This window comes from Patiria miniata, unplaced genomic scaffold (genome assembly GCF_015706575.1).
Source record: "Patiria miniata isolate m_02_andy unplaced genomic scaffold, ASM1570657v1 HiC_scaffold_24, whole genome shotgun sequence".
NCBI classification, from domain to species: domain Eukaryota; kingdom Metazoa; phylum Echinodermata; class Asteroidea; order Valvatida; family Asterinidae; genus Patiria; species Patiria miniata.
The window spans coordinates 12,920,464-13,026,520 of NW_024037063.1; the positions used below are offsets into that span (position 1 = coordinate 12,920,464).

The following is a 106,057-nucleotide window of genomic DNA, read 5'->3' on the forward strand; positions in this document are numbered from 1 at the left end:
CTGATTGGTGGATCGTTGATCACATGTCATTGAATTATTCGTACCAATGCACGGCGTGCGCGTGGCGCGCAGCGCACAGTGCAATGGAAGTACTATTGCACTGTGATTAGAAGTACCATTGCACTGTCACTGCACATGTTGCCCATGGTGGCGCTGTGGTGTTTAAATTGGCAATAAAAGTTCTGAACTTATTGAACTGTTTGAGTCCTAAACTTATGGAAAAGTTTTAAATTGAGAAAAATTGAATATGATAACTCTGAACTCGTCTAACTTGTAAACAATTTTTAACTTGAATAAATTGGCTATTAAAAGTCAACCAATCAGATGACGAGGAGTTATTCAGGTGTTATATAAAACAAATAATGAATGTTTCACGTTCGTGCAATAGAAAGAATAATGGAACGGAACATTGGAATGGAACATTTCATCTGTCACCTCATGAAATTATTCTTACCATTGCACTCACAAACATTTATTAGTTGTATAATATTTGAACAGAATCGTGAGGCACAGGCAGTTATTACGCCTGTACTCTATCTAGTTACTATGTACATGCATGTTTACGCTTGGTTTGTTTAAAATTTTCAGCTATTGAACTTTTGAAGCCTTTTTTTTTAAGTTGATGACTGTTTTCGTTTTCGCAAATAGAAAAGTTTGAAAGTCAGCACTATCCTGAATAAAATACCAGAAAATTAATAGTTATTTCATTTGAATAGTCAATATTACGCAAGGTTTTGTAGGTGTTGAAAGTAGGTGCCGCTCTCTTCTGTAATACAAACTTTGGTAGTCATAGACACCCACTGCCGATAGGAACAATAAAAAGAGAGACTATAGTCGTTAAGTTGTATGAGTATTTTTTTTTTAGTATTTCTCTGGATGAAAATAAAGCCTTTTCCATGTTTTAATCATGGGGACCCTCCAGAATGAATGTTTGTGTTGAATGAATACTGGTGACCTGAATGAGTGTTTGGGCGCGGCATGGCAATAGTGCACCCAGGATTTGACTTTGGGCGTCGGCTCATCAATTTTGTTTTCAAATATTTTCCACAATTTTTTCCAAAAAATGTTAACCCAAAATACTTGGCCCCAATTTTTTTTTTGAAAAGCGTTTTTTTTTTTTTGGGGGGGGGGGGGGGGGGGACTTTGGACTCTTTTGACGTTTGTCATGTTATTTAGACCAGTGGTAAACTACTCCGAAATGAAAGCCACATACACATCGCCGGCGCAAATTTCTGGGACAATTTTTTTTTTTTAAACCTCGGGGGGGGGGGGGGGGGCTTACTTCCTTTGGCTGCGGTAGACTAAGTATTGGTCAAAAAAATGAAAGTGTTTTGTTTCTTATGAAGCCTGACTGCCTCTCTTGGCCCAATTTCATAGGGCTGGTTAACGGTAAGCAGAACGGTTGTGCTATTAACCCTAAAAGGGCCGGGTTATTTTGACCAGCTCTCAGGGGCGGCCCCCCTAAGATCTCGGCCATCGAGTAACGAAAATTTTTGAAACTCGGTACATGCATAGAGCAACTCTTCATGAACATACCCAAGAAATTTCATGACCAAAGGTCAAAGGGTTTTGGAATTATGGCTAATTAATTATTCATATGTATGAATGGCAATTCTGGTCTGTGTACACGACGCATATGGGAAAATTCAGTTTTCACGGCGCGTAGCGCCGGAAAAAATTTCGCTGCGCGACAACCCCTGGTCCGATTTTTATGTTGTTGGTGTCAAAAGATGCGCAAGGCTCGAGGCTAAAAAGTCATAAAAGCTTGGGTCGCGAATTTTTTTTTATTAAAGGCTATCGCGGAAAAAGTCGAGGGGGGGGGGGCGGATTCCGCCCCCGGCCCTTTTAGGGTTAAGCAGAAAAATGTTGCTAGCTGAAGCGCTATTTCACGGGGAAGTCATACTAACGCCTGTGCATGTGTGGAGATTTCCATTCAGTGTTGCGTCACTATTTTAAGTAAATTCTGTCTGTGAAGTTAGCGAGCCTTTCCCTGTGTCTCGATGCTTATTTTTTTTTCGCGCTGAGCCTTTCTGACTTTTTCCGCTAGCATCTTAGGCACATTTTGACACCAAAGTTATGAAAATAGGGGGTATAGGGGGCCTACCGTTCTCGCGCAATGCAATTTTTTCCGACGGTCGGTGAAAAATTACGGTGATTGCTCCAATGACCTTGTACATAGAGACCATGCATTCGCAGAACATTGCGTGGCATGTATAAAGCACAGTAAACTACAAAACCTTTTGATCAATTTAAATGAGATTTGGCACAGTTATTAATCAATACTATACCCTCATTATCATAATTAATTGCAATTAAATCCGTCACTGTTTGGCTGAGATCTGAGGGGGGTGGAGTCCGCCCCCCGGCTGTGAGTGACCCCGACAAAACCCGGCTCTTTGAGGGTTAATGGCCACGGTCTCTATGAAATGGACGGAGGTTCTGATAGCAGAAAAGCGTGTGCTAAGCAAACCTATGAAAGAGCTGCTGAACACAAACATTTGCTTAGCATAAAATTAAAAAGCCTTGCCTGCATGGTAAAACCGGGTTACCAGCGAAAACTCCATGTGATTTACGTGCTAAGCAAAAAACCAAGTTAAATACCAGTCACAAGCAATATACATGTCATGAAAATTTGGTTGGAAATCCTGTTTTTACCAGGGAAGAATTTTCATGCTAAGCAAATTTTTGTGCTTAGCATGAAAAATCTTCCTCGGTAAAAACATGATAACAAACCAAATTTTCATGTGACGTATATTGCTTGTGACTGGTATTCAATTGTTGTTTGCTTGGTCTGAAAATCACATGGAGTTTGAGTGGGTAACCTAATTTTACTAAGTAAGACTTTTCTGTGCTAAGCACATTTTTGTGCTTATAGCAGCTCCATGAAATTTGCCCCAGGTCTTAAATTGTCTGCGCTGACCTGCAGTGTTTGCTATCTCAGTCTGGGATTCAGTATGAGCTTCTAATTCCAAGCATTTTGGATGAATCGGCCATAACTAATAGGTCCCATATATATAGCTGATGATTACTTTTTTTTCAAAATGGACGGTCTTTGGGTTGGGCATAAGCCTTAAGGCCCTGTCACACTGTCTGCGATCGCATATGCGCTCTCACTGCGTCCTTGAAAAATAGCTGGGGCGCAACAGCAACTACTAGATCGCAACGACAACTACATAGGTCGCCAGATGGGCACCAGAGAGTCTTAATGGTCTCTGATGAGCGCAAAGGTCTTTGAACATGCTCAAAATAATCGCAACACCTCTGCGCTCTGGCCAGGGTGCCGTAATTACGCAACTCGGGCGCTGTGCGAGCGTGAATCGTGCGACATCATTGAAGTGGCATTGAGGCAGCCTATAGGCGCAAGGCAGTCGATGTAGTCTCTTTGAGAAAGTAACTTGACTGCGATGAACTTGTATAATAATTTTTGAAACTGGACTGTGTATTGACCGTTTTGTCGTGGTATTTATACAGCGCAAGTGACGTCACATGAGCGTATATTGGTCGAAGAGCGCGACGCGAGCTACAGGGAGGTATCAACAGCGAGCAGAGCGTAGTGTGGGCGCAGTGACAGCGGAGCGGCAGCGACTAGATCGAGTAATTGGGCTTGACAGGGGCGCATAGAGCGAGTTGAACGCATCGTAAGCGCGGGAAGAGCACAGTATGAGCGTAGCTTGAGCTTCTTTGAGACAGAAAGTTGTCATTTTCTTGCACGTCAAATACAATATGTATTACAAAGTCCGCGTACTGAAACGATGGCTGTCAGGTCAATGGTTTTGTTGATGCTTTGACCTACAACAAATATTGACATTAGCTGATTTCAATAAAGTCATGTGGGGAAAAATAATAAGCTGGTGACGACAATGAATTGCCAAATATGGCATGGTGATTTCGGCTATTTCCAATCGTGGGCGCCGATCGCTTCTAAAAAGTGGGGGAGCCGGGGGCCTAGGATCGGCAAAGGCCAGCTGCGAAATAAAAATACTATTGCGGACTTTGAGAATAACTTTTTTTATGCGGGGACAGAAAAAAAGTTTGGGGACGGAGGACAAATGATGAGTCACAAATTTACAGGACCCATGCTGACTTGCTATCGAAACATTATCTTTTCCAGATTGGGCAGCAAAGCATCCAAGTCCAATTTATACCACCAAAAGGTGTGCTTATATATACCTAGACCTAGCTGTGATGATCGAGAATGCTTGCACCCCCAAAAATGCCTTCGTGTGCGAAAAACCAGCTGTCGAGATAACATCTGCATTCTCTTGAAGTGGATTTTCGAACGGCAAAGAAATGTTTTGGGACGTACATAATTATAGATGTTTTGTCGTTGATACTGCACTGAGGTACCTCAGAATACTTATCAAGCTTTTTGAAAAGGATTTCTCTTTCTCATTAAAGTCTTATTGTAAAAGTTCTTCGAGAGAGAATCTAAACGTTCCTGTCCCGTTTGCCGTACCAGGGGCGGATCCAGGAATTTTTGCAGAGTTTTTTTTTCATCAGCAAATCGATGCTGAAAAGTAGAATTTTTTATGTCTGGATACTTGGCTCTGTAAAATCAACAGGTGGTGGATATGGGATGGGGGTCGGGGGGGGGGGGGGGGGCTCGTACCATACCCTGTAACCCAGCAGGCTCTGTCCGTAGTTTGGGCACAGCATAATTGTTTTGGGTGTCAGAGTGGGGGGGGGGGGGCGGGTTAGCATTGTTTTTTTAATGAATTTTTATGAAATAAAGCCACACATTTTTGACAGAGATGGAGGGGGGGGGGGATACCCCCGGATCCGCACCTGCGTATATTGATCTGTAGCGATGTGTAGTGATGATAAAAAGGAATAATAAAAATCACGCCACAGTTATTTGATATAGTTGAGACATTTGCAAGAACGGGTTACAATTCACTTCTCCTCTTCACCATCGCCAAAAAGCTACCCCCATCCCCCACCCCCTCTCAAAAAAAAATCACACTCAATTAATAACCTTATGAAGCTACTCCCAGCCCGTAAGCCTAGTATTGTAACATGCCCATTACAACTTATGAAAATTCAACTTTTCGAAAGTATTGGCCAAACAAAACCCAAACTAAAATGAGAGAGAATTACATTAATTCTTAAATTGTATGTTATGAGAAGAAAAGAATACAAGAAAAATATGTTCAAGGCCCAAGCTCTCACTCATTACCCATTTGTGCGTCCTGTGTAAGATAGAGTTTAACTTTAATTGGAGCATTATATGCAAAAAATTTCCGGCGCGAGGCGCTATGAAAACTGAATTTTCCCATACGTCGTGTACACTGAGAAGAATTACCATTCGCACATATAAATAATGAATTAGCCATAATTCCAAAACTCTTTGACCTATAGTCATATTTTTTGGCTATGTTTATGACGAGTTGCTCTATGCATGTACCGAGTGTCAAATTTGTTCGTTACCTGATGGCCGAGATCTAAGGGGGGAGGGGCGGAATCCGCCCCCACGGCTGAGAGATGGTCAAAATAACCCGGCCCTTTTAGGGTTAACGGCTTGGCTCTCGTGGCGAATTGGCAACATTTTTTTTTTTTACCTAAATATGTTTTTTGTAGCTATCACTGACCTTTGGTTTTCACTTCCTGATTAGATTAAGCAAATCTTTTTGCACATCATGCATCCTCTAAATCTTCCGCCATGCAAAAGCTTTCAAATGTACCTTAAAAAGCTGAGAAAAAAAACCACAGGCTTACTGCGCCGAGGGCAGCATAATTGGATTTCCAGCACACAAGTCATGTAGTTCGTCATGTGACCATAAATATTAGTATATTGCCGTGTACTTATATTAAATAATCAAAATTAATGATAATGGTTCTTTTAAAAGCGGTGAATGTCAACCATAAGCATCACACTGAATTTATTATACATGTAGAACCCTAGTATTTGACCCCCGAGAAAAGACAGCAAAATGCACAGTGACGATCTGCCTCAGTGTTCCAGAGATTGTACATGAATCTCTGGATTGCAAAACAAAAGCTTAAAGTTTCCTTTTCAAGCTTGCCTTTGTATTTATTAAGTGCACTGTCATTTAAGTATAAGGTTATTAAATGAAAGCTGGTTAACCATCGACTAACATGCAACAACATGAATGACTCTTAACATCATAACATGCGATCCCATTATCTAACCAATTTCGTAAACCTACTAAGGGGCAGTGTTGTAGTCGAGTACCAAAACTCGAGTACCAAGTTTTCCGAGTACAGATAGTGCCGAGTCCGGGCCGAGTCCGAGTACTTTTTAGTCGAGTCCTGGGCCAAAAATCCGAGTTCGAGTTTTTCAGAGTCCGAGTACGGGCCGAGTACAATAAAAAATAAAAAAAAATACTCGGTCTCTGGTCAGCGCGCGCGTCGATTTTAATCATGCGCGTCAACCTTCCCCCCCCCCCTTCAAATTAGCTACAACAGCGCACTCTATTGCCGCACATCCTCAAATGTTTGTACCAAGGATCGAGCACCAAGGAATGGGGGAATTGCACCAAGGCAAATGATAAAGGGCACCAAGGCAAATTTTGGAGGACACCAATGTATAATGAGGACATAAAAAAGCAAAATAGTACCCACCTTGTCTGTACAATTCAAGCTTGAAAATAAAAAAAAGCCACCTCCCCCCCCCCAAAAAAAACCCGCGTCGCCGCATGAGTTCCGGGACTTCGGTCTGACCAGAGACCGACTATTTTTGTTTGGACTTATCATAGCCATTGTATTTTTCTGCCAAGGCTAGGTCGGTAAAAAAAAACACCAAAGACTCACTGGTGCTCGACCCGCCCAACTTTTAATTTTCATCAAATTACATTTCATTCTTAACAAGCACCTACAACTAAATGTAGGCCTACTTCGCCATATAACATACTAGAAAATAAATTCAACGCCTTTCACAAAACGTACGGGTGAACAACGTCTTTTAAATTATACTCATAGAGCTATATTAAATTTAATATAGCTCTATGATTATACTAGGCCTGGCAAGGACCTGCTAAAGAAATTGCGTTTATTTCTAGGTGAGACGTCTATACTAGACTGGTTCCGTCATTCTGACTTTGCTTTAATATAATATTTATTAATGGCAATCGTTTAGCGAGTCTGGAAACAGATGAATCGCTGATAATTATGTCGGCAGAGGGCGCCCGTCAAAACCCGAATTTTCGGGGGTTTTAATATGCAAATTCACTTCGGGTAGACTTTTTCCCGGCAATTTTCTTTGTGTGCGGAGCATCGCAGACGGGTTTTATTTCACAGCAATTTGGCGATTCCCCGAAAGTTAAGATGCCGAGAGCGAAGAAGCGTTTTCCCGGGGAGACTGGAGATGCTGCTGGACCGAAGAAGAAGTCGAGAGGGGCCGGTGCGGGCGGCGGGGTGACCGGAGTTCGGGCGGCCGACTCCGGGATGGAAAAAATCGTGAGTGTGTCCGTAGATGTGTCATTCTTTGTGCTCTTGTGTGAAAAGCATACGGGTTATTTGATAGCTGAGCCGTGTGTGGATAGTGCGTGCCATGGTGCGAATGAACAGGGCCCAGCATTGTTGTTGTTGGGGCAGATGTCTCGAGTACGGCCCGACTCCACATCTTGTTTTGTGGGCCCTGGGTTCTATTCATTCAGTCACAATCACATTCACATTGGGGATTATGTTTCAATATTGCCATTGTTTGAATTGTGTTGGTCCGCAGTAATGCGTTATTTGTAGTCTATTCAGTGGGATCATTCATTCATGCATGTTTCATTGAATAGGTTTATACAGATGGTATGGCTCCAGCATTGTCTGATTATGAGTACATACATGTATTGCTGTAAATGTTAAATGCGTATGTTATTAAATTACAAGTAGGCCTAATGTTATTTCAGCCTGAAAGCTCACCCTGTTTGGCGGGCATCCGGGACCCTTTGGTTTACACTGTACAATTTGCAATTATTTTTGGTTCATTGACTTCTTAAGAAAATCACCGCCAAAAAGCATTTGAAAAATTGTTCATATCAATTTATGGAAACTGATAAAATCGCCTGACTTGAAAGAGAAACATCTTGCCAAAAATTTTACCTCTCACTTTCGAAATTATTTAAACTACATGTACTATACGCAGACAAGTGCCAATGACGGATTCACACCACTAAATCGGTGTACGTAGATGAACATTTGGAAAGAATGTTGCACGCCACTTTTTTCATCTAATGTCATCTCATTCTCAATGACAATGAAAGTCAGTCATTGCAAAAATGGTGAAAAGACATGAATCTGGGACTGAGAAACATTTCCAATTTTGTAAGGAAATACTTTGAAAAATGAAAATGTTCTTGACTATAGGCCTACCCTCCATAGACTTTGTGCACAACCACTGAAGTGGCGTCTGGATACTACATGTACATTCTTTCCTAGACTTTTTTTGACTTTGTGGTGGTCATTAGGTGAAAATGAAAATGAAAAATGAGTCCAAGATATCTTTTAAGGTTTTCAAGTTAAGTTAACTTAAACCGAACTCAACCCATCAAAGTCCAATAGCAGGTGTTGTTGAAATCTAGATTGGGTACAGTACCCCTAAACTGATGGTCTTTTACATTGGGTTTGGCATACCTCCAGAAACCAAGTCCAACAGTGTGTGTGTACAATTTCCCATGTGGGTGTTGGAATTTGCCTGGATGGGTATGGTTCCTAGTAAATTATGCTGGGGAGTTAGGGTTTTAAAGGACTCATTAGTACATGTATTGAGAAAAAATATAATGACAATATTGGCTGTTGATATGATAGGATTAAGGCCATCTGCTTAAGCCAACTCCACTAAATCTAGATAGTAGAACCCATGGAAAGAATTCCATATGCGTACACCAATTGACACCATGTGTACAAACCCTATGAGACTGGTCTGAACCATTCTAAGTGTTTTCCAACTGAACGCTTCAATATTTTCCCTGCTAAATTTCACTTTTGAGGACATGTTATGTCTGATGGTTGATGAGTTATTGCAAGGAAAAACTAGATGCTCACGTATATGGAATTCTTTCCGCACCCATTGACTGAAGATACGTAAAATCATGTGAAAGGTTGTAAATGAAATTTGTCTTTACCCATCTCCAAATGACTTTTATCGTCAATTTTACTTGAAGAATACCAAGATAAAATTTCAACATGAGTGTTTCTTGGGTAGATATCACTCTGCCAACTCGCTATATAAGTTTGGAAAAAGAATGTTGTGTCCTGATGTCCTTTTGTTCATTAGTTATCGTACAATTTGTATAAAAATTACCTCGAAAAAAAATACAAAAGACTGAAAAAAGTTCTTTGTTCAGAATAATGCGAAAATTTAAGGATTCCCTGATGGTTTACATGTACACAATATCCAAAATATAGGCAAGATTACCATATGCGAAGTTCACTAATTTTCCTCTGTATTGACTAACAAGCCCCCAGATAGCAATTTCACGTCATCAAAGTCAATTTGAACAGTGAGAAAATACAAGCATTTTCTTAGAAAACACTTAGAATTTTTCAGTCCAATCTCATAGGGTTTGTACACAGGGTGTTGAGTGAACTTCGTATATGGAAATCTTTCCAAAATGTATTTCAACACATCTATATCTGATTTTCTTTAACCCTAACCGCCTTGAATCCTTAAAAATCCTCTTGGCCAAAGTGGAGTAATTTGGGGGATTGAGGTTGCATGGCAAAAGTGCGTTACTGATTTCGTAGGATGCACTTTGTCAAGGTCTTGGGCCGGACCTTGTGTTGTTTTTACCCAGCCATGCATAAGTATAGGCCTGGATTATGCTTGAAATCCTCCGTTTCTGCTCCAGGATGACACTGGCCAAGCTTCTACATATTGACAGTCACTGCCGCAGGATTCTGCAGGATTCAGGCAGTGGTCACCCCTCCACGGAGCATATTCAAGAAATAATGGAGGAATTTGCAGGATTGAGGCTATATGCTATTTTTTTCCCATGAGGCCAATTGGAGGATTTTGCAGGATTGAGGCTACATGTACATCCTATCAAAAAAGGCCTGGGGAGTTAGGGTTAACATAAAGTTTTAGTTGCGAAGACTGTTCAAAATATATTTTCAAAAGTTGTATACCACCATCTTTAATTATGTGTGCTCTAACAACTTTACTGCACAACCTTTTATTTCAGTTTACTGAAACAAAATTTTGTTAACTTTAAAACCAATGGGTTTCTCTTTCTCTTTGCTTTCTTCAGAAACTGAAAGCACCACCATTTCTGGGAGAGCTTCTCTTCAGCGGCGGAACTAACTGGGATTTGGTGGGCCGCTCTCGACTTCCTAAATCAAGTGGTATGTTTGTGTTCACAGTTGTCCGGCATCACATAGCTGTGGTCAAGGCGTTCGTCGTTATTCGCCCATACGCGGTAAACGATCGGCGGCGTATCCTCGCTATGCAGTGCATTAAAAATACAGCACGAACAGCGACCTCATGTGGCTACTATTTTATGCAAATTATTTGGATCCAGACGAACGCCTTGGTCCATTTGTCCTCGTGAGGTTTTGGGGGTGGTGCTTATTATGCTAATAGCCTAAGCTGACCTTAAAAGACGTTTTCTTATTGGTCCATCATTGCGTGGATTTAGCGAGTGGTATACTGGCAAGACATGTACTGTACATAATACGTACACACACGTTGTGTGTCGATGTCTCACATTACACACAGAACCAATGCACAAAAAATGTGGTTTCTGACACGTCCGCAAGGGGCGCATAGCTGCAATGATTTGATGACGTCCAGATTTACCAAGGTGTGATTGGACACTGCACATAATAGCCCCACCTACACTTATTTGCATATGAGGTCGTGCGCTGGAAATCTAGCGCAAAATAAAGAAAAACATCTATAGCTTTCGCGGACGATTAGACCAAGGTGATCGTCTGGATCCAGATGATTTGCATAAAATAGTGGCTGCATGAGGTTGCTGCTTGCGCTGTATTTTTAATGCACTGCATAGCGAGGATATGCTGCATATCGTTTACCGCGTACGGACGAATAATGACGAATGCCTTGACCAAGGCTAGGCATCACACAAATACCTAGTCCGAAAATTTGGGACTCTCAATACTGTGTAGGAGTCCCAAAACTTAAGGTATTGAAAACATGCAAAACAAGAAAATAGACTGGCACCTGAAACAACCAGCCCAACAACTCTTCAGTACTGCATCAATCAACTGTCAGCTGACTCGAAATATCTAGGATGTCGGGTACTAGGTCACTATTTCTACACATCTCTCCATAGTCGGGCACCAGACTAATGACAATGAATGAACAAGTCGGTCTTGTCAAACAATTGGACCATGGATGGACATGTAGAAGTCTAGTCTTTAGCCTCAATTTGAAATCACTTGACTTCCCTCTCTTGTGCAAGCCACTGCCAAATATTGAAGAAAAGTCTCCTTTAAAAATTGAATGGGTCGGTGGGTCAGTTGGTTGGTTGGTTGGTTGGTTGACGCTTTACGTGGCCATATATTGTATTCATACAACTCAAGTATGACAGCTTTGCATTCGAAGACCGGTTTTGCAAATACTGTTGCGCATGCATCTAATTTGCATATTTTTTTGCATATTAGATCGCGGCCCATTCCTTTTCGTTTTCTGTACTGTCGAGGTACCGGTACGGCCCGGGTGCACGGACGCATAGCCATCTTCATGCGTTACCCAGCCGCTGTGGGTTGTACCACTTGGTACTTGTTTAGAGTCTCCAGAGGCATTATACAGGTCTCTTATGTGCAATAAAATTAAGACGGTTCTTTCCGACTCACATCACCCATTGAATGCCGACTTCCAAACGAACTCCAGAAGTAATCGCTGTTTACAACGAAGGATCAGGACACGGCGATACGGCAGTTCATTCGTTCCAGCAGCTATCAAATGGTACAATGAGCAACTGGAACGATGAACTGCCGTGTGGCTGACCCTGATCCCTCATTAATGTAATGTAATATGTGTATTATATGTAGTAGTTTGTTTTTTACCTGTAATTATTGGATTTATAAGTTTGTGGTAACTACATTGCATTTTTACATCTTTTTAATTATTGATTGTATGTTTTTATTACCCACTCTTTGTCAAGGCCATTTTAATTTCCCTCCTGAGGGATAATAAAGTTCAATCTTATCTTATCTTATCTTGATTATATTTCACGAACCTTGTGGTGTACTTTGGAGAATCCAGTGAAAATCGCTGAAATGTTTTTGTCAAGATTGTACTAAACCATGATTTAAAGGGGCATTCAATGATTTTTTTTTGCAATAAACTTACCCTGACCTTTCTCTCGCTCTCTCTCTCTCTTTTCAAGCTGGGAAGCAGCTGATTGGTGGTCGCAATCTGTGGGGCCCCCATCGCATGGCCGTCCTTTGCGGCATCAAGGTGCGGAGCGTCATCTCTGGTCCCACTGCCTGCCACAGCGTCATCATCACAGAGGCCGGCAAGGCTATGAGCTGGGGTGAGTAAAGTCGGTTCCAAGCTGATGGTTCATCGAGACTATTTCTGTTCACCCTGCATGGAATGCCAGTCCATCGCAGGTTACTCCTCAGCTAAAAGTGGTACCCATTTATAACCGGGGGTGAAGAGAGGCAAGTGCAGGTGAAGTGCCTTGCCCAAGGACACAATGTATAGCCGGCAGTGGAAATTTGAACCCCTGATCCCGTGATTATGAGAAATGAGGGTTTGCAGGTACCGGTTTTAGAAATGAGAATAAAATTCTCCTTACAATAAGTGTTTGTTGCACTTCAGTCATTCCATTGACAATTTATGACTGTTTAAAGTTCGCATCTATCGACACATCAAAAAAGTAAAATCCTGACAAAAAGGCATTCAATTGAAAGTTTCAAGTTTTCTATCCATGCAAATAAAAGATGCTAATATTTTTTTTCTTAAAATTCTTTTATTCCACGATTTTTATACTACAGCCTGTCTAAAAAAAAATGGTACAATCGAAAACGATTTTTTTTTTCATATTAAATCTCAACATAAGTAAGTCGTTTTGAGCATCACATTAAAGAAAAAAGACCAGGCTTTCCAATCCTTTTTGTTTCATCTCATTTGCTTTTGTCAATCCAGAGATAACTCCAGTTTACTGCGGAACACAAAAATCAAGTTTGTTTCTTTTGCCAAGTTGCAATCTTTTGTGAGCTTCAAGACAGCATGGCACAGTACTCGAAACAACTCTGCCCATGCATAAAAGTGGCACAAAGTCGATTTTGGTGTATCGCACTAAATTGATTATATCTCTGAATTGACAAAAGCAAATAAGATCAAACACTATTGGAAAGCCCAGTCTTTGTTCTTTAATATTATGCCAAGTAAGAATGACTTATTTTGAAATTTCATATTTAACCAATTTTTTTTCTGATTGTACCATTTTTTTTTGAGACGGGCTGTATTTCTTTAAATTATTTGTAGTATATCAAAGATTATACAAAGTCTGAAAATTAAAAAATATTCACCCGTTTGTTTCTTTTTTGGTATTTTTCTCCACTCTGACCAGTGCCCAGTTCTGTCTCATTTTGCTAGAATGCCTCGGAACAAATTCAGTATTCAGATATCGCTTGTTCAATTCCCAAGTGTCTAAAGCTGTTTCCCATACATGCACATGCCATAATAATTGAAGAAAAAAAAATGTCTTTGATTCCTGAAGGCCGTGGAGACAAAGGACAGCTTGGCCATGGGGATCTGAATCGATGTGAAGCACCCAAGCTGATTGAGGGACTGAAGGAATTCACCATTGTCAATGCAGCCTGTGGCCGCAGCCACACGATGTGTCTGACAGGTACGTGTATATTGTGTTCACCGTTGAGCTATATTATTAAAGGGAAAATACAACATTTGTAAACATCGAAAAATAAAACTACCAAGTTGTTAAGAAATACCTTACTATGATATTGGTAAATGACATGCCTAAGCATCCTGTAAAATTATGGCACCTGGTGTGAAGTCATTTTCAAGAAAATGGTATATTTGTACACATTTCCAACGCTGGTCGGCCGACCACCGTTGGAAAAACCTAACTTTTTTTCAATTACTGCTCCAAATTTACCATTATTTTAGTCTAAATAATTTTGTTTTGCTAGCTATTGGTTCCATGTTCATGAACGGGTGCAGGCCAGCTAGACTGGTTCCCTTACCTTACAATTTTCCTGTATTTTTTATCCATTTCATCTTTAGTGAAGTCAGGGAACCAGACTACTTGAAAAATTTTTTTTGGCTTGGTTTTTCCAGCATTTTCGAACACAAAACTTCAAACATGTCAGTGTAACAATATTTGATCTAGTATACTAACCCCCCAAATAGTTCATTTCTGAAAATTACAGCAAAAGCCAATGATGTACATTCCCTTTAAAGGTAGCATACAACCTTTGCAAACATAAAAAAAAAGAAATGACCAAATTATCACAAAATACCTTACTGAATGTTAAGGAATGACAGTCTAAAGCATCCTGTAAAATCGTGGCTCTTGATGTGCTACCATTTTCAAGAAAACTTGTATTTTTCCAACGCTGGTCAGCCGACCAGCGTTAGAGAAAACTAGCTTTTTTTCAAAAACTGCTTCTAAATTTTCATATTTAGTTATTTCGCATTTTCTTTGCAAGTAATTACACACCTGTGAAGGGGTACAAGCCTGCTAGACTGATTCTCTGACCTTACAATTCCCCAAAGTCTAAAGTTGCGCCGTTTCATCTTAAGTGGGGTCAGGGAGCCAGACTACCAGAACATGTTTGGTTTTCTTGGTTTTTCCAGCATCTACAAGCTCAAAACATGAAACAAGTCAGTTTACCAATATTTTCTATAACATACTACTTCTTCAAATCCATTTATGTCTGAAAATTGCAGCAAAAGCAAATGCTGTACATTCCCTTTAAAGGTATATACAACCTTTGCAAACATCAAATAACAAAACTACCAAATTGTTATGAAATGCCTGACTTGACTGTAAATGAATAATAGTTTAAACATCCTGTGAAATCATGGCACCTGGTGCGCTGTCATTTTCAACAAAAGTGCAATTTTTGTATCAATTTCCAACGATGGTTGGCCGTTTTTTTCCAGCATCTATGAACACAAAGCTTTAAACAAATCAGTGTAACAATATAAATGAAATGCAAAAATACTTGTTATAAAATAAACTCCCCAAATCCATCCATCCCTGAAAATGACATCAAAAGCAAATGTTGTATAGGGTGAGTAAAAAAACCTGAAACCCAAATGTTGGGACTATTTTTTAGGGAAGTTCTGCATGTAGCACTTTCAAAATCTGGGATATGAAAGCCCAATTCATAACCTTTCTTTCAGTACAAGAATCATTCAAATCACTCACGTACTTTTTGGGTTACTGAGTTTTAAAAACAACCACCGTTTTAAAGTACTGTCCACGGATCACAAAAAGGTGTGCGTTCTTTCAGCAAAATAATTCACACACATTCCTTTGTGATTTGTTTGTTTTCGTTTTGCTGATAGAACACTTACCTTTTTGTGATCCGTGGACAGACCTTTATAACAGTGGATGTGTTTAAAATTCCGTAACTTGAAAAGTACATGAGTGATTTGAATGATTCTTGTACTAAAAGAAAGCTTATGAATTCGGCTTTCATATCCTAGATTTTGAAAGTGCTACATGCACAGTTTCACCAAAACAATGGTCCCGACATTTGGGTTTCGTTTTTGTTTTACTCACCCTGTATAATTACCTTTAAAGAGCTGCAAAACTCAAAAACACAATGTAGCCTGCTGGGCGCATTGCATTTGTGCACAAACCTACAGAAAGCTGGGCAGCTTTGGTACATCTATTTGTATCTGCCTTTGTATTTGAAACTGTTAATGAGGCTAGTGTGTAAAAAATCTGATGCACTATCAGTTTATGAAAATATTTTCCTCTGCACTGTGTGCATATATGTATGTGCTTTCCTATGAAACTTTCAGGACCATAAAGATGCAGCCATTTAGTTGTTGTATTCTCGTGTTGTTTTTAGAGCTCCCCAGTGAAAATCCATCTAATTTCAATATTCTCTACGATTCATGAAATGTCTGCACGAAGGACCTTTCCAAAAGGATTCTACTTGAAGGAATGAGGTAGCACTCTCAACTGTGCGTCAATTATTAATAGAGCGAGTGTTTAAGTCAGACAACGAAATGCTCATCCTAAATGCTTCCAGATTGAAGATAATCCGTCATGGGTAGGGGTGTGCATTTACAGGTAGTATAGGAATCGGGTACCCTATTGAAAAAAATACGGAAAACGGTACCCGTTAAAGAAATCCAAGCCAAAAATTAAAATCTAGGAAGTTGCTATTCAGATTGTTCATTTTAAGGTCCGCATGATAATACTACCACATCGGTGTGGCAATACGGCTAGATAGGGTGTATACAGTGAGCTCTTTAGCTATGTGGTGAAAACTGCAACTTTCGCAAGCATCATCAAACGTGAAATTGGTTTTGGTTTTCCATGTATCCTGTTTTCATTTTGAAAATTTCACACTGACATTTGAAACCTTTCTTTTTCACTGACTGAGAAGTTACTAAGTAATTTGCAAAGTTGGTTATGGGTGCTCGATTCCATAATCTGGAACCGGTTCCGAACATTAACGGTCGGGTACTCGGGTACCCAGTTTCGATGCACAGCCCTAGTCATGGGGCAAATACTTCGTACAATAACTGGCACACTGTTTTCGCCACTGAATGGGGCGTCTGTGGATGTACAGTGATAACGTGCTTGAAATACATCAACATACCAGCTGTCAGAAGGTACTAAATTATTGTTTTTAATTTTTTGAATTTTTTTTAAATTTACTTATTTATTTGTTGGATCTCCACAGAGGAAGGAGCAGTGTACGCATTTGGCGACAACAAACTGGGACAGTTGGGGATCGGTCACCAGAACACGCCAGTTCCCAGCCCCAACCGGGTAAGGCCAGACATGAACAAGACTTTTGAGTCGGGAATCGAATAAACGTTTTGTGTTAATTTGAATTCACCAAGCACTATGGCCCACTGCCACTCAATAGGCTGGCTACAAGGAGAGAAACAGGCAGTTATACAAAGAAGGAATCCGTCTACATTTTTTGAGATAACTTGTAGGAAAGGGTTGAAACACTGTTCAGGCAAAGGGTTCCACAGTGAAAACAGTACAATTCGGGCGATTCACAATGTAGTGCGCCACCAAGAGTTTGCCACGGAGAGCTCATTTTTCCCAGTGCATTGTTTTAGATGTTCGACAAATTCGCAGCGCGGGACATTTGAAATTGTTAGTTTTTCAGGTCAGTGGTTTCGTAAGTGTATGATTCGAGGATCTGTTTACCCATTTCTTTTCTTGTTATCAATATGGTGTTTTTTGTGAGGCGGCAGAACGCAATGCCCAATCTATGACATATTAGCTCAATTTGTCTACCGACACTCATTCAAATGGGCCATGTTTTGTCCACCGTAAACTTGAAAAATGGACTCTCCGTGGCAAACTCTTGGTGGCGCACTGCATTGTGAATCACCCGAATTAAAGAAAACTTGAGGGATGTTTTGTTGAACAAGCCGTTAGGAGGAACAGTTTACAGATGAGAGGAAGCCAGCAAATTCTGTATGGTATGGTGCGATATGTATGTTTAACAGGTGCGGATCTCCTTGTCTGTACGCCTAATGGATGTACTTTGTTTTTCCGTACTCATAGTTGATGTACTCAGGCCGTCCCATTGTCAAAGTGGCGTGCGGGGGTGAGTTCACTATGATCCTGGACTACAAGGGCACCCTGCATTCCTTCGGCTGTCCCGAATACAGTCAGCTCGGTGAGTTTGTATTTTTGTTTATGGATAGGCCCACAATGATTACTTGGCCATTTGAACAATCAAGTCGAGGCCCTTTGGCAGCTCGAGCCCGCCCAATGATCTTGGTCCAGATGTCCCGGTCCACCATGCAGGAGCGCAGCTCCTCATCGGTGGCCAAGCTGGTGTCTTGTCCTAGCATGTCCAGGAAGGAGAGACTTCTTCTCCCACGTGAGGCAGTGCCCCATGCGGGCTCCCCGGAATGATCGGGTTAGCGGCCAGCCCAAGGTGACGGATGCAATGTCCTGCAAGCTTGAGACGGCGTTCCCGGATCTTTTTCGTCACCTTCGGCAAGACAGGGTAGAGGTCTACATTCCTCATGTGATCCATGTCATTTGATAGAATTATCATTTTGTGGTTTCTTCCGTTTCATCTCTAGAATTTCAAAGTTATCAGCTAGTGAGCTACCTTAAAAAGATATATTGATACATGCACGATATTCATATTATTTATGAAGTACGTTGTGTATGCAAATCCTGATCAGTGGACCATTTAATTCCTCATCGATTTTAATTCCCAGTTGGTGTACACAAATTTCAACGAGGGCATGCACAATGCATTTCCTTGCTGGCACATGCAATTTTTGACTGGCGCACTTGTTTGGTGTTTCGACTATTATAACATTTGATGGAATCCAAGTTTGAATAATCAATTCTGACCTGTCATCACAAAATGAGCTTAAAATCGGGCTTTTATTGAATTGATATTTCTGGATTCTTCAGAACAGGAGCTTTCTAATGGTATATAACATTTAGGGGTACTGAATTCAGTAACGGAAATACAGACCGTCAACTTACTTGAAGTTGTAAGACTGATTCTGGAGAAAATGGCATTTGAAATCCTGCAGTTGTGTTACAGTGAATGAACAGTCAACTAATAAAACAGGATGAAAATAGATTTTAAAGATGTTTGACAGAACAAAAGCATTGGAGAAAGGTAAAAATGGACTTACAGATCAAGGTTCAAGGTTCAAATTGCGGCTTTACCCCACTGTACAGGGTGAGTAAAAAACAACAAAACCCAAATGTTGGGACTGTTGTTTTAGTGAAGTTCTGCATGTAGTACTTTCAAAATCTAGGATATAAAAGCCCAGTTCACACGCTTTCTTTTAGTACAAGAATCATTCAAATAACTCAAGTACTTTTCAAGTTATGGAATTTCTAACACAGCCACCGTTTTAAAGTTCTGTCTACGGATCACATAAAACGTCACATCCCTATGTGATTTGTTTTCAATTTGCTGAAAGAACACTTGCTGTTTTGTGATCCGTGGACAGAACTTTAAAACGGTGGTTGTGTTTAAAAGTCCGTAACTTGAAAAGTACATGAGTGATTTGAATGATTCTTGTACTAAAAAAAAGCTTATGAATTGGGCTATCATATTCTAGATTTGAAAGTGCTACATTTAGAACTTCACTAAAACAATGGTCCCGACATTTGGGTTTCGTTTTTTTTACTCAACCCTGTACTACAAAATGGCAATTTCCAACTTTAAGCTCATTTCGTGGAGAGGTCATAAATAGCAACTTTTTTGAAAATGCACAGTTCTAGCTGTTACCCTGATAACTTTGCTTCGCACAGAAAGTCTTTGTAAGGTATGAACCAGCATTTATTATAATAATAATACCGGAGTCTTATATAGCGCACGTATCTACCAACAATTAGGTACTCAAGGCCCTGGTAATTACCCGGTATGTCTATTTTTAAAGACAGGTAAATGAAGTTTATGAGAAATATGAGACCCATTTTGTAGCACCTTTTTATAAAGGGTATACAAGGTGTTGCAGCGCATATTGCAGCCACTGCCAGAAACACCGGGGCAAACCCCTTCTCTTAGCGATAAGTGTTACTGGGTTCTTTTATGTGCATTATACAACACACGGGACCTACGGCTTTACGTCCCATCCGAAGGACGAAGCAATAATGGTAAAGTGCCTTGCTCAAGAGCACAAGGACCATGTTCCCCGTCAGGATTTGAACCCGTGAACCACTGCACACGAGTCAAACACGGTAACCATTGGACCACAGCCCCTAGCATTGACCCTGTTCTCGTTTTCTAAACCCATTCAGGTCACAACAGCAACGGACAGTACTTTGTTTCCTCCAACAAGACCTCCTTTGATTGTGTGCTGACGCCCAGACGCATCGGCGGTTACGTCGAGAAGACCCGAGACGGGGTCAAGTTTCTGGACAGCATCGTCATCAAGGACGTCGCCTGCGGGGCTAACCACACAGTAAGAACCTTTCTTCTTTTTTAGGAGTCTTGTCCATAAACATCCAGGAAAAGTTACAGAAGAAACATATCTCAAATTAGGTTTTGCCCTTCACCGACGTTTAAACACCATATACTCAGTGTGTTACCTCCCGGGTGAAAGTTTGAACAAATCATTCGGGTGGGACTCGAACCCACGACCTCCTGCTTTCTAGTGCAGATGTCTTACCACTCGACCCACTCGTGGGTTCGAGTCCCACCCGAGTGATTTTTTCCAACTTTCACTCAGGAGGTAACACACTGAGTATACGGTGTTTAAACGTCGGTGAAGGGCAAAACCTAATTTGATTTATATCAACCCGACTCAAAAATTCCATCTTATAATAGAAACATATCTGTTATAGGCCCATTGTATTAGTTGCAGAATTCTGAATACATGTAACTCTGAAAATCTTCCTGCAGTGCAGTTATCTGTTTTTAACCAATGCCGATAACTACCTCAAAAGAAAGTTCTTGGGAAATTGTTCAAAATCCGACGATTGAGTAGTTGCATATTCGTATAGGAGACTGAAAATCCTCATATTGGACTCATCCAATTAGAAAGCGATGTGTAAAACCAACAGAAATGTTGTGGATAGAGGGCAGGGTTTTGAATTTTGAGGGCTACAACGAAGACGACAAAACACAATACGAAAATGAAGGTGGCGATTACGGCGACGGACCTCAAATGTGGTAAACGCATTGATTCACATAGTGTCAACTGAAAAACGCATAAGAAAATCTATTTTCTACCACATGATACCAGTCAAAATTACAAAACATAGGGTCAGTAGAATTTTAATAAAGAAGACTACTTAAGGTTGCAGAAGTCATTTTTGTACAACTTATCGTGGATAATTGAGATATCAGAATAATATAATCAGTATAATACATTTATGTTCTGGTGACGTGCTGTGGCGTTGTGGTCTTGATCATTAAGATTTGTGGGTAATTCTGCAGGTTGTGGGTTCGAGTCCAGCCTGAGAGGTTGTAGTGCTTTTGTGTCCTTGGGCAAGACACTTTATCACTATTGTTTCCCTTCAGCCAAGAAGTTAATTGGTGCCAAAATGTGCTCGTTATTTTACTGTTCATTTTCCAAAATGCCCATCCCAAATCATGGTTTCCCGTCCTGAAGATGGGTGAATGAGTTTTGAGACAAAAAGCTTTCGTTACGCACCCCTTTACGCCCCTAAAAACTGTTTGCCACACCATTTCGGTATTGTGACGACATCATTTGGTATTGTTCAGTATCAAAAAAATATTGTCACTACAAGGTATTATTGAAACATAGTCCAAGCCTACACCCTTCATGCACGAGTTGGGGGGGGGGGGGTTCATGGTGCCCCTCTTAAATGAATAGGTGTATCAAATCTTCCTGATTTTTTTATCCAAAAGTCACTGGAGTTCCATATTTCTACTGTCTGACAGGTTGCCCTGGATATGCAGGGCCGGGTATTCACATGGGGCTTCGGTGGCTACGGACGCTTGGGCCACAGCGAGCCCAGAGATGAGCCCGTCCCACGATTCCTGAAAACATTTGATCCTTCCAACAACAGAGCGGCCAAGGTTATCAATGCTGGGTCTAGCTACTCCATGGTCATCACAGAGCATGGTGAGTACTACAGTTGCCCCACAAGACCAGCCTAAAGTAGCGATGTAGTCGAAGTCCATCACATGTCCATCCCATGTCCATCTCATGTCCATCTCATGTCCATCACATGTCCATCACAAGTCCATCACATGTCCATCCCATGTCCATCTCATGTCCATCACATGTCCATCACAAGTCCATCACATGTCCATCCCATGTCCATCACAAGTCCATCACAAGTCCATCACAAGTCCATCACATGTCCATCACATGTCCATCACAAGTCCATCACAAGTCCATCACATGTCCATCCCATGTCCATCCCATGTCCATCACATGTCCATCACAAGTCCATCACATGTCCATCTCATGTCCATCACATAATGTGTCCATCACAAGTCCATCACATGTCCATCACATGTCCATCCCATGTCCATCACATGTCCATCACATGTCCATCCCATGTCCATCACATGCCATCACATGTCCACCACAAGTCCATCAAATGTCCATCACAAGTACAGCTTTAACCCCCCCCCCACCGCGGAGTCGTGTTTTGAGTTAAAAAAAATCAGCTTTTTGACCCCAGTGACCCCATGATGACCTTTGACCCCATTTTGGGCATGTGACAAGTTGGGGATGGGCTACTGATACTTGTGACAAAGTTTGGTTGCAATCGGTCAAAATATGTAGGAGAGACATGATGATCTGTTGAGCTGCTATTCCGCAGCTAAAAACAAGCATTTTGAATGCCATTCGTGGGAAATTTGAAAGTGACAACAAGGCTATATTTCACGTTTATGGGCATTTTTCAAATTGCAAATCCTTGGACCGCCATCCAGTAGTGTTGACTTGTCCCTACCAGTATTTCAGGCTTTAAAATGTTGGCATGTAGGCAATTTGAAGTGAATTGGAGGTAGTGCAAGGGTCAAGGCATGTGGGTCATTCCAGCGGGTTGGGAAGCGGTGCATGTTACATCCATATATTTGGTTATATTATTAAAAGTATCTATGCATTCTAAACAATTGCTCAACATAATATTTGTCTTAGGGTGTTTCAATATTTGAGAAAGTTTGAAATCATTTGAAAGTACTTTGACAAAAATATGAGCACAAATGTATTAATTCGGATGTTTTGCCATTTTTTACACGTATGTAAAATATTACCCAAACTGACATTTCATATTTACAACTGGACACCTAAGCACCAAGAAAAGCTTTTGTTTTGGTATAGTCAGGGCTCAAATATAGCAGAAACAATACCTCAAGTGTGGATGTAACAGTGTAAAAATCACTCAATGGAAGTGTGACATTTGGGTTTTACACCGTGTCAATGTTACGTCCACACAACCAAGCTATCATTTCTGCTCCATTTGATACCTGACTACCATAACAAAAGCTTTTCTTTTTGTGTTGCATGTGTATAGTAAGAGGTACACAAAGTGAATTTGGGTAATGTTTCGCAGAAATTAAAAAAACGGGTACAAATGTCATATTTGGACGTAACACTGACACGGTGTAAATGTTACGTCCAAAACGACATTTTTTGCTCATATTTTTGGCAAAATACATTGAAATGATTTCAAACTTTCTGCAGTAGTGAAACACCCAACAACAAATATTATGTAGAGCAACTGCTAGCAAGGCATTCATGCTTTTCTTAATACGGTCATATGTCACACTTTGTTCCCCAACCCGGTGGAATGACCCATATATGGGAGTGTTTTGGAGGATGTAGTAGTAGAGCAAGAGTGAAATGCACATAACGAGTGATTGTCTGCTCTGTTTTTGTAACCAGGAGAGCAGCTGTTTTTCTGGGGTCAGACCAAGTCTACCGGGGAAGCCACCATGTACCCAAAGGCCGTGCAGGATCTTACAGGCTGGAAAGTCAAGACTATCGGTTGCAGGTGAGACCATCTTGAGTTCAGTCTTTGGCTTGTAACTTGTCCTTAGAGCAACTGATTTCTTTTCTTATTCTCTATCATTGTCTTAAAACCTTTAATCCTATCCCTGCCTTAAGATACATATCCATGCTCGTCAGAAAGTGGATTACTTTCTCCAAACGATTTTTCAATTTGTATGTTTTGTTTTAATAAAAACAATCCTTTATTCCAATTTTGGGCGTCCGTAACCCTCTGAGAAATGAATTTCATTTTGCACACAAATGAAGCCACCTTGCAAGAGCCAAATTATTGTCTGGCAGTCAATAAATCGAATGTCTTGAAGAATTAATTCTTTAACTAATCATCGGTGGGTATTTCCGTCACATGTAACATTCAAAAGTGAATAACTTGTATATTTTTTTAGGAAAATAGCAATTAAAATAAAGAAAAGAAATTTGCACAGAGAAAATCTGCTTTGTGGTCAGGGTTGAAGACCGTGTGGACTTCATGCACGAACATGAGTCGGTGCTTCACGACCACTCTTGAGAGCGTGTGCGCTAAGGTTAGCACGTGCATCATGTGGAATACGCGCCATTAAAGATATAGTCCATCATTTGTAATTTGTGCATTTTGTTCGTTTGAAGCAACAAAAGTGTTCAAAATCTAATGAAGGATACTGAACAACTAACCTGATGAAATTTCAGCTCAGCTTCAGCTGTATATTCCGAGAAAAACAGCATTCTAGGATCTCAATTTCAAATCAAAAGTTGCTGAATCATGTTTTGAATAGTTTTGAAAAGCAGCTATACGCGATGTCGCGCACTGATCCGACGAATCATAGCAACCGCGCGCGCCTGTGCGTCGTGCCAATGCTTGCGCGCACTGCGCCGAATAACAAAACGAACTGCTAATTTAAATTTTCCTACGGTGCGTCTTAAGACGCACCGTTGGAAAGGCCTTCTTTCGTTGATTACGTCAAAATGATAGCTTGCCAGAAAGATTAATTTCACAGGGAGCTTAGTCCACTTACTAAATGATGGACTATAGCTTTAAATTGAAATTGAATGCACAGACTTGTACTGTAGTGACAGTGCCGGCGTGTGGCGACATTGCGACAGTGAGTCCAACCCTGTCTTTCTTTGAGTGTGAGAGGGTACTTATGCATGAAGTTCACAGCAGGAAAAAACAGTCGGTACTGACTGATTGTGAAACCTTAATGCAGTTGTCTTGGGAAATTTTGAAAATGCTCGTTCAGTAGATTCTGTTTTTCTGCGGGATCCAGTAATGCAGTAAACCAATCAAAATTCTCAGCCTAACTGTCTTTTCCCTCTGCAAAAATGCAAAATTAAACAAGCGGTGTCTCTAGGTTAAACTCTGTGGTACCGGTACCTCGTAAAACCTCGAGCTAAACCTTAAGTAACCACCTGTTTAATTTTGCATTATCCCCTAGGGGTGTGCATTTACAGGTAGTATGGGAACCAGTTACCCAATTGAAAAAACTTGGGTACCCGTTAAAGAAACCCAACCCAAAATTTCAAATGTTGGAAGTTTCTGTTCAGATTGTTCATAAAGGTCGGCGTGATAGTACTTCCACATCGATGCGTCAATGCAGCAGTTCATTTTGTGTGCAGTCACTGTGAGTTTGGTAGCTTTCCGGTGAAAACTGCAACTTTCGCGAGCGTCATAAATGTTTTTAATTTATTTTTCCACGTAGCCTGGTCTTCACTTTGGAAATTCCCCGATGTCTTTTTCATTGTCTGAGAAGTTACTAAGTAATTAGTCAAGTTGGTTTAGGTACCCGATCCTTGTATCTGGAACCAGTTCCTGACATCAGCGGTCGGATACTCGGGTACCCAGTTCCGATGCACGGCCCTATTACCCCCTGTGGTCTTGGATGGGTCAGCCGTAGTGGACAATATCTTGAGAAAGTACTCTTGACTTGAGCTGCAGTGATTCCAATGTTGTCTTGTTCTGTCCATTGTTTATGCAGCAACCACTCCATCGTTCTGATAGCAGACGACAGCATCATCAGCTGGGGGCCCTCCCCTACCTTCGGCGAGCTCTGCTACGGCGAGAACGGGCCTCGCTCCTCCACCCAAGCCAAAGAGGTCAAGCCCCTGGAGAACGTCCACATCCACACCCTGACCTGCGGGCTAGGCCACACCCTCCTGATTGCCAAGAACGACACTGTGGCCGAGCGGCGGAAACTCCGGGCGATGCCCATGTTCAACCCCACCCGGGTGCAGGTGAACGAACCGCCCCTTGAAGAAGAAGAAGAAGAAGAAGAAGAGGAGCAAAAAGTAGAAGAAGAAGAAAAAGATAAAGCAGAAGGAGAAAAAGAAGAAGCGGAGTTAGAAGAGGATAAAAAGGAGGAGGTTGGCAACGGAGCCCAAGACAATGGCGCCGATAAGAAGGAGAACCAGCCAGAGGAAACCGTTCCGATGGACGACGCCGTTTCGAAGGACGACGCTGTTCCGAAGGACGACGCTGTTTCAAAGGACGACGCCGTTTCGAAGGGCAACGCTGTTCCGAAGGACGACGCCGTTTCGAAGGACACGACCGAGAAAGCCAATGTTGCAGAGAGAGTGGAACCTACCGGAGAGGATAAAGATGCAGAAACTGTTGCCAAAGAAGGGAACGGCACCCACGAGAGCAAGGAGGAAGCAGGGGGGAGTCGGAGGAAAGCGTCCAGGAAGGGGGGCAGGAGTCCCCGGCGTTACCGCCGGCCCCGGCCATGCCTGTCTCATCCTAAAGCAAGCAAAACAGCTCTACTTTTTTGTTTCTTGGCACTCAAGGGGGATGACCAGCGCATGGTGACACGTGGGCATTGGTTGATGGTAACAGGTTTGATTGAATTGTTTCTTGCCAGCAGGTGATATCCTTGACAGTTTTTTGTTATTTTGCAGAGGGTTTGTTTAGCAGGACTAATCATTCCCCTACGTGGGTATCACATCCATTCCTGCAATCAAAATCGTGAATTGATGGATCAATCAAATCTCCGCAATCAGTGAAAATCTCAAGTACATGCAAACAGTCTTCAGGCATCTTTCTTTCCTACGAGACTAAATGTGAAACTGTCGAAGGTCAAACTGCAAATCAATCTAGTTTGATCGAATTGATTGATAAGTGATGAGCCAGTGAATCCTCCGATAACTAAATCGATCAATTGATAATTCAGTCCATTTATTCAACAATCATTTCGTTGGGCGCACCTTGAAATGACAAATATAATAGTTTTGCCACATCACAAAAGGATGGATCGTCGATGGAATGTCACCTCGTGGTGCGACAAAAATCCAAGATATGTCACTTCGTTGTGCGACTGATGATTTTGGTCAGCCAGTGAACCAACCAACAGTTCACTTGAACAATCCAATAATGAATTAATTCTTTGATCTGTATTAACCCTTTGTACTGTTTGAACAGTCACAGACAGTCAAATTTCTAGTCACCAACAGTCAGATCATATTACAAGCAAGCACTCTGACTAGTCAAATTCAGTCAGCAGACACAATCATGCAACTGGTAGGCACAGCTGGCTCATCAATCACCTACAGTCAAAGCATAGCTGTATGAAGTTACATAAACAGTCAAAGCCAGTCAATCCTGCTTTACGTAAGCCGGGAGCTCTTAACTGTTCAACACTTGATTGATGTCGACTGCAAGGACCACAAAAAGTGGACTTTATATGTGCGCACAACTCCAGCACATGTCGCAGCTAAATTCAAAGAGATGCCTGTTTTCTGAAATTTGCATCAAAAACGCCAAAAATTCACTTCACCCACCTTTAATGGTTAAAGGAGATTAGACATTAGTTTCCGAGAGATTTATTTCCAAACGAAAAGCAATTTCACTCAGTTGCCACTCTTTCGTGGCCAAGGCCTCAGCATTTGTTTCTGATTCTAAGACAATATTATTAAAACCAACAAAAGTATTCATGTCTGTTCTACAGATTTGCATTATTAGACCGCGTCCGAATTACTGGCTACGGCTTAAAAAATTACACACGTGCCTATGGAAAGCGGCTGTGGCTGCGGCTTGAAATTACACACATGCCTATGGAAAGCGGCTGTGGCTACGGCTTGAAATTACACACATGCCTATGGAAAGCGGCTGTGGCTACGGCTTGAAATTACACACATGCCTATGGAAAGGGGCTGTGGCTACGGCTTGAAATTACACACATGCCTATGGAAAGGGGCTGTGGCTACGGCTTGAAATTACACACATGCCTATGGAAAGCGGCTGTGGCTACGGCTTCAAATTACACACGTGTCTATGGAAATCGGCTGTAGCCACTTCCCATAGACCTGTGTGTTATTTCCAGCCGTAGCCAAGTACTTTGGACGCGGCCTTAGTGTTCAGTTGAACTTGCCAATATGGCCGACTTTCAATGCAAATTTTTTAGCTGCACCCCTGCCACCGATGTGCCAACATAACCCATTCACAGTAGGGAACCTGTGAGTTTTAACATGGGACATCAGCGTGCATTCGTGGTGTGTGTGCTCTGACTGTTTTTCTACTAAGTATTATGTCATAAAATGGACACCAGATTTTCCGAAATCTTGGCTCGATCACCGATTTTAGTTTCAGGAGATTTGTGACACCCTGACCATGCTGACTCTAGGATTTTGGCTCAAAATGAGGCTATGTTTTTGTTTCAGGGACAAGAAGTCCTTGAAGGTACTTAGGAACATTGGTGAAAATCAGGAAATGGACCTACCAAGTTAAAGGGAAGATACAACATTTGCAAACATAAACAAACTAAGTGATCAAATTATCACGAACTATCTAACTTGATTGTTAGGGAATGACAGTCAAAAGCATCCTGTAAAATCTTGGCTCCTGGTGTGCTGACATTTTCAAGAATACTTGTATTTTTCCAACGATGGTCGGCCGACCAGCGTTGGAGAAAACTGTTTTTTTTTCTTTTCAAAAAGTGCTCCTAAGTTTTCATATTTAGTTATTCCACATTTTCGTTGCAATTGATTACACACCTGTGAAGGGGTACAAGCCTGCTAGACTAATTCTTTGACCTTACAATTCCCCAAAGTCTATTAATTGATCCGTGTCATCTTAAGTGGGGTCGGGGAACCAGAGTACAAGAATATGGTTAAAGTGTGCCAGCGGGCGCACTTTTGGAATCCAGTTACCCCCAAATTTGTGCATATGTTTCCTGTGTTTTCTCTATCTGTACAGTAGCCACTAAGCTAACACTTCGACAAGTTAGCACCCTACTTACGAATTTGAGCAATGTTGTTGCTTTATACCGGGGGAAAAGAATGCACTATAAGCTTATGATCTACCTTTAAATTTGAAGTCAGACTTGGAAGTACACGCACCTCCATTTGTTTTTTTTACAATAAAAGCTACAAGTTGATTCTTGAGCTGGAGACAAAGTCAAGATGTGGATAACGATCCAACAAAGATTCTCATTGCAGCTGTGGTACATGCATTTATACTATTTGGGGAAATTCCCCCGTTATTCAAAAGAAAAATTGGGACCAATTAAAATAGGATACTAATCAAATAGTGTACAAAAGATTCTACTGCATTTTGTATTTGTCGGAAAACTAACTCGGAACATTTGATTCGATTTGTAAATGTAAATCGTGATTATTCTAGATGTGCCATACTCTGTGATCTGTGATTTAAAAAAAAAACGTAAAGTTTTGATCGGTCATTGAGTTTGATTTTTACAGTATGTGGGTTCAGTGAGATGGAGAGGCATCTCAGGAAAAAAATCTTGTTACTCAATGCACGACTACATAAATTTCAAGGAGAGAAAAAAAAAATTGAAATGGAAAGCTGGGAAAGAGAAGTTCAGTTTTATTAAAAATCTAGGCAGAGGTTTGTAAAATATGTAAAAATTTAGTGGTTGCCTCTTTTTTTTTTGGGGGGGGGTAGAATTTTTGTGTATCCTTTTTTGTTGTTGATATCCTCCATGCAAACCATTAAGACTTATTTAAACCTCCCATTCGTTGTTCATTGACTCTTGATGAGTTACGCGTTTTGTTTTTGTGGGAGGGGAGGGTGTGGCCATCTTTTGGTCGAGCTTTTCTTGTTTTTTTTTCGGATGCCAATAATTGTTTCTCCATGTTTTGATGTTAATGACAATTTTCCTGGTTGATCGGTTCATGAATCATTCATTTTCATCAAAGTGGAATCTTGTCACCTGTTCTGTCCGTGAATTCGCCATCGTAACAGCATTCAAACGAAAAATAATAATAATGTTGTTTATGGTTTTGATGAAAAAAAAAACACTAATGGGAAAAGTGTTTGATGAAATTGAAAAAAAACCAAAAAAACTACTGATCACAAATGTTTTTTTTTCTTTTCCCCCAAATAATCCCCCAAAACGGCAGGATTTAATTAACGATTTCAATGATTTTGTTGAAACAATTTCAGGGTATGGGTTTTATAAAAGTACGGTCAAGATAACTTTTTCCATATTGGAAGCTACAATGTCGAATAGATCAGAACGTGTAAAGTCGTAAGAGAAACTGATTAATCTTATTTATTCGTACAGCTTTTAGTTTAGAAAGTATGTTATTATACATTTTTGGGGAAATTCCTGTACAGCACTCTTGTAAAGAAATCTAAGTAGAGATTGCACTCGTCTCTGTAAGTTATTTGCACAAAAAAATTCATGAATAAGTTCATAAAGTTAAGTTGTTTGAAAGAAGAACTGTACCAGTGTTTCAGTTTGGTTGATTCAAACATGGTTTCATGTTTGTTTTGTTTTGTCAGGCACTCCATACTTTCCTAGGTCTGGAACTGGCATGGGGTTGCAGGAAGACCCTTAAAATAAGAACTTAAATTTTTATGTGTGCTTATTTGGTCGCCATTTTGAGGGTGCCAAGTGCATCAACAAAAGCTAGACACTATATTTAATTGGGAATCCCCCCCGGTCAAAAATGGAGTTGCCCACGTCGATGCCTCACAATGGCCAATGGCATAGGCTGCTAGGCACAACATTTGCATATGAACATCGGTTACCAGCTAAAATTCACATGCTATTTATATTGCTAGTGGATGGTTCCCTTAGTAACAAATATTAAGTTTTTTTACTATGAAATCGGGCCATGAATTCTAATATGAACAGCCCCCTCGGTCGACCCTTGTAAACGAGTACACTCGTATTGGCATTTAAATGTGATCATTGAAAACAAATGGGCGGTCTTAATTTTAAAATTACAGTTCAGTGCACACCAAAAACCAGCATTTTCTCAACTTGTTAAGTTGTCTTTCTTATTACGACAACCTGTTCTGTTTATAGTCGACCAGCTTTGTCCAAAATTCTTGTTTTGCTTAACACGTGAAATGAACATGGAAATTGCACAAATTTCTGTTCATCAGGCATTTGTGTAGTTGACCAATGTGTGATAGTTCTTTGATATTGAAATCTATCTTAAAACTTGCAATGCAAATAATTTGTCTTTGCATTATATTTTAAGCAAATGTCAGAAGTCAATTTCTTGCAACTGTTGATTGGGACAAAATGCTCTAAAGACTATTTTATGATTTCATCCCATGTTGTGCAACTCCGGTCCATGCTTAACCGAACACAAACTAGCAGAAGGCTGTTTAAACACCAATTATCTCATTTACTTGGTTTATTGAACGTAAATAGAGTTAAACCGGTTTGTGAGGCTCGGTTACCGATGAAGCAACCCAGTTTAAAAATCCCATTGAAAAAAAAGTGCCAACAGAAAAGTGAGAAGTATCAGTGTGAGCAAATCCGATTTGCAGTGTTTGTCAAAATACACACAACTCGTGATGTATATTTAAACCCTTCTTGTGATTTTCGATATGCAGGGTGAGTAAAGAAACAACGCAACCCATATGGCAGGACCAATTTTTGAATGAAGTTTTGCCTGTAGCACTTTCAAAATCTAGGATATGAAAGCCCAATTAATGAGCTTCTTTTAGTACAAGAATTATTCCAGTCACGCATGTACATTTCAAGTTACAGCATTTTGAACACAAACACCGTTTTAAAGTTCTGTCGACGGATAACAAAAAAGGCAAGTGTTCTTTCAGCAAAACGAAAACAACTCGCATGCATCCCTATGAGAAATGTTTTCGTTTTGCTGAAAGAGCACTTACTTTTTTGTGATCCGTGGACAGAACTTTAAAACGGTGTTTGTGTTCAAAATGCCGCAACTTGAAAAGTACATGAGTGATTTGAATGAGTCTTGTACTAAAAGAAAGCTTAATGACTGGGCGTTCATATTCCTAGATTTTGAAAGTGCTACAGGCAAAACTTCACTCAGAAATTGGTCCTGCCATTTGGGTTGCGTTTATTTTACTCACCCTGTATACTTAAGCCCTTTTTGAGATTTTGTTATACATGTACATGTACTCTGTAAAATTGGACCAAAATGATTCAGTTTAGCCTGTTCCAAGTTTCCTTCTTTTTATTTCTTTTGGGCATTCACAAATAGATGTCGCGAGAAGTTGGATGTTCCAAAGATGTGTGAACCTCTTTTTCCACTCGACGTACATTTACCATGAAACGTTTTATAGGAAATGAAACGTTACAACTTGATAAGTTTTCCAATAACAAAGCACAACTGTAAAAAAGTTTACACTAAGTTAGTGTACATGTATGGTTAAAGAAAGTAGTGTCATTTATTAATTTCTATTTAAAAACATTTTCCTTTGTTTTTCCTTTTGCATGTTACATAGTTATTTAGAATGACTTCCGTTTAAAGGAATATTTTTTCCATTACCTCATTTTTTCATAGCCAGTACTTAGCTTTAGTAATTATTACGATGGATTAAAGTTTACAATTCATGTGAAAAGGTTCATAGTTGATATTGATTTTCTTATTTGATGAATAAATTTCAGAACTGAGTTGTAAGTGACAAGCTGGCCCCTTTTTCGTGAATTAATGTGGCTGCAATTAACGTTAGGAAGTACCTTGGAGTCCACCCAAACGTTGGAATCCATCTACAAAACAACATCCAAAGGAACTTATCAAATTGCTCTGAGAAAGTCAATCTGCATACATGCATAAACTTGTATGGAAAGCCAAAGCGGAATTAATTCAAAACCTTTGTTTTTTTTGGCCAACACAAAAAATCAAGCAAGACTAAATTTTATTGTCGCGCAATTAAGTACCCAAAATTTCGTGCAAGACCCAAAATAATTTTTATTTTTAAAAATTCTTTTAAAAATACTCGGAGCTCTCTCGGGTATTTAAAGCTGCACAGAAAAATGATGATCAACATGTCATCTTTCTATTTCTTTTCATTTTTTGGGGGGTTGACCATTGACTTTTCGAGATATTCTCACCCCAAAGAAGACGACCCCTATTTTCTCAAAAGCGGAAAAGTAGCCATCTTGAAAAACGATCCTTCCACATGGCAAAATAGCGCCTCTTTCGAAGCCCCATTGCATCCAAAATGCTTAGAATTGGAAGCCTCGAGTCCGGGCCAGATGTTCGTTGCCATATCTCTTCAATTCCCCAATTTAATGGCTCCCAGAACTAATATCTCTAATATAGAATATTGTAAGGGTATAACTTTTATTCATGAGCTCGGCGGATGGATTTAGGCCTATTTACCGGTGTGCACCCTTATGCACGAGTCGAAAGTGAGGTAAAATCTTAATTTTTGGAACTTGCGAAGAGTAACGAAAGCAACCTAATTACTATTTAATTGCAGTCTGCTTCCATGAATAATTTTAAATTTGTAATTAAACCTTCCCTAATGTTTAAAGCCAAATAAAAAAAATGAAAGTAAAATAAGGCTGCATTATGCCTACATAAATAGTCTAGCGCCATCCCATTCAACAGTTACGAAATACTTTCAGGGAACTCTACAAAAATGGCCAACTCGTGCATAAGGCCCATAGACATCTTAAAAACCTAGAAGGCCATTTGCCTAAAAGTTCCGTTAGCAAAGTAACCGTGAGTAAAGAGTTATTTATTGTCTAGATTTTGTGTAATATTTCTATGGAGCAGCCAGAGGGAATGCTACCAAGTGTAGCGCCCCCATGCGACAGTTTTGCCGTGACGGAATACCAGTGACCGTTCGAAAATCGGATGCTAGCTGGTATCATTCGGTTGAAGCACACAGACAGTGGTGAAAAATTACTGTGGAAGGAACGTGTAAATGCATATAATTTTAAAGGTGCAGATTATTTTAGGAACTAGGAAGCAGTTCTTTTCATGGTAGCACAACCGATGTCAACCAGCGTGCACGAAAGAGCAACTGCAAATCGCTCTATGCTGAATTAAGGGCGTATTATTCTTGGACAATCGACATAAAAAGGTATTTCGTGTAGTTTTGCTACATTTTAAATTTTACACTAAATCGATTAACTTCAAAAATAATTATATTGCATTCTATCTGTGCTTGACAAAAAAATCAGGTCGTAACATCCAGGAAAATCTTTTCACAGATTCTTGAAGTTAAGGTATTTTTGTTTATATTTAGTAAAAAAACAAATAGAGAGATTAACTTTTCAATCCTAGCAGGACTTCTGTCAAAGGCAAAATGACAGGGGTACAGAAACAAACAAGTAGGGGACGAACAAGCATGCAAGGGTGGAAGGAGAAACAGAAAAGAGGGACTAGGCTGGGGCCGTATCATACATGTAAGTCCGACGCCTCATAGGTCCGACGCCTCATAAGTCCGAATTTCGGACTTATGAGGCGTAGGACCTATGAGGCATAAATTCCGCCCCATATGTCCGACGCCTCATAAGTCCGACAATGGAAGAACGCTTTTTTCGGACTTATGAGGCGTCGGAGATATGAGGCGTCGGACTTATGAGCGGACCAGCTAGGCTGGGGAAGGAACAATGGAGTGTTTACAAATTTTAAAGGGTCTAGGAGATGAAGTGTTCTTAGAAACACATTTTGTGCAACTTTCCACTCCTTTTAAAAGTATCCGATATCCCTTTTTTGGTTATATTTTTATTGAAAAAATTAACTGCTTTTAACATATCAAATTGTCCACGCTTTTCCGGACAATGGAGGGTGTCTCTTCAGAAAGCACTGCTCCGTTTAGGAGTTCTCTGTTTATATTGTAAACCCAAAATTTACTCATTGAAAACATTTGTGACAAAAGTTTGCTTATCGGCTTTATCTTTATTGTGCTGACATAACAACGAATAGCCAAAGAAAAGAACATTTACCAAAAACCATTTGCTAAAATCTGAAAATAATTACTTTTTACCTTTTAGATTTGCTACACTATAAGCATTTACTTCGTTTCATATGAATAAAAAAGAGTAAATGCTTCACATTTCAAAGTTATATTTCAAGGCTGAGTTGGGGCTACCTTGAAAATATAAAAACAAATAATTTTGCGCACAAATTACTGCATTTATTAATGTTAATCGCGAAATATTGATATTAACAAAGAGTATACAGTACAAAATAATACCATAGTTCGTATGAATAATAACTGGCATTTGCATTTACTACCAGTTTCTTTAGCATTTACTCGCATCTGTATGAATAAACTCGTATCTGTATGAATAAAAATTAGAGTCGTGGTTTTGTACCGCGAGGGATCCTCGCGGTATGGATTCGGATAACCATTTTTTTCTCTTATAATATACTCCGTTTATATCTCATAACACTTTTACACAAAAAATACTTCTCACAATATCACTATTACATCAAGACTACAAAAGGGAACATTTTTACAAAGAAATAAATATAGCCTACTAGAATTTACATTCATAATACATAAACAATGCGCATACTTCTCTGAGGTTTAAAATGATATCTAATTTGAATACTGTTGGTGTAATTGATAGATTAAAGGTTGTGCCATATGTTCATTTGAAGCAACAAAAATGTGCTCAAAATCTAAAGAAGGGTGCCGAACAACTAACCTGATGAAGTTTCAGCTCAGTAAATGCTATTCATTCTGAGAAAACAATAGGATCTCGATTTCAAATCAAAAATTGGTAAGTCATGTTTCGAATTGGGCCTGAATTCAGCTTCACGAAAAAACGTTCTCACTGAGCCGATTGCAGCTACGCGATGTGGCGTTTAAAAGGTGATATTCTTTGAACGGATTGAGCAATTTCAGTAATTTTTTTCATCTAAAAGTAGCTTATGAAATTGGCATTCCAGTCATTATTATGTTTGGTGCTACATATATTTTTTTTAAATATGAAATCATTTTGGGGGTTTGGGTTCTGCTTTTTTTTTTACTCACCCTGTATCTAATTTTCCCATATAGTTTGGTGAACTAGGTCATCATGGCGAAAGTTCGTGGCAAACTTTTGGTTGCTTGGTGCCTTACATGTTCTATGTGCATTCTGTATGCTGGTAAGTAAAACACATTACGTAACTTTGAAAATTTAAGAAACCAGACGTGCGATTTGGTACAAACCAGAATCGTTTATTGTGAAGAGCAGAATCAACTTACCTTCTCTCCACAGCAGAGCACCCTACTCGGCTGTGCTGTAGTCGAGTCTATCAAAAGTCCTCAATAGTTTATTACCGACAAGTTGATCACAAGTCATTCACAAGTTGAATTTCATTTTAGCATTTTTGGTCCCTTCTATTTGATTCAGGACTTCTGAATTGAATTGCGTGTGACCGTACTTTTGATAGACATGTATGATATCAAAGTACCCTGTATTTTGAGTATGAACAGAACTCACGTGCAACAAACTAGTCAGGAAAACATTATATCAACAAAATACCGATTATCTGTTAATACAACCAATTAGACTTTTTTGATCATAAACATTGGTGGGAACACCCACAATTTGTATGAAAAATATTGACCTTTTCAAACGTACAATTGTGTTTCATAATGTCGTTTGGTTTAATAAACTGTGTTTATTGTATCACATTATTTTACAGCCCATTCGATGAGATATGTGGCGTCATTTGTCAATTCGGCGGAGACCCGTCCAACTTCCAAGCCGACGTTTAGCCCTGGCGCAAGAATGGTGCTTACTACAACGAACGCGGCCTACTTAGAAATGGCCGAAAACATGCTGGCAAGCATCCAACGAATTAGAACCCCTTCTTTCCCCAACGTCACCGTTATCGCCGAAGACGAGCAGTCTTACGAATACATGACAAACCTGACGACATTCCACCAGGGATTGATTGTGCAGAAAACCAACGCGGGAATGACTTCCTCCGAAAACCTCAAGTTGAGTCCTAAGGCATACCAACAATTTGTAAATCGACGTCCACGGTATGTACTGGAATTACTCGAGAAGGGTCATGATGTGCTCTTTGCCGACGCCGATACCTTTTGGCGCAAAGATCCGTTCAAAGATTTTGAGGGAGACTTTGATATTGCCGCGCATGACGAGGTCGATCGTCCCAAAACCCATGTATTTTGTGACGGTTTCGCCTATTATCACCAAACAAATAACACAATTAGTCTTGTAAGGGAATGGGTGAAATTGTTAGATACAACGGATAAGAACACCTTAGATCAAACTGTTTTTAACCGCCTGATCAATCGAGAGCTAGATAAGAATGTCACCGGGGGGTTGAAAATGAAGACACTGGATCCTGTCAAGTACCCGGACGGCATATTGTACTATCGTGTCCCTGGCTGGAGAGACGAACACATTAACCAAACGGTTGTAATGCATTTCACTTATGTTCATGAACTTGACTCCAAAGTGGAGGAGATGAAAAAACTTGGTTGGTGGTTAGTTTAAAAATACGGTAAGGTCGTTAAACTGTCTTAATACACTCGGCAAAAAAAATGAACTGAAAAAGATTATGTAACGGTATACGGTAAATGTTTCACATTTTTGGATTCCAGACGCTCTTTAGTGCAATCTGAGGTAATTTCTGACTAATTTAAAGGGAATGTACAACATTTGCTTTTGCTGCAATTTTCTGAAATAAATGGATTTGAAGGAGTATGTTATGGCAAATATTGTTAAGCTGACTCGTATCACGTTTTGGGCTTGTAGATGCTGGAAAAACCAAGAAAACCAATCATGTTCTTGTAGTCTGGTTCCCTGACCCCTCTTTAGATGAAACGGAGCAATTTATAGACTTTGGGGAATTGTAAGGTCAAAGAATCAGTCTACCAGGCTCTTGTACCATTAAAGCTCTGTCACGAACATTACATAACACTGGAATAGCCCTTATGCCTTGTAAGACCCCATCTGGAATATGCATCGGTCATCTGCGATCCCCATACAAAAACCCACATAACCAGGATCAAACAAAGTCAAAGGAGGGCAGCGAGATTTGTGAAGAACAAAAATTATGAACATTCACCTGGGACTGTAACCAGACTCCTATTAGCTTATTCGAGGTATGGCAGACACAACTGGAGGGCGCTGTTTGTGAAGAACAAAAATTATGAAAATTCACGTGGGACTAGTAACCAGACTCCTATTAGCCTATTCGAGGTATGCCACACACAATAGGAGGGCGCTGTTTGATTTGGGTAAAGTCTTTCGTATTTATCTAAACCAAACAGCGCCTTCCTGTTGTGTCTGCCGTACCTTAAATAGGCTAATTCGGGCGATTCACAATGCAGTGCGCCACCAAAAGTTTGCCACGGAGAGTTCATTTTTCCCAGTGCATTGTGCATGTGGGAGATAGTCGACAAATTCGCAGCGCGGTACATTTGAAATTGTTATTTTTTTCCGGTCAGTAGTTTCGTAAGCGTTTGATTCCAGTATAATTTTATGTTTCCCTTTTCTTTTCTTTTTTATCAATATGGTGTTTTTTGTAAAACGGCAAAACACTTTGCCCCAATCTATAACAAATTAGCTCAAGTTGTCTACTGACACTCAATCAAATGGGCCATGTTTTGTCGACCGTAAACTTGAAAAATTGACTCTCCAAGACAATCTCTGGCGCACTGCATTGTGAATCGCCCGAATTAGAACTTGATTGGCCTTTGCTCCAGAAAAAAAGGCGGCACGTTGCCACGCTTGCTGCTCCATGCTGTACTCTACAAAATCACCCATGATGACTCCAGTGACCCGACAAGGCCTGCGTCACTTTAACAGCACCAACGATCAAGTTCCACTCACAATTCAGTCTCAACTGCTCGTTCCATCAAGGTGTGGAATACTTTACCAGACTCAAGTTGTCACTCACCAAATATTGACAACTTGAGATCAAGCTGCATGAAATGCAACTAGTAAGTGTTCACGCCAACCCCGCACATGCCTGGCTTTTACGCTCAAAGAAGAGCGCCATCTAGAAACGAGCAGAAGCAAAGGTAGGGCCTTTGTAGCCTCAATTTTCCATTCATCTCGATTCATTACTAGTGCTGCTTCTTTATCAATAGTCCAATCTGGGTACGCTGTCACTTCTTTCGCCATTGAAGGGGGCCACATTGAGTGTGAAGTGATCACGTGCCTGGATTCGGCTATTGGTTGGTACAAAATGACCATCTTTTATTGGGTCACATTCGCATTCTGAACTTTGTGCTTACTACCTAATGTTTATTTTCAAAACCTCCCCTCCCCCCCAAAAAAATACAATTTTTTTTACCCAGAAAATCTGCACAAAATCATCGGATTTTCTGGATAACTTTTATATGCCACAATTTCCCAGGAGATTTTTGGGGAATTGTGTTTTGGGGACTCTTGGGTATCTTTCCTGCAATTCCCAAGCTATTTCACTTTCAAAAAATTCAGCCAACACCCACCCCCCCCCCCCCCCAAAAAAAATCACATTTAATCTAGAAACGACTCAGAAATTCCTTTCGATGCAAGTTAAACATGTTTTAATACTTCTTAGCTGACCATTTGGGAAGAATAAACGATTTATGGGAGACAAAAAAATCGCGCCCTCAATACGTTTCTGAAGTTGCGACGGCTTTTGTATAGTGCGCCCTCTGTATTCTGTAACTGTTGAGTTGTTCGTTATCTTTGTTGGAATTTTTGTGGGTGGGGAAAATAATACTCTATTAGCAACTTCACAGTTATGCAGTAAGCAGCTCTTCCACATTGTTGAAACCTGTTGCTAAACCGTATTTCCACAATGTTTGGCTATTAGTATAAACATGTACTAAAAAAATTAATTGATAAATAACTTGACCGTGTCTTCAACTCTGCTTCTCCAACATTTCTCTGCCGGTTCCGCGGTGTTCACATTGAGAATAATAAATATTCAATGGTCAAAAGCAGTCTGTTGACTTGTTATATCATCTAGTTTTTTCTAAGATTTTAGGGGAATTTCGATCTATTTTATGTTGTAAATTTTAATAGTAAAAGCTGTTGGCTCCGTTTGTCGAATGCACACACACACGTTCGTTTGAAATATTCCATGAACATGAAGAACACTGGCTATGCGCCAAAAAACCCCACTGTAATCGAATGCGTGTGTTAGAGGTATGCTCGGAATTTCCTGGGTAGCACTGCCAAAGTTCCAAGACTGAATTTGATTCATCGGGTCGCGGCGGCTTGACCGCGCGTTTCAGTGATTAGCTGCATTAGGTGAATAAAATACAACAAACCAGTCTTGGACAGAGACTATTATAGGTGTATAAAGTACAAACCAAGTACTCCTGCTTGTTGTGGTGTGGTTCACGAAGAGAGTCTACTAAATCTCGAACCAGTCAAGTGCTGAAGGGTTAGTCTCCTCTCGAGACACCCATGGCATGACGCACGGACTCGGAGGCTACACACTGACACCGCCACACCGGGAGCTGAATGCCGTGAGTGATCGACGTAATCCGCAGTTGTGTAAAAAGGCCGTGCCGATGACGCGACTAGAAAGGACTAGCGCTGACCGCCCATCCAACGCACCAGTGAGCATTTGAGGTCCGAGCGGGGGATGGGACAAAACACGTGAATGGCATGACAGCTCACTATTATTCAAAAGGCTCCCTGTGGAAACAGTTGCAAGAATAGGGTCCGTTGTTGGAGGCTACTTCAGATGCTTTTACTCAGCGCTCCTTCACTCTTTATCTGATTGCACGGTGGTGTTAATGTTGGACGAATCTTTTGGTGGAATCGCCTGGTGGTAGTTTTATAGCTCCATGTTTAGACCCGTTCACGAGGGAAGTTCTAAACGGAGATAACTTTGTTAAAAGCTGACGGGGTCGAGTTGTATGATGCGCCATTGGTGAGACTGTGGAAGTGTAACACGATGCGGCTTGGAGGAAGCATACTGTACATGATTGTAATAGGTTAATGAGATCGCGATCTTTCCCTATATATTGCACCGTAGTCAACTATATTGGTCCAGCGAGGGCTATGATTGGTCAGACGTCAGGATTTTTGGGCGGTGAAATATTACACAAAGCCTTTCGGTTTGTTCATAAAGGAGCGAATCGACACAGCTATAGCTAGACGCATTTGTTAAGAAATATATACAAAAATTGGATGTGCCACTAGGAGTTCATCCAAAATCGTGTAACGTGGTATGGGATTTTCCAGTGCGGTAACCGCGTGCGAAGCTCAGCTAGACTTGGTTTTTAGCTCTCCGCCTGGTTAGCACACTCACGGGGATTGGAGCTGATGGTTTGATTGTTTTCCAACACCGGTATCACCGATGCTGAGCGACCGGACTGTTGTGCCCCTGGTCGGCTACGGCGGTATCAGTTTCAGAGGAGGCGGCAAACACGAACTTCAAACTCCAACCCGTCTGATTGGAAGTGACACACTAAGGCCGGACGGCCTGGCAAACCAACCGGAATTTCTTCCTTTCTTGCCGTGAATCCGATTTCTTCTGAACTCCTCTACTTTTGGGACGCTGAGTTTTTTTTCCACAGTGAGGGTACGTATCGTCAACAAGGTGCCGTTTGGGTTTTTGACTTCTTCACGAGACCGCGAATGCCCTTGGAATGGGTCATTGGTCGGGATTTACACATCACGGCAGAACTGTCAAACTCAACTCGGGGATAATGCTGGGAGGAGCGGTGGTACGGGTTCTGGTGATCTTAGCGGCTCGCTCCTTGGTCATGCTGCCGTGCTGGACCCACGTGGGCACCCAGGCCGTCCCGGCGCTGCAGTCGGTGCCCCGGGAACCCGAGGCTCCCCCGAGGGTCGACCCGGCAGCCGCAGCCGCCAACCTCCCAAACCAGCGCTTGGAATACATAGAGATGAACGGTTATCCGGAGGAGGAACAAGACGGGGAAGAAGATTCCAGCTACACCTCGGATGTGGTAAGTCCACATCTACCTCTCTTTTCTTCGGTCATTTTAATCCCTGTGCGTAATCCTTGCATATCAATGGAGGTGTTGACTGAGGGTGATCCCAATACGTGTGTGGACTTTTTCTGTCTCCCCTGCTTGCTGACGGCGCGGCGAGCCGCAAGCGCGAAGCCGTGAAACCACGGTGTGGGCCCATTGACATGCTTGGCGGGCCGTGGACATTCTATAAGCGCTTAAATCTATTTTTCAAACATTTTCTCAATGGCGTTGGAGGGTTTGCTCAGCGGGGCTTCAGTGTTCCTTGAATGGGGGAAATGCTCGCGGAGTGTTGTCGCATCGCCACGGCCACTCCTCGCTAGAGAACGGCCTTCCCTGCACACAATAGTGTTTGAGTTTACTTAACTCATTTCGCAGGTTTCCTCGAAGTGGGAGGCCTAGTTAAAAAAATGCTTTAGTCATTTTCTCCTTAAATCGGAGGATTGCATTGTTTTTAAATTTTATTTGCATGCATTTTTTCTCAAAGCCTCAGTGATTTCTGTAGACTGTAGAATGGTAAAGATAATTTTTAAAAGATTTCAGAAATATACCGTAGTTTATACACCAGAAATAGAAAACAATAATTAATTAATTTTGTGAGGAAAATATACAGACTGGACCAAATTTATAGGGCCTGGCTAAACAAATTTGAGATTTAAATTACTGCTATATTGGCTGAGAACTGGGACAAATGACACTGTACATTACATGTGATTGTAGTTTTGTAGTTGGCAACGTGCATTTTCACTGCACCTTTTTAGCTGCGCGATGCGGGATAGTAGATCAACAAATCATCATGTTTGTCCGTTAGTTGGTTAGAAACAAACGTTGACATTGTCTATTGCTCCTACACATTTTGACCGATTTCATCCAAACTTTGTCCAAAGTATCAGTAGCCCAGCCCCAACATGTCACACGACCAACCTGGGGTCAAAGGTCATCATGGGGTCACTGGGGTCAAAAACCTGATTTTTTTTAAAACTCAAAACACTACTTCCAGAAATTACTTGGCACAATCACATGACTCATCCATGAACACCAATTCGTTGGCCCACAGCTTCCGAGATATTCCGATCGAGCTTGTTTTGCTATAACTAAAGCCGTGCCTTTAGAAGCAGTTCACTTCAGGCTAAGCTATTTCGGTTCAAGCACGAACCATTGTGTAAATCGTCCGTGGTTCAAGTGCCCCACAAGACAAATCCATTTGCGAAAGTCGGTTGTAATGCGAAATGCATCATTAAACTAAAGCGATATGTGCTATTGAGTATAAATTTCGGCATTTATTCAAAATTTGGCAACCAGCTCACCAGTTCACCCTACTGGTTAACTACCCCCCCCCCCCCACGACTGACCAATGATAATTGATAACGTAATGGAAAATATGAATTTCTTTTTAGTTCCCCAAATAACATCATTACTTAATACTGCAAATCTTGACTCCTATCATAGCTTCAGGCCTTTGACCTTTTATGCGTTGTCTGCAACCCCCCATCCACCCCCTAGTCTGAGCCTAGCACCCGTTGACCAACGGAGCCTCTGTCTCCTGTCCAACGTCGGATACATCCAAGCATGCACATCAATGGACACCACGCTCCAGGCGAATCGGAGTCGACATGACGTCATTTTCATTCCGAAATCTGGACTAAGCTGTTGATTGGTCAATTTGGATGCCATGCTTTTGTAATACAACAACGGGCACAGAGATCTTATGAAACCCGCTTTCAAAACGGGTTACTGAAGACCTGATATAGAAGGCGCCCGCTGAATGGTCAGAATCTCAAGGTCAAGACGCAGTCTAGTTGCATAATGGCCGAATCTGCTCGCATATCATAGACCCTTGCTGTGCATGGGGAGGATATTCCACAGACTATCCACCCCCCCCCCTTGAAAAATCCTGGACTTCAGTTCAACAATGCACCCCAGCCAGCCCCCTTTGGTAAATCTTGGATCCACCACTGCACCCCGTCAACCTGATGTGAATCTTTATGCTGTTCATCTTTTGGATTTCTGCAATATTTTTCCACCGTACAGGGGGGGGGGGGGAGCTTGGGAGTGAATGCCGCATGTATAACCGATTATCGCAGATTCCTTCTCACGGTTCATCGACCTGTTAATCCTTAAAACGCACGCTTGAGTGGCGTCGATATATTTCCTCGTCTCCGTTTTCTTCAAAGAATATCAGAAATGGAAACCTGATTTGAGCGAAGGAAAATGCTACCGCAAGACCCACAAATATTCCGCGGTGCGTGGAGGTACGTGCCCAGCATGCGTGTTGTTCCGAGTCGCGGGGCGGTCCCATAGGTCCGCGACCAGACCCTGGGGCGGAATTTAACCTCATCTGAAATTGACGTCTTCGTCTGGTCACCTTTATACCATTTTCTGTGTCATGGTGTTTATAAGCCTCGGCCTAGCCTCGGCTTCGGTTCGAAAGTTTTGTTGGTAGCACCCAGACTTAAGGGGGAAACTCCAGCTCGATATAGCCCATGTGCCAAACAAGAACTGAAAAAAAATCCCATTCTATTACTAGAAATGACTTCCAGCGAATAGCCATTCTGAATCAGTTGAATAGAATATTGTGCGTACCCTGGACTTATTAATGGTAATGAAACCAAGGATTCCTCAAAAGCGCCCCAGGCTTAAACTCGCAAGCCTGAGGAAACCTGTGGAGAGAAGACGGTGTGAAGAAATTTAGAGGTGAGAGGAAAACCCCAGAAGAATATTCTGGGGAAAACCCAAGGAATCAGGTAGGGACTGAAAACCCATGGAATCAGTTCTACAATCCACATGTCGTCAGGGCAGGAATCGAACCCGGGTCACAGCGGTGGAAGGCGAGTAAAGAGCCGCTGCGCCTTGTCAGCTAGGTAGAACATTTCATGTTCTCACTCGCTCCTTCGCATCTTAAAGAGTTTGTTTGCTGGCCGTACCGACTAACTCACAGACTGAATCTCACTTGTGAATTAGACTTACATACGTCTAACCTCGTCCCAAAAAGCTGATTTGTGATTTCGCATCGTGGCCCACTGAAAACACATCCCTTCAGTGCTGGTTCCCGAGTGCCAGCCTTCAGCCCTCTTTGTACCTGACTGACTGACTGACTGTCACTTGTAATTTAGACTTGCATAAGTCTAACTTCGGCCCGAAAACCTGATTAGTGATTTCTCATATTGCCCCCAAAGAAAAAAATACACCTTGCTGGTCCCCGAGTGCCAGCCTTCAGCCTTCTTTGTACCTGACTGACCCACTGACTGACTGTCACTTGAAAATTAGACTTGCATAAGTCTAACTTCTGCCAAAAAAAAATCAGATTTATGCCACATCTTGGCTCAAACATATACATTTGCTGGTCTCTGAGTGCCAGCCTTCAGCCTTCTTTAAACCTGACTGACCCACTGACTGACTGTCACTTGTAAATAAGAATTGCTCAAACCTCACATTGACCCCCGAAAATTGACTGACTGTAGTAGTAGTAGTATGGTAGATAGGTGATGGAATTGTGCCTTTGGTGATACAAGCATGGCATAGACACACATTCAACGGAATGGCATGAGAAATATATTTGGCCACAGGGCCATCGCAGATTTGTCCTTTGACAAAAATATAGGTAGAATAACAAGCAATTTTCTAAATTTTCAAAATGGCTGCCATTGCTTGTTATTCTACCTATAGTTTTTTTCAAAGGACAAATCTGCGATGGCCGTATAGCCAAATATCTTTCTTAAGACATACTCTGACTGTGTGCCAAATGCCATGCTTGTACCATCAAAGGCACAATTCTCCTAAATATCCCCCTTATCTGCCCCACTACAGGGCCTACCCCTCACACCAAATTGGTCTGAAAACAGCTTTAATAGGTCTGCCTATAGTCTTGTTTTGTTATTTTTCTAAATAGACGGACTGATGTGATTGGGAGTGTCAGTCAACTATGTTCCCTTTACTTGGCCGTAGGAGTTGAGTGTAACCTACGTGAACTATGCATGTTTCCTTCAATGCATTAACGCAGCGGGTCGCGGTTAACTGAAATGTGTCACGCGGCGCTTGAAATCTTGGAGGGAGTCGGGGGAAAGTTTGTGGGAACTAGGTCTTCGGATGCAAGGAAAACAGACAGACTAAACACACTTGATCACTCGGGGAAAAGACAAATTGAGTCTACGGATTGTGACTGGAGTTTTGCTGTGGTTTTTTTTGCCCTAGGGCCGAAATGTCAAAGCTTGACAAGCCAGAAGTTTTCAAACTCAAATTTCAATTTTCAATATCTTTTTTAGAATTATTGGTGAAATATTAAAATACACATAGACATTGTACATTGACATGAATTGTGACATACAACCATGACAAAATCTGGATTTTTTTTAGAACATACCAAATGCACATACATGTAGATACAAATACATGAATGTGTAAAACAATTGTGGCTATTATTTTATGTAACCCCCATTGTTATGTAATAGCCTTTAGATTAAAAACGATTCATACAATGTGCTCGATATACAATGTATTAATAAACAATAATTTTCACAAAACTATAAAAGAAACAACTTGCTCATTCTTCACACGAAACTTCGGCCGGCGTGATGACTATATCCAACAACATCTTAAAATTTCTGATTATTATTATGAGGAATAAATCCCAACAAAAGTTTTTTTAAGGTTAGCATTCCCCAACTCTTGTGGGACACGTGGCTGCTGGACCATTGCCAATTTAGTTGGCTGGCAATTTACCAAGGTACACACCCGCATAAAAGATAGCGGCACCAAACAGAAGCGTATTACCGTTATCCAGTACCGGTAGTAGGGACCCGTGTGTCCACTTATTAACACCCGCAAGTGTTAATCGCTCTTTACACTTAACACCTATTAGTAACGGTGGTTATCTTGTTGGCTGGTGGGCAAAGAAATCAACCCACGGTCTGAAAAAATAGAGTATGACGGTATTAGTGCTGAGTGCTGACCAGTAAAATCCCAATAGACAACAGTGATAAATACCCCATGCACTTGGGGACAAAATTGGGACAAAATACTCATGCACAACCCTCCTTACAAGTCATCAAGACACACATCAAGTTATAGCTTGATTTACCCGCTTACACTTTCTGTTTGATTTTTGGGTGTTGTTCAGTGACTTTTCGGTGATTTTTCCCTCCAGAGATGATAACCCCTAAAGGTAGTCCTGAAGACCAGCGCCCGTTTGAAAAAGACCAAAAAAAAAAATGATATTCCACTCCATTGCAAAAGAGAACCGATTTTGGGGTCCATTTTCATGCAAAGTATTCCAGAAATGTAAGCTCAAAGACTGGTTCAGTGATGTGACCTTTCACTGCTACAAAACCTCAAGTGCAGGGGCCACAAAACTCTCTACAGAGAAAACAAATGACATTATACAAATCGTGAATTGGCTGGAGTAGGCAATTTGGGTACTACACTGAATACTGGTCTGCAATCGTTATTCTCTCAGCACACCGCAAAGCATATGGATCATTCACGAAATAAACTTGTGCAACCACCCAGTAACTTCTAGGGAGGGGGGGGGAACTATCTATTGTAACACCCGCATAAAATTCATTAAGTTGAAAAGCCTCCCTATAAATAATGACACATTAGTAACTCCATTTCTTAATGTTCTCTGCGTCGAATTCGGTAATAGTCTGCAAGGGGTTCCCTAACTTCCCTTCAGTAATTTCAGATATCTTTGCAAACCATCAACCTTTTAAACATGGAAGCATTGTGGCCTAGCGTACTACTGTGTGTAGTGCTTACCCCTATTAATAAAGGCGGTCTCTTTATATCTGCATAGTCACCTTTTCGTGTGATAAAAGTCATTAACCGGTATTCATGATTAAAATTGCTTATCTAAACGGATGCCCCCTTTGCTACTGAAATTTATCAGATTATCGTTCGTGTTCGCAGCCTTAATCTTCCCAAATCTGATAATGATATTACGGCGGTTACGAGTACCGGGAAAAAATACAGAAATTGGCAGTAGGCCTTATAGCAAACATCTCGTCAAATTATTCGTGGCTAGATTTGTTTCCCGATTGATCAAGTTTTGAAAAAATAAGAATGAGGTGTGAAAAGAAGTCAATCCTCGACTATTGTCTACATCAAATTTTCGTAAAAACTAAATAACTGTATAGAAAAACACAGAAAGGAATGGGAACAAAATGGCCTCATGTTGCACGTGATGATTATTTTTCTGGAATGAATGCTACCCGGCTCAATGCAAGATATTCGGCCTCAAATGAGATAATGATTCGAAGGGATTAAAGTATTAGTGTGTAGCACTATCTTATATCTTAGTCTATAGTGCATTTGTCTTGAGCATTATCAAGACGTATTGGTCGAAAGGTTAATTTGATGACGTTATGGTTCCAAATAAAACCGTCCATTTTTAAGAGACATAATTCCCATAGCCCTTCCATTAGCTGAAATTTCCATACTGTCTTTTGCGGTTAAAAATTATTAAATAACCAATTCTACGTTCTGTGTTTACCCTTATTATGTTTTCAAATCTTGTTGACTACAAGCTTCAAATTCGTAGGCGCCCAATGATTTAACTGTCACCGTCCCAATTATTTCATCCTCCCTGGCCCCTCTCCGCGCCCACCGCGGTGCAAAACACGCTGCCCGCTGAGCCTCACCAACCTTTCCCCGTTGATGACACAGACAACCTGTTTCAAGGGCCTATTTTTCTCCCTGTCCACCCAAATTATATCTTCCACGCGGTGGACAAAACTCTCCTTTTCACTGACTTGATTTCTGCCACTTCAGACGGTGAATTACCGTGCCCCCACTTAAGAATCTGCCCAATTTGCTCACCGTGGAGGCCTCCTCACAATACCCGTTGTTTTGTTCATGAAAGCCCCACGTAAATGCTCCTGCTCGGCCCCCTTGTTGGTCCCAATCTTGACATCACAAAGACCGTTAACGAAGTACCCAAGTGGCCTGAAAAGTTTCCTTCTCCCATATTTTACTCCCATGTGACCATACACTCTTGCCGTATACGTTTAGCCATTGCTGTATTCAGAGGTCTCGTATTTTGATGAAGTCATAACCATTGCTTGTTTGTTTGCCTATACATTGATGATTTCTTGTAAATGTGCCCCTCACCAAAATTCTGAACTTTTTGTAGTAAAATTACGATGGTTGGACTTCTGATTATATTCAGGTTTCGGGAAACTGTAGAAGAGTGTCGCTTTAATGTTCTTGTATAATTTCTGTACAGAAAGTCCGTCGCATTTACTGAGGGTTTTACCTAAATTAAATCTTTCATTTAAGCAAAAAAATGTCCGTAATCTGTGCCTCATTCTCATGTCGGTGTTGGCTTAAAAGTCCTCTGCTGATGCAAAATTACCGAGAACGTTTTGGAGACCGTTCACATATTACCCATTGATTCTGTTCTTCAGTGCCATTGTTTGAATTGCTTATTCGATTTTGAATAGGACTTTTATCTGAATACCCGGATCTCATGAATTTCCCTGAAAGTGCATGGAGTTATGGAAGCATACCTCTAGATGACTAGTTATCATGTAAGTTTGAGCGTCATATTCTGAGAAAGTTTGTGCCAAATGACTGCATGATTTTGAAAGGATAACTAGACGTCTAATGGTAAGAAATTTCATATTTCCTGTTATTAAGCTCTGGCAGGAGTTTCTACATGTCACTTGGTAGTCTGTCTGTCTGTCTGTCCCCGAAAATTGACCGGAAGTATGGTGTTCCATATGTGCCATCAGCGTCGCATCTTTCGGCGTCGCATTTTTAAGCTCTGACAGGGATCATTTTGATCGATTTCATGCAAGACTTACATGCAAAACTTCTTGCAACACGGCCCTAGCTTATTGTGCACTCGCACTTGATTTTAACCAGGTATAAGTAGCTCCCTAAGAGTGAATATCAGGTGGAAAACAGTCTAGATTACAAAATCGGGGAACTCAACTTTTCAGGAAATTTAGCACGAATCGCTTAGTGGCTCTTAACACGGAGGAAGTCCAGCATTTCAGACACATTTATGGAGCTATATTGGCGATAACAAAGGTCTATTCTGGTCCTCGTAGTTCTCCGCAGCGCACCTGTGTTGCTCGTTATTCTTCCGCTGCACACCTGTGTTGCTCTTCATTCTTCGCTGGGCGGGCCTGCGGCTCATACCGAGCGCATTCCTTCTTCTCTTTCTTTCCCTCCTGACTAGTCATTGTTGTGGTTTGGAATGGAGTATCATCAACCAGAAGATTGTAAACAAGATACCTTCGAAGTATCTACTGTGGTATGCAAGGAGATGGTATCGCAAGTGCGGTATATAGAGGTATTGGAGAATTATCCTCGAAGAGATATAGGCCTTGTAATACCATCTATGGTCATGGCCTTATTATGTACGAATGGTTGTTTTTGAAATGTGACCGTATATTATCATCAGTGACGAATGGTTTGGCATTGTACTCGTTTTTATTTCGTCCATGACATGATGCGTGCACACTAGAATGTGCCATGCGTATCTTCAAAGGCAGATGATGAACTTTACCAAATCATACAGTGTCGTTGTTTTGGTCATGGTGACGTCGTGATAGGTTGTGATGACGGTGCCCGGAATAGGAATATTTGTGTGTTGTTAATTGTGAATGGGAGGACGTGTGTGGTATTATGCCATAAATTCCCTTGGTATTATTTCATATAGTCGTGTATAATAAATATACACAATTTGAGTGCCAAGTACAGCAATGGACGAAGTGCTGGTGATGCTATTTTGTATTCATGTATTCGAAAAGTAGTCCCTATTATTTTTTTATAGATGGAATTTCTATTGGTATATTTTCGTCAAGTAACTCTGACCCTCTACCATCATTCAAACTCTATTGGGAGGTTTGAGAGGTATTTGAATGAAGAATTAAGGTAGCGCCAACTTGCCATAACGTAAACATGGGGCTGAAAGTGTCCATGAAATGAATTGTTCCTAGGATAACATTTTGTGCAACTTTCTACTCCTCTTAAATGTATGAAAACTATTCGACATTTGGTTAATTTTATTCAAAAGTGCACTTCTTTACCAAATTTAATTGTTTTATGCTCTTCCTCATTGGCTTACTGCCATGTACTGACACAACAACGAATCACCAAAGAAAAGAAAATTTATGACAGCAAAATATCCAAAACTCTGGTAACTTTTTGTGCTGAAATATAGCTGTATTACATAGAGGTTCCTGCCTGGAATGACATCAAACTTTTGCTCATGAATATGGAAATTCGCATTGGCATAAAAACCAAAATGGCCCCAAATACCTTTGAAATGGCAAAACGAAAATTGATCATAATGTTAAATGGGTCACAAAGGTGCATTTTCAAGGATTGCTTTTAAAATATTGGAGTGTGCCAGTTGGTGCCCTGCACAATGGAGGATTTGGGAGGATTCAGCAGTAGGGTTAGAGAACACTTTCAAGGTTTGTAATGGATGTTCAATGACTTGAGATATCGACTCGACAATCGTTAAACGAGTGTTTCTCGCATGGTGTCCTTTCACATGATGGCATTTTGGTAAGATTTCTCAAGCATGAGAAATGTTCTCAAGCGTTGTGAGTATTTTGTGTCGTTCAAAAAAGGGCTAAACTTGAAGATCATGGACCAGTAGTGCATTGACCTTAAAGAGGTCCGTTGATCGAGTGCGGTAAAAGTTACAGCTTTCGTTTTGATTTATTTTCAGAGAAGCCAATTTGTTTCGTTCTGTTGTCCAGAAACCAACCCTCTTAAAAGTGACAATAAAGAACAAAAACAATTGCTATTTTGGGTGGTTGTTCCCCTTTGAAGTCCAGCAATTGGCCGACTTGGGATCCAAACATCCCGACCGATCAACAGCTCAATTATTCCCCGGGCCTGCCTGCGGTGCGCGCACGGTACACGGTCATTTTGATGGGCACCTATTAAAGCCCTTTCAAATTCAGTAATTTTCAGTCATTAAAGCACGGGAACAAGTCCACTTAATGAAGAGAACCGTTGGCAGAAGAAGAAGGGCCAGCCAGCAGAAGTAAACACCGTGATTTGCTTCGTCTTGGAAAGTTGTAAATCGGTGCCAATTACAGTGGCGGAGCCGTCAAATTTTCCACCGAGTTTTCCTTTTTGCCATTTCCAGAAAAGTAAAATTAATCAGTGGCGGATCTGAGGGTGGTGGTTTAGGGTGTTGCACCCTCCCGGTCACTATTAAAATGGGTTAAAACCAACAAATGGAATCGTGCTGAAATTCCTAAATTTATACTCAAATTGTCTTAGAATGCAGGGAAAAGGGTAAGAGATTTCAACATTTTCTGGGAGCACGCCTTTACTCAATCTCACATCATATCATCCCCCCTCGTTTCCTGAAAGCTAGATCCGCCCCCTGTCAATCATAAGTAATACAGCTATTAAAGTAACGCTCGTTCTTATAAAATACAATGTACATGTAAATGCCTGCGAAGCCACGGGGCGTAACAAGATTGCATTCGCAGACATATTGGTTGAATTGATATGGCATATGATTGTGATTGCAGTTGAAAATCAATTTTAATTAAGCTTCATTAAATTGGTCTTTAAATATAAACTGTCCTTGCTTCGGCAAATTCCACACTGCATAAGAATATGCTATAGACTCTTGGAAGGAGTGCGGTACGTGAAGTGTTGTGATATGCCAATAGACCATTATCATGTTGCGGCCATCTTGATTTCAAATCAACGTAACCAAAGCGAGGCTGGAAGAAAAAAATAGTCTGGTTCCTTTTTGCACAAGAACATTATCACTCAGTATTGTTATTGGATACAGGGAACATGACTGGAATAGTGGCAGCATGATAAAGGTCTATAGGGGATAGAAGCTGCTAGAGAAATGGTACAGTTTGAAGTTGCTGATCGGAAAACAAGTCTTACGCAAAAAAAGTTTCTGGATCGTGTCGTCCAAATTGGAAGTGGTATGTAGTTGCGAATAGTGATGTGGTTCAACATATAGATCGTTTGCACTCCGGCCATCTTGGAGGTGTGTGCTTTTGATCAACATGGGCACGCATGACTAGACCTTTCGTGCATTTATTGTTAATTACCATAACAAAACACACCCCAAAGATGGCCGCTGAATGCAATCGGACTATTGCTTGTCTACTTTGAACAATTCCTTGCCCTTTCAAAGATTCCCAGGTTGATGTGACGAAGGTACGCGCGGCTAAGCTGTAGCAAAGCTTTGACCCGGCAGTGAATGGGCCCCTGAGTTGTGGGATGAAAGCTGACGAATTCCTCGGGGAATCAAGAGGTTGAGCCGGGGAGCAAATTACAAACAATTCACGGTCGGAGCTCGGCATTGTTGGGCAGTTGATCGGTCAATAGGGGGAAGAACACCTGCACAGAGTTGTGGCAGGTCTTCCGGGAAAACAGGGAGGGGGCAGTGATGGGGGAGACAGCATCGGAAACGGCCACAAAGTTGCACTCGCCAGCAGCTCGACCATATTACAGTCGGTTTCAATTGAGTTCTGAAGCCTGAATTCTGCAGACTTGTGCCAAGTTTGTAACTGTGGTGCCGGCTTGATGAAATTATAGTCTCCATATTATTGACCATTCCATATCGATATCACACTCACGGAGAACCACTTCAATGGTGCTTTGGGGTAGTTGTTTTGTACAATAGCTAGCACAACGCTTTCGCCATTGATGGGGGCCTCAATGGACAGTGATAGCATGTTCGGAATAGTTTATACAAGTTCTGACCCTTGGCACATAGTCCTATAAAAACCATGTAAGAAACATAACATTTATTTTTATGATCAGACAATTATTAAGTGAATTCAAATTCTTCAGCCAACCCAACTGTGCAGTGGTAGCGTTGACTCTCAGCCCAACATTGTTTTCTGCAATAAGCTCAGAGAAAACACTGCTAAACCGTTCAGCACAACACCAGGACACAAGGGTATGTCAATTAGACTGGTGCAACATTACACGATATGCTTCATACAATTAAATCTACATGGGGTGCATATATACCTATGTTCCCCAATACTAATGTTACGCAACCATAACCCTAACCATCTAACCCTACCCTAATCCTAACCCTAATGATTTTGGGGAACATAGGTATTGGGGAACATCGGGTAGACCCCAGCTACATGTACATGTATAAGGAACCGTGTGTCCTTATAAATTCCCTATGTACAAGATGGGATAGGTTTCCAGTCTACCTTTTCGCGACCTTAAACATGTTTGCGTGTAATTCACTGTTTTTGTCGTTTAGTTACAAGACTGCAGCCCGCAGCAACCGCTAATTACAGTGTTCCCTCCAATCAGGGAGAGAAACGCAAGGGGCTGATTCTGTCCCTTGCCACGAGAGAATTTCGCCTAATGAGCAACCCTACCGGGGCAAGCGCAGACGTCCCGCCGTGTTTTTGTCCCGTTTCACGGAGGCCTGTTGTCGTGGTTTTCGCGGTCCAAAACCCAAACCGTGTTTTAAATAAGTATTTTGTCGTCTTCATTCATTCTTCTCTCAGCGGCTTCTTATACCCATAGTAAATAGTGTTTTTCTTCGAAGATGTCACGGTGAATGCTTGCTTGCTCCTTGAAATGTTGGATCTTACTTGGGTGGTCACTTTTTTTTAAGAAATCGGTAACGGGACAAGTATTTCGGCCATTGTGATGAAATCTGTACAGACAGTAAACATGCATGTTTTCAGACTGTTGTCCGCAATTTGTTCTCGTAACGATGCTTGCACTCAGCTTTAACTCTAATATCTCATACCAGAGTTGTAACAAGTCACTGAATTTTGTCACTCGAGTAGAGTCGAATCATTTTAAAGAAGTGACTCGACTCGAGTCGAGTCATTACATGTAGGTCAAGAAGGTCGATTCGGTTCGAGTCGAGTCGAGTCGAGTCGAGTCGAGTTGAGTCAGATATCATTAGCTCGAGTCAATTCGAGTCACGAATATTTGAACACTTATAATAAAATGAAGACAAGAGAGGAAGTTGTTTGTATCACTAACAGCTAACAAGAAGTGAAACTTCGATAGGTTATCTGGTTTGGCTTCGGGTCTAGAATTTGTTTCGCTGATTGCTGACAACATCAAAACAAAATTGCATTATTCAAAACTGTTTCTGAATATTTAAAAGTGGTCATATATCTATTTAATTTGTAAAAGAACGGTATCAATTTAGCCGGCGTTCGAATCCAAGAGCTAAATTACAAGAAATCACCCAAAGCCAATGATGAAACCACGAATTGGAAAATGTGTTTAAAATCTGATTCCTGGATAGTATTTTGTGCGTTCCAGAACTACAAGGTGGGAGTCTGTGACACGTTGTATGGTTGTACACGACAAGCAGCAGGCTGTACGTAGTCTATAGGCCTATTCGCAAAGTGACGTTAACATAACTTTTGCACCAATTAAGTCATTGCAAATATGTTTCGCAACATTTTGCTTTTATTATTGGGATTGGAGTCTTATTAGACTTCGCTCGAGTCGAGTCGAGTCGAGTCTTCTGATAAGGGACTCGAGTCGAGTCGAGTCATTTGCTCGTAGTGACTCGAGTCGAGTCGAGTCGAGTCGAGTCATGTACCCTATCAGGGAATCGAGTCGAGTCGAGTCACCAAAAATTGTGGCTCAAGTCGGACTTGAGTCGAGTAATTGACTCGAGTCATTACAACTCTGTCTCATACTGTACTCGGGTAGTATTCTTGATAGTGTTACCACTGACGCGATCCTGTATGGTTACACAACCGGTTTCAAGAATTACGACTACTTTCACGCACCCCAACTTGATCGTACCGTGATGTGATTTTTCATTAACAGCGTATTCATGCAATCTCTTATTGTAAGAACCTCGATGTGATGTTCTGCAATTACGTTTCTTTGCAATATCACATCCGTTGATCATTATGCACATAAAGATCTTGTTAATGTTAGTTGTGTATTTCCGATTTTCTCCAAGAGAAGAGAAAGTATCCCACCCAACATGTACACGGACGGGAGGCTGTGTTGCCGTCCTCTTACACCAGAGTCTCGACCTTGGCAAGGGCCTGTTCGCGCACCCGCCCCCATTGTCTCCACTGTTGACTTGTTGCCTGTACCGCTATTGTGCCGCTGTGTTTGCGTTCTTGATTAACCGAAAGCCGTACCCTCCGGGCGTGTGTGCCCAAGCTAACCGGGCTAATCGGCGCGCGGAGCCCGCCAAGTTTTAGCCGAAGGGGGGAGTCGGGGGAACGGAAGGCGGCGTGCCGACGCACTCGATACAAGGCTCAACTCGGAACCTGAGACCCATCCAGTCCATCACCAACCTTTTTTTTGTCCTACTCCTTTTTCAAAAGTCCACCAAATTGTAATTCGAGGCTGTTTTATTCTTCTTGTCCCTCCTCAATAAATCTCGGTGCCAAAAAACGCTTGGCCGCTGCTCAAATATTCCGCAACTGCGATTGATGAAAGCAATACACGACGCCACAGCGATATTCGAAGAATGCCGCCGTCCTGCGTAGCCAACAATATTCATAATGAAAAATGGTAGAAACTTTAATCCGGCAAAGGATGAAGTTCGTTTAGTGAGAGATATCAGATGTCGGGGAGTACAGTTTACTTGGCCTAGGGGCTCCTTGGTTTCACCATAGTCCGTTAAATATTCTATTAACTTACAAATATTTACAGTACTTGTTAGCCACAGTCTAGGCCTACACTGATACTTTTTCGCATGCTCTCTGCAAAAAAAATACCAGTTGTGTTTTGTGGCCTTTTGTGGGGCTTAGAAATATTGTAAGTTTCGATGCATCGATACACCCAGAACTGAGGGTGCTGTTGCTGTGATGTCATTTGAGGAAGACACTGTTAAGTTTAGGGGTTTTCTGTTCAAATGTGAACCCAAAAATCTGCTCATTTAAAACATTTGTGAGAAGAGTTTGCTCATTGGCTCACTGCCATGAACTGACTCATCAACGAATCGCCAAATCGCTTGGTTTCACCATAGTCCGTTAAATATTCTATTAACTTACAAATATTTACAGTACTTGTTAGCCACAGTCTAGGCCTACACTGATACTTTTTCGCATGCTCTCTGCAAAAAAAATACCAGTTGTGTTTTGTGGCCTTTTGTGGGGCTTAGAAATATTGTAAGTTTCGATGCATCGTGCACCATACCAGTGCAACGTCTGCTGCCTCCCTCCACACACAAAGCTTACTACTATGTCCACTTTACAAATCCACTTCGACGGATTTGATGGACCACAGCCAAAGTTAACCAATATGAAATGTTGTTAGTCTTAGTTCCAGTCTAGATTTAGTAACAGACCTATACGTATGTGTACATCAGTGTGTATGGTTGATACACTTAGGATTCTATGCCCGAAATCAAAGTGCAAAAGAAGACGTCAAAACCCCATGTCCCATATCGTAAAACAAGGACATGGATATGATTGCTCAATAAATTCGATAGCTCAGTATTGTGTGTTTGTTATTATTTTGCAACTGGCCGGGATAGCCAACGAAAGTCTCTCAACCAATGGGGTCCCTTGGTAGAAGATGTGGAAGGAAATTACTATACCCAGCATGATATGTGACAGAGGAGTTACCCCCAATCTCCCTATACCATATACACACCTGACACATCCCCCTAGATATCTCAGAAGAATTCCTGAGTTTCTGGTAACACAATGACCAACACAAAAGAGGGGGGTCTCCTCTGTCACATATCGTGCTACCTATGTAGAATATCATTCTGAGTTTTCCTAGAATATCATTCTGGGACTGAAAACCCAATCCACATTATTAGCCCACACGGGTTTCGAACCCTGGTCACAGCGGCGGAGGGCGAGGAACTAGTACCGCTACGCCAACCTGATCCTCCATATTGATGACAGACGTTTATATATATTGTTGTCTAGGCCTAGATAGAAGACATCAATACTGTTTAACAGAAATGATGTGGCGACAATTATTGGGAACTTAAGGTAGCATTGAATATCAGTAAGCACCGGGTCGAATTTTGTGACTTATCACTCCCCTTGTTTTGACATTGTCTGCAAGATTGATCTGGCCTCTGTTAAAATGTTGGCTGTCTTTTATTATCTGTGTCATTCCGGAAATCATGGTTGGTAGACAAAGCTAGCGGAGCATCACGGAGCTCTTCCGTCGGCCTAGCCCCCGTGTCTCCAGCCTAGGCGCCATCAACCGCGCTCGCGCCGGAGATCTGGCTCCGTAAACGCTCCTAGCCTCACGGTATCCGTGCGAAAAAACCAGGAAGTCAAGTTTGCTTTGGAACCGTCGCCTCTGATCGAGTCTACGCCTCCCCTTCCTCTCAAACAAAACCATTGTCTGGCTGCATCCGATCCGAGAGCGGATTCTGGAAGTTGGAGGAGGGTTTGACGTTGCCATGGATACGGCACGGGGATAAAACAAATCATGTATCTTTGCTTGCGAGGCTACCAACCGATTCATGGCAAGCGGAGGCGTCTGTGTGATACAGTCAATCCTTCCAATTTTATTGTTCTTCCATCACTAGTCACTCTGCGTCTTTTTTTGTCGTCGGTTGGTTGGTTGAGCAGGAAATCGGGCAGGGTGCCCCGGTGTCTGTCTTGCCGGGTTTACGGTTATTTTACTGGACACGTCGGATTACCATGAAATCCTTACGGGGAGTATAAGTCACTGGGTGTCGTGGGAGCTAGAAAGGCCGCCAACTTTTTGTTGTATTTCCGTCAGTCTTTTCAATTCTTGGGAATCCTTGAAGAATCGGGAATGCTGACTGATCCGCGTCTAGTAGGCCACGCTGGAGTATTATGACAGCGGCCGTTGACCTAGCTTACACGGTTTACTCGATTGTATGTTAATGTTTACCCTCGTAAGCCAAAATAAAACCCCAGCGTTTTGTGAATCGCATTTAGAACATGACTGTAAGTGCCGGGACAGACTCTGTGGCATCAAAAGTTTGGGTAGTGGGCGCCGGCTAGTCCCCTGAAAACTCATTGAGAGGAGACTAACGCCAATAACTTGTGCCCGTAGTGCGGTCCCGCGCATCCGGCCTCAAGTCGGTGTGCGTGGCCTAAAACTGAACGCCTCGCTAGACTTGATTCAAGCATCTGCCCACACATCGTTCTGTGGTGATCCGTGAATAGACATTTCATTGTCTACTTTTTGTGCAATCTGAATTTGCGCAAGTCAGAGTTAAACAATCTAACAATATATTTCCTTTTCAAGTCTTCGACAGTCGAGGAATTGTTTTCTGATTTCGATTAACCTGATAACAGAACTGTGCAAAGTGGCTACCACGATTTCAGATGTTTTCGACGAACCACCAAGCGGCTTGAATCAAGGCTAACACATATTATGTACGCTCTTTCAGTGATTGACGGTAAATCTTACCCTCTTGAACTTCCTTTAATACGAGTGGAACAAAGACCGATATAACAGTTAGCTTCTACCTCATCAAAAAGTTTCTACGCTCCTGCCACCAGAAAATTGATTTGTACCGTGGACCGGTCACGTCACCCTTCCAGCCAGCACGTATACCAGCCGCAAAAACATCGACAACAAACTTTAGAAATCTGTGGTCAGCGAAATGTCAGATCGTGTAGTGGAAAAAGGCATCTTGCGGAAAATATACCAATTACGAAGATATTTTCTTTTAATTCCAAACGACACGGCGGCAAGTGGGATGAAGGTCACGGGGGGAAATGACCCCCGAAAGCACGGACGCGATTCATCCTTATAATCGCTTTAGAACTTCGAGCTGATAACTCAGTGTTATTTCTTGTTCTTTGATTGTACTCTACCTTTCTTTCCATCTGATTACATGCGAATCCGTCATCCATTGTGGGTTTGATTTATTTATTCGGCCGTTGTTGGCCCTCCATTGAATCTCGCTGGTGCTCTTACAACAGATACAATCGGCCGCTTGCCTTTATATTACTCCCTTTGTGCATTGTGGAATTGTAGGCCTACCGTCCATAGACCATGGTCGTTACTGTTGTGTTATCATACAGTTGACACCCATACACATATATCAAACCCCAAAATACTGCAATTAAAGTTTGCCCTTTGATGTCGAGGGAAAATTCTTGACAATTTGATAGCCACAAAGGACTTGAAAAGGTTATACAGTTTTCGTATTTCAATGAAGTCAAGGGCGTGCGTGGCAGACAGTGACACTGAGTCAAATGGTCAAATTCATTTTCGGTAAATTTGTTTCGGGGAAGGTCGTACAAGGGTAAAGAACTGCAATGTTGGAAGAAGGAAAAAGGATAGTGAAGCAAATAAAAAGGCACAGAGGTTGGAGTCTTCGTATTTTTTTTGGCATTACAAAAACTACAATACCAACTCCGTCATTTTTGTTCACACAGTGTTGGTCTTATAATATTTGTTCATTTCTCAATATGGTTTTCTATTCATGTTACAAAACCCCCCAATTTTTTTAAACAAAAAAAACTTCATTTCATCACAAACAAAGACATTCGCTCTTGTTTTACTATACTTCCGAGGACAATGCTTTGTGTTTCTCGTTGTCCCTGTAATATAACACTCTCCCATAGACTTAGCGCACGAACTTACTACAGAGGACCGTTTTCAACAAAAGACCCAGCGCCCGAGGACTGAAAGGATCTGTTGTTCTCCCTTTGTGTGTCTGTCCTCGGGCAGTTATGACTTGTTTTACGTACACTCTGTGGACACTTCTTTGTTCTCGCGTAGTTAAGAAATGAACGTTGCCGCTTCTACGAAAAAACAATATTGAAAGTGCAGATTTGACCTTGATTTCCTGCAGTGTTCTACTTCATTTTGCTACGGATAACTCTAACCCCAAATGTTTCTAACACTGGTTTTTTTTCTTCAGAAAGTGGAAAACACTGTACAAGCATTACATTCACTATGTGGACCTCTAAACAAAAGAGGTCCACATAAACCAGGTAGCAGAGACGTTGTGTGGACTTGCCCACGTTCACTATAGGGTGCATACCTGCAAATAAACTCCCATAGACACTAGTGCTAAATGCCCGTACTTCAAAATTCTTTTAAAAATACTCAAAACTCTCACAGGTATTCAAGCTGCACAGAAAAATGATGATCAATGTGTCATCTTTCATTTTCTTTTCAATTTATGGTGGGTTGACCATTGACTTTTCGAGATATTTTCACGCAAAGAAGACGACCCCTATTTTCCCCAAAGCGGAAAAGTAGCCATCTTGAAAAACGATCCCTCCACAACATGGCAAAATAGCGCCACTTTCGAGCCCAATAGCATCCAAAATGCTCAGAATTGGAAGCCCCAAGTCCGGGCCAGAGGTTCACTACCATATCCCTTCAATTCCCCAATTTTACGGCGCTCAGAACTCTCTAATATAGAATATTTTGAGGGTATAACTTTTATTCATGAGCTTGGCGGATCGATTTACAGGTGTGTACCCTACAAGGTATCCCCCTCTCTGGAAAACACTGTTTAGAGACATGTTTGAGTTAGGGTTCATCCGTCGCAAGATGAAAAGGAACACTCACGGTAAATCGTGGTAAATATTTTGGTTGAAAGAGTGTTCACAGTGTGAGTAAAATAAGTTTTTTTTCACCGGTTTTTCTTAACTACACGAAAACAAAGGAATGTCCACAGTAGGTATGTAAGGTAAACATGTGTGTGTGTCGGCAAGTGTGAGTATCTTGAGTTCCTGCACAGTCATGTGTGGACATCTTTTGTGCCCATACTGCAATGCTTGTACATGACTTATGCAGAACAATTATTGTCAAGGTGGATTGACATGTTTATTTGTCAATATATCTTGTACTGAGAATTATCTAAAAGCCTAAGCAAATCTATTTATAGGAAAATAAAAACACTCCCATTTATAACCCGTGCACTCTATCATGAGACAAAAATCACAGTCGTGTGGAAATTGGAAATTGCCAACAACCTATTGAAAAACTAAGAGTAGATATCACCGTAGTTAATGATTTATTGTCGAACGCAATGAAGGGAAACAGTGGGTGGTTATAGTCACGATTTTGATCCAGAGGATGCAAGTTTAATAGATTGGTGTCCTCTCGAGATCACCATAGCTATGCCGTGCTGATCCATCATTTTTAGGAGGTCGGTAAGTGACAAAATGCCTATTCATCACAACCGAAAAAAAAATATCACCCTGCATTTTTTCTTTCCTTTACCGTGATATCTTGCAATTATTGGCCGTAGTGGATCGGGTTGCAATCGGTGCAATATCTGGACGGTTTTGTTTTCCCAGAAATATTAGACTGGTCTTGGCGCGGGTGGGGCATTCCGACGTGGCGCCGCTGCTCTTTGAAAATTCCCGTTCAACATCAATTAGGCTGCCTCGCTGAATTATTGTTTTCGGACTTAAAAAGAAGAAGAAGTTTTAATCAGTGTTTGTAGTCGGGCCCATCACAAGACAACCTTGTTCCCGTGGTGTCTAGCAATACGCTCCCACCACTACCTGCTACCCTCTCACGTATCACCCCGGTATTGGATAATTTGCATATTCAAACTTTTTGGATACGTACGCAAAATAGTCTGGTGCCTGCCTGTGTTTTACATCAGCGTTTGTTTTTGTATGCGGTGTCTGGGGTAAAAAACGAAAACACGACCTTTTTTCGAAGTTAAAATGTTACACTCTTATCCAGTCAATATGCAGTATCACATTTCATATTAATACGAGCAAATTGGAAAGGAAAGGATTATTTTTGAGGAGATGTGGACGTAATAACTACAATGAGCGTTGGAAATAACAACACCAAGTACACAATATCATTCCGTTTCTTGCGTTATCGAATCATCATAAAGGAAGCAAGTTTCCATCCCAGGGCTTACTATTGGAAACAAGGTTGAAAATAAAGTAAGCATTGGGGGCGAGGTTGATCACAAGAAGGCTTTATTCACGAGGCGGCCATATTAAATTGAAAGTGAGGTAAACTCTTCATTTTTGGAACTTGCGAAGAGAAATGAAAGCAATGACATAAGGTTAACTACAAATTAATACCAATATTCTAATAATTAATACTCTGATGAAAAAAATTAAAAAGATATGTGATTAAACATATCCTACTGTTTTTAGCCACATAAAAACAAAGTTGATAGTGAGGCTTGGCTCGCACTTCAATCATAAAATAGTCTGGCACCCTCGCATTAATCAGTTTACATTATATGGAATAGATTCAGGGAACACGATCAAAAATGGCTTCCTCGAGAATTAGGTCTAGTATTCCTCACAAGTCCATCGCATTTCCATCACATGTCCTCCAGTCTCAAGTCAAAGTACAGGTATTCAAGTGAATTGCGACAATGACCTTCCTCTGTTGCTCGTCTTCTGTTATTTATCGCCGGACTTTTTTGCTGCATTAATCTTTTGCGAACCAGGGAAAATTGCCATTTTTTTAAGGGCTTTAACATTGTTTACATGATTTACTTGTGTTGATTTGGGGAGGGCTAATATTTGAGATTTTCCATTGCAATTTGCATGTCGACAGTATACCAAAAGCTGGCATATTTTATAAGAAATTTACATTTTGGCCACCATCGAAACGAAGTATCAAAGAACAATTTCAATAATCCCTACCCTATGAGAAGCACACCTTTTCTCACTTGAACTTACGTACTGGGCTCGAGGTTGAAATGCGAATAGTTTGGTCTCGAGTCGTTGCACCTTCAGTTCAACCGCCCAATGAACAGATACACGATGACAACATAGGTTTGTGTGGGACTGTTGTTGCTTTTGAATAGCTAGAATGTTTCTAGCGATAGATGGCTCATTTATGCCCGCTAAACATTCCGAGATACTTCGGTCCCCCGTGCGGAATGTCAAGTGTACGTAATATGTTTGTTTGGAGTGCATATCATCAGCTCGTGGAAACACTTATCAGGGAGAGATACTCGATAAAGATTTGGCCCTGTGTGTGGTCCACCCGACATGAAAAGGGAAGGATGGGGATCACGGAGAGGAGGAAAGACAAATTCAAGTTCCTAAGAATGTTTGTTTGAACTTATAGTAATACAAAAACAATACAGTAGGGGTTGGGTTAGGGCACTAAGGGTTGGGCTTTGGATTAGGGTTGGGCTGTTGGGTGTCGGGAGCAAGAGGTGATGCTAGTTTGAGGGTGAATGTTCGCTGGCAAGTATAGGATCGTGATAAGACAGTGCAGAAGCATATCGTAACTGCTTTTGTTCGTCTTGATTTGGTCGGCCGACCAGCGTTGGAAAAATACAATAAAGTTTTCTCGAAAATATCAGTGCCTATGTGGGTTCTAAAATGTCGTGTTATTTATACAAAGTGAGTATACATGTAGTGGACTTTTAGGGCCTAGGCCTACACTATATTAGCCCCTGTTGTCAACATGAACTTTTATCACGAAGAACGTTTATCATTTATTGTTCGATGGTATGTGTAACACAATGGACCTAGCGGATACGATAAATAGAAACTTCCGTTCTGGCTGAATACTTATCAGAGTAACAGTTCTTTTTTTTTTGTAGTCGGCACACCCCCAGGCTAAGTTGGAAAGCTAATAACAACGAATGTGTGGTGACATTGAACTGTTTTGCCTGTTGAATGAGGACATTATTCTGTTTTACAGTATGGAGCATTTTGGCGAGTATATGTGAAGTATATGATGTGTTTAACCGGAACTGCCGATGGCTGGCATGTGCCCAGTCATTGCGACGTGCTTAACTTACCTCATGCTGACATTAACTTTTCGTAAAAATGCGCATGCGCACACTCTTCGCGCGCTAAGTTCACTTATCATTTCAAAATCTAAAAAAAATATAGTCGGTATCGATCCAGAAATGACAACTTGCTGTATTTTATTTTTGGTAATTTCTAATTCTCAAATATGATTTGTGATAGGCCTATACAGATACTTTCAAATCGTTTATTTTCATGAAATATCATTTTGTTTGCCTTGCCAAGTTTGTTGACGTTTGTTTTGTGATTTTATTTTGTAACGAAAAAAAAAAAAAAAACTACCACTAGCTTTTAGTCAATGCCTTCGCGTAACCCTCAGAACATGAAACATAAACGATATGAAAAGACTGGCTCGTGCGCGTTGCGATGGGACTTAACGCCTTGAGTGAAGGCTAGACAGCACCGCTCGAAAAAAAAAGTGACCGCAAAACCTAAACATGATTAGAAAAGCCAAGTGTTTCAACACGTTGTTTCCTTTCCTCGTAAATATATATAAGTCATTTCCGATCGGCTAAGAACATAGTGTAGGGGTTGTCGTTCATTATATAGCACCCTTTTTTGGGTCTCGGAGTATTGATTGGGTTGGATTTTGACATCTTGACCTTCAGGGTAAAAGCTTTGACCAAAAGTCCGATGAAGACATCCGCTGTCATTGAATCAGTTCTGTGCACCGTTATTTGAGTCCCAGAACGAGTTTTATATGCGCCCGATTGTACAGAAAGGTGGTATTTTTTTCTCCCCTCGGAAGTGTGAAGATCTCCAACATTTTGTCAAGGCCATTGAACAAATAGAAATCGAGGACACACACGTGCAACATCATCGGTGAATCGAGGACAGGAACCAAATCGAGGACGACCTCGATTAGAAAACGTGTACAAAACCAATGAGAACTGTTGCAAAAATTTAAAGTATAAACAAAGGAAAAGGGAAGAGGAACAATAGAAAGTCCTGGATTAACACCATAAACAAACGTGCCAGCATGTGAGTATGTGTATTTTGAAACAGTTGCAACTCGGCGATATAAGCTTACCGGTTGATGAAGCTTTCGGTCAAGTGCCGCGAACAGTGACTGGTGACCTGGGTAAATAGTTCTGACTTGACGGTGCCCATTATTGCAAAAATGACGGCTCCTTTGGGAACCTCTCCCGCTCCGATGTTTGCCTATAAAAACCTCAAGATTGTTTAAAGGGGAATTCCAACACAAATATTCTTTAACTCGGACGTTTTCCCCAATTCTTTATTATTAGTATTCCCAGTACCAGTTGATTTACGTTATCCGGACATAGGAGAGACGCTTTTTGGAGGAGTGGGCGATAATGGGCTCAGACTGTATCGTGCTGAATCTGCTGATCTCACTGAGTGCGCATGTGCGTAAGAGTTATCGTCACAAGCGATATTTAGAGATCACAATGACCTATTTTTCGAAAGTCTCGAATCAGGAAAACAATAAGGGTTGTAACATTAGGCTTTTTGTTATATTATTCTGATGCTGGCTGTCATGCAGACAGGACCATTGTAAAGACGAATGCTGGGCCCATTGTTCTGTTAGTTTTGCCTTTACCCGTATGGTTAATTACATCATTTTGTATCCAAATTTATTTACAAAAGGTAAGCTGAGGGCCATTCTCATGCAATTTTCCTTTTTTGACATTTTTTTTTGCATATACATGCACTTAAACCTGGTTCTGTTGAGCGCAAACGTTTCTGTGTGTTAAGAACACCGGACTCATGCTCTGGTGTTTCAGAGGCAACAGTGGCGTGGGTTCGAGCCCGCCGGGTGGACACTTGTGCCCTTGAGCAAGGCACTTAACCATTATTGCTTCGTCCTTCGGATGGGACGTAAAGCCGTAGGTCCCGTGTGTTGTGTAATCCAGTACACGTAAAAGAACCCAGTGACACTTATCGCTAAGAGAAGGGGTTTGCCCCGGTGTTTCTGGCCTCCTGTATAAACTCCCACGAGGAGTATTTAGGAGATGAACCAACCAAGAACCAAAGAAGAATCAAAGTATGGCTAATTTCATGTAGCTCCTTAGCAGAAAAATAATGTTCAACAAATAATCAGCAAAAATCAGTTCCTATGACATCATAGTAACAACGCCCTCAGCCTTGTCCGGAAAAGCATGGAGAATTTGAAAAGTTTAAAGAACGGTGCACTTTTCAATAAAATGAACCAAACAGGGATGTCAAACAGTTTTCATACATTTCAGATGAGTAGAAAGTTGCACAAAATGTGTTCCTAAGAAAAAAAATCACCGCATGGACTCTTTAAAGAGTATGCATGTACACTAAAAAACTCCTGGGTCAGATTGACCCCGATATGAGTCTATATCTGCACAGTCCATTTCAGGGTCAAAAAGACGCCTTTTTTGGGGGTCAAATGATCCAGAAAAATGTCATTTTGACCCGGAAAAGTTTCATTTTGACAAGAAAAGGGTAATTTTTGACTGTGCAGATATTGACTCAGATTCTGTGTCAATTCTGACCCAGAAGTTTTTTTTAGAGTGTACGTCAACTCTTTAAAACTACATGTATTCATATTTCAAGAGATACACATGCAGTGCAAGAAGATAACCGTTTGCTGAAAATTGGAATCACTTGGCCACAGCATCCAATTTGTACACAAATGGCACATGGTCTATACACGACATGTTTAGAGTATTGATGGTTAGTGTTTAGCAAACGAACATTGATGCTTATATAGGAATTGGACACATGTTTACGAAGTGATAGTAAGATTGCCTTTAATTGCTGGACACAATTTTTTTGAGCATGTACAGTCTCCCTTTAACACCTTAACCATTAGTTTGACGTCAGTTATTTTTTTGGTAACTAAGTGTTCCGTCTGCAATTTATGACATGACAAGTGTACCCGCGAAGCACTTGGGCCCATGCACGGTGTAGTCTTACTTCAAGGGCATCAATTCCTGCAGGAACCATAATTATCATAAACGGACTTTTTTTCCTATATTGAGCCAAGGTGTGTTGAACCATAGTGAACTCTGTCAAAATGTAGGTTAGAGGCATGGTGCATTTTGGTCCGTTTTAAATGCACCCCACATTTTTGTGTGACTGAAGTGCCTTGCATTATTTTGAGAAGAAACTTGCTTCATACGAAATTACCTACCAATGTTTCGCAGAAGTTTAAGGTCATATACCGCCGATACCGGTAATACTTTAAAGGGAATGTACATCATTGGCTTTTGCTGTAATTTTCAGAAATGGAGTAGCCTATTTGAGGGGTTAGTATAATATATCAAATATTGTTACACTGACACGTTTGAAGTTTTATGTTCGAAAATGCTGGAAAAACCAAGAAAAACAAAATTGTTCAAGTAGTCTGGTTCCCTGACTCCACTAAAGATGAAGTGGATCAATTTATAGTTGCCAGAAAATTGTAAGGTAATGGAACCAGTCTAGCTGGCCTGCACCCGTTCATGAACATGTAACCAATACCAAACAATATTTGGACTAAAAAAAGGTAAATTTGGAGCAGTAGTTCAAATATAGTTAGGTTTTTCCAACGGTGGACGGCCGACCACCGTTGGAAATGTGTACAAAAATACCATTTTCTTGAAAATGACTCCACACCAGGTGCCATAATTTTACAGGATGCTTTATACTCTCATTTACCAACATCCTATTAAGGTATTTCTTAAAAACTTGTTAGTTTTATTTTTCGATGTTTGCAAATGTTGTATATTCCCTTTAAGCAAAAACCTAAATTTCATATTCTGTATTGGTTGCTTTAAGGCCGTCGAACTTTTTTTACAGTCGTATAGCTCCTTATTCGTAACTTGGAGTGCAGGGAATTTTAAATTGGCTCCTTTGTCCTTGTTGTATTATAGTACGTGTTTGTTAGTCTGTCCGTTGTAATTCAACAAGCTTCACTACACACAAGCTATTTTTTGCCACGACCTCTAATGGTGTTTATTCGTTATTATGCCTTAATATACCTTTTATTTGCTGTACTTTCTTTTGCCATGAAGAGGAAATAAAATGTGTCGAATGTAAAAGGAGAAATACGAACTAACAAGAAATCCGAGATGTTCACAAAGTTGTGCGGGGGCAGAGCGCATGTACGTGTAGCCTGAAAATAAATTACTATTTATACGACTATATCGGGAGATTCCCACCAAAACTTTATAAGTTACTATTACCCTCATATGAAAGCTTACTAAGCTAAACCATGTGTTCTCCTAAATCAGACTTGGGGACAAAAACTTCAAATGTTTGAACTGAAGAAACCAAGTGAGTAACATGGTCTAAAAGAATGAGTACTTCAAGGTTTTCACTGCAAAATGTAGCCTAGTTACGTCACTGTTTTTTGACCGATGTGAACTTAAATCGGAAATCAATCAATACATCCACTGGACATAAACATTGTGACTTTTGCCAATTCCCGTGAATACTGCGCTACCCCTAGAGAAAGTTGATTGCAATCTACACTCACACTTCAGCGCACGATGTAATTTTTTTTATCTTCATCAAACTCGTTTGTCGAGTATAACACGGAGCTTGAGAAAAAAGCGCCAGCGGAGCGGGTCAGTGTAGGCAGAGGCGTCGGGGGTTGAGGCCTCACTCATCGGCCGACATCTGTCCCCGCCGCACGCATCATCACCGACCAACACAGTGTATGAGGCAACGGATGACGCAGCGCGTGATGAGCGTCAGGGACAGGAAGGAAAGCTTCTATTACGGGCTCGGTACAGCTGTTTCAATCACTGCGAGCACAAAACGTCTGCGAGTTATTAGGCGAATCATCAAATCAAGATGTTGCACAACATATGCAGAAATGAATACACATTGCACCACGCTTTCATCAATGCATGTAACAGTATTGCTTATGTGTTCCCTCCTACCTAAGTGAGTCAAATGTTGTCACTTTTTCATGTGGAAATGTTGAATGAAAATGACGTCAATAAACTGTATCTATAAGGTCTATATACAGACCCATTGATTAGAATTAAAACAAAAGATCATTTACTAATTTAAACAGCAAAAATGCTCGTCAAATGTTGTGTTTACTGGCATTATTCTTCACATCGCAGAATAAATGAAGAAAATGACTACGAAGTCCAGTCTAATGACAACACAAAAAGGATGAGTCATCCACAATTCCTTGCGACTTCCGGCCCATCTGACCGAGTCCAAGCGTGCCTTTCGCGCAATGAATGACATCGTAGTCTCTCCCTTTCCAAAGTAGTGCTAAAGTTTATTTAACGAATCATTTAACTTTAAGATGAATTGTCTTAGGTTCACTAGTGATGTCCAATCGGACTTTCCATAATGCTTTTTAACTTCCGGCACAAAATACTGCGGCACTGTGCTTGACGGTAAGATGGGACAGAAGATGGGTAAAAATCTCGGAAATTTATGTCTAAAAGTAACATGCAGATTACTTTTCGAAAAAGAAAAAAGTTCTCAAACTGCTCCCAGATGACATCTAAAAATGTCTACTTGTGTTGCGTTTTGTGTGCAAAAATGCGTTTTGACAGGGGACTGTTTTCTGTTGGTTTGCTCGGTATTTCATTTTATTGCGCAAGACAAAAAAAACCTCGAGTCTGTTTTATTTCAAAAGAATCACCAGCCCCCACCCCCATCCCTTGTCAACATCATCGACAGGACAGCTGGCCAACTCGGCGCACATGTAGCTTTTGTAGGCCTATACCTTCCAAAGTTCATGCACCGTCGACGGTTCGTTGTCGAAATTGGGTTTCGCCCAGGCTGTGTTGGGGAGGAAAATCAAAAATATAAAAATGGCGGCCACGAGCAGATGGCGCGTCTGCAAAAACATAAGGTTTGCCGCGGCATGCAAGCTGTCAGGAATGATCAACGGTCGAAATACGCTGGGTCCCCAACAGGTGTTGATGTCGAGGTGCGAACTTCGAACGGGCAAGAAGTGGCCTTTCCCAAACGTCGGTTTCGTTTTTTAGCCTCGGCTCCAGCTCCACACTTTGTGATGTTTGTCACGTTGAAACTCGACTCTATTGTACAGATATACAGTTTTCCATTTCCGCTATAAAAGCATCAACTTTTGTAAAACTTGGGGAAGGTTTCATGTGTGTTCCTTAAGCTTAGGTTGCTGCAAAAAATAATCGATTCACCGTGAGTCATGAGCCCTAGATAGATCCGAACCGGAGACGAACCTCTATTGTGTAGACGGACCAATTATGACACGTCGTCGATTCGGAACTGGTCCAAAGATGGCGATTGGGCAACATGTAACCGTGTCCTCATGTGGACATGTCCTCATTGGGACATGTCCTCATTGAGATATGTCCTCATGTAGCCAAAAGAGACCTCGATTGGAAGCTTCCTTACAATGTAGACTTTGCAAAACTTTGTTTGTTTGTTTGTTTTTAACCCTCAGAGAGATTTATCTTAATCATACCATATACTTGCATTTCTTTTTACTTGTCGAACACGAAAACATGATATTTTGAAGGGCCTTCTTGCTGGATGTTTTTCCGGGCAGTGCCCTCTGGAACCACCCCCAACCCCCAACCCCCTCTCATAACTTGGTTCGCGACCTGCTAAATGGATAATTCCGCTTGGCAGGTCGAGTAGCATTTTACAGGGCGGGATGCGACGGCAACGAGAATTGACGTGGCGACACCTTAAACTCCTACCGTCTGTAGCTCTGGGGAGACGGCGTATAACCGAGTTACAGGCCCGCCCGAGGCTGTGATTTGGGTGTTTGTTAAACCTTGTCCCACTAGAAAGGTCCCCCCCCCACACACGCACAAATTCAACATTTGCTTGGGTATTAAAACAAGTTATTATCAGCGCAGAGGGCCTAAAGTTCATGATATTTTGGCCCTATTTTTACTTGTACTTTGGAAGGAAACTAAATGGGTCCACTTTCCTACGGAGTCCCTGAAGTGAAACGTAAACTCAACTAAAGCAGTGCACCCAATACTTAAACAAAGTATGTCCCTTTAGGAGCTCCGTACTGAAAGCAGCAGTCCAAAAAGCCTTATGAGTGCGGCGAGTATTATTTCGTAGTTTGGATCTTTGGGATTATTGATATTAAGTTTGGATAGTGGATACTAGCCCTCAAAAGTTTTGGTTAAACTTTGATTCATTTAGGAAGTTGTTAACAAATATTGTGACAACTGACATCTGCATCCATGCAGGAAATAGACTTCCTTGTTTTGACACACCGTGCGATCCTGTGTGTAGCGTGCACAACAGTTTCTAGTTGCTGAAGAAAGGCTACAATTGAATCAGTCTCTATTCCGGTCTTGATTAACCAATTTCGCGTTAAGTTGACGGATCAAAATTAGATCACCGGGCGAGTACCCGAACATCGATATAAGCGACGATACCGAATGGTGTACGCGATACCCACACGGGTGCGGGTCTCTTACGGGGGTGGTTGGTATCGATTACCTGATCATCCCGGCGGTCGGGTATTCGGTTTCGAGTGGTGCTGAGGGTTTTGGAGCAGGTGGGACATTTTGCGCGGCACGGGGTTGACGTGTCGGGCAAGCCACCTGGCGTATCTTCCCCGGCGGGTCGAGAGCTCACTGTCACCCGGGCAAATTGGGCAGGACGGAGGCTGGCGATGGCCGGAACATCTGCCGAACTAAGGTTGAGATGAGACATGCATGTTGGAAAAAAAAGGTGCAAAGAAATGTATACCAAAACTCCATCCCATTGATCATGTGCGTGTGTCAAAAATAGAAGGAAAAATCAAAGCCCCCAAAGTTATTGGTGAATTGGAAAGGGGCGGGGAATGTACACCACCTTCCCCCAGAATGGGGAGAACAAGAAGCTCGATCGGATCCGCGGAAGCTGCGGGTCAACGAATGCGTGTTCACCTTATTTTGACCTTTGACCCCATAGCTGTAGGTCAGATGTAGAGGTCACCATGGGCATTTTGTAATGTTTGACGAAGCTCAACATGTTGACAACGCTACCTTTGTCATTAGCTTTTTTTTGAAATTTGACCTATTTCGACTTTTGACCCCATAATTATAGGTCAGACGAATAGGTCACTACGGACCAAGGCCAACAAGTTGACAGCTGCGCTACTTTTGTCATTTGAACTTATTTGAAATTTGACATTATTTTGACCCTGACCCCATGATGACCTTTGACCCCAGTTTGGTCATGTGCAATGTTGGGGCTGGGCAACGAATTCTTTTGACAAAGTTTGGTTGAAATCGGTCAATGTAGGAGCAATAGACAATGTCAACGTTTGTTACTAACTAACTAACGGACTAACGGAGATACATAAGTAATTCTAGAGCTGCTATCCGCAGCAAAAAAAACAAAAAAACAAAATAAAACAAAACAAAATATAAAACGAACTTTAAATTTATCAAACTCGCTGGGTGCCCCGGGCAAATGAGAATTCCTAAATGTACAATTGGCATAGTGGTGCTTTCCTTGCCTTCCCTGTCCGCGACTCCGGCGATTCGTCTCCCACCCATGTCGAACCCAAGGATTGGGTTATTAGTCCCTGTCTGATTACGAAGATTCCTGCAACATCATCCCCTTTGTTAGTCCTCTCACAGAACATGCTTTCGTCGTCTTCTCTCTCGAGACGTTTCAAGTGCAGGCTCCCGTGTTGGAGTGCCGTGCCCTTGCACTTTTGAGAAACCCTTGGTTCCACTATACCACAAAGAATTCGCATCAATAAACAAACAACACTGAAATCCCCGTCCTTTCCCGGTCCCAACGTGCCTCACCCTGAATTTATCATAAAAATACCGATAGATTCCAACACTTCGAACAAAATTCAAGGTCAGTTACTTCAAATTGTAAATCACCAATCTAGACCGAGAGTGGGGTCAACTTTTGTTTTGTCCACCAAAAAATATTTCCATACCATGGAGACCTCTGTAGGTGATAGTTTTACCAGCTTTTGCATTGAATGTCTTACATTGTGAGATTCCACTCCATTCTGGCGACCACCTAGTGGTCAAGATTTAACAAGATTTAAGGGAGTTTGTTAGTTGTACTCTCTGAAAAGTCCCGGGTCAGATTCGTCGCTGAACCCAGGTCAGATTTGACTTGACACTGTTCCGGGTCGAATTGACGTTACGTGTATAAATGACACTTTTTTCCAACGTCAAAACGCCACTTTTTTTGTCTCAGAAACTGACACTTTTGGGTCAAAATTGCCCGTGACATTTTGAGCCGGAAGTGCCAGTCAAATCTGACCTGGATCCGGGTCGAAATTGACCCTGTGTTGGCCGTGTCAAGACTATGAACGAACTCGGGTTATAACTATATAGATTGGCCAAAGAAAGAAAAAAAGAGCACACACGTACATTTTACAGATAGGTTTGCTTAAAGCCAAATTGTAATTTGCTTAAAACATGTACTTCTGCATTTTTGTTTGTTTGTGACTACATGTACATGTATTTGCCAATTGGCTGGGATATCCCACGAAAGTCTTTGGACTTATTTCCAGTGTGGTCCCTTGGTATAGAAGATAAGGAAGAAAATTACAGTTTTATTCGTAGTTCAAGTTGACTGGTAATTATATCAGTTATTGATTTGCCAAACAAAATTATTGAAAGAGTATGTTCCTTATAGCAGTTCCATAAAATTGGGCCCTGGGTATTACAAGCACTTTGCGTATGGGGAGGACACAGCGAACTTGAACTAACTACGCCTTAATCTAGCAGAGCTTCCATAAAACTGCACCAACAATTTTATACCAAAAAATCAAGTCGAGACCTTACTGTTGTAAGAGGCCTATGTCTAGTCTCTCGTAAAGTTAAAAAAGGGTGTTTTTATAAGCGCCTTATATCCACAAACCCCGCGGCTACTGTGCTTGCTTTGGAGACTATTTTCCTTGCCAGTGTTTAGGAAAGAAATAATTCATTTTAGATATCTCGATCGGCGATATTTTTTCTCTGTCGGTCTTTAATCCCTTGTAATCGCCGTGTTCACCCGGGGGCACGACCTATACTGCTTCTATACAAAGCTCAGGCGCGGGTGAGTTCCGGTTTGTAGTACGAAAGGATAGAGAGTTGGTATGGAATCTCATTTTTTTTTAGCGTCGAAGTTCTTTGGCTTTGGGTGCTATGCAGCATGGGTTGTGTGTAGCGCTGGTCCCGGCGCCTTTTTCAACTATAATTATATTGGCTCCACTGGTCTATAGTTACAATTCCCTTCGAGACCATATTCATACTTCTGCCGGCGACTTCTCCCCCCCCAAATGAAAGTTAGTTTGTAATGTTTTTAATTTTAACCCTCTTTTCCCTGAAGCATAAGGTACAGGGTGAGTCAAAAAGAAAGTGACCGAAATTGAATAATAATTTTTAAACATTTGGCTTGCTCCATTTCATAAAAAAAATAGGGATAAAGTACATCTTATTGACTTTTAACTGTGAACATTTCTCCCCCCAAATATTAAAATTTAGTTTTTAATGTTTTTAACCCTCTTTTCCCTGAAGCATAAGGCACAGGGTGAGTCAAAAAGAAAGTGACCGATTTGGAAAAATAATTTTTAAATAATTGGCTTGCTCCATTTCATAAAAAAATAGGGGTAAAGTACATATTATTATTGACTTTTAACTGTAGAAATTTCACGTAATTAGCATAAAAAGATCACAAAACTCGGTTGTCCACCACTGATCATTTACCGTTCTACGAAACGATGAATACCCATTGAGTACAATGAAACATTCACATTTTCCCACCTCGATGAATGAACGAGAACTTGCAAAGGAAAACATGCAAAAATCGCCATCAATATTTCAGAAAAAAGAGTTGACTTGTTCCTCATATTTAAAACACAAAATCTGACAGTAAAAATGATGTTTCAGTCTTGATTTCAATTATTAAAAGCTCATTTGTATTTCAATGCTTGTGTATTATGTGTGATTCTCACTCAGCTCAATAGCTTCTAATGACATTCCATGGACAGCTATAAAAATTGTTTCTTTTAGTAAAACATGCTTAACTTCTAATAACATGGATCAATTTCAGTAGTTCTATTTTTGGGATGAGTGGAAGAACATGCTCTTATAAGACAAACTTCCATTGGTGTATCAAATTTGATTGCTTTTAAAGATTTTTTTTAAAATCTGGGTTAGGCCTACTTTCTTTTTGACTCACCTTGTGTTTCATTAACATTTCAATCATCATGGTTTCAAGAAGAAATTTACCTAAAAAGATTACACCCTTAAGTTTGGAAGGGCTGTTTTTGGATTTTATCTTGTGAATTGATCGATGGTATTATATATTTGTATTTCTTTGTTTATGACAATCCCGGAAGTCATGTCTGTCTGCTTTTCCGATTCTCAAGTTGACGTAAAAGTAGAAGAAAGTTGAAGCAAAATGAAAATAGAAGTGAAGAGAATGGAAATGGAAGTGTATCACTACTGAAGTTAAAAAAACACATTGCAAAACGACATAATCATAGAGCTCAAATAAAGTTTTTTTGCCAAGCTGATCGTAAATTTAACCTTAAGATTGTGAATCTCCAACCTAACTCCCCTAACCCCTTAGACAGTTTGACAGAAACCTTCCCAATTCCTCCAAAACCTATCGTTGTTTGGAAACCATGGGGATGCAATGTTATAGTGCCTGTGCATTCCTAGATTCCTAAATCGAATCCTGGAAAATCCTTCAACATGTCCAGATGGATATTCAGTTAAGTCCGGGTCAAGACTATAGAAAGATAGTGAGAAACTATTCCTGCTTACTGATGTTTTGTAACTGCTAAGCAGTGATCTTGTAAAATACCCCCCCCCCCCATCCTGACGTTAACGAATTCAGGCTCTTGCGGTATTCCACTTGACACCATTCTTGGCTCCTCCGTGCAAATCAAATTTCCGAGCAGCGGTGGCTGTGCCTTTCCGCCGAGGATTAAAGCCAAGGTGTCCCAAGGGCTGTGAGCCGATGACAGGTCCCCGAACGGAACCGGTACTTGTTACAAAGCCAAATTGAAGAAGGCTACAAGGTCGGTGGTGGAAAAAAGTACATGGAATCATCCAGCACGACTTGAATTACACTTGGAAAAACCTCAAAATGACTACTTTTAAAGCAACGTCCCTAGTATACGCAGTGACTGCCACTAGTGTGAAATAGTTTTCTATTTCACCACTATACGCCTACTCACGAGAACTAGTACAAGACAAGGCGCATGCGCGCTTCTATCCGCGCGCGTGAGGGCGTAACGACGCCATTTTGGGGGTACAAACGGACCGGAATCCCAGACTATTGACATAATCTATTATAATTTTTATGTTGTCAGTCTCTAATTTTTAGATTGAAGGAAATTTGGTAAATTGCTTCAACAAAGGTGATATTTCTATTATGTGCCCAGATAATGGCATCCTCGGAGCGCCCTCATTTATGGCCTGCTACAGTGGCCTATTATGGCCATGGTGGGCGTGCTCACATTATTTAATAAATAAACTTGATGAACAACATTTGGCAAGCTTTTCTACCGAATGAGAAGATACGAATTTGTTTTTTAAAAAATTGGATGAATGTGGGGGTACAATTTGACCCCCAGCCTTTTTTGTGTTTGGAATTGCATAAAAAGGCAGATTATGTGTTTTCTCAATTATTTGGAAAGAAGTTTTTTTAAAGGGTAAATTCACCCAAGTGATGACTAAAGACTGACATGTTCTCCTTTTTGCACGTGATTCATCGTGGCACCGGTAATGATTGAGTAGAAATCTAATTGATTATGTTTTTTCTTGTCTGCATTTTGTTTTAAAAATGCGCATGATTCTGCGCTCGTTCCCAGATCATCCAACTTCTGAATTCGCAGCGATCTTGCAAAAGTTGCAGCCCGCGCAAAGTACACCACCTGCCTCCATAAATATCCACTGCTGTTTTGAAATTTTGCCCTCTGCGGAATATCATAAGGAAATTTCCAATATTTTTTTTTCCAATTTCATTTCTCGAATGTTTGGTGCTGCGGTTGCATAAAAATAAATAATATATTCTCGGTATTTTTATGGCTCTTTTTATGGGGTGCCGTGGGAGAGATTTCCACGGCACCTGACGGCGGCCGTAAAACAATTCTGACTGTTTTGTTTTTATTCCGGCCGGTATGTTTATAAGAAAAATATGTTTAAACTTGTGAACCTTTGGCACAAATACAAATTGAGGTTTCCTTCGATTTGGGGAACAAATTGGATCAGAAATTGGTGCTTTGTTTCATTTTGGCACCATCGGTTGCACACAAAAATATGTTATATTTGATATGTAGTACGCTTTTGTAATGCGATGAATACATCTCTATCAGACTGAACAGAACACAACTGCAATTTTCGAAAATACATACATACATACATCCACACCCATACTCGGGTTGTCTTGTTTTACTATACTCATGAGGACCTGCCCCTTTCCTTCTTTAATTTCCTTTTGTTTGTACTACTAACTATCCTCGACAGCTTCCGAAAGGTTTGTACACGAAATTTTCCCGAGGACTAGTGCCCAGGTCCTCGGGCATCGTCGGGCCCATTGTTATCGCACACATCCCATTGTCCCAAGTCCTCAGTCGTTTGGAAAACCTGTACACACATGTAAACACCTTCAATCGTGAACTGGACCCCTATTGTCCCTCTTTTGCTTGTACTTCTAACTTTTCAGGAAGACCTCCCATATGTTTTGTACACGATCGTAAACTGTGGACCTTCGGTGAACTGTGGACCCTATTGTCTACTATTGTTCAACGTCCCCTATTGAATGTATAAACAAACTCATACATACAAAATCGAGAATTCCACCAGGAAACTTCATTCCTAATTCGGCATACTAGACTTGAGTCATAAGTCCATTGTCCACAGATATAACAACGGTCGAAACACTCGCGCAGGAATGCGTGCTCGGCTTTGTGTCAACACTGGGTTTTTGTCACAACTGCGCGCAGAGTTTCAACATCTCTGCCTTGTGGGGGAGATAGGGGAAATATTTGGGTGAATTGTGCCTTTGATGATACAAGCATGGACGTTGGCACACAGTCAGAGTTTGTCATGGGACAGATATTTGGCTATAGGACCACCGAAGATTTGTCCTTTGAAAAAATATCAGTAGAATAACAAGCAATTTTCAAATTTTCAACATGGCTGCCATTGCTTCTTATTGTGTCCATATTTTTGTCTTAAAATATCTTTCTCGTGACAACCCCATCACCTATCTGCCGTACTATTTTAGGTACAGCGAAGGTGAGGATTTTTTGTGTGTCGTAGACTTTGGCTTTCGACAGACATGAGCAAGGAATTTCAATTGTTGCCTTTCTACAAATGCTTGGAAATCAGTTGCCTGGGTGATTTTGACGATCCGCTCGTTCGAGTAGACAAATCCCCAGTCGATGTCCTCCTCAGCTTCTTCCTCTTCTTCGAACTCCACCACGTGGTCGGATTGAGACCAGATATGGCTTCGTCTCTGGTTCCATGCAGATGTTTAATGCTCCAACCGAATAAAATAATATACTCCTACATTGGCCACTTTTTTCCATGATCAAATTTTTCGTCAGTTGCTAAATATTGACCAGGCATTGAGTCGGTGCACAGTACAGGCGGATCTGGGGGCAAGCCGTGGTTTTGAAAACGACTGTGGCTGGACCTCTGTCAGTGGCACTGATCCACACTCGTAGCCTTGGTCTCAAGTTTAACCCGCACGTTCAAGTTAAACTTTTCAGAAGTTTACTCACTTCAGAACAATAGTGCCCCAGAGGGCCAGCCAAGTGTGCTCTTCCTAACTCTATGTTTGTACCATGGAGCTAGGTACAGACTGACTGACTAGACTGACTGTCGCTTGCGACTGAGACTGATTGTAGACTGCTGAAGAGGACCGGGCAGTGTTATCGTATAGGATTACCCCGTAACGTCAATGAATGGATTAAAGCCTTACCGATGTGTACACTCGTCACCCGGTGCATATGAAAAGACTTCCAGTGATTAACCATTCTGAATCGATTGAATATCATTTTGTGCGCTCTGGGAACCAGCTTTACTATATGCCTGCTTTGTCTTGTTCTGCAGTTTAGCTGGTACTCTGCATTGCTTTTTGTACGCATACAGGTGAAGGTAAAATTTTCAATTTCTGAGAGCGAAGTTGAAATACCAAACTGGCTTACTTAAGTCTCAGACTTAAACTTTAAAAAGGTCTTGGACGATGATTCGGGGGACTGCAGTTTGAAATGGGCCTAAGTTCGGGGCTGTATACCTTTGGTGTTCTAGTCGAATGCACGTTCACTGACTAACGTCCGTGGATGTTACTCAAGATATCTGTCTGCCGTAGCGTAGATAGGTTATTACAGCATTGTGCATGTCGTTATTTGAAGACACTGCTATGACCTCCGTAAATCGTCAATATATCAGACTGTTTGATGCTCATCTCCGATAAATCACATAGATTGGCTGGGTCAGCGGGGAGATAGCGGAGACAGCCTTGGGGCTCTGGCGACTTCATCCCCCGCCCGTAGCATCTCCTGTCGCCCGCTCAAACGAGAGCGAAGGACTCCGGAGTTATGGACAATTAAATGATATCAGTAATGTGAGCAATGACAAGAATCACTGGATCTTTTGCTCATCCCGCCCCGGCGTTCAAGGTGATACGGCAACGGTTATAGACAATTAGACGCCCCGGGGAGAAGGCTAGCCTCCACTGCAGCTGGAGAAGGAGACTATAGCGAGTGCATCTAAAGACGCTGTCAAGGTCTCGGTGGATAAGACAATTTGATGATAATTGCGCAGAGATTTCATACACGTATCTGTTTGTGGCACGCGAGTGTTGTAAATACAATTCTGCCAAAAGATATCCTATTTCTGTACATAAATAGACACAAGTTTTCCTATCATGTATTAATCGATTTAGCTATTTTCGATCGATATTATACGAAATATTCGATCGATTGATAATCGATTTTTTAAATGCAGTGAGCCACAATTCGTGCACACTTACTACATGACCACGTCATGCAACCCTCTGTCAATGGCATTTCCCAGCTCTTGAAGAAAATATTTAGACCCAAAACTAAAGTTCTCTATTTCATTTTAAAAATCAATAATATGAAAGTATTTGTCGGATTTTGAAAATGAAATAGGGAACTAAAGGTTTGAAATTGGTTGATTCTAAAACCCTGCCGACCTACTTTTGGCAGCGGTTCGCACATGATGCAAAACGGGTCTGATGGATATAGCGTTAATAATGTGCAAACTATACTCCGGGGCAAAACCGAGACCGATTTTGTTCCCTGTTCGTTTATTTATCCACTGCTATAGCCGGCTTTCACCCAACATTTCTTTTTAGGCAGCTGTCAAACTCGGGCATCCGTTTACTTGCTATGTCTCCTAAAATGGCAGATTTTTTTGTCACGTCATCCATTAAAAAAAATAAAAGAGCAAGAAAACACCGATTTATGGTTTGATAAGCCGTAGGTTTGGGGTTTGGTTTTTATGATGGGAAACACAAAAAAAATCTTCGGGTTGTGTGAGCAGCGCCGGTGTATATAGCTGGGAGGCATTGATCTAACTTGTCGTCAGGCTGTCGCCAGTTCGGCTAGGCCGGTCCGCTTTGGTGAGTCTTGCTGCTCCCAGCGGACCGCCATGAGATCACCGGCCGAACAAACCGCGTCAAGCGCCCGTGTGCCACTGCCAGAGCTTCGCTTGCCTCGGCTCTCGCGTGTGTTGACATTCCTCATCAATGCAACATTATTATTTTTCCCGCGTATACAAGTGGGGGGATGTAAGAATGGTTCTGCCCTTGACTAGCGCCGGGCTGACGGTCTAGGCGTTCCGTGCTATTCAACTCGACATGTTTGATTTTCTACCCCGGGTTTGTTCCGACCGGCTCGCGTGGCCGTTGGCGCTTACATTGCACGCGATACTGGCGCGACGGGGATTTCGGAACTGGCGCGCATGCGTTGGTGGTTCGCAGCTCCGTCAACACTTCGTCCCTTTGTGCCCGGTTGCCGCGTTATTAAAAAAAAAAGCAACTTTACGGAATTTGAGAAGAAATTGGATAATATTAACTGCTTTCTTAAGGGGTTTGATGTAATCTGTGACAACCCCTACACAACTGAACCGTATTCACTGGCAAGGACAATGCGTTGAGACGTACAAAGGGGTCTGGAATAATTGTTGAAGTGAACTGGCGTCTATACTTTTGTGAAACTAAGGAAATCGAAATTCACAAACTTCTAAAAGTATTCTACACATCCTGTAAGCATAGAGTAAATTCCCAGGTCGCTTGTAACGGTACATTTTTATGACATTATTAGTTGTGATAAATCGCAGCGATCCGGAGTAGAGAAAAAGAAATCGCCTTCCCCATTACATACAAAGTGCTGTTTTGTTTCTTACTGCCCGTGTCGTGTTACTATAAGGCAGGTATATTATTATATAGAAACATTGACCTGGAAAAGAAACTATCGATCCTGACCTTGCTCAGAGTGAAGATACCTTGGTTCGAGATACCTTGTGAAATTAGCCTGCCTGAAATGGTTCCGATCGGAGCGAAGAAAACAAAAATTGAAGATGGTTTTAAACATGCTCGATGGGAAATATCTCGGAAGCTGCGGGCCAACGAATTCGTGTTCATGCATGAGTCACGTCATTGTGCCATGTAATTTCTGGAAGGAGTAGTGTTTTGAGTATAACAAAATCAGGTTTTTGACCCCAGTGGCCCCATGATTACCCTTGACCCCAGTTTGGTCATGTGACATGTTGGTGCTGGGCTACTGATAGGCCTACTTTTGACAAAGTTTGGTTGAAATCGGTCAAAATATGTAGGAGCAATATACAACGTCAACGTTTGTTACTAATCATTGAGGAAGAAATCCATGTATACTAACCAACTAACGGAGAAACATGATGACTTATTGAGCTGCTATCCCGTATATGAGCAACTGGTAGCAACGGACTCCACTGAATTATGAAGAGACCAAAAAATTGTGCGTATGATTTCTCTGTTTCTCAAAATGCAGAGTAAACACATTTCAATAGCATAGTTGTTTGCACCTTTCATAAGACTTTTATCAATTTTGTTGCTTCAAACGAAAAAAAAATGATCATGTTGCCCGTAACCCGCAAAACCTATAAAGCCACACCAGCCCCGCCAGTCTCGTGTTCTGATATCATATCGGCGACAGCGATACATTTCCAGGAACTTCCTTTCAAAAAACATTGCAGTTGGCATCACTTCAAGTGAAGAAAGAAAATGACAGCGATTTTATTTTGCCCGTTTGACGGCTCGAATCATATAATTTAGTCACCGAGACGCTACAAGGTCAGCCTCGGGAGAATCGCGCTGTCTCCCGGGGGAGGTTGAATCAAGGCGCCCCGCTATAACCTGTCTCTAGTCGCCGTACTAATTAAGCCCCCATGTTTCGGGTAATTAATGACCCATGTTTTATAGCGCTGTCGGATAGAACCAAACAAGCCATGTTTTTTTCTCTCTGTGTGCTCTGAGTAATAAGAGGGATTCTGGTAACGAGCCAGTGAATTATGACTGGGAAGGAAGCGGTGATCGCTGGCCACACGAGTTTTAAATATAGTTTGCTCTCTCATAATGAACCACATTTGATGGAGAGAAAAAAAAATCAGCGTTATTTCAATGTAGGCATGCAGGTTAATAAACGAACAATCTTCCTTGCACTTTTAACAGCTGTTTATTAACTAAAAATTATAAACGCAAGTGTGTAATTTTATCCAGATGATTTGAAGCTTGATTTTTTTGGGAGTGAACTTGATATGGTCAGCCAAGAGAACTAACCGTTACAATGTATGACTTTGTCACCGTGACACACGGTCGCTAAATTGCCGTGTCATGCTGTAGGCATTCAGAAACTGTTGCAGAAGTTTCTTTGCAATCCTCCATAGTTTGTTCACTTTTGAAATTTAGATTTAGTGTCTGTCTGTATCTTGCAGTGGACGACTCATTGAGGGCGCTTCGTGGTTCACCATTATTTTCCACAGTCCACCCTGACTGATTTGTTTCAGTCGAAGGGTTCTTGTTTCGTCTTTTCGAAACCTCGATTCGGTCTCGGTTCGGCTCTCCCGAACTCGGGAGAACTGCGGCTCGGGAAAACAGGGGCGGATCCAGGAATTTTCGCGGGGGCGGGGGGGGGGGTACATCAGCAAAAAAAGCCTGAAAATGTACACAGGTTTTTTTCGCCTGTAAAAGTTGTCCCATGTTTTGTTTTCTTTCACGAGCATCGCAAGCATCAAATCCGATAACAAAACATGATGCCAAAGTGGAGAGTATTCCCAAGTGGTTTAGACATTGATCGGGCCCTTAAATGATTCTGAAGCCGGAGGTGCAGCCGAAGCCGGGGAGGAAGCCTGGATTTCGGAAACTCCCAGTGATCTAATGACTATTGTTCTAAAAAAAACCCCCAAAAACAAAACAAGTCGAACCAGCTGCGCATAGTGTATACGCAACCGGCTCACCCCAAAAAACTGGATACTTTGTTAGCGCATGAAGGTGTAGTCAACGAATAACTTTTTAGCCGAAGTTTAGGCATATCAGCACTAGAAACAATTTTAATTGCTCTGGGACATCTGAAAGATGAACATTGCAGCGAAGCCGAGGGTGCAACGTGATCTCGTTGCACTCGACACATGACCATTACATTCCAGACCAATGAAATATATGTTCCAATACCCGATATAACACTGTATTTTTGTTTATTACGATAAAACATTCGATAAGTAGGAAACAAGTCAATTTTATTTTACGCAAAAAGATCCAACACATCTGTCTCGATATCTATGCGTCACATCCTGCAAGAGTCAACCCAAGTCACCCCGATGGCGCCAATATCTAAGATAACGGTCAAATGTAGTCAGAGAGGGTTCTCATTGATGGCTTAAAGGGGGCGTGTAAAGGTGGACAGAGTTTCTCGGAAGCGCCACCGTGCGGGAGCGTCAGTGTTGTAGTACTCGTACTCGTACTCGGTACTCGTACTCGAGTACTACTCGAGTACTTTTTTTGGAGCACTCGTACTCGAATGTCAAAGTACTCGTACTCGAAATGACAGTACTCGTACTCGGGCAGCAAAGTACTCGTACTCGACATGTCGAAATTGTACTCTCGTACTCGAAAAGCAGTACTCGGGGGAAACAATGGTACACAGCTTCACTTACCATGGCCTTATTTTATCGATACTTTCAGTTTGAAATGGTTGATTGCCTTGTAGAATCGAGATTTCCTGATTTTCCTATGTGCACGTCCGGACAAACACATTTAACAGCTAGCCGTGAGGGGGTCTGTAGATCGGTCTGACTGGGCCTGGGCCAATTACGCACAATGAACCATTTGCCGTATGGCCGTATTCGGAAATGCGAGTACTCGTACTCGGAAGTACTCGTACTCGTTCTCGTACTCGTTCTCGTACTCGTACTCGGAAGTACAAGTACTCGTATTCGGAGTCCCGTTCTTGTACTCGGAGGTACAAGTACTCGTACTCGGACTCGTACTCGGCAACCTAAGCACTCGGCAGAACTCGGTACTCGGAAAAAAGTACTCGACTACAACACTGGAGCGTGATGAGATTACTACGGTGCTGGCTTTAGCTTCTTCATAGGCGCATGCTCGCACATGCTTAGATTGTTTCTTTTTCATTTGAGTTCAATGCAGCCTTTCTTCTCTTTGTAACCTCATGATCCACAGAGACAATCATTTTTAGGCTGGCACGTTTAGTCTCCTCCTAAAGGCGCACACATTTCTCCCTTCGTTAGAGCCACATATTTGTCGAATTCGGAATAAATGTTAGGGGCCTTGGTGGCGGAAATGTTTCCTGCGCTCCATAAATTTCCTCCAACCGCAGCCGTCAAAGTGCCGGAATGTTCCCCGCGATCGTCGCACAGATTGCGCGCTGTGTTGCGAGGCCGCGGCGCAGTCAATTAATAAATGTCCTCCGTCATAATACGGCAAGATTCTTGGTGGTAAAAAAAGAACATACACATTTCCTCTGCCTGGTCTCCCCTTCAGCGTAAACCCTGGTCATTAATTACCGATATTGCTGCGATAATTGGCCACAAAGGTGATGTACTGCGACGCAGGGTGCCGGGGCGGGCAAACTGTGACCGGCGAGCGCGCGCCGCGGGGACGGGGGACAAGGAATTCGAAACCCGGCGGAGTTTGTTGCTCTCTTTCGCTTCTGTCTCCTTGGCCGCTTGGCCTTTTTGACGGGCCAAAGTTGACTGATCTTGGGCGCTAATTGCTGAGGGTTTCGCTGGGGTAGGTGCGGGGTGACTGATTAGGAATGTGTTGGAGATTTTGACGTGGTTTTGCTCCTGCAGATAGGAAGGAGAGGGAGGGGGTACAAAACCGTAACTTCGGTTCAAGATGTTATGGTTGTCAATAATTCCTCCCGAGTGAACACTTCTTTCCTTGGAAGTAATTTTATGATGAGTATAATGGCAGTATTACTTCAAGCACTGTAAAATATGTTTACGAGGATTTTAATACACAATCTTATAAAAACAAATCGCTCTTTCCACAACGTGTAGGCCTGCCGTTTCTTTAGTGATTAATTCAAACTTTGTCTCGTGTGATACCATTAACTCTGTGGTACCGCCTTGACTTTGCTCCGGTCTGAATAATTTGTTTCTTCTTACAATAACAGCGAGCTGTGTATAGAGTGTATCATTTAGCGATATTTCAAGCAGGTTTGGCAGCCTTTGCGGCCGAACTATGCGGTGAGGTTTACATTGGCGTAAAACAATCACCAGGGTCAACTCAATTTAAACATATTTGCCGGGCCATTTACAAACGGGCAGGTTCGTGTTTTATGAGGACGGTGGTACGATGAGCGCTAGCGCGTCAGGAGGAAGCATGCCGTGGGAGGCCACGGCACGCCCGACCCGGGGCAATCCATCTCCTCGGTACGTCCGTCGCCGAGCTCGTTTCGCGGTGAAGAAAATAAAAATCGATGACACGGCTATTAAACATCGCACGGTCTAAAACATTCGTTATATCTCCTTGACGCATTTGGGCCTCACCCATCTGTAAAAAAAAACTGGGTTGCGCTTGTAAACAATGCCAGAGACGTACGTGTGGGCTTCGTCAAGTTTTGTCCGCGACAGTTTCAACAGCTCGTTGAATCACTCGCCAAAAAAGCTGATAAATTGAGGAAGTTCAAAAGTCCTTTCCACAAGTCCGTGGGTGATTGTTCCCCATCCAAATCCCTCACCGTGCCATGCCTAGCGGCTGACGGGACACGCGCCCGCTCACCAGGCGTAGGCCTTTCAGAAAGGTCACGCCGTTGAAATAATAATGATCGCATTAAAAGTTTCTGCCTTGCTCTTTTGCCCTGCAAAAATGTTGCATGGCAAATCGATTTGGGGACGTAATTATTTGACAGTCAGTATCATTACATTGGCAAATAATGTGAAGAAGTGTATTGACGATTGTGCAAGGAAAGTCTGTTCATTTCATGCAGTATTTCAAACGGCATATGTTGCAGTTGGTATATACGTCCTATAACTTTGAGTGTTCTGAATCCGTTCCTTCGTTGCGCTTGCACTCGGCATGATCATGCCGACACACAACGTGTGCGCTCGTGAATACCATTAAAATGCAGACCAGAAAATTGCCATAGGCCTAGAAAGGGGAAATATGTACAACTCCCGGAGGTGTTCCACAAACCTTCTGAATAATTTGTGTGTTAACCAGTAACCTTTTACTGATTTTCCCCTTCAACTGTAAAAGAAGTAATGAGGCCCTTCGTTATACTTTCTTTTGTTTGTAAACATTGGCGTAATTTTATATGGGCTGCCGCAAGCGCATAAATTGAAGCCGTGGTTGGCAACATATCTTTCCAAAAAAAGGCCTCATAACGCCATCAATACTTAGCAAAAAGGTAGGAATTATTTCGTAGCTTTGTTGACAACGTTGTATTTCCAACAATCAAATTATGTTTTTGGTTATCTGTAATAACTCTTCTTCATTTTTGCAGTGTTGGACCTTCCATAGTTTTGCAGCCCAAGGTTGGCAACATTTGCAGTTTGCCAACAAGCGTATAAAGGTCTATTAAGAAAAATGATACCGCCATTTTTGAAAAATTATCCTGCCATTTTGAAAAAAAGTAAGATCCTTACTCTGGTGTGAAATAAAGACAGGCACCATTGCCTTGGACTCACCAGTGGGTGCCAGCGAAATAGGTACCTGAGAGCGCAACGCAAAATATCCGTTACTGTTATAGCGTGTATTTATCGGACCTCTGTTGACCTGTGTTGACCTTTTGACCTGTGTTGACAGGACTTGGGCCAGGGCGGCACCCGGGTAGACCCCCGTGGGAGTTGGCTGTCGTTCGTCCAGCACTCCTCCAGGCTCTCCGAGGGCAGCAGCAACAGCAAGAAGTGCGAGAAGAAGAAGAAGAAGAAACGGGAGAGAGAAGACCCGGGCAACTCCAGGAAGCTGGTAAGCTTGGCCCGACTTGGAATCGGGGACCAATTGCTGACTCTACACCAATCGTCGCTAAAATCTCAGTCAAAAAAAAATTATGGCAACGCCCACCGATGAGCAAAGACAATGAGTAGAATATAATAAACATTATGCGTATAGCGGCCATCTTAGAGGGAATCTTTTATTATTTTAATTGAATCATTTCAGTAATATTAAAAGTGGATGCACAAAAGGTTCACTCGTATGCATGCATATCCCAGCAAAACAAAGGCACTGCCCTCTAAGATGGCTGCCTACGCAGAAGGTCTATAAAGCCCAGATTCCCTTGAACGGATCCGGTTTTGACTCAAGAGGGGGTTTATCTCACTATTGGGGTGGGCTAGCAGGTATTATGTGAACTTTTCCCCCTGTTAGTTTCCTTTTTGCGGGCCAAGGGAGTTAAAGCCAAACCCACCCCTACTGAATTCCTAGTTTACTGAATTTTGGCTCAAATCACTATAGTGTGCATTTCGCGCCTAAATTGATCTCTTTCACAATTTCACTGCTAGAAGTTGAAGTGCAAGCTGTATTTTGATACCAGTGCTTACTGGAACGCCAGTTAAATGTTCTACCTGGCTTTATACAGCAGACCTAAGTAACAAATGAAAACTCACAGGCATGTGTCAGGCTATGGGTCCATTAGAAGGTAAAAGAGACTGAATTTCATAAGAAGCTTGTAGTCACATACGTCACCGGTGCTGTGGTCAGTAATGCGGAATGGTACCCCACCACAAGTCGCCAGAGGAACTTTTGAGTAAAAACCTTCTTGTATTAACTTTTGTTTAACAAATACTGCAGTTGAAATCCATAGGAATGGTCAACACGGTCATTCACACAATATTTGCACGATAGATCAAAATAATAATATATCAAATAAAGGGAAACGCTTGCCTTTTGTACTACACACGAAAACTAAAGGCAAAGACGCCCTCCGATTTCGTGGGATCATGTCACGTGTTGTTGTTTGTCGCCACCAAGCGGTGAATGAGTCAGTCGCGGTATATAAATAGTATACGTGTTGTATGATTTATTTTTCTCATCTCAGTCACCTGCACCCCTTCAGACGATCGAAATCGAAAACAATGACTTCTTTTTCGTTCAGTGTTGCCATTCTAAACCCTTTTGTTCCACTAATCCCCTCGGTATCATCTGACGTGATTATCATTTCTGTCATGGCTCCTCAGTCAGTCTCTCACCCGGGTTTTTTTGACGGAAATATTCAATTTGGCGCGGGCCCGTTAATAGCGCGCACAAGTCTACGGAGACACGGGGTGACCCCGGTTGTGTATTTTTGGAGGCGAGAAAGTGAGGGGCCCAGGGGCTTACCGAAGGCGGAAGCCTCTTAAGTAGCGACAACATTGTCTAGTCCTCGGGATCGTTAAAACAAGTAAGAGATTCCGCTGCTTGAGACACGTTAAGCCAGGGCCTAGTGAGTGACGGCCCAGGAGGGGGCGGGGTATCCAACTCACTGGAAGGGGTGTCAAGATTTTTGTATGGTCGCCTTCAGCCCCTCACCATTGTCTCTAAATGTTTTCAAGATGCAAAATCATGTCAACACTCGGTTGATAATCTTTCCCTTCTTTTCATTTTTGTTGGAGTGATCGCATGAAATTGGGTGACATTCCTGTGCTACATGGTGACCACTCTTAAAGGGCCCATGCAATGTAATTTGTTTAATGCAATCCTTGAAAATGCACCTTTGTGTCCCATAATCTCTATTTTAATGTCTCGTTTTGCCATTTCAAGGGTACTTTGGTGCCTTTTTGTTTTTTATGCTGATGCAAATTTCCATATTCATGAGCAAAAGTGTGATTTCAGGCAGAAACCTCAATGTTGCAACTAGTTTCAGCACTGAAAGTTGTCAGAATTTTGGATATTTCGCCGTCGTTAATTTTCTTTTCTTTAGTGATTCGTTGTTGTAATCAATACATGGCAGTAAGCCAATGAGCGAACGTTTCTCTCAAACGTTTTCCATGAACAAATGTTTGGGTTCACAATTTGAACAGAAAACATGAACAATGTCTTCCTGAAATGACATCACAGCAACAGCGCCCTCGGTTGTCCGTAAAAGCATTGACAGTTTATAATGTTTCAAGATGTGCACTTTTCAATAAAATTAACCCAAAGGGAGTCAAATATTTTTCACACATCTTAGAGGATTAAAAAGTTGCATAAACTATCTTTCTATAAAGAAATACTCACTTCATGGGCCCTTTAAAAGCAGCCGTGGAGAAACTCGCCATGTTGACGAACCCCTCCATTCCATTGCAAAATGGAGCCACATTATGAGACCGGGACTAGTTGCTAACATTTGTCGGTGTTGTACCCTCTTCACTAATAGACAATACTTATTTGCCTGTTCACCATACTAACATTTTACCCCGTGAAAAAAGGGGTTTCTAGAATCCTTGAACTGTACCAATAGCCACACCCAAATTTGTTGACGCGCATTACGATGACTCTGCAGCTATAGCTCAGAATCTCCCTCAAAGTTTTAATTCCATCTTCCTCGGAACAACAAGAAGAATTGAACCGATAAAGAAAAATCGTGGATTAGATCACGATCGTGATCTTATATCTGTCTGTGTCTGGTTTAACCCTATTATTAAACGGATACAAGAGCTATCCTAAACAACCCCAGCCTCGGGTTATGTCGTTCGCCGGGCAACGCCCGCCTGTCGCATCTATTTCTGGGTCGTTCTCATTTGAGATTATAAGTTCCTTTAATTCTATTAAAGTGATAAGGACAGAGTCGGACATCATCGCAACGCGTTATTCGGTCGCACAGAGCCTTTGTGTGTTTTCCATTGATACTTTAGGAACATTTAAAGGGAATGTACAGCATTTGCACACATCAAAAACAAAACTACCAAATTATACTGGACTGTTAATGAATGACAGTCTAAAGCATCCTGTAAACTCATGGCACCTGGCGTGCTGACATTTTCAAGAAAAGTGGTATTTTTGTATCAATTTCCAATGCTGGTCGGACGGCCAGCGTTGGTGGACACAAGTTGATGTGGTGGACACAAGATGTAGTTGACACAAGTTGAAGACGCTGTTTGGATAGGCAAGATTCTGATGTGTTTGCCGAAATCGATCTACATAGTGCAAACAGCGCCCTCCTATTGTGTCCGCAATTATAAAAAAAAAAAAACCGAAAAAAGACCCAGGTCCGATTGTATTGAAGCTTGGTAGATGCACCCAGCATGTGTTTGTAGTCAGCAGATTGAACAAAAAATGTGTTATCAGACAGCCGAGATCTGAGGGGAAGGGTGGAATTTCCGTCCCACCCCGACTTTGATAACGTAAAAACGGTTCTCTTTAAGTTTAAGTCGGCTCGTCTTGTATTTTTCGACATTTTTTTCAGCCTTTAACTTCGGGCAATCTTTTTAAAACTTCACAATGTTCAACGACGTGTACCGTCGAGCATTGCAACTCTTTCGGAGCGCGAAATTCTCATTCTATTTTTTGGTGTCGCCACTTTCAGATCTCGATACAGATCATTGAGTCGCTTTCGCAATCGCGTGGAAAAGGGTGCAGATAAATCGGCCTTTGGATAATAATTACATAGACAAGGGCAACACTGGGTCGGTGAAAGATTTATCGTCGGTCTGTCATGGAATGTGCCACCAAAAACAACAACATCACACCTCCCTGATACCTCTCATATACAGCTGAACACGCCCCACGCCGAACGCCCTTCGTTGTCTGACCCGTACGGGATATTGCACATATCTCGCGCGCGACGGCGTGTTCTTTGACACCATAAACTTCCGCGGCAGCCACGGCCGCGATGATAGATGCACGTGGCCCCGTAAAAACAACGGGGGCCGCTGGGAAGTCGAATTAAGAGCCAATTAATAAAGCTGACAACCGCGTCCGCTGATGCAATGATTTCATCTGCTGCTAGAGGAGGACGGCCTTTGCGCTCGCTAGCATTATATAGACCTTGCAGCCACTATTTCAGACATGTTCCCCTGTATCCAATAGCAGTACTGAATGACGTTAATTTTTTTTTGGTGCAAGAAGGAACCCGACTATTTTTCCTGCCAGCCTCGCTTTGGTTACATCGATTGGAATGGGAAAAAAATCAAATGGCTGCAACATGATATTGACAGTTCAGAAGAATCGACCCGTTTGCGAGTCGGCCATCTTGAATCGAAAGCGAGGCAAACAATGCATATGTTTTAAGAGAGGGGGAACAAAAGTCAAGATAAAGAAATGAAGATATAGACATTGATATGAACCGTAATTTTCCCATGGTGAATAATTCAAATTGTTGAATAACAAGCCATCATTTTTTGCCCGAGATGAAAAAAAAGTGTTTTATGTTTAATTAACTGAAGAAAATTCATTGATTTAACAATGGCCGGTACTGAGAAGCGCCCTCTCTCGAAAAAAAATAATACATGTATTGACCTCCTATTTTTGTCCCCTTTATTTTGTCCAGTCTGAGGTTGTACCCACCGGGTTGGTGGGCCCCCAAGGGCCGCCTGGCCCGCCAGGCCCGCCCGGCACACAGCTGTCAAAAGAGGAACTACTCGAAGAATTCAGGGATCTTATAAAAGGTAAGACATACATTGTATTCTCCGTTTTTTAAGACACACTAGACAGTTTATAGTCAATGGCATATTCGAAACATCGGCATCGTATCCAGTTCGGCTTCGGCCAGAAGCCTCCAAGCAGTTAGTAGCATTCCGTATTTGACGTAATTCAATGAAGTTAAACTTTCACGATCTATATGTTTTCTTGTTGCCGGAGCAGGACATGGAAACATTATCGAAATTGATTTTCCATTCAACGGGCTTAAAGTCAATTGAAGCCACAGCTGGATACAGGCCGAGGTTTCGTAAGCGCCAAAATGAAGATCAGACAATGCCTTTTTTAACAGCATGTGATCAAAAGAGGGCAGTATATCAATATTTATAGTACAGGTTTTAAACTGTGATTACTTTGTTTTTCTGCAGAGGCCGCGGAAAGACGGGCCCAGATTATAGTTCAAGAGAAAGTAAGTAAAAACCTGAGCCTTACCCTTCGAAAATCTAAGAATGACTCTTCATAAAACTGATTCCCTGATAACATGAAAATCGAACTTTTAATTGAGCCAAAAAAAAAAAGTCGCTCCAAAAATTGTAAGTGATTCTGCAAACAAAGTGCATGCAATTTATTGTTGAATGTTTTATGCTCCATTTATTTCTGGTAATGTATACGGGCACCGATTTCTAAAAACTTTCAAAACGGTACAGTAAGGTGGACATTTAAAACATCAAATTAAAGCTTTCTGTTTCACTTTCTGTTCTGTAGATTTGGAATATATTATGTAATATTCACACGGTTTCTATCCAACCTCTCATTTCCAAATCGAAATATGTTCCCCGGCCTTGATCCGAGCAAGGGCCAACGATTGCCTTAAGTCGAAAACGCAGGACTGTTCTAAAATGACTATACCCAGCATGATGTGTGACAGAGGGGTACCCCCCCATCTCCGATACCCTATACACACCCTAGACTATTGTTACCTATAACCACCAGGTATCTCAAAAAAAAAAATCCTGAGATTCTGGTAGCGCAATGACCAACACAATTAGGAGGGGGAGGGGTTCCCTCTGTCACATATCCTGCTACATTATTCAAACTTAACATGGTTTGAGGGTGGACAGTCGATATTCACTCCCCGAGGTATTGGAAGTTGACAAACTAGTTCCCGAGGCGTCTACTTTGTCAACTTCCAATGCCGAGGGGAGCTAATATCGACTGTCCACCCGAAATAAACCATGTTATTATTTGTTTTACTATACCCCATACATATTCAGCTGCCGATTTTTTCTTTCGATGCAGTATGCAACTCAAACAAAATCATCGGAGAAACTTGTCCAGCTCACCAAACGAATATTTATAATGATCCTCTATACCTGCGATGGGAAAAAAAATCCCTAATGATAATCCCTATTTCCAAAAGGATAACAAACCTCGCAAGCCCCCCAAAAGAATACCACCCCGTTTCGGAAATGCTCTTTCCAGAAGAGTGAAAAGAAAACCAGATCGGATTTTACGCTGAGGGTATTTATGCCCGGAGTTTGTAAAGATCGGGCCGGCAGAGAGCAGCTGCCCTTTAAGCTGTCACACCTGTCTACAAAATGTAGGCCGGGATCTGGATTAGAGGTTAATCCCGCGGCCTAATCCAAAACTAATCCTCTTTTCGTCGCCGACACGCCTTCCTGAAGCCGTAGGAATTTCGACGGTATAGTTCCGCGCATTCCTTTGGCCTCTGTTATTATTTTTTTTGGCAGAAGGTTGTGGCTCCATGCAGCCACTGTGCGAAATTGATGAGAAAAATCGTGAATTTCCACGATAAAAACAATTTTTTTATTTTGTAAAACACAATTCTTAAACCATCAAACCCTGACAGTGTTGTACGTGTACATTCAAAGTAAAGATGCTCAAACTGCAGCAAAAACGTTTGGGAAACGGAAGATTTACTTCTTTATCATTTTGCCATTCTAACTGATGTCCTTACTCCCCCAGTGCCCAAGTTGCGTTGCCAATACCAGCCAAGTGTGGCTGCTCACAGTGAACGATGACATATTGATGCCGCACCTGCCCATAGCGTTCCACTGTAAGCTCAGAGGGGGTGTGGACGTACCAAAGAAGAGCCTGATCGAAGTCTCGAATTTTCAAACTGTAAGTATTAAGAAAAAAGGATCACGTGCCCGACATTACATTAATTATACTGTTCACCATGGGACGTTGTTCACCCAACTGTTGAAAAATTTCCAGTAAGTTTTTAAATAAATGTTTCACGAAGCCGTAGCGGACTTTCGAACAACGCCAAGTGTTTGTGTTTAAAAAAATACACATTTTCAAATTACAATTCTATTTCTTAGCATAGGAAAAGTTTTGAGATTGAATGCACGCTCACCTAAGTGTGTAAACACCTTCAATCGGGGACCCCCTATTGTCCCTCTTTTGTTTGTACTCTAACTTTTTAGGAAGACCTCTAATATGTTATACACGATCATCAATTGTGGACCTTCGGGAATTGTGGAGTGTGGACCTATTGTCCTCTTTTGTTCAACGTCCCCTATTTAATGCAAAAACAAACTCACACACAGTCGTGTTTTACATAACTCCTGGGGACAAACAATTGTCTTTTCCTTTGTCCCTGTAATATAACACTCTTCCGCACGATCGAGGACCTTTTTCAATAAAAGATGAAAGATCGAGGTGAACAAAGAATCTCTTGTTCTCCCTTTGTCTGTCGGTCCTCGGGATGTTTGTATATAGTGGACGCCCACAAGCGATGAAATAAGTTTCGATTTGATTTTGCATGAAGATTTTTAATCCTGTTCTTTGAGCAAAAAACAATATCATTCATGGGATATGATGACTCATTTATGACAGCCGTTCTCGGATGGTTCGTTCCGGCGGGGCGACGGGATGGACGTACGGTCGGGTCGCTTCACCGCACCGCGGGCCGCCATCTACCAGTTCTCGGCAAACCTGCACATCCACCACCCGGTGTCGTCCAAGCGGATCGAGGAGCTACGCCACCGGGACAATCTACGGCTGCTCATCTGCATCAACTCGCTCTGCCAACGGCACACGTAAGTCCCTCAATAGACCTTGTTTCACGAGGAAGCCATGTCGATCGTGTTCCCTGAATCTGTTTTATAAATTGTAAACTGTTGAATGAGATGGTGCCAGACTCAAGCCTCACTTTCAATTAATTTTCATGTGTGGCTTTTATCATTAGGGTGTATTTAATGACAAATTTTAACTTATTTATATGAGCAGACTGGTATTAATTTGAAGTGAACTTTTATTTCATTGCCCTCATCTCTACTCGCAAATCCCCAAAATGAAGAGTTTACCTCGCCTACAATTTAATATGGCCAACTCGTGAATAAAATACATTAGCCTTTTTGCGGATGGTGGATAAAATAGGCAGTGCGCTAGTGGGTAGATTTGGGTAAAGACAAACGAGTTTTATCCAAAACGAATAGGGCCAACCTATTTCGTCAACCATAATTATCTCAAAAAAATGCTAATAGTCTCATCAAAACGTTAGTGGGACTTAGAAACATCAGCTTTTCTTCCACGTACACACTTATGTAAAATACTACTGTTTTGCTCGCGTAAAAACATTCATTGAACCCGTGTTACAGGTTCACCAAGAAAGAATTTTTGTTTTGATCGCTGGTATGTCTTTCACACGCAACGCCTTATGAAGTAGAATTCTATTTTGACTTTCTTCTTTTCTCGATAGGTCCCTCGAGTATATATCCGGACTGGAGAGTAACAGCAGGGTGTTCACCGTCAACCTTTCCGGCTTACTGCAGCTAGAGGTAGGCAGGGTACCAGACGTCATTACAGACGCCATCTCCTAAGGTTACAGATCAAATGTTAATTCAGTTGCAATAGAGCCTTAAAGTAAAAAGTCTTGGGGCGAACTTCTGGATCTCTCGCGCGGCCCGCCTATGGGCATTTTACACGGGGTTGCCCTATCACCTGCTGTAAGTTTTGATGATTTCTAACCGTAATCACCCCAAGAAACATTCATGTTGGAATTTTATCTTGGTGTTCCTGAGGAAAAAAATGTTAAGAAATAACTTGGAGTTTGGTGAAAACGAATTTTACTTTAATACAACCTTTCACATGCGGCTTTTTCGTTCCTAGGTCTCCTTGTTCGTTCACGTTTGCTTTCACATCGCGTACTTGCGCGAGAACAATAATTTATAACGACGAGAATATTTATCTACTTACAGCCGATGGATTCTAGATTTAGTTGGGCTGGCTTGCATGCAGTCCTCATCAGCGGTCATTACATATTTTTGTTTGTAAATGCTAATGAGTCCTTAAAGTTTGTTTAAAAAAATGTATATCCCCAAAGACATTAGTCTCCTATTTAAGTTCCAGTTTTCACCCATCCCAATGACCGCCACAAAACTATTTCATAAATGTTCATCTTCGTCGTACGAGTACACCGAGTTCCACTAGTCCACAGATATTTTAGATTTTCGGAAATGAGAGGTCTTTTTTGGCGCGATATTTCTCTGTCGCGTCAGGCGATTTTTCAGTTTCCATAAATTGACATTCTAGTTACAATTTTAAAAAAGGCCTTTTTTTCCAGGATAATTTTCGTAAGAAATTGCACAATCTTTTATAATTTCTCACGTTAACTTTCCTATTCCAGGGGTCCGGAAGCGCGCCACCAGGGGTGAACTTTCAGGCTCTGTAAACACCAACGATAAATCCCCTCACTTACTAATTCAATCTAGAGAGATTTTTTGGTCCAATTTCATGCAACATCCTCAGAAAACATTGAAACATAAATTATGTAGGTATACGTTACAAACCTAAGATCCCGTCTGTCTGTAACCCGGGCTCCGCTATCGTCGTTACATCCCCATGGTTCGTTCGAGAAATATGATCGTATTTCATTTTTGTGTCATATATGTTTCTTGTCCACAGGCCGGTCAGTATGCTTCGATCTACGTGGATAACAGTTCAGTGCAGAGGATCACAGTACAGGCCGGATCTGATTTTACAGGACTGCTCATGGGTGTCTAGCACCCTCTCACGCTCTTCTTTGGACATTTTGGCCCAACGGACTGGTTAATTTCCGCACACTGGGGTCTCAGCTGTTCAGCAATACTGGTAGGCACTAGTTATGGTGCCGTGGATTTCGTACGCTAATTAGGGCATGTGGCAACTATTACGTGCTCCGATTGGACCAAGGATTATTCATTATTAGTCACGTGATTCAGTCGCACCGGACTCCAGGAAAGCCAGTTGTATGTTAAGACTACTACTGCAAATAGTAGTCTTGATTCCTGTCTGGGCATTTAACACTTTGTTAAATGCACAAAAAAACTAACCAGAATATTGGTTCGACGACTGGCGAGTTCAATTTCATATTTTGCTTTAAGCACGGTGCTGTCCCTTGGTTGTTGACCAGCATTTGGTTTTGAGTCTAGCTTCGCAATGACAGAAACCCTTCAGTATAATGACAGTGCTTAGGCGCAATTAACAAACGGGTGGAGATATATCTGATCTTAAACATGTGAACTCATCAACAAAACTGGTTGGGTTTATTGCCCACACAAAAAAATACGTGATATGACCTCGAGTCGAGACCTAAAAGGAACCTGCTTCTTCTTCTTTTAATAGTGTAAATAACGTGTACCATGTAAATAAATGGAAAATTACCTTGTAGAATTTAGTTCAACGAAAACTGTTATGATTTGAAAACACTGCCAGCGAAAGAAAAAGTGACTATTTTAAATCAGTGTTCGCGTATTATTGTTCCTTTTTTGTTATTCAGCGGCCCTACAGTATTAAACGAAGAAACAAATCCATGTACTTAAATAAAAATCAGTGTACGCTATATTTGTGAACTTCAACTGCAGAAAAGTTGAAGTAATGTGAATATTTTGGAAAAAAAATATTACGAAATATTTATTTCCACGATTTTTCTGGTTTCATTGTTTTTTTTTTATGAAACTTAAACATTGAAATGAAACTCAGATCGAAACCTTATTTGTGTGGTTTTGAAAAATGTGAAGTAAATTGTTATTTCATTTATTTATTTCAACTGTACAGCGGATTAAAAATACTTTGCGTCTTGCAAAAGTTCTAGAAAATGAATAATATTTCGCGGAAGGTCTTCTAAATTTTATTTTATTTTCGTTTTTTGAAGAAATTATTTATCGCTGTGAAGTTGTCACTCAGTTTGTTTTCTGCTGAAACAGATTTTCATTTTGGCTGAACATAATAGTTTAAAAGAACTAAATAAATATATAAATGAAATTTGATTATTGGTCCTGTTAAACTTATATAAAATGCCCCCAAAGATTTTGATGTTTAAATAATTACGCTTGAACATGTATTGAAATGTATAAAACTTAACGATAATTTGTATTTACACCTTTGTCCGATACTGCCATTTTAAAATGACCTAGTATTTTACGTGTACGTCAGCATGTTTTGTTATATATTTCATTATTGTATGCCCTTTCTTTAAGTGTCATATTTATACTTTATTCTTGAAGAGTCGCTCGACGCATCTCCAAAAGGAAGCCGAAATAATATAATGAACAAAATTTGCCACCCAAATAATAACTACAGGGTGAGTAAAAAACCCAATGAAGTTCTGCATGCAGCGCTTTAAAAGTCTAGGATATAAAAGCCCAATTAATAAGCTTTCTTATAGTACAAGAATAATTCAAATCACTCTTCAAGTTACGGAATTTTGGACACAAACACCGTTTTAAGGTTCTGTCTACGGATCACATTAAAGGTAAGTGTTTTTTTTTTCCAGCAAACCCAGTGAATTGTTTTCGTTTGGCTGAAAGAACGATAACCATTTTTGGTGATCCGTGGACAGAAGTTTAAAACTGTGTTTGTGTTTAAAATACAGTAACTTGAAAAGTACATGAGTGATTTAAATGAGTCTTGTACTAAAAGAAAGCTTATTAATTTGGCTTTCATTACCTAGATTTTGAAGTGCTACATGAAGAACGTCCTGCCAATGGGGTTTCCTTTTTCTTTTCTTTTTTAACTCACTCTGTATGCAGATTAATTGCACCAGTGCTTGTGAAATGTATTTTTTTAAGCAGCTGCTGAAAAGTAAAAGGAAAACAAAGAAAGTGAAAAGAAAACAAAAAACAGCTGAAGATACTTGGTGTGCGTCCGATGAAATAGACTTGCAAGTTTATCCAACATTATTGGAGTACATGTACATGTACTAGCATGTTCGAAGTTGCAAACTTATTGATTTAAAAAGGACGTCGTTGCGTTCCAAGGTGGTTTTTCCCCTTTTACTGAAACTTTTTACCCAATCTGTTTCACGTGATCACTCAATTTCCTTCAAGTCTGCACTTTTTTCCAGAAATATTTATTGAAATAAGGTGTTCATTTGTGCAGCAAAACAGGCAATTGCCACTAAAAGTCAGTCGTCGCCGGCGCACAGAGCGTTTAGAAAACTGTATTATTTTATGGGGAAAATGTAGATAAGTATTATTTAATTGTTTCAGATCGACACATTGTTATTCCTTAAAGAGGCTTATACATTGGCATGCATTATTATAACGATGTGATTGTCAAGTTAGCTTTTTTTACGTCACCATACTGAGTTAAACTATAATATTGAGATAGATCTGACTAATGTCATTGAAAATACTAAAAATGATTAAATAATTCAGAGTTGTATATTGAATGTCGGTTATCCCGTTTCGTGCGCGTCATAATATAACTGCGTTTGCCTTAAGATTGTTTTGTTCGAATCACTGTGTGCATTCTTTCGATATATTCTTTGTAACTATAATGCAAGGGCGGATGCAGAACACAACTATTTTTGGGGCCGAAATAAATTCGGGTCCACAAATTTACGGCGTGGGGTTCGCGGCCCGCTTAAGGGCACGCCATTTTTTTTTTTTTAGATGCTCTGTGGTGCGATCTGAGGCAATTTCTGATCTAACCATTTTTTTTTAGGTGGTGGATGGAGTACGCAGTGGCTGCCTGTTTAGCGACGTCAATTAAAAACAACAACGGAAAATTGGGTTCGTTTTTTTTGCGGGGGGGGGGGGGGCATTGCCCCCTTTGCCCCCCCCCCATCCGCCGTTGTTATAATGTTGATGTTTCGATTTAGGAACGATGGTGTAATGACTTTAATAGTGCTGACGAGATCTTTATTGTTGTTTTTATGCTCGAATTTCGCATTATTTCAACACACAAGGTATTTCTTGAGTTATCCACCCAACAATTCTGCAACTTTAGAGAAGCCCATCTGTCCAGAAATCGAATTGGAATATGTTCTAGGGTCCTTTAGGCATATATCCGGCAAGTTTGAAGCAATTGGATTTTGTAACCAAAATTGAAAAAAAAAAAAAAACACAAGGCCTTACTTTTTTAACGAAATTTGGCCAAATATGGACGTTTCTCCAAACAATGCAGACATTCTTTTTAAGGCAAGAGGAGCATCAATCAACCTTCAAACACCAAAATAATATCGAAGATTTGGGCAATAATCATTTAGAAAAAAAGAATCATCATTTTTGACTGATTTTACCCCAAATTTTCGTCGAAATTTTATTTTGAGAAGCCCATCTGTCCAGAAATCAAATTGAGATGTGTCAAAGGGGCGTTGAGGCATCTTTCCAGCAAGTTTGAAGCAATTCGATTTTTTGGCCAAAATTGGAAAAAAACACAAGGGGTAAAACCTTACTTTTTTAACAAAATTTGACCAAAAATTGAATTTTCTCCAAACAATGCAGAAATTGTTTTAAGGGCTACAGGAGCATCAAATCAAGCTTCGAACACTCAATATTTTCAAGATTTGGGCAATACTCATCGAGATTTATAGAATAAAAATCATAATTTTTGACAGATTTCCCCCCAAATTTTCGTCGAAATTTCATTTGGAGAAGCCCATCTGTCCAGAAATCGAATTGAAATGTGTGAAAGGGGCGTTGAGGCATCTTTCCAGCAAGTTTGAAGCAATTCGATTTTTTGGCCAAAATTGGAAAAAACACAAGGGGTAAGCCTTACTTTTATAACAAAATTTGGCCAAAAATTGAATTTTCTCCAAACAATACAGAAATTGTTTTAAGGGCTACAGGAGCATCAATTAATCTTCGAACACTCAATATTTTGAAGATATGGGCAATAATCATCGAGATTTAGAGAAAAACAAATCATCATGTTTGACTGATTTTCCTCCAAATTTTGGTCGAAATTTCATTTTGAGAAGCCCATCTGTCCAGAAATCGAATTGAAATGTGTGAAAGGGGCGTTGAGGCATCTTTCCAGCAAGTTTGAAGCAATTTGATTTTTTGGCCAAAATTGGAAAAAAACACAAGGGGTAAGCCTAACTTTTTTAACAAAATTTGGCCAAAAATTGAATTTTCTCCAAACAATGCAGAAATTGTTTTAAGGGCTAGAGGAGCATCAATCAAGCTTCTAACACCAAATATTTTGAAGATGTGGGCAAAAATCATCGATATTGAGAGAAAAAAATTCTCATTTTTGACTGATTTTACCCGAAATTTTCGTCGAGATTTTATTTTGAGAAGCCCATCTGTCCAGGAATCGAATTGAAATGTGTGAAAGGGGCACTGACGCATTTTTCCAGCAAGTTTGAAGCAATTTGATTTTTTGGCCGAAATTGGAAAAAAACAAGGGGTAAACCTTACTTTTTTAAAGAAATTTGGCCAAAAATTGAATTTTCTCCAAACAATGCAGAAATTGTTTTAAGGGCTACAGGAGCATCAATCAAGCTTCGAACACTCAATATTTTAAAGATTTGGGCAATACTCATCGAGATTTATTGAATAAAAATCATAATTTTTGACTGATTTCCCCCAAATTTTCGTCGAAATTTCATTTGGAGAAGCCCATCTGTCCAGAAATCGAATTGAAATGTGTGAAAGGGGCGTTGAGGCATCTTTCCAGCAAGTTTGAAGCAATTCGATTTTTTGGCCAAAATTGGAAAAAAACACAAGGGGTAAGCCTTACTTTTTTAACAAAATTTGGCCAAAAATTGAATTTTCTCCAAACAATACAGAAATTGTTTTAAGGGCTACAGGAGCATCAATCAAGCTTCGAACACTCAATATTTTAAAGATTTGGGCAATACTCATCGAGATTTAGAGAAAAACAAATCATCATGTTTGACTGATTTTCCTCCAAATTTTCGTCGAAATTTCATTTTGAGAAGCCCATCTGTCCAGAAATCGAATTGAAATGTGTGAAAGGGGCGTTGAGGCATCTTTCCAGCAAGTTTGAAGCAATTCGATTTTTTGGCCAAAATTGGAAAAAAACACAAGGGGTAAGCCTAACTTTTTAAACAAAATTTGGCCAAAAATTGAATTTTCTCCAAACAATGCAGACATTGTTTTAAGGGCTACAGGAGCATCAAATCAAGCTTCGAACACTCAATATTTTCAAGATTTGGGCAATACTCATCGAGATTTATTGAATAAAAATCATAATTTTTGACAGATTTCCCCAAAATTTTCGTCGAAATTTCATTTGGAGAAGCCCATCTGTCCAGAAATCGAATTGAAATGTGTCAAAGGGGCGTTGAGGCATCTTTCCAGCAAGTTTGAAGCAATTCGATTTTTTGGCCAAAATTGGAAAAAAACACAAGGGGTAAGCCTTACTTTTTTAACGAAATTTGGCCAAAAATTGAATTTTCTCCAAACAATGCAGAAATTGTTTTAAGGGCTACAGGAGCATCAATCAAGCTTCGAACACTCAATATTTTAAAGATTTGGGCAAAAATCATCGAGATTTATAGAACAAAAATCATCATGTTTGACTGATTTTCCTCCAAATTTTGTCGAAATTTCATTTTGAGAAGCCCATCTGTCCAGAAATCGAATTGAAATGTGTGAAAGGGGCGTTGAGGCATCTTTCCAGCAAGTTTGAAGCATTTTGATTTTTTGGCCAAAATTGGAAAAAAACACAAGGGGTAAGCCTTACTTTTATAACAAAATTTGGCCAAAAATTGAATTTTCTCCAAACAATACAGAAATTGTTTTAAGGGCTACAGGAGCATCAATCAAGCTTCGAAGACTCAATATTTTGAAGATTTGGGCAATAATCATCGAGATTTAGAGAAAAACAAATCATCATGTTTGACTGATTTTCCTCCAAATTTTGGTCGAAATTTCATTTTGAGAAGCCCATCTGTCCAGAAATCGAATTGAAATGTGTGAAAGGGGCGTTGAGGCATCTTTCCAGCAAGTTTGAAGCAATTCGATTTTTTGGCCAAAATTGGAAAAAAACACAAGGGGTAAGCCGAACTTTTTTAACAAAATTTGGCCAAAAATTGAATTTTCTCCAAACAATGCAGAAATTGTTTTAAGGGCTACAGGAGCATCAATCAAGCTTCGAACACTCAATATTTTCAAGATTTGGGCAATACGCAACGAGATTTATTGAATAAAAATCATAATTTTTGACAGATTTCCTCCAAATTTTCGTCGAAATTTCATTTGGAGAAGCCCATCTGTCCAGAAATCGAATTGAAATGTGTCAAAGGGGCGTTGAGGCATCTTTCCAGCAAGTTTGAAGCAATTCGATTTTTTGGCCAAAATTGGAAAAAAACACAAGGGGTAAGCCTAACTTTTTTAACAAAATTTGGCCAAAAATTGAATTTTCTCCAAACAATGCAGAAATTGTTTTAAGGGCTACAGGAGCATCAAATCAAGCTTCGAACACTCAATATTTTAAAGATTTGGGCAATACTCATCGAGATTTAGAGAAAAACAAATCATCATGTTTGACTGATTTTCCTCCAAATTTTGGTCGAAATTTCATTTTGAGAAGCCCATCTGTCCAGAAATCGAATTGAAATGTGTGAAAGGGGCGTTGAGGCATCTTTCCAGCAAGTTTGAAGCAATTCGATTTTTTGGCCAAAATTGGAAAAAAACACAAGGGGTAAGCCTAACTTTTTTAACAAAATTTGGCCAAAAATTGAATTTTCTCCAAACAATGCAGAAATTGTTTTAAGGGCTACAGGAGCATCAAATCAAGCTTCGAACACTCAATATTTTCAAGATTTGGGCAATACTCATCGAGATTTATTGAATAAAAATCATAATTTTTGACAGATTTCCCCCAAATTTTCGTCGAAATTTCATTTGGAGAAGCCCATCTGTCCAGAAATCGAATTGAAATGTGTCAAAGGGGCGTTGAGGCATCTTTCCAGCAAGTTTGAAGCAATTCGATTTTTTGGCCAAAATTGGAAAAAAACACAAGGGGTAAGCCTTACTTTTTTAACGAAATTTGGCCAAAAATTGAATTTTCTCCAAACAATGCAGAAATTGTTTTAAGGGCTACAGGAGCATCAATCAAGCTTCGAAGACTCAATATTTTGAAGATTTGGGCAAAAATCATCGAGATTTATAGAAAAAAAATCATCATGTTTGACTGATTTTCCTCCAAATTTTCGTCGAAATTTCATTTTGAGAAGCCCATCTGTCCAGAAATCGAATTAAATGTGTGAAAGGGGCGTTGAGGCATCTTTCCAGCAAGTTTGAAGCAATTTGATTTTTTGGCCAAAATTGGAAAAAAACACAAGGGGTAAGCCTTACTTTTATAACAAAATTTGGCCAAAAATTGAATTTTCTCCAAACAATACCGAAATTGTTTTAAGGGCTACAGGAGCATCAATCAAGCTTCGAACACTCAATATTTTGAAGATTTGGGCAATAATCATCGAGATTTAGAGAAAAACAAATCATCATGTTTGACTGATTTTCCTCCAAATTTTCGTCGAAATTTCATTTTGAGAAGCCCATCTGTCCAGAAATCGAATTGAAATGTGTGAAAGGGGCGTTGAGGCATCTTTCCAGCAAGTTTGAAGCAATTCGATTTTTTGGCCAAAATTGGAAAAAAACACAAGGGGTAAGCCTTACTTTTATAACAAAATTTGGCCAAAAATTGAATTTTCTCCAAACAATACAGAAATTGTTTTAAGGGCTACAGGAGCATCAATCAAGCTTCGAACACTCAATATTTTGAAGATTTGGGCAAAAATCATCGAGATTTATAGAACAAAAATCATCATGTTTGACTGATTTTCCTCCAAATTTTCGTCGAAATTTCATTTTGAGAAGCCCATCTGTCCAGAAATCGAATTGAAATGTGTGAAAGGGGCGTTGAGACATCTTTCCAGCAAGTTTGAAGCAATTCGATTTTTTGGCCAAAATTGGAAAAAAACACAAGGGGTAAGCCTTACTTTTATAACAAAATTTGGCCAAAAATTGAATTTTCTCCAAACAATACAGAAATTGTTTTAAGGGCTACAGGAGCATCAATCAAGCTTCGAACACTCAATATTTTGAAGATTTGGGCAATAATCATCGAGATTTAGAGAAAAACAAATCATCATGTTTGACTGATTTTCCTCCAAATTTTGGTCGAAATTTCATTTTGAGAAGCCCATCTGTCCAGAAATCGAATTGAAATGTGTGAAAGGGGCGTTGAGGCATCTTTCCAGCAAGTTTGAAGCAATTCGATTTTTTGGCCAAAATTGGAAAAAAACACAAGGGGTAAGCCTTACTTTTTTAACAAAATTTGGCCAAAAATTGAATTTTCTCCAAAAATGCAGAAATTGTTTTAAGGGCTACAGGAGCATCAATTAAGCTTCGAACACTCAATATTTTCAAGATTTGGGCAATACTCATCGAGATTTATTGAAAAAAAATCATAATTTTTGACAGATTTCCTCCAAATTTTCGTCGAAATTTCATTTGGAGAAGCCCATCTGTCCAGAAATCGAATTGAAATGTGTCAAAGGGGCGTTGAGGCATCTTTCCAGCAAGTTTGAAGCAATTCGATTTTTTGGCCAAAATTGGAAAAAAACACAAGGGGTAAGCCTTACTT

The 106,057-nt window shown here is 41.0% G+C and overlaps 2 protein-coding genes across 2 annotated transcripts; both read left to right on the forward strand.

Annotated features, from left to right (window-relative positions):
* The first annotated feature begins 7,169 nt into the window (after positions 1-7,169).
* Positions 7,170-26,722, forward strand: LOC119732041 (protein RCC2 homolog). The gene is made up of 10 exons (XM_038205409.1): positions 7,170-7,416; positions 10,200-10,293; positions 12,303-12,449; positions 13,644-13,775; positions 16,816-16,904; positions 17,661-17,775; positions 19,881-20,044; positions 21,490-21,673; positions 23,450-23,558; positions 25,525-26,722. Exons 1-10 carry the CDS (start codon positions 7,285-7,287, stop codon positions 26,408-26,410), a joined length of 2,052 nt encoding a protein of 683 aa, XP_038061337.1. The 5' UTR covers positions 7,170-7,284; the 3' UTR covers positions 26,411-26,722.
* A 14,581-nt stretch (positions 26,723-41,303) lies between these two features.
* Positions 41,304-98,804, forward strand: LOC119732292 (adipolin-like). The gene is made up of 8 exons (XM_038205751.1): positions 41,304-41,624; positions 87,476-87,637; positions 92,115-92,232; positions 92,632-92,672; positions 94,190-94,345; positions 95,066-95,268; positions 95,931-96,009; positions 97,136-98,804. The coding sequence occupies exons 1-8, from the start codon at positions 41,304-41,306 to the stop codon at positions 97,232-97,234; spliced, it is 1,179 nt and encodes a 392-aa protein (XP_038061679.1). The 3' UTR covers positions 97,235-98,804.
* The last annotated feature ends 7,253 nt before the right edge of the window (positions 98,805-106,057 follow it).

Excerpts from the sequence above, each read along its gene's own strand:
- LOC119732292 (XM_038205751.1), top strand. The coding sequence starts at position 41,304 with ATGGGTCATTGGTCGGGATTTACACATCACGGCAGAACTGTCAAACTC. Across the intron at positions 92,233-92,631 it reads ATTCAGGGATCTTATAAAAG|AGGCCGCGGAAAGACGGGCC; the intron begins GTAAGACATACA and ends GTTTTTCTGCAG. Across the intron at positions 92,673-94,189 it reads AGATTATAGTTCAAGAGAAA|TGCCCAAGTTGCGTTGCCAA; the intron begins GTAAGTAAAAAC and ends TTACTCCCCCAG.
- LOC119732041 (XM_038205409.1), top strand. The coding sequence starts at position 7,285 with ATGCCGAGAGCGAAGAAGCGTTTTCCCGGGGAGACTGGAGATGCTGCT. Across the intron at positions 7,417-10,199 it reads ACTCCGGGATGGAAAAAATC|AAACTGAAAGCACCACCATT; the intron begins GTGAGTGTGTCC and ends TGCTTTCTTCAG. Across the intron at positions 17,776-19,880 it reads TCCCGAATACAGTCAGCTCG|GTCACAACAGCAACGGACAG; the intron begins GTGAGTTTGTAT and ends AAACCCATTCAG.